This window comes from Myripristis murdjan, chromosome 6, assembly GCF_902150065.1.
Source record: "Myripristis murdjan chromosome 6, fMyrMur1.1, whole genome shotgun sequence".
NCBI classification, from domain to species: domain Eukaryota; kingdom Metazoa; phylum Chordata; class Actinopteri; order Holocentriformes; family Holocentridae; genus Myripristis; species Myripristis murdjan.
The window spans coordinates 13,918,683-14,060,236 of record NC_043985.1 but is presented as its reverse complement, the minus strand read 5'-3'; the positions used below and the strand labels follow the sequence as shown (position 1 = coordinate 14,060,236).

The window sequence follows — 141,554 nt, the reverse complement described above, 5'->3', positions numbered from 1 at the left end:
TTATACAAAACACTGCTGATGTGACGTTTCTCTACCCATGGCATGGAAATGTATAGAATAGGGCAAATTAGTAACATAACTGCTGTAAGACACAATTATGGCCCATGTTGAACTGGTTCCAAGCTATGTGTACTGACCATTTCCAGGTTTCCCTCTAACAGGACAGCCATTGTTGCAGCTGGAAATCAGTCTAAGTCCATATTCTAGTAATGCCATCTCTTCTTAAGCTGAAAATTACTTTCCTAACTCAGGACTTTTTCTGGTGCAGTATTGATCACCAAAGTGTCTTAGGACTGACTGACAGTCTGGCTCAATGCATACTGGGTTGGGCTGTAACACAAAACTGCAAGACGATTCAGCCTTATATCAGGTACTGGAAGAAAGGAAACCTCACAAAGGCCTCTAATCTGTTAAAGGAAATTCAATTTTTGGGGACACCCCTTAAAATGTAATAAAACAATCGGGGGCCTATTTGAGGGTCGCTCTTGGGGAGGTTGCTGCAACTGATGAATTGCCAAGTAATTAGGTCATTCCCTTCAATGCACACTATCTGAATCAATTTCCGATCTTACCGCAGTGCTGTGCAGCTTCCCATAATGTGAGCCACATTGTCAGATGCTGGGAACAGTAATGTGAAGCAGACACGTGAGACAGGATTCAGGTGGGCCTGATTCTGTCTGCTGGAGCCAAGAGGACTGTATTGAGGCTGCTCTCGAAGCCCGAAGTCAATTGTCCACTTATGTGACAAACAATGACAAAGTCAGACATTAATATTCTCTCCTAATTGGCTAATATTCAAGCAGTAATCAGTTACTGTACATGAATAAGTCAATACACATTCATTACAGATCACACACTTTGCCTCCATGAACAGCCTGGCCCCATAATTCCTGCAGTCACATACATTACACCACAGCATAATGACGCCACACAAACACAGCTTGAACCCAACAAATTCCCCAGAGCCCCAGAATCCTTACACACCCTCCCTGCCATCACCCCACTCTCATCTGCACAAATGAAGTCTGGCCCACAAATGCAGCCTGCCCCTTTCACTTCAACTTGTATTCACCAGCCCAAGAAGCACGGCCCCCTGAAACTCAACCTCTCATCTCACCCCACTGTCACCTCCCACACAGCTGCTTGCCGCCGCTTTGTCCTCCCATCACTGTCAATGTCACTGTCACCACCAGGCGCAACACATGCCCACCCCGCTGCTAACCTTTCCTCTCGCCGAGTCTGGCTCCTGGGGTTCGACTGTTGATTGTTCTGGGACATGACTGTGGAGCTGAGTGGCGAGGCAAAGCCCTGCCCTTCCTCAGCAGGAGACCCCCTTGACTTTGGCTTGCTTTAGCCTGATCGGGAGGCAGCCCACAAGAAAACCAGAGTTCATTCCCCAGATTTTTGCCTTAAGAACCCCCCTCCTCCTCTCTTGCCCTCACCACCAACCAAATCCTCAGCCAGGAGCGGCCCAGAGAGACAGGCAGGGCTGTGAATAGGAGCCGAGACTGAATGGGCATTTCTTCAGAGAGGGCTGATGGGTGGTCCCCTGTACCTCGGGACTGGACTGCATGGAAGCAGCTGAGCCAAAAGAGCTCTCATGCAATGTCACCTCGAACAATAATCGGCAAAAACGTTCCAGAGTTTGGACTTCCTGGAAAGACATTTACTTTGGCCCAATTCTTTTCGTTGAAGGGATTTTCAAAGGCAGCTCTTGCTGAGCAGTGAGGCTGTCTTGAACTCAGCCCTCCCTTTTCTCTCCTTCTCCCACTCTTTTCTCTGTTTGCTCAAGAGGTGTAGAGGATAATGGTGTCTTCAACTCACAACGCTTTTACCTGAGAATTCTTGTGTCATTCACATGCCACGTTTGCAGTTACTGAAGCTGAAGCCATGTAATTTGCACATTCACTGCTCTATTGATTTGTTAGCAAGGTTTCTTTCAAATGTCGGCATTAGCTCTGCCTCTCTGCACTTATTTGAGCTCTTATGGTGGTCTCAGTCCGCCGGCCTGCGTTCACGTGAGGTGTTGGAGGCTGGGTGCAGGTGAGCGCTCTTTTCCCGATTTGTGTTGTGCAAACAGAGGCTGTGAAAATGCAGTCGGGCCCCTGGAAGAACCACACCAGACAGATCTATGTCTGTCATCTCATTGTGGGTCACACGCTCGCACAAACACACACACAACACTGAAACCGGCTGCATGTAAAGGTGCCTTTGATCAGAGTCTCTCTCAGATCTTCAGAAGCTTCCCTACCATTTAGAGATGTTTACACAACTTCAGACTCTGACAAACAAAGGGACAATACCTAGAACACCCATTTGTGGGGCTGGGAAAGATGAGTAGTGGGGGGTATATTTAGAGGAGTTTGCTCTGTTTTTATGTATTTTGTGTTCATCATTTCAGCACCGTTATGCTTATTCATATGAGCTGTCATGCCCCTCTCCTTCTGCCCGTCTTCTTCATCTGATTATTATATTTACTCCTCCTACTACAAGATAGTAAAGCCCTATCTTGTAATTTCCTTTCAATCCTGACCTGAATACATTCAGATGCAAAAAGTGTCTCCCCTAGGTTGGGTGCAGAATCAGCGCCAGTTAGTTTTCCAGTTGGAAATATATTAAAATAAACCTCATAGCACTGTCTCCATGCCAAGCGTTTTGTCCATGATACAGTCCTGTCATCTGAATAAAATAAAATGCTGCCATTTTACATTTATGCATACCAACAAATATGTTGAAATTTCGGTGTTTCTGAACCAAAAATACCCATAATATATAACATAGCTATCATTAGCTCATTAGCTACTTTAGCCACTTTTGTTTGCTATATTAGCTTTGTTTACCACCAGGGTAGGAAAAGGTCATGGTTAAGGTTGGGAAAAGGTCATGGTTAACATAAGGAGACTTTAACTAATGTTTGCTACTAGTAGCTAGCGAACATTAGCTAAAAACAAACGCAGCCTGTTGATTTTGAACATGCCGTTCAGCATCATGTTGCTGCATGGTTAGGTGACATTGCTTTCTCCACAGGAAATCAGTGGCACACCCAGTGTAGACCAGTTTTACCGCTGATCATGTGTCTGCAGCCTTACAGCACAAGCATGTTAATTCAGAACAATCCCTAAGTGTTGCTTACAACACATTAATCTGTAGGATTTTGTAATGCTGTCCATCATACCACAGCTGCACGACAGAGGCAACATGATGCAAGCTGCTATCCGTCACAGACCATATCATGCTTGACAGATATTCAACAAAGTTTTGTGAGCTGCAATGCTAAGGTGGATTGTGCTGAAATGCGTATAATGGAGATGAAGCCAAGGTGGATGGAGAGGGGATCAGAAGCAGGTGGGAGTTGTGATGACCGCTTGCTAAGCCCTCACAGCAGCTTGCACTCCACTGATGCGGTTGGGGGCTAAATGAAGACCACCTGGACTGGGGCTAATCCCCAAAACACCGTCCTCCTCCCCGGGACCACTTCATGGACTCATGCCAGAAGATTTACACAGCTGAGGATTTGAAACAGGATTGAGAGTTGTTTTGGTTGGACTGGACTGGTTGGACTGGTGGAGGAGGTAGGAAGAATGGAAGCAAGGACCCTTTCCTCGCAAATCTCAAGTCTCTGATGTCATGAACCTTGGGCGGGTCATGGCTCATGGAGTGCTGTACAGAACAGCACGTTCCATTGGAGGCTGTAATGAGCGATTAAATTATCATCATACAATGTTTTCATACTCACAACTCTCAGTTCCCAGTGTCTGTTTTGGATTTGTTTGTTAAGGTTGATTGCTTTATGATCTGGAAATTTTGCTCCATGAAGAGCATTAAAAAATCATGTGTCTGCTTTCTTCAGTATATTTGCATCAGTCTCAGGGTGACATCAGTTTGGTTGTGCCTTGCGCTATCTGCCGTTAAGGTCTTCACTGTAAGTGTATTTAATGAAGATAAGACTTGTGGATACAGTCTGCTTTGAAGCTGTGCTTGTGAGATAGTGTCCTGGAACAGTAATGATAATGTCAGATTTGACTTCACTGCAGCAAATGTAAATCACATACATCTGTAGTGCACATAGACAGGATATACACACACACACACACACACACATGCACAAGCATACACTAACATACACACACAGCTCATCAGTCTCCTCCAAGGAATAAGAAACACACATGCATGCATGCACAGATATCATGACTAAATAGGCCATGGAGACCGGCTGTCTCAAGATATGGTAAAAATCAGCAGCCAGTTAACAAGTGTGGCACCCATTTCCTCATGGTCACAGGCAGTCCAGGTACTGGAGAGCGGAAACAAAAAGCAGAAGACCCTCCAATGTACTGTGGTTGATCTTGAATCAAAGGCTGTAAAGAATCGATTGGCTTTGCTGCGGTGTAGATAGCAGCAAAAGGAAAACCTGGATGCTGCCCAATAATGTAACACAAGTGATGCCATCTATCAAGCTGCTGTTGAAAACCCCCTGCTTGTTCACACACACACACACACACACGCACACACACACAAGCAGACACACATTAAATAAGTGCACATGCACACACACACACACATGCACAAAGATAGTTTTTTTTAGTCCGTGTTTTTTGTTCTTTTGTCCCTCTCTCTGCGCCTTGCTCTTGCACAGAGTTTTGGGATTTGAACAAAGTGACTACCACTGTGCAGTGTGAAATCTCAAGTAGTCTTATCATGGGGCATTCTGAGAAAACTAATTTTAGACACAGTAGTATCTGTGAAGCCAGGTTATCTGTAGCCAAAAGTTCCCTTGGTCCCTGGGAAATGCCATGTTTTGCTGGGGTAGAACCAGGTCTTCATCAAGGGACACCCTGGCACACTGACACCCTCCTCTGACAGGGTCAGCTGAGGCAGAGAGTGACCACAACGTGTGTGTGTGTGTGTGTGTGTGTGTGTGTTTATACAACACCTCTGTGCTGCAAGGCCCTAATCCTGCCATAAGGGAATGAAATGAGATGAAAAGCTGAGCTCTCCTTTGTAAATGCTCAGAATAGCAGTCTGCTCTGTGGGTGTATAAAGGGATGAGCTCTGCTTTAGACAGACTGACACTGTTAAAGCTGATCTGCCATGACTCATGTACAACCACTGGTGGTCCCAAGCAAAATGGACAAATAATCATTTGCATTTTGACAGAAAAAAAGATGTTTCTCGAAACTGATGACTAAATTTATCAATAAAACATATTATTCCAATTTTCCAAAATATGTTGTAGTCAAGACTTTGACTCCAAAATAAAATGGCATAACAGATAAATGTCACTCTATATTTCATGCTTGCTTTCATTTGATCAAAGTGGATGCTGCTTTTTTCAAATGGTGCAAATTTTTTTGCACCATTTGAATTTTGGAATGAAGCTTCATGGTCCCACTGGCTTCAGAATGCAAAAACATGCTTGACGAAAACAAATAATGGCAGGATCATCACTGATTTTATTAGGAGTGCATTCTCTTGGTCAGCGGGGGATATGGCGCAGCCTACAGTCTGACTTGAAATGCCTCATAAGAAGTGATTCACTCCCTTAACAATTACTTGGGTTTCACAGTTCTGAAGTTTACTCTTTTCTAGTGCTGGCAGGTGACGTGTTACTTAGTTTAAATTATTTTAAAGTAACCTATTTGTTGTTCCAGCAAGGATTAGTAACACCAGTTACTATTTCAGATTTGAAATATTACAGTTACCTTTGTTATTACTGTCACTGTCACCCTCTGATTTGTAGTCTGCCAGAGGTAGAAAGATGTTTGTAATTTTTAGAGGTATGATAGGATGAAAATACTGATATGTGAGGTACATATGAAAGTAAAGTGGTATAATATAATGAGTATATACTGAATCACTGAAATACTGAAATAAAAAAGAAACTGAAAGAGTCCAATATTGTTGAAACTTGTAAGTAGGCTAATGAGTAATTAATAGTGCATTACCTTTTTTAAGATCAACCCCAATGCTGCTTTTTTTTTTTTTTTTTTTTTTTTTTTTTGCAGTAGATTGTGATGATTTTGTCCAGAGACAAGTCGCCTCTTCTCTTTGGAGTTTAAATTCACACCTGCTGTCTTGACTGTCAGCCCAATGTCTGGTCAATGCCAAATTAACGCAGCCGCTTGCCCTTTTATGTGGTTTGCATTAGATGCTTGACTGTATCCAACAAGATGAGTCAGGGCAAAGATGAAGAGCATGGCAGAGTGGTCTATGTCACTTTAATCCAACATGGCAGAGTTTAAATCCCAGATCTGCATTCTCACCTGAGTCCATTACATCATGCCAAACATTTTGCTGACATGCTCACTCCCGCAAGAGGCAAACAGTTTGTGGTATACTTATCTCACTCATCACAATGTTACGTTCAGAATGTTACTGAGACAACTCACAAGAGAAATAAAGTATTCAGCGTACAGTACTTTGTGACCACATTTGCAAGAAACACAAGAACATTCACAACAGACCAAAATGACATGATGTCTGTAATCTTTTATTTTATGTTGAGTAAACAGAATGTCCAAATTGCTGATTTGCTAACTTGCCTTTTAAATTTATCTAAAAGAGCTATGGTTAATTTTTCACATTTTAAAGAAAACAACATAAGATGAAGATCAGCTCCTGGAAGCATTATGGATTTCCAAAGCTGCATAGAAAAAAAAAAACTGTACACTTTCAGCATATACATGAGACACTGAGTCTTGATGTTATTTAAACAAGCACTCTAAAATAAAAAGACAAAAAGTGATTAAAAAACACTTCAAAAACTCACAAGCTCGCAGGAAAGACATACAGCATCTTGAAATGTATCTTTGTCTAACACTATAAAAGGGAACCAAATTATGACATGAATTCATATCTGGGCTGTGGAGAAATCACACTGTACTCTTCCCCATCATCTGTCTTTTTCAAAGAAACATATTTTCTCTCTTCTTCGTGTGATTTCCTTTGTCTACTGTTCCTCCTACAAATTTATGGAATAAAAAGTGTTTGTAAATATTTGAGACAGCACAATTTGAAGATATTGGTATTCCTTTGCCTACTTAAGGTAATCACTGATTTTATGCGGATGTTCAAAAATTAACTCATAATTCATTCTTACTGTTTGTAAGTGCAGATGATCAGACCGCAGAGCAGGGCCAAGTTGAGGCTCATGGACAGACCAGCTGTCAGCCAGGGAAGGTTTTCTTCAAACTTCATTCTCCAACGTGACCAATCTACCAGTAAAGTTTGTACTCCATTAAAAAAGATTTGCTATTCAAAATCCAAAATATTGATTTCTGTGTACATGAACAGCAACAGGTCAGTAACATAACAACATCATGCACCAAAATCAAATCAAAATCCTGTGGTGACCAGTTTTGTTCCCAAACCATAAGTATGACAACATTCACATATATTTAAATAAAACCAGAACATAATGGGGAATCCTTACTGTATATGATTTCTAATGTCTCATGTTGTCTAAATATTTATTTCTCAATGTTGTTTGAATAATCTACTACTAGCAAATACTAGCAAAGGATCATTACTCAGTTTTGATGACAGTTTCTTTTTGTTTGATGCCACACTTCAGTTCTCAATTTTGAACTGTCATTAAAAATGTTCTTTGAAAAACAGTCATGAATCACTAAGTTTCAACAGGAAGCAATTCCAGTGTTCTGAGGATAACCCTCTTAAATGATGCAGTGCCTAATCTGGAAAAAATGTTTTTATTATGCGTGCTTAATGGGATTTTGAAACTGATTTAGAGTTGTGGAGTTTGGCATTAAGGATTAGGACTGAAGCTCCACTGGGAAAAAGCAGTTGTAAAGGCAAATTTGATCCAGGACAGCGTTGTGTGTGGTAATTTTGCACAATGCACTGTGCAGTTTCAATACTTTCTCTGATTCTGATCTACTTACAGGTCAGTGTGGAGCCCACTGTGTGGTTTTGCACAGGAAGTTCAACCTCAGCTCGACCCAACTCATTGGCGCTGATGCATTTGATACTGGTGTGGCGGTACTCAGTCGGGGACATGGTCAAGGTGCTCTTCACTGTTCGGATGCCTTTAGAGCTGGTGACGGTGTAGTCTGTGAGTGAGTCCAGCGGCCAGGTGATCGGTGTCAGAGGAATCCCCTGACTGATACACACACAGGTGAGAAGCTTTCCGTCGACTGTACACTGGGATCCATTTAAGAGTGTAGGATGAGCTAAGAAGGGAAGACAGACAGAACAGGTGAATGAAAGAAACAGTAGGGAAAGGAGAAAAAGAGACAGAGGGGGGAGAAGAGAAAATATGAGGTAACAGACCAAATATAATCACTGGACTGAGAAACGACTGAAAGACAGGGTCGCTGAAATGCTTGGGTCTAACCAGTGTGGTTAACCCCACGCCTGAGCCATGCCATTCTCACACACTATAGTAGATGATTACATAAATACTGCAGCATACTCACAGTTTACTGCTAAAGTAACCGTTGTCTCCACCACATCGTATTCATAAACTGCCGCGCATGTAATGTTGGTGTTGTGGTCATCTGCTTTCGGCGTAAAGTTCACAGTATTTCCAATAAGCTTCTTATAAACTCCGTGAAGAAACTCAGTGTGCCCATTAGCTTTGGTCCATTTCCAGTAGACACTCGTCGGGCCGGAGCATAAAGTACTGCTGAAACAGCTCAGTTTGGCTGACTGTCCTGCCATCAGGGGAGGAACTCTCACATTTGGCCTGACCGTTAATGCTGGAAATAAACAAATATATTTAAAAATGTAATAAATGTAATACAAACACACAAAACAATTGAAATTTCCTGATGCTTGTTACAGGTCACAAATTACATCTCTGTGAATGGGTATTATAAATGACATTTGGAATAAGTGAGCATTAAGACACAGGCCTATTGATTGTTCAACATGATGCATCAAGCCCCACTCAAAAAACACTGCATGATTTTTTTTCAGTGTATAGTTGATTTAATATATGAATTATGAGTTTTTTATTTTTATTTTTTTTAAATGTCATACAATAAAATCAATCCCTATGAAATAATTATCAATTTTTTACTCACCAGATACTGAGATCTGAACTCTCTCAGGAAAAGTATAAGTCTGATTACATCCCCATTCTAATTTGAAACCATACTCGTACTCCCCTTGCGGCAGGCCATTTAGGTTTAACGTAGCTTTCCCCTTTGATTCCAAATGAGTGGCAGCCGTTTCCTTCAGGTACTTGTGTGGATCTCCTTCAAACCAAATTGTTTCAAAGGGGATGGTGACTTTGTTTGTTGGATAGGTAAACTCATACGGGATCACGATGCAGTGACCAGACTCCACTGCAATGTGTGGGGTAACGCTGATTGAAAACTCTGCGTCATGAAGAGTTTCTGCCAAAAAAAGGCACAGTTGAAATGATCAGATTCTATCAAACGAGGGCTAAATTCATGCGTATTACTGAAAAGTAGAATATAGTCCATCAAACCTATGATGCATTGGCACTTGTAAATGCTGGCCTTCATAAAGAAGCAGAAAATCACTGAAGAGATCAAAGTCAGCATCCTCTGCCTTTGGAAGAGCTGGAGTAAAATGATTAAACTTATTTTAAATTTTATTTATACATTATTTTAAATTAACAAATTATACACAGTGCATGAAATTCACGAAAGATTTAGATCATTTTTCTTAAATGGTGAATTTCATTTTGGAAATACAACACTTTTAAAATGTCTTTGCTTAGCTGTGGCTTTTAACTTAACCAAGGCAGCTAAATAATAAAAAAAAAAAACAAAACAAAACAAAACTGTTTTTACAGATTATATACGTTATTCTACAGCAAATATTTATATGCAACTTGTGAACTCACCCCTCAGTGGTCCGTCAATGCTGTTTGTTTCTTTTGGTCACATTCATCTACTATTGCAGTTGCATTTGATCAACAGTTTCTTTCGGGTTCTTGCTGTGGGGTGATGATTTCCTCTTCTTTTCACAATGTGGGTGGGCAAAATTCAGCTACATCAGTTTAAAGCTTTTCTAGTTCTGGCATAAGTAACTTTGCTTTGAATTGTGACGGTGCTATTTAGGCCAAGTGTTTTAGGAAGTGGTCATATACAGGAAACACATCAGTTAGTCATTTGGCTACTGCTTGTGCTCTCACAAAAAACATCAACATGAAGAAATGACCAGGGCTGCAGTGAGAGTTGATGATGTGGGTATACTATTAAGTAGATGTAGATCGCTAACAAAGAAGTTGGTATACTCTTCCATATACTTAAATGGATTTTTGGGTGACAGGCGGGTATACTGTAAATCGCCAGAAAAAAGAGGTGGGTAGTCTCTGAATACCTGTGTATACCCTCTGCTGCACAACTGGAAATGACCAACTAAGGCTTCTTAGTAAACCTCGATAGTAGGACTTCATTTGAGAGCAGCCGACACAATAAATCCCATGGGTCTTGAGAGGTGTAAAAAGATGAAATAATGCAGTGCCTGTTTTTGTAATGTAAGAGATGTTTCTACCAATGGCCACATGCTATCATGGAGAGGAAACTAAAAGGATGTCGAGCCGTAGCCTGCCTCCTGTGAAAGGAGAGAAAGTTTTTTAATGATAGCTGACATACTGCATACTGATGCAGAGCAAAAATAAAAATATAAAAAACAAAGTGTTAGTTGTTACAACAGAAGACACATTCTTAACTAGTTTTGACAGTTAGCCTAGGATTGTTCAAAATGAATGACGAGATAGACATCCTTGTCTCTCTCTCTCTCTCTCTCTCTCTCTCTCTCACACATACACACACACACACACACACACACACATATACACAAACAAACAAACAAACAAAAAGGCAGTGTGTTTCTTTTTGAAATCATTCTTAGTTTGATATACATCTCAACCAAACAGCATTTTTTAATTGTCAGCTTTGAGCTCTGTTTTACACAATCATAGATGAGATACCTGGTTTCTATCTTTGAAAGAACCTTGTTCAAGTTTATACATTTACACAGAGCTGTATCAGGCCAGAGAAATACAAATTATGATTCCTAAATTGCATGGTATTTCTCCTTGAAGTGGAGTCTCTACGCATCTAAACTGTTACAGCAATACAGGTCTGCTGCATCTCTCTGGAAGCAAACTGGTACTCACCTCCATTTTTACATCCTCATGTCTGAGGTAATAGATATGCAAAGACAGGGTTGAGCTGAGGGCAAAGAGCTTGCAAGTAGTCACCCTTGTTCATAAATTCTTATCCACACCATGTATTTTTAGGTTGACTGTGAGATAAATCTAAACAGCTATTTTGTATTTCTTGGGTTAACCTCTCATAATATTTGCTGTGGTGCCTATCTGGCTGCCTCTGCTGTCAACAGAACATAAACGGGTGAGAATAAATGTTTTGCAAAGCTAACACCCATACTGAGATACCTCAAGCAACACTAGCTGTTTGAATGTACCCAAATGGTGTGTGTGTATCTATTAGCAGTGGAGCAGGGAGCTCAGTTTACCCCGAGAGCACTCAAGGACATCCTCGCAGGCCCTGCTTGTCTTCTATGGGGATTCTTGATGGAAGTAGAGACCGTTTTACACCAAACTCTCATTGGGCAGTATTATCTATTTCCACTGCATGTGACTCACTGTTATTTTGGTTGCAGTTCACAAATAGTGCAGCAGTTGTCCTGCCTGCAGTCTTTGGGGATTTAATTACATCCAGCAAGTCCTCATCTTCTTCTCCAAAACATGAGAATCTCGTAAGGCTAGGCCAAAATGCAAACTTTCCTATCGTGTGCCATATGTGTGTAAATATATGATAATGGAAGGAATGATAATATACTGGTGTGGAAACTTAGGCTACTCTTGCCATAGTGCAGTGGTTCTCAAACTGGACCCCCCAGGGGGAGTGAGATCATTTTTGGGGGTCACAAGTTGATGAAGACATAAGCCAAAGGAAAAAAAAAAAAAAAAAAAACATTTTCAATGCAAAATTGTCAGGATTATGGGGTCATATATTACTCTTTTTTCTGTTTTGTTGTGAAATGTGGAGTAGTTTTAAAACGCTACACCTCCTCTAATAATTATGTAAATGAAACAGCCTGAACAGGTGGTCATTCTTTTGGTAGACTGTTCATCACTGTGCATATGCTGCCTATGACAGGAGGTCGCGAGTAGGCACTGATAGGCATTGGCATCCATTGTGGATTCCAAGAGGGCTAATAGGGCAGGGGTACAGGAAATTTAAGGATTTACTGTGTGTACTTGTGTTTTGTGTGTATGTGGGCATGCAAGGGAATGGATGTCATCTCTTGGCACGAGGCCATCAAGTAGTAAGTACACAGAGTAAACGAATGCCCCCCTGAGCTCTGGGATAACTGAGCATCACCTGTTGACCCCGATCTATTGAGACTGGATTAAGAAGCACGTGGGGCGGAAAATGAGGATAGCATGTCTGTATGTTTGTATATCTGTGTGTGGGTATCTGAGAGAGAGAGAGAGAGAGAGAGAGTCAGTGAGGCAGAAAAGATACCTCACAGTGAGGATGTGATTGAGTGCCCACATGAGAAATGATTCTCAGCAACACTGAGAGATGTATATGAGAGTTACTGAAAGCTAGATGTGAGACAAAAAGAGAAACAGAGATGAAAATGGACATGCAATTAATCTAAATAGTTCCTTATCACCACAAGTAGGTCCATGACATCTATATCTGTCACATCTGTTAGCTGTTTCCACATGAAAAGCTTGTAATTCCAGTTTTAGCAGTCATCCTTCCTTTTTACTTTTGAAAATAAACTTTACATGTCCTGTATGCCTTCATATGTTTAATGAATTCCATGACCACAGGATCCAATCAGCTAGTTTTTATTAGTTCCTGGAAAGCTTGCTTTTTCTGAGATTTTCATCTGTCAGCAACGTTTTCAAAGAAAACACAGGAACAGAGCTCAGACTAGGCCCACCTTTAACCCTGACCTTACACGAAGGCTTCCTTTCAAGGATATTGTGCATACTATAAGTGGACCGTAAGAAAGATCCAAGGACCCCTCCTGGACTGTCATCAAATCTCCTGGGTCGGAAAACTTTAAGCTCACAGCTGTTAATCACCCAAATACTCGGCAGCTGTCACTGCCATGGCTTTTGCCACTTATCACTACCAGATTAGTCGACTGCGTGACACCAGAAAATGCAAACCCCTGCAAAGTGAAGTGGTCAGCATTTTGCCTTACGGTCAGAACTGGAATAAAATGTGTTGAGTGTCTGTGACTTGGTGCATGGTGTTCCATCATGATGTGGACACATATCAGGTGACAAGTTTGTTTCTCTCATAAGCCGTAGTATTTAATGTCAAATTTTCCCCTCTTGTAAGCTGGCATGGCATTAAGGGCCGAAACAAATTATACAAACTGAAAAGCTGCTGTGTAAATCGGCCTCTAGCCAGTGTATCAAATAAAATACCAAGTGTGGTATTTGAAAATCAAATTCCATAACCAAAAAAAAAAAAAAAAAAAAAAAAAAAAGCAAGATATTGTCACAAAGACTAAGTCACTGTTGTACCTCAAAAGGTACATTATGCTTTCAATTCTTGGTAGAGAAAAATGTGGGAAAGTGGTCAGAAAAGATTCCATTCCTGTTTCAACAGCACACACTATCTCTATTGCAGAAGGGATAGAAACATGATTGCCTCCAAAACAGACAGCCGCAGAAGGGAATACATTTCTCAGTGAAACCTGATAACTCAAACACATTCACATGACTTATAGGGCAGGCGCTGCGATGCGGGTAGAGTTGGGAAGAATACATTCTGGGCAGTGAAGCACGTGGCTTCTGTTTAGATCATCGTCCATTCTACAAAATGCTTACGCACTGCATGGCTTATTAAGGTTTATAGTCCCCACTTAGTGTCAGATCTTTTTTAAGTAAATTTCATCATTAAGGTCTCACTTTGCCTGACTGTGCTCAGAGTCTATAATTTGTCTTCCATCTCAGGGTAATAAATACAATCATGTCATGCATCAGCCTGAGTCGTTTTTAAACAGCCCTCCACCGACAGCCAGGCCTTTCTCTGCCATCCTCTCCCCAGTCCAAACACACACACACACACACACACACACACACACACACACACACACATACACACACACACACACACACACACACACACACACACACACACACCCAAACACACACACATAAACCCCCACATACTCAGTCTCACCTTTCTTCTCACCTCTGTCTCCCTATGGTCCCCATTAGCAGTGAAAATGTATACAGTTCCTGATATGGAAAATGTAGCCTAGTACGTGTTTGGCCCAAGAGGAGATAAGTGGAGAAATCACAGCCAGGGGATGGGAAAATTGTAACAGTTTATATTTATAGAGGACAGGCTTCATTTAATGAGGCTGTTGCTGGGTTAAAGCTCTTATTGACAAACAGAATTCACATATGGACCAAATCTAAGGTAAGATTAAGAAAAATAGAGGGATTGGGAAGGAAAAGGAGTGCAATTTAGTACCTTCATGTCTATCAGAGCCAGTTTGCTTGAAATGGTAGTGTTTTGTGGTACTCTGTCAAATAAATAAATAAATTCAATTCAATTAAAAAAAAAAAAAAGAAGAAGAATAAAGATTTCATTGACTCCCTCTTCACCTAGTGTATTTATTCTGCAAATCGGTCAAATGCTTCACTGAAATGTTATCTTTTAAATGAAAGACTTTGAGAATACATATTGACATTATTTTTTTTTTAAAGGGCCAATTTAATGGAACATTTCACCCAGAATACAAAAATAAATATTTTCCCATTCTCTCCTTGTACATTCCTTTCATCCGGATGGCTTCTATGTGATTTTTCAAGGTTTCCATTCTGTAAACTGTATTTATCCACCCTGAATAGGCAATGGGGGTGGCTTGAGTCAATTTTCAAAAGTTATTAAAAGCAAAGGAATGTCCTTGGCCATGGAGGCTGTGGATTGTGCCAGGTATTCATGTCATTGTTTTGGAAAGACCTGTTGATGTTAAGATTTTGACATTTTAATTTTTGAGCTCCACAAAGGAATACCCATCCAGTCCCATTGTAATTGGCTGCCACGAGACAGAGAAGGTCGAGGCAGAGCGGCCAGATGACACAGAAACTGTCTGGATGGATAGACTGCACTCGGGGTAAGTTGCAAGATATCTTTTTTTACAATTTGGGTGAACTTTTCCTTTAATCTAGAAAGGTGAACTGGTACGAACAAAGATGATTGCTTTTTTTATCAGCTTACACAGTGGACAGCTCACAGTGTTTTTATGTGTGATGTCATGCCCTCAGCAACACAGTGATAATCAGGAGCTTTTCTTTTCTCTGAGGATCATTCAACAGGTTCTGCGGTGTAAACCAACCTATCAGGTAAGGTGGATGTCAAAATACAAGATTTATATTTGTGAAAGCAGCAAGACAATTTATTTATACAAGAATACAGCTGTATTCAATACAATCATGACAGTGTACAATGAAAAGCCCTATTGTCTGGATCCTTTCAGCAAATGGAAATCACTTTGTTTTCTGTCAGTCTTTTTGCTATTTTGCCATAATATGGTGAGTCATTGATGGGACAGTACTCAAGGAGAGTGGTGAGAGAGCGCTGCTTTGACAGTCTTTTTAAGCTTTCTCCAGAGCTAAGACAGACAATACCTCACTCGATGGGAGCAGGAAAGACTTTGACAGACTGGTGTGTTTAAAGGGAACTAGGACCTCAACGGCTTATGAGGCTTCGGTGCAGCAACAGGGGGCGGAAGCATCTTTAGGGGGGCCTTAATCTGCAGTGCAAGCCAACACAGGTCTCAGGTGGCCGAGCTCCTTGATCACTGCACCATGAGAACCACCTGAACGGTCAGACAGAGGGGACAGTGGGAGATGAAACAGGAGGGGAGGTGGGGTCACTATGTTATGGTAACTCCCTCAGTGACACAGTAACCACACCACTGCACTTTTCATTTATCTTCAAATGATTCAAAGTCATGGTACCTTGCGCATTTAACACTGGGCAGATTAATGAAGAACATGAGGAACTCAAAGTGCAAGTCTCTACCTTGGTGCCGCAGCACAATGCATGCTGTGTTATGGCATGAAGTATTTCAATGTGCTCTGTGGTTTGTCACGATGAGCTCAATGTCAAACACAACTGCAATAATGTGCTGTAATGTATCGCAGTTGCTGGTTACACTTGGAGGAAACACTGCCTCTGGTCGTGTTACATTCTCTGCAAAAGAAACTTCTTACACGTGCATACACGGGTCAAAGAAAGCAGAGGTTGCAACACTGCAAGGAGTGGCCGGTGAAGGTAAAGCCCTGATGTATATCAGGAGGTATAGATCATTGTTATGACTGCAGAGTTCAAACCCACTGAACCGTGAGAGGGAGAGTAGCTCTGGAGTTGTTTGAGCTCTCAAGGCCGGGCTTTGCTCAAGCTTGGGGGAGGCTGAAGGGGTGAGGGTGGGGAGGGGCGGGGGTGTGGGGGGTCAGACCCGTAGATGATAAATCACCTGACATGCCAGTGGAAGAGCTCCCACTGCTGCCTTTACTTACAGACTACAGTAGGAATGACTGAGCGGTGCATCAGCTTTGGGGGAGCTCCAAATCATATCTGACAAGAATATCTGGCATTGATTCTCCTTGACTCGATTCAATGTTACATGATACCTTAACAACATTATTTTTGTTTGAACAGTGTTCATATCAGCCAAAGCAGAATAACAAGAGTTTCCTCTTGAATTATCATTCAAATCCTGCTTTTTTCTTTCTTTCTTTCTTTCTTTTTTTTTTTTAAATCCCCTGTCAAGTTAGCCCACACGCCGTAAATTTTCCTCGGATCCATCTCCCTAAATTATGACACACATAACATGATTTTCAAGTATCAGTGGTGTCACAGCATTGCACTGCTATCATGCCATAAATCAGAGTCAAGACACAATATTGAATGGAGTAAATGATCAACTAAGGGGAGAAAGATCAGAAGAGAAAAGATAGAAGGAAAGTCGCGAAAACACAACTGCTACATATTTATTTAACATATACCAACAGCTGAAAAAAAAGCATCACTGGAAGATAAAAAAGAAAGTTGCAAAACAAACAATGGAGCTATTTGGTGTGTAAACAGAGATTAAGCATGAGAGGATCGGACATGAATGAAAGGAAGAGAAAAAAGTTTCAGTCTGTTGTGGTCAGTACAATCCATCAGAAGCCCATGCTTGGGATTTCTATTGACATCCTCTATTGAGTCACAATTGACTGCTGCCTTAGGGGACGATCCCACTGCCAAATCACTCACATGTGAACAGCACTAAAATTCCCTTCTTATAGCCTACTACTGCTATTAGAGTGCAACTCTTCTCTTCTGCTGAAGACAATCTTCAGCTCTAAAATCATTGTCACCATAAAGACAAAATAGACTTCCATTTACATTTTTGGCATGTAACTGGTACTGTAATCCAGACCGACATGCAACCATATGCTGCATTAGAGTAAACTTCAGCTCTGCAATTGCCAACAATACCACAAAGTCACAATGCTCAGATTATAAAATATAATCAAGGGAAAAAAGATTGTTTTCTCAACCTTTTCTCCACTAATTATAGATTTAACATTGTTTAATATGGCAGAATATCATAAATCTGATTCGGAATCATTTTACATCACATATATCATGATGATAATCACCCTCAGTCGTTAGTCCTTAATTGCACATAATTTTCCATAACCTCCCCCTTCCCCTGACCCTACAGGGTCACTACGGGCCAAGTGCTGAGCGAGGAAGAGAATTGGTCGAGAATATATCACTACAGATGTGAGATGGTGAATGGATTAACATATGGGACCCATAGGCCTCTAAGCAGCACTTCGTTACTGGCATTGTCATTTGATCTGCAAGCAATGACCTCAATATGTGGACAATTAGGGGCTATCAAGGGGACAACTTCCTGCTGCATTTTCTGTCAGACATACAAGAAAAAGAAGGTGTTATTGCCACTGCAGTTACCGATAGGCATTTGTGCCCTTACAACCATTACAGTCAAGTCCATATGTAGAAGTGCGTGTATGTAAATTGAACCTTTCGCCATTTGACCACAGTCAAAATCGAAGTCGAAGTCGAAATTGAGGCCAAAGAGAAAACCGCTTGGACACATTAAGTTATTGAATCATTATGTGCAGAGACCTGACTCTGCGCATCTGGTGATGAAACAAACTCAGAACTTGTGAATATTTCATTCATTAAGCATAGCATCTGGGTAGCAATACACGAACCCCCAAAGAGCTATCCAGTGCAGTCTTTTGGCTTGTGTGACAGCTTAATAATGTGCCGTAGGAAATAAAAGCTAGTTACTAGAAGGGTGAGTGAAGTTAAAGGGGGTTTTGACACCTGTTTGGCATGCAGCAGAATCCAAAAGCAAACTGCATTTTCATTTAACAAGTTTTCATTCAGCCTTAAAGGACCATATCAATGACCTTGCATGTTGAGCATAATATCTATCTATTTGATTGTATTTACCTCATGTTTCTGCTAATCTTTTTCCATGTTTTGTAACTCTGATATAATTTTTCCAATCTGTTACCCATGGGATTGCATTCAGTCCATTATGATATGATAATTAACTTTCAGAGACTTTAAACTTTATCCACACTGGTATTCCATCACTGTAATAAAGTTGTCTGTGTTAATTTTCCTAAAAGCAGCTGCACTGCTGGGTTTTGAAATTAGGCTGAGTGAAACAATCTCTCCACTGGAAAGTAGTCCCCAGGGAAATGTTTGCTTTACACAGCCAATTATCATTATCAGAAGCAGGATATTATAAGGTGGGTGTTTCAACCAAAAATTCAAATTTGAAAATCAAGGTAGTTTAATTATGTTGTTAAATCTTTAGTACCCTATATGATTTGTAAAATGCTGATAAATTGTAGTAAATGCACCAAACAATCAAAATGACCAGTCTGGTCCAAGATACAAGAGCACATTTTTGAGATCATTTGTTTCATAAATTACATTTTTTGTTTGTTTGTTTGTTTGTTTGTTTTTTGTTTGCTGTGTCCATGTTTGGTGGATATCCTATATGAACTGCCTTCAGGCCAACAACCATTTTTTGTAATATAACAAAATGACTTTTATTTCAGATTAGTCTTCATTTCTTATTTTGTATTTATTATTTATTAGAAAACACCCTATTGTTATGCAACTTTCATCAGTGTGATACTCCTTAGAATGAGATAATAGCTGTTTTTCGTAATAAAGATCTGTATTTTTTGTTATAAAGATCAGTCTAACGTGGAGAGTAAACTTGATTTGTGAAATAAAACAGTTCATCTGGGAGTGCGCCCCCTGTAATGTCTGTGTAGAGTCTACAGTGAAGAGCTGGTTTCATATCATGGGTTCATCACCTTTGAAGAGTAGCGCGTAGTTAATATATTGGACCACAACTGGTTTCTTTGTGTCAGATTCAGTTCTTTGCACATTCTCACTCTGGTGTTGATCATGAAAGAGCTCTGACAGCGGTTTAGTGGGATAAATAGCTTCACAGGAGGTTTGGAGACTGAATGAATAACACATCAGGGAAGCATCAGAGGAGTTACAGTAAAGAGATTTCACTCAACACAACAATAACTTCATCTCAGGAGCTCTGAAATTCAGATGCCACTTAGGCAGCTTGACTTGGACGCTGAGACCACAGCTCATTTGAATTGGCTCCATTCACTCTTACATGCATGAATGCTGTTGTCGGAAAGGTTGTTTTGTTGTTTTATTAGTGAGTCCACTGTCTTTCCAGATGTGCTTTGCACTCTTCATTTATTGATTACTAACTCACCTTAAAGTAATACAAGTAGTATGTTCTTCTACAAGGAGTTGAAAGAAGATGTGGATTTTTGAGGATTGATAGCAGAATTTTTGGATTGCAGCTGCTGGTACACAGTGCTTTGAGTCTGTGTTCAATATCTTGAACATCATACCAAAAATGTACAAATATTCAGTGTTTTTCGATCTTGGCAGGGTGGAAAAACCTCTGACACAGCCTTTAATCCATCATAAAACACATTAGGTCTCCACTGAAAGCCAAAGGTAATTGTTTGTTTGCAGCTCTTTAAGATGGGATGACCCAACCTAATCAATTGTAGCAGAAATTTTGTGATTTATTGGAAAAATAATTAATTTAGAACAACAACAACAACAACAACAACAACAACAACACTGGTATGAATACCAAATGTGCAAAAAAAAAAAAAAAAAACTTTTTTAGACACTATTCTGTGTAGCTGTGGTGAGGGTAGAACATCCATCATATTTGCAACATATTTGGATAACATGACTGAATATCTAATAGCCTGTTCAACAAAAGACCTATGGCAAAGCAATCGTTTTAACCTTAACCCCAATACAGTGATTTTGTTTTTCCTCTTGGCATTCCATGTGGTGCGTAAAAGGCACCAACTTCTCAGTGTGTTCTTAAAATAAATAATTGCCATGACTTGGAAACTTAGATGTTTTGTGTGAAGTCAAAGAAGAAGAGCTTACCGGATTCAAAAGCGTTTCCGGTGAGCCCACCGAATCTAATCACGCACAATACTGTGACATTAGTGGCCAAAGGAGATGAAAACAAGAGTCCTTTCACACGTCCATCAAGTGAGTGTTAGACTTTACGTGCCCAAATGATTAACGAGAAGCTGACCACATCATAGCCAAAGAAGTCCACTTCCTCCATTAGGCCCCAGTGAATAATGTCTCTTAGTGCACTTTGCCAAACCTTTTTTTTTTCCTTCTTTTTCACGTATACTTGGATGACATTCTCCCACACAACTTTATGATGAAGAAGTGTTGTCATCCCATGGTGAGTTTCATTAGGACAGCTAAAAATAAATCCATAAGATGAATATTGTGAAACCCAGACAAAACTTAATTTTGAGACATATATAAGTCCTTTTTAGGAATATTATGGGGTTAACGGGGTAGTGCCAGCAACACACCATTGCCACACCACTATAAGATCAGTATTACGTGCCTGAGATGCCTTAGGTAATTGTGTGAATGTCAGTGATTTTTAGTCAAGGCTTTACCTGCTGGCGTAAATGGATCACACGCCAGTCGCATAAGATGGCAAATCTGAAACTTTATAATGCTGATTGTTTGCTCAGGTTATGCTCATGGTAACATCCTCTGTAATAAACCACAGCAGCACACAAGACTGCCCCACCGAGTGTGTGGTGGTCGTGGCGCACTCACTATTGGCTCCGGAGTCTAGGGGCGTTGCTTCTGAAGTTGGTGAGTGCTTAGGGTGCAAGGGGTGTTCAATGGATGGCTAAGGGAAAGCGTACTTGGCAGTGATCCCTCCTCTCTGTATAGACTGCAGTTTACACTAGAAAGCATTTTTTGGGGGGAGAGGAATGTATCATAGATAGTGCGTGTTTATAGAGGGTAGTGGATGCATGTTTAGCAATGCGATGAGGCCAGTGCACTTTGCAAGACTTGCGCTGCAGAGAGCCTCCGCAGATCCCACGACCTATTGCTGACAAGCCGGGAAAAGGAGAGGGGGAGCCGCTTGGGAGCGAGAGAGGGTACTGCCTTGGAGACGACAGCCTTGGTTTCTTCGCGGAGGAAATCATGCAGTTTGCAATCTGGCTGGTTGGACTAATGTGTCATCTGTCAGCACTTGTCCGGGACTCCTTTGAATACCGATTGCATCCGAAACAAGGTAGTCTTTTGTTTTGATTTTGGGGGATATGACACTGTTAAGTGATAAAAGTTGAAGCTGCTTTAACAGTAGCCTGTAGTGTTTGAGATTGATGCCTCTTGTATGCTTTAGGATTGCCAGGCTGCGGCTGAAATTATTACACTGTTGCGTGTATAGTGATACCGCTATATTTTGATTGAACGCCAGCCTATTATAACTTTCACTGCCCTTTTGTTTCGTCCAGAAACCTTCATCAAGCAGCTGTCATCCTATGAAATCATCAACCCGCTCCGTGTAAATGATTTCGGAGAATCATTCCCCCACACGTTGCACTACAAAAGGAGACGGAGAAGTTTAAATGATGACCTGTCGGGATTACGGGCTCACTACAGAATTGATGCATTTGGGGAACGCTTTCATCTCAATCTGACCGCAGACTCCGGCTTCATCGCCCCCTCATACACAGTGACACACTTGGGAGCGGAGCACAGTAATGACTCCCAGCACCAAGACCCCAGCGATATGCGCCACTGCTTTTTCCGCGGACGCGTCAACTCCAAGGACGAGTACCCTGCCGTCTTCAGTTTGTGTACTGGCCTTGTGAGTATGACTTTTCACCCCTGCTCAATTTAGATACTATTATCAGGCAATGCTGACAGGTCTGCACTCATCTTACCATTTCATCCATGCATACCCTCTGTAACCTGCAGCTCAAGTGAAGTGCACAAGTGAAGTGTCGCTAGTCAAATGCCATTGGCCAGTACTGGGGAGGAGAGCAGAGCATCCTGATGTCTGCATGTCCGGTGATGCTGTTGCTCAGTGTAGGACTACAACCTGTCACTCCAGGCAGCAGGTTCAGCTAGTGGTTAGAGAATGGGGTTCCAGGCCATGTCAAAACCAGCATCCATTTTTCTGAAGTGTCATTCAGCAATACACTGAATCCCTACCAGTTCCACGGGTTCAATTCTGCAGCTGGCACAGCACTCAAAGGGAACATTTGAAATTATCATTATGATTGCAAAGCTGTGTTTAGGGATAAATCTATGTTCTCTAAATTTGTGTGAGGCATAGGATGCTACTTTATCAATCACCTTTCTCTTCATAGCAGTTCTAAGTGCCTCAATATTGACACAAACCCTGCTGAGATAAGCTTTTGTGAGACAGTTAATCTCTAAAATCTCTTAAGTCCAGTGTGAAACAACACTGCGCTTGGTATATTGCTTTACTTTAGATGTACTTAACAGAAGTATCAGCAATACCAGGTGTCTTTTATGTGATTGCCATTTTCTTTATCATTGGATCTTACTGTATGCAATTATAGGATGATAATGACTTTACAGCCCTGTTACAGCATATGACAATCCTAGTGCCCAAGTCATGTAGTTTGCAGAGTCCTGTGTGAGAGAATCTGATAAGTGTTGAAGGGGATGACTTCATGGGTCAGATAAGGTTACTGGTACAGGGGCAGGGGGTTGACCTCTGTCGCGCCAGCCGGATTCTGGTGTGGATTCTAGTGGGGGTGTTTGGCTGGCCACAGCAACAGAGAAAGAGAGAGAGGGAGGGACCACAGCCTTGGAGTCTCCCTCCCTGTGCCGCTCCACAACCCTTGTCAATGACATAATCCTTATTTTAATATGTGCACTGTGTACAGTACCAGGATAGTATGTTAGAATAGGTATCAGCTGCATGCCGAGGCTGATACATTCTTAGCTGACACGTTCACAATGCATTAGGTGATCACTGTGCAGTATAGCTCAGTGATGTTTGATTCCCAATCTTTGCACTCATAGAACTTTGGATGAAAGTGTCCAACAGCTGAAATATGTTATATGTATCTTTCATATTTATATAGCCATTTAAGGCTTGAATTATGCTGGAATTATCAGGGTAATAAGCCCTTAATTGCACCCCCGCTCAACTGTGATGTATGAGTCACTTACCCAAACATGTTTGCATCCTTTTTCAACCAATCTTTGTTGGTTATCCGCATCATCACTCACTGAGAATGACAGGACAATGGAGACAACACCAAAGGCTATTGGGTCATAAATGTGTCTGTCTCTGATCACTGGTGCTCAGTGGCCAGGCACATTTTGTTGAAATGAGGTCATTAAAGAATTATTAAGCCCTAAAACAAAGGGGTCATTCTAGAAAATGCAGGTTCCCCCTTGTCCAGTGTTGCTCAAAGCTGTCCCCAGGGGGCGAACAGGGGGGTGGGGTTGAGGGGCTTTTGGCCTTTTCAAAGTGAGCTGTGACAGACAGAAAAGAGGAGAAAATGCTGTGAAAAGGAGACAACTGCCAATGAACGTTGTGAGGAACTTCCCGATTACTCACACCGTGGGAAGTGTTGGTTCCCAAAGGAGCTCTCACTCTCAGGCCTCTGACATAATACAAGTGCATGGAGAGTCAACCATGTCCTGAGAAACAGGGTTATTTCTTCATTCCAGTGCCAAGTGATGTACATCTGTGTAAAGATCAGACTCATGACACCTTTATGCCCTATTTAACTTAAGAGATTGACTACAACTGTATGTCACATTGGATGACTCAGTATCCACCAGACTTGAGAGTGTCTTTGTGGACTTTGATACAATATATGTGTGCCAACAGTCCTTCCGTGCATGTCATGAGTTTGACCTTGCTTGGAATAAGAGTCCCCTAGTTGTAAGGTCCAGTTCAGCACCCACTGCTGAACAGCAACCATTGTGTCTGTCCAAACTTCTGCCAGATTTGCTGCTGGGCTAATGCTGGGAAACCCTGAAACTCTGGCCTCTCCATTGACTAAACAGAGCATTTGTCTGTTCAGCCCTGTGTGAACACCATATAACAACTCAGGAATGAATCAACCATAAACATATAACTGAGGTTTCTTCACCATAGATCGTGATTTAGTAGCTTCAGGTAAATGTCGCCCAGTTGTGATAGTGTATGAATCAGTCATTGTAGCCATTGCTGCAGTTTTTACTAAGGGCACACTGTCATCTTTAATGAGCTGTTACTTAAGTGGTTATGTAGGCTACAGATTATTGCATACGCAATAGATAACAAGCATTCATTTAAAAAAAAAAAATGCAAGCTACTTTACTGCCAGGTCATTGTGAGTCACTGTTTTTTCTGTATGAGTTAGTGCTCATGATAATTCCAAATGTTCATGATGCATGCAAATCATTTTGAGAGTATTTTCATTAAATGCCCTTTCTGTGCTGCTTTTTGTAGATTTCCTCCCACAGTCCAAAAACATATAATTCAGGTGGACCTGACATTCTGAACTGTTGTGAACAGGAATGTGCCTTGTCTGTCTTCATGTGTTGGCTATGTGATTGGCTGGCAACCTGTCCAGCATGTTTCCTTGCCTCATGCTGGGATAGGCTCCAGCTCCCCTTGACCCTGAATAGGATAAGTGGGTAAAGAAGTTGGACGAATGAGTGAATGAAAGAGTTTCATTAAATGTGCAGTTTAATGGCTATCAGCCTGCCTTTGGTCTGCAGTACTTGTCACTTCCAATGAATGACAAATCAAAGAGATTAATTAGTGAGTACTGAAGTTTGTTTTAACTTCTCCAATGAAGGCATGTGACACAATGTGCTCACTCTCTGACTTTAAAGTCCAATACCTGAGGGTGAGAAGTGGAATGCTGTCATCCCTGATGTCTGTCTTTGGGAGATAAAAGATCATCACTGATGGCCTTGTACAGATGCTCCTGGCAAATGCTGTCATGCCTCACAATGCCACATTGTAACTGGATTCTGTTAATGCTTTGGTCGATGCCAGCACAGCAGCAGCAGTTTCATTCATTCCTACTGACTCACCAGGCCTGAAGACTTAGGAGCAATGTGGAGCATCATTTAAGGTAGCAGTGTGCTGTGTTGTGGCTTTCAGGACTCACCTAGTGGTGAGGTTGTTTCTTCCCAGTGTCATGTTATTATAAGGTAGTCATTATACTGCCGCAGTGAACACGTCTAGCGCTCACAGCCTGTGCTTTCAGAGACATATGCATTGTGTGTTAAAGCCTACTAATCCTGCCCCATTTGAAAAGTGAAGAGGAAAGGTACACATTATGTACATGTCTTTCCATATCCGATCCGTATGTTTTCCATTGTCAAATGTCCATCACTTGTGGAGACGCTCAGGAATAATGCCGCCCAAAAGATAACATTCCAGTGTCCAATATCCTGTTTAAGTGTGCGCATGAAATTACCATACAAACACCATTGTGCCTCATGGCTGAGTGAGCTAAGCAGCTTTGGGAGGGACTGAGCTGCCAAATCAATATTAGCATTCCTTTGACAGCAGCTCTGTCCCTGTATGATGATGTCATTCCTCATAGTAGATTTCTCTCTGTCACTCCTTCAAGTCAGGTTGTGTGGGAAAATGTGTTTTCAGAGTCCTCACATAGGCATGAAATGCTTTACTAAGTCATAATCATATCATTCTTCTGCACTGATAAAACATAAAAAGCAGATTGTCTTACTCTTTTCCTGTTCTATCCTTTATCCCAGTGGGACTCTGCTTTCAGGGATGACTGACAGTGACATTTTACCTATAGTTTTTGACGTCTCTGAGATAACTTGTTATTTCGAAGTGTACCTGTCAAAAATGAAACCTTGTTCAGAAACATGGAAGTAATGTGCAGAATAGTGCTCAAGGGCAACACAGAATGACTGAAGTTTGACAACAACTAGTTATACGAAAGAGTGCAATAAACTGTGCGCCAAATCTACACATATGCACACGTGTAAGTACATGTTTCACGCTAAAGCCCTCATAACACCTTTTCTGTGTTGCAGATCGGAACTTTTACAACTCAACATGGCGAATACTTCTTGGAGCCTCTGATGAATGCTGCGGGGGAGGAGTTCGATGAAGAGCACAACAAACCTCATCTTGTCTACAGACATGAGAGAAAGAGGAACATCTCCCACAGCAATGCCAACACAGAGCCCTGTGCTGCCTCAGGTAACAGACTACAGACTGTGTAACTGCACTGCTTGCAACCACTGTCTGTCTGACTTTCCCACACACACTTAACTTCTGATGACCTGCATTCACTCTCTGAGCCGTGGCAATAAAATCTGCCCTAAAAGCGCAAATTATACTCAGTCACGATCTTTGGCTTGCAGGTTAGTGAGAAGATTTCAGCCTTGATTAAGGGGTGTTATTGAAAATTAAGCCAAACGCGTTCCAGCACTGCCTGGTGTTTTCACTCACGTTTAGCTGGAGCATTCACACCCAGGGCCATGGCAGGCGCACAGAGGGAAGAAATAATTACTTTTTTAGTTTGCAGTAGGGAAGAAAAGAACTGGAGAGGTTTTCTGCTTGAGAAGCTACTTGAATGTTCCCCCGGTTTCATTTGAATTTTTATGGTTGAGACCATTGGGTGGTGGAGAGGCCCTTGAGAGAAATCAGGGTGACCAAGCAGAGTTCACTGTGACGCAAGGCCTTAGAACTATGCTTGCAGGGAGCTTTGTGGGCGGCCTTTGTTGCTTGATGCAATAAATCTTTTATGTGCGGGACGCTTGATTTGCTTGTTGTCTGAACTCAGCCATTGTCGCCTGGTGGTGGCCATTGTGTGTGGCAGAGGTTTAAAGTAGTTGGAGTGACCTGATGGGCCAGGCCAATACCTCCTTAATATGCTTCCCTCTTTCACTCCCTCAGTCTGTGTGTGGTAAACACAGAGGGCAAAATCTGGAGGGTCTCTCAGCCCCCACTCTGGACTGCCTTCAAACATGCTGTCCCTTAAGAACCAAGGGCGGGAGCTTGGTGAAAGGCCTCTGATGAGGGTATAGCCTCCCATTTTTAGATGCGAAGCCTCTCTGAGCTGTAGGTGAAACTCACTCATTCGCTCGTAATTTTCCACAGGTGATCAGAGAGGCAGTATTTTATTGTGGGTTTCAGACTGGGTTCGTGCCAAAAATGCGCTGGACCTTCCAGTGGAACTTAATGCTTGTTAGTCTGCCTCCAGTCCACATATCCACACTCCAAAGACGTCAGTATCCTAGTCTGTCCCAGTGGATGGGTGCTTCTCTGTAATTAACATGTAAATTGTGTGTTGTACCTAAATGTAACATAACTGATTGTGTTTTTTATGCCAACCTAGCCAACCTCCTGATGATCACTGAATTTTCAACAGAGGCTATTACAGTTTATTTTCAAAAAGCTTGTGACAATGTCCAAATATGGTAGCTTACAATGCAAGCTGTGCCTGCGAGCAAATAAATAATTCAGACATATGCAATATCTGGCAAACACCATGGGTAGGCTATAGAACATGGGTGCAAATAAAGAGCGGGGCTTCGCATCTCTGACAGTGTATTCCTGTTTTTCCCTCTTGCTAAGTCACACCAACATCCAGTGTTATCTTGCAGTCATCCTTTAATATCTACTTAACCCTAAATGTGATACAGGCTTGAGTTTTCATCCCATAACCTCAAGCACAAACCCCAAACTCCTTGCATAGAATCAATACAGGGAGATAGTGGGGAGATAGATATGTACATGGAGGAGACACCTGCAGGGCTTCATCAAAGGCCAGCAGGTAAACAATGAGCAGCCGGATTAAAAGAGCCTGTGGGGCTATGAGGTGTCCCAGGCTGTGGTCCCACAGCCTTATCAGATAGGCCCCTCTCCAGATGCGGCGATAAATGGGTTCTTTGAAGGCCACACCAAGCCAAGACTATGGACGCCTGTCTTTTTATGGAAAGGAGTGCAGTGCACACTGCTACTGTACCAGCAGGTTAGATGTAAACACCGGCTTGGCGCGTGTCATTCTGGTTTTGGTTTTAGCAATGCTACTCACTGTTTTAGGTTGTAACTCTTTTTACTGGCTCTTATTTTAGCTTCTGTTTACTGATGGTTCACAAATGTTCCTTTTTTGGAGTTTAAATTTGATTTAATCTATGTTAGAAATGATGTATTGCTTTGTGTACTGTAACTTTGTGTGTTGTTTTTCCCTTGTCTTACCCCTCTAATGCTCCTCTACACCCTGTTCATATGTCTGTTTCACTAGCTCCTTAGTTTTTCTTTTGTTCCTCATCAGACCAAAATAGCTTATAAATATGGGGCTCCTAACCACAGCCTAATTACTGGAAGCAAAAAGTGTTGAGAAACACAGGACCACCATGGAGAATGCTGGTTAGCTGAGGAACTGAGACCTGAATGTCTAAACGACAGTGTAACCCGATTGTGCTCTTGAGGCGGTGAAGCGTAATTTATAGTAATTTATAATAGAATAGAATAGAATAGAATAGAATAGAATAGAATAGAAAAATGGTTTGGCATCACATCTAGGATGGCATCTTTCAGTTTATTACAGACATTTCTCGGCAGTTAAAAAATGCAATACATCAACTTTGAGATGCTGATCTTTCTCATCACTTTGTGAATAATGACAGAGTAGAGAACCTGTGTGTCAGTCGAGGGCAGATTCCTGCTCTCCTATCCCCAGTCCCTTCTTCTCGAGGAAGTATAAAAGCACTCTTTGTCAGGGTCAGTGATCTTATGGTCCTCTTTATCTCTGTCTCCCTCTCTCTCCACTTTATTTTTCTGTGAAAGGAGAGTCTTGTCTTAAATCAAAGTTGGTAGCTGGAGTTTGATTGTTGAGGGGAGTTGGCTGGTTTGGGATTTTGGAGGGGTTGGGGATGGGGGCAGAGGGGGGGTAGAGGGGTAGTAAGTCTATCTCAGTCGGTCAGAACAGACCTAGAAATGCCAATTGAAAATGGTTCCAGTCTGCTTGCCAGCCAGCCTGCCTCTCTCCCTTCTGTGCATTAAAAAAGACAATTGTTTTTCCAGGTACATTCACTTGCTGGGTTTCTTTCTCTTGGACCCTGATTCTCTTTACTGTTCCCTTTAAGGAAGCATATTTTTGTAAAAGACAAAGATGAAACAAACTCTGTTTTATCAAACTGACTTCCAGAACACAAACAAAATGTGTATCAGCAGGAAGATACCACAGCTGAGATAAGGTTTACCTTCAGATGCGGCAGCTCATGGTACTGCATTCAGTATGCAGTACAATAGTCCGGCCTATACTGTATCAGTTTAAGTGTAAGAGTTTCCAAGGTTTGCATAGTCTCTGCACACTTGTAAAAATGTGTTGAAAGGAACGGAAGCCAAAGTTTGAAGTTCAAGGGTGCCTTGTTTCCACTATTGTGCTGTCATCTTTGTCACACTCAAATACTTGACATTTTCATACATATGCCGTCACTACCTGTGAAGTGTTAAAAAGACAAGTCTACTGATAAGAGCTTTTAAAGTGTTACCTTGATGGAAAATAATGTTTTGTTATTTCAGCAGTCATGACATGACCGTATACCTGTCTTCAGCTGCTTTTCTTCACCATGTGTGTTCATGTGTTGTTGATAAAGCATTGCAGTTTCATTCTATGCACGGTTGGGAAAAAATCTTTACTTAAAACATGTTCAGCTTTTGGCGAAAGATGTTTTGTGCAAAGTTTCTGGTGAACAGCTGGCCTGTAAAATCAAAGCAGACCAACACTGCACCAAAAACAGTGGTAAATGAGTAAATCAAATTAATATGAATTGCACCAACATTAACCAGATCTTTAGTCTACGATGAAATTGTCTCGTGAAAGGTCTCCTCGACTTGTATTGCTAGCAACGTCTGTCTGTGTCTGTGTCAGCAGTCCTTTGTCTGTGTCAGCCAACCTGGGTGGCTTGGCCACTGTTTAGAATACTTGCAGAGTGGATAGCTGTTGAGTTGGCAATTAATGTTTTGAAGTTGTTCTGCCTGGTTTGGGCTTTTAAAAGCCCCTGAGGAAGGAGTTTGTTGGGCTCAAATCACATCACAGCTACGACCTTTAATGAAACACTGTGAGGGATATCGGTCTGTGGGCTTGCATGTGAATCCCCATGTTGTACTTGGATGGAGATAGCCACAAGGATGTGGGTGGCTATGGATAGGGGCAGATTCTTCTCTTTTTCCCTTGCCTTGGCTTTCTAGAATCCATGTGAAGACAAGCAAGAGACAAAGGGAAGGGGAGCTGCACAGTATCTCTCTCCCGCAAGCACTTGCTGAGAATCTAAAGCGGTGGGGTGTCATTTTGTTTCACTAAGGAATGTTGAAGTGAATATATAGACAGCCTGACAACAGAAATTACCAGCTGGAAACCAAGATACCAAATAAAGGAGGTTATATTCCAGGGTTTGTCCCTGGATTTCTCACCCATCCTTTCTCAGTTTGGTGGCTAACTCACGCTGGGCAGCTGGGACAGTGAAGTGACTGGCAACAGCTTTGATGTGGCAATCCTTGGCACACATAGCATCTGTGCCCCCTAGCTTTGACCCCCAACACAATCAGTATATAGGATTCCCCCCTTGGTGCCCACTGTGTATACATGGTAGTCCAAATGCTAGCATCAGGTCTTTGGTCAATGGGTTCATTTACATGGAAAAATGCCCTCCCCCGCCTGGGGTTTGAACTAGCCGACTTGAATCACTGCCCGCTCCCCCTTTGCGCTTTCATGTATGTGAATGGAAGCACTTGTTGATTGTGACCTCACTTCCCTCTTTGTTTGGAGTCACTCACTGGACGGGGGCATGTGACCTTGAGCTTTTCCCCCCTAGAGGTGCTCGTTTACTGGGCTCGCTGGCTTGTTTGCTGGGCCTCAGTTGGAACTATGTATGCATTAGGCCCATTGTTTTCCTCTTGTGCTGGCTCTTGAAAGGGGTCAGGAAAGGTGGCTAGCTAGGGTGTGATGGACGGGCGCTGATCACTCAGACAACCTCTCTCACCTTTAGGGTCTGGCTTGGGGTGTTGCGGGTGCTTCTGAATGTCAGTTGGCTCCACCAGGCTTAGGCCTGCTCTGCTCCCTCCTGCCCCCTGGACAGTCTGAACCTCTCCCACTCCAGGAAGCACCTTTTGTTGCTAGGCAAAAAAAACCTTTGTTTTGGAGTTTTTGTGTGTGTGTGTGTGTATGTGTGTGTGAGTCCACATCCATCCATCGTTGTGCGTACACAGAGATCCATGTTATCGGTGTGTCTGACTGCATGTCATCTCCTTGGCCCAACAGAGGGTGACATGTCCCACTGAGTGGTGGGAATCACTGAGCGAGCAGTGGAGAGGAATGGAGAAAGGAGCTTCTTTCTTCATCTGTTTGAGCAGTCCTGGCCTGCGCTGCATGTGCCTGTCGGCCTCGCTCCAGAGCTTGGCAGCAGCCCCAGGCTGTTCCCAAGCTCCCACTGCCCGCCTTTCTTCTTTTACACCTGCTTCTCTAAAGTAGCCTTCTCACCCACTGCATTGCCATTGGCCTACATACAACAGCCTGTGAATTCCTGTCTTTTGATTGTCCTCATGAATGGAAACAATGTTGGCTTTAAGCAGGAATCTTTGGTTGATAACGGCAGTGTATGAGGTGAAACAAGTTCAAAAACGTCTCTAGCTAACAATTGTCTGTTGGTTACTTAATGTAATTTTCTTCTCTGTGCATGATGCTCTGTCTCCTCATTGCCTCAAACCTCTCTATCATTGCATGGCAGAATGACACAAGCAGCTAATAATAAAACTTATTGCACTTGTTGCCATTTTGTTTAATGACATCAGATAGCCTAGACATTGCCGGGCAGCTATAGACGGTCTATAACTCTAATAGTTGCCATGTGTCCGCCTACCCTGCCTACCCCCTGCCTCAGCCCTGTTGCACCCGATGTGTTGTGTTGTCTCGGGAGTTCCCGTGACAGATTCCAGCTGGGGCTATTTTCTGCCGCTGTCTACTGTCTGGGTATTCTAGACAGACAGCGACTGATTGGGGCAGTCAGCGCAAGTTGAGTGACAGCGACTGTATAGTGGCATGGGTGACAGTCAGAGGTGAGAGGTGGTGACAGGTGAGGGACAGATTCCCTCCGAGGTGGCCTTGGCAGGAGCTGAACTGAGACCTGGCTGGTGAATCATCAGTGTCATCGCCTGGGACTGTGGCTGTCCGTCATCATAAATCAAAACTATAGGCTTGCTTTGTTAATGTCACTGAATTACCATCTATAAATGTATTCAGGCTTTTCTTTCAGTCCTCAATAGATGTATTTGGAATGTGTAAAAATACAGGAGACTAGTGACTTCATTCACACTGACTATGTTAGACTATACCAGACAAAAGACAGCATTGCTCATTGTGCAGGTGTACTGATCTACAGTGGATAGGCTTTCTTTTTATTCCTGTTCACATATCTCAGTGGGATATGTAAATTCGTATTATTCTTTCGTCTTTATTAGAAGCCAAAGCCAGATGCCGTGTTAATTGTTTCAGCATTTTGGTTTTATGGCACTGTAGTCTTCAGCAGCTTCGTGCCTTAATTGCACTCTGTTGACCATAACTTGCTCTCAAATGAGGTGCACATGCAGTAGCGATACAACTGAGCTCAGGAATTAGATTAGTTATGGACAGACACATAGACCCACACACAGACAGACGCATAAACAGACACACGTGACCAAACACATTATCTCCTTCAGGTTGCTGCCTGGCAGAGATAATGACAGAATGCTAAAGGAAAAAAAAAAAAAAAAAAACAGTACTTGAAGTTCATCAACATAGTGAACATCCATCCTGTAGAAATCTCATAATTATGTCAGCCAAAGACTTAAAGGTGCAGCTGAAGTGTGGCATCACTGGGTCACTTCAGTCTAAAGGATCCTTTCTTCAGTCCTTCCTAAGCAATTCTGCATAGTGCACCTTTTAGTCATCTTCCATCCTTTAAATTAGTTTTTAAAAATGCCCTGTTAATCATTTTGTAAGAGTAAATACCACATCTTCCAAATGCTGGCTGTCCCATCTCTTATTTATTTATTTATTTATTTATTTTTTCAAATCTGACTGTTCCAAAAAAGCTTGGAAAAACTGTCTATTATTTAGGAATCCAGAACCATACGTTGTTGTTCCCTCTCCTCTGAGGAGGCCTGGTACTCCAAACATGTTCTTCAATGAGGCCACCATGCTGTCTTTAGCAAGGCTCTGGAAAATAACAAGAGAGCTTCGAGAGTACTGTAAGTGCACAAAGCCCCAACATTTTCCAGTGGGGTCAAAAGTCATGCCACTCTAGATTTAAAAGCCCTCTACAAGCCTTCTACAATTAGCTGCCTTCACTTCTCCTTGTGCAGCCACAGAATTGCTCTTAATTGTGTCTGTGTTTGCAGGAGTTAAAGCCTTTTCCTTCCCAGGGCTGTACTGTCGGTTAAAACTGTGCTTACCAGTCTCTGACCTCATATAGGACTGAGGCATTGCCTACACGTAATGTAAGGTACACTGTCTGTTTAATTGGCACCCAGTGGATAGGGCGCTTTAACTCTCAGTGGTCTATTGTAAAAGAATGTTAATTAGCTCAAGAATGAATTGCGTTCCTCAGTGTTAGGCCCCTGACATTGATACTTTTGACACTGAACTGATGGAGGGTCAGAGAGGAAGTTCTTTAATCTAGATGGAAATCTCAGTGAGATCATTTGGGCCAGTCTGATTATGCGTGCATGGGCTGAGACAAAAAGCTTATGAGGATGATGACCATGCATGGAAATGTTTTCCACGATGTTTATGATTGAGTGTAAACATATGTATGCATTCAGCCCTGACTGAGATGTTTTGTTCAAAGACCTATGAAACTGTTTCTAAAGTGCTCTGTGTTCAGTAAAACAAGATAATGAGTGGAGACATAAACAATATTTACAATATGGCATTATGATAAAGAACTTTCACAAGTTTGCCCGCCAGGCATTGGACCAGACGAGTGCAGGTGGGATCTCCTGCAACCTGGTGCCAACCAAATTACAACATTTATAGATACTTGAACTTATTTTCCACCTAGAGCTCATTTTATTGTGCTCTCTAATATTGATCTGCTGACTTGGCGCAGCGTTTTATAGCCTCATGTCCATAAACTTTTTGCTTGTTTGATGTTTTGGGTATCTTCTTAAGGAATTCAAAGAAGTAAAATGAAAAGACGTAGATGTGTTTGTGATGCCCAGTGCTCAGTGGGTGATGTCATGTCTTTGTATGTCCAGTCGGTCGGGGCGCTCACCTATATCTTCTCATGGTGTAAGTAGCAGCTCAATACCCAGTGAGAGGGGGATTTGAACCTAAGGCGATTTGGGAAAGGTTGTGTGTGTGGATAATCTGAGCTGATTTAAAGGCTATTATTACAGTGGCCATATTTCCACCTCCTCCTCTTCTCCTCTTCTTTCAACTCACATCCTCTCTCTGAGTCTTAACTCTAAGTACTGTGATGCATCAGAGTCTTTTCTATGCTTTGATAATCCCTTTGATGTCAGACTGTCTGCAGTGATGAGTCTGTTTCAGGGTTTTAGAGAAAGGTTTGGCCTCGGAGAGATTTTTCCTGGAAAATACGAGGCTGTGTTCTGGCTCGGCTGCCTGGGCTGTGTGCATGGACACAGACAGGCTTGGCGCTGACTTGGATGCTGGCACTGGCACGGGGCTGGGCCTCACGGCGGCAGGAGCTGTGTGCCATTGTGCCAGGGAGTCACGCTCTGCCTCGTGTGCCCGCTGGGGGCATCGCTTGAATAATCTCGGAGTGCTCATAGAGTTTTCCTTTTTTGCTTTCCTCTTTCTCTCTCTCTCTCTCTGACTTAACAGTTCCACACAGTCTCTCTCTGTCTGAATCGGTCTGAATATCTGGAAAGATTGAGTGTGCAGAACACAATGGGACACTTCACTATTATCGGGTTATACAAAGGTGAAAAGAGGAGGCTGTTTAGGATGACGGACTCCAAAGTATGCTTGGCTCGTAAACTCTGAAAGTCATTCTATGTTCATTTTATATTGCTCATGCCTCAAAATGTTTAGTTTTATCTGCCTGATTTTTTTTCACTTTTTCACATTTTCATTCTTTTCTCTCTGAAATTATTTGACGTTTTTATTAAATAACTGATAGTATGTAGCAGTTAAACATTACCTCCAAATATATATATATATATAATTTATTAAACGTTTTGATTTGTAACTTTTTCCAGCACTGACTAAAATTAAATACACTTTTCTTGTTCCATTATATACTCCATATTTTTACATGGAATAAGAAATGATTAAAGAACTTGTTCTTTCACCAGGTGCTTGTGTTTCTGTCTTTGCATGGTCTCTCCTTCTGCATTGATTGAGCACATTGCATGATGGCGATTAAATCAATTTTTCTCCAGCTGCTAGACAACCGAAAATATTACAAGCACTCTTTCCTATATATCACCACATGTGGCCGTACATCAGTGAAGGTCTGGACAGCATGATGGCCTGCATGCTTGCACTCATGTCCTTTTCAACACAAATTGACTGTGCAAATCATCCAGTGTGAATAAATTATTGGTCTTGGCTGCAACATGTGGGCATTTCAGGCTATGTGCTGGAGATGTTTTTGATCATGTGTTTGTTATTGGTTTTAATTATGATGTTGATGAAGTTTTTTTTTTTTTTTTTTTTTTTTCCCCTTGACAGCAATTGATAACATGCATCAGTTAATTTAAAAGTAGGGGTGGTTTCTGGGCAGGATTTGATGTACTCTGCAGCTGTGTCTTTTTATCGGGCGGTTTGCAGTTGAAAGTGGAAAGCCTGCTCCCCTTGTGTCTTCCCCCCCTACCTGTCACTGCTTTTTCCAAACTCTTTCTCAGGCTGTAGTCCCAGGACCCATCACTGTGCACAGACAGTACAAGCATGTGTAATTAAGCCGTCCTCTCTATTAACCTCTGGAGGTTTGCCTGAAGCACTGTTTTCTCTCTCTTTCCTCCAACGAAACAAGATGCTCTGGCTTTCCTTCTTTCTTTGTCTCTCTCTTTCTCTCTCCTAACTTCACTTCTCTGTCATCATGAGGGAAAACCATCACTCATAGCCCAGTCAGCTTTGCTCAACACGTGCAGCTCAGCTGAGGTCTTTCTATAAGAGAGAAAACAGTTGTAAGGGATGCCAGTTGACCATGAATAGCATATAGTCATCATTTTCTTTTTTTTTTCTACCTCACACTGTTCACCTCTGGCCCATATCATATCAGTGCGGGGTCATGAATGCTTGATTTGTTTCATTTCAACATGATAGTCCACATCCTCTTTAATTTCACATAATATACTGGCAGTGGTCACAGTGGCATATCATTCGAGGAATTTTATGTCTCTCTGAGGAGTGCATACTGGGACAAGTCCCTTAGTGACTGGGGGGTAAAATGTTGCTGTGGGATTTTCTCTGTTTGTGTGGGTTGCACTCAGGCATAGGGGAGTGCAGCTTGCCTGACCTGAAAACTCTGAGCCTCAAAGCTCTCCAGTGACCCTGTGTCACTCGGTACAACTGTTTTCCCGAGCACTGGAATGACACAATAATTTATGGCGGGTTTTCGTCTTAGAAGTCCACTGTGCTGCTGTTATGTCATTGGAATGCAGCTAAGCTAAAACCCAGAGCCTTAACTGCGTATGTACCATACGTTCTCATGAAATGCCCTTATAAAATAAAGTGGGCAGTGTCTGGTATGGAAGAATTTCTATGTTTTATTGTTCGGTTCTGGCACGCTGCCATATCTGTGAATGCTTTACTCAACCTTTCTGTTTGTCATTGCCTTGTTATGAGCAAACTTTATTGAAAGCCATATAAACAAAGCATCTGTTTTTTTCTTATGAGTTGCAAATGTCTCTTTGTCTCTCCGAAATGTAAACAGATATCACTTTTCTCTCATAAAACAGATGACTTCAAGAAGCCAGTCGCTTTTGAGAGCAGCAAGGGTATGGGAGAGGAGCTGGACTCTCTCAGAGCCACAATAGATGATTACCACACCGACCACCACACACACACCAACTCCACCGCTGGTGCACACCCAGGATCCCCAAGCAGGCGAAAACGTTTCCTCTCCTACCCCCGCTATGTTGAGCTGATGGTGACAGCTGATGCCAAAATGGTGCGTCACCACGGACGCAACCTAGAGCACTACATCCTAACAATCATGTCAGTAGTAAGTAAGATAATGTTTCTAAAAATTATTACTTGGTCTTAATGTTAAATATGTATATTTTCTGCACATTATTGTAGAGTTGCAAAGTGGGCAGAGCCGCAGGTTCTGTAAGCATTTTTCCCCATTTCTTTTTGAGAATTGTGCTTGTACCTTTTTTGTCATTGAAGCTGCACTTCAGTGTAGTTGCTATTTGTTTATCCTGATGATTCAAATGAGAGAGTTTCATGCATATCCAAGTGTTGGAAATGCACAAACATGTAACACTGAATATGAGAAAATGAAATGGATTTTGGGATCGGAATGGAAATGGGACTTCCAGAACCATGGGTGCACAGTATAACCCCACTACTTTGCAAATCTATCAGACTGTCTGGTTTGTGTGGCTGGCACAGAGCAGAGTGGATTTGTATGAATGTGCACAAGCATGTGCATGCAATAACCATATTTCTATGTGCTCATTTGCCATTTTTATGCACACATGTATAGTATAGGTCATCAGTATTTATTTTGAAGCATGAGTTAAAGTCCCTCATGTGTCCAGTTTAGGCCACAGCCAAGGTCTTTGCATTTCCAGCCCCTGATTTCACTGTGTTTTATTTTTGGTTGTAAACCCCATTGTGACCCTAGCATGCTGCCACATTGACCAACGTGGGCCAATAAGTTGATTAAAGCCTGACTCAGCACCTGACCTCTTTACAAGCCCCATATCTGACTGTGAGAGTCAGCTTGTAATCAAGTCAGTAACATTCCTAGAAGCTAAGCTTAATGTGCTTTTACTGTCTGTGTACGCATTAGAGAGTGTTGGATGAGTCTGTGTCAGAGCATGATAAGCTATCAACTGTACTGAGCTGTACTGTTCTGTACCTTCCACTGCCTCTCTAGTGAGTATGGCAGACAGAATGTGCATATCACTCATTAACTTGTAAAGAAGTAATGATTGTCAGTGGAGTGTTACCTTTGAGTAAGTTTGACAGGGTGCAGTGATTGTTAGCAATGTGCCACCCATTTCCATTGCCAACTCGGACGCCATGACGATAGTCCTGCCATGCTTAGGTCCGCAAACACACACATGCATATACTATACACAAGCACATTCATACTATGTATGTACTACTACTACTACTATATACTACTACATATATACTACTTTTCTGCACTTTCTGTAATTAGAGTTGCAAAAGTTTCACCTTTTTCACAATTTGGTTTGTTTGTGCTTAGTTTTTAGGCCAAGCTTGTTTTCTACCACAGTTCGGTTTGGAAATTTTCAACTGACTGAGAGGCCTTGATTTCATCATATACTGACAATTCAGCACACAAAGTTGAATGGGGCTTTTGCCAATGTACTGTAAAGGATGGCGTAACAGAATGCCATTGTATGAAGCTCATGGAAAAGTCAGTTATGAGAGGCAAATGTTGTTATTAATCAAAAGCATTGTTGAATGTTTGACATTACGTGTTTACTGTAATTTTGCATTATATTAAAAACTGTTACTTATAAGAACTGCAGAAAAAAAATCATGGTTCACCACACATGTTAGTTCGGTGGAGTCAGGATACAGAATCACAGATTTTCAGGTTCAGTACAGAATATTTACATCCCTGCCTCTCTTGCAGTTTCGTAACCCTCAGTTTTTTTCGGGCTTTGGCCAAAATTTAAATGATGGTGCCTCTACTCTGAAGAGGGCACCAGCCAAAGTATTTGCACTGTGTTGATTAAAAAACAATGCATGCATGGTGAACGTAAAAGGGTTGAAGAATCTTTTTTTGTCTTTTTGAGTGAAAATCATTCCTTTCTTTAAGCCACAAATCAACCAAACCAACACAAATTAGACAGACCCATTCTGAGCGGAGCAGCGAAATCAACCAAGCCTGATCCATGGTGACAGCAAGTGAGGGGTTTTTGGGTCTTGGCCGGGCTCATGGAGAGTCCGGAAGTTCTCCCAGTATGCTGAAGTCATATTTTTACATTGACATCCGGAAAGGGGAAGGAGAAGGAGACGGAGAGAGAAAGAGAGAGGGAATGAAAGAGAGGAATAAAAGAGTGCATGTGTGTCTATGTGTGAGTGTTACTGTTGCTGACATTCCTCTGGACTTCCAGAGCTTGTTAGTGGCTGCCTTGCTGTGTGAGACTGCGATAGCTCAGTATCGGCCATAGCCCACCTCACTTGTAGTTCTTTAAACTGTTTATCATGCGATTCACCTGAGGTCAAAAGTCTAGTGTTGCATTTGGACAAAGAGCAACAAGACAAACTCCCTTTGCCCATTCTGCTGTGTCTCCCTGCTGTCCCGTTCAGCCCAGACCTGTCCTGAGCGGGGCTCCACATCTGCCCCCCCAGGCTAAAACAAGCTAAATGTTTATTGTGGGCTAATGAGTTCCTGTCAGGAGGCTGCACACGGCCCCAGGAGCCCGCTGACCGACTGTGACAGGGGTGAATGAGAAAAACGAGGCAGAGGAAAAAAAAACACAGAGGGAATGTTTTGTTGTCTCCACAGAGGAGTACTCAGTTCCAGCTTTGCTGAAGTTTCACATTTGTGGCTGGTTTTAGGTTTTATTTATTTTTTTCCCTTCTTAAGGTCTGTAGGGGAATTGTAATTGCTTTTAATACTCTGTTGATTAAACTTGCCCCGAGGGATTGGAGATATTTTTCCTTTCTTTCGCCTTCACAGAGTTGTTGCTATTTTGATTAAACTCCATGGAGCTTAATCAAAATAGCAATACCAATCAGGGCAGCTTATTTTTTCACTCTGAGTAGCAGTGTTAAGAAGTTTCTAACCTCTCACTTCATTGGTGTTTGTGCTTCGGTTCAGGTTAGTGGAGGTTTGCATTTTTTGTCTGTGTGTTTTGTCTTGTTACAGGTAGCAGCAGTGTACAGGGACCCCAGCGTAGGCAACCTCATCAACATCATGATTGTCAAGCTAGTCATTGTCCACAATGAACAGGTGAGTGTGGAGTCTTGAATGCTCACCTCAGCCAGTTCTCCAACATGGCTGACGTCAGTGCAGGTGTCCCTGGCCTGGACTTTAACTCCATGGGGCATGTTTGAGAGGACACTACCTGCCTTGTCAGACTCAAGTCTCAAGGCAGATCCAAGAAAAAAATGATACTGTTGTCGGCTAGCTAGCCACCTGCATGTGTTAGTGCTGAGGGGGCTTGCTGCACTATGCTTTGTCATGTTAACTAATGTTAATTAGTTGAAATTACCTTTAACAATAGACTTTTCTTACAGTCTGGCGAGGCTTTGAGACTATCAGAGACTATCAATTTCAAAAAGCGGCACAACTGCATGCTCAGCTCCCTGTCTGGTTTCATTGTGGTTTCTATCACCCAAAACAGGAAGGGCCCACTGTGAACTTCAATGCTGCGACAACCCTGCACAACTTCTGCGTCTGGCAGCAGAGCCAAAACGTCCAGGATGACAGCCATCCCTCTCACCACGATACTGCGCTCCTCATCACCAGGTGCACACTCAGCTCTTGCCTGCACTCTGAATGGAGATCTAAGATGCTTGATCACACTTTATATCTCATTTTGGGTAACAGTGCTGTGTTGCTTCTCTCTCTTTTTTTTTTCCAGGGAAGATATCTGCAGAGCAAAAGACAAATGTGACACGTTAGGTAAACTGCAGCCTTTTTTTTTTGTTTCAAAAATATCTCCACCTCCAGTTCCTTTCAATTAACTTTCCACTCCGTTAACTGCAGCTCATAAACTGTACAGTAATGAGTTTATGGTAAGCTGTCAGCTAATAATATTATAGTGACAGAGCAGAGTGGTAGAAAAGGGAGGAGGGAGCATGGATGGAGGGAGTCGGTGGCAGCACTAATCTCTCTTACAGAACAGAAGTTTTGATGGTTTAATCGCCTTTAACACTTAGGGAGAGGTTTTTTTCAACTAGCTGTGTGTGTGTGTCTGTATGTGTTGGTGTCTGTGCATGTGTGTATGTGCATATGTGTGTGTGACCCTCCAGGGCTGGCGGAGCTGGGGACCATGTGTGACCCATACCGGAGTTGCTCCATCAGTGAGGAAAATGGACTCAGCGCCTCTTTCACCATTGCTCATGAGCTTGGCCATGTGTAAGTAGCAGTAGTGAACCTTGAGCCCTCACCTTGGAGACCCCGCCCCATCCTAACCTGCACACCCACCCTTGACCAACAAAAGCCCTCTTATCAAGAGACGTAGAGCGCTGCAGACACAGGTGCAAAACATAATAAAGTGAAAAACGGGGGTTTTAATAACATGCCAGCCTTAATACCTTAGTGCACCGCTCAGGGAGTTAACCCTCTAGGTATCACGACTTTGTCTTGGAAGGAAAACATGCTCTGCATGAAAGAAAGCACCGATGCTTTGGAGGTTTTTATTGTTGCTAAACACAGTGACTAGACCCAAGAGATTCTTGGAGGTGGCACTGAGCATTTTATCACAAAGTACAAGGCTGTTCTGTTCAATGTTCCCAACGGTCTCCCGAACATCAACTCAAAGCTTGATAACACAACCTGGAGATGTCACGGTGCCGTCATACTACTCTGCGTTATTGGCGTGTAATGGCAGTGTTATCATAACACGCCTCCCTGCCAGACACTGTTTCCACAACAAGCAAATGTTACCACATGTGTGAAATGAGAGAAGTTCCCGTATGAATGACCCGTTTTATGGCCAGATGACCAAGTCACAAGATATGTGTGATTGTGTCTCTGATATGAGGCCCTCTGTTTTCTAAACAATGGGGCCCATCAGTCTCAGGCAGAATAGCTGGAATATGAATTATGAAAGATCACACATCTCCCCCTTTTAAATTTTCTTCTGTTTAATTTATTTCAATTAAAAAAAGCAGAGTTGCAAAGTGGTTGGAGCCACAGTTTACAGAAGTTCTTTGCCCGTTGTTTTTCCTCATTTGGAATTTTACTTTTAATGATAACTGCAGTTTTACTCAACATAGGATCACAGGAGTCACCTGGATGAATACACAATACTGTATTGTTTCAAATTTGTGTCTGAGAAAGCACTTTTTTTTTTTTTTAAAATCAGTGTGGCCTATGAAATGGAACCAGATACTACAGTACCCTTTATATATTCAAAATTTTATTATATTCCAGATCGGTGGATGCAGTCAGGAACAGAACACAGCATAGCTGTTGAAATGATCCAAGCATGTCTGTTTGAAGTTGGCTCAAAGTTACAAAGCTCAGCTGTCAGCACAGGCAACAGAACTCTCTAGACTTTTTCTTGAAGCAGGGCTATGTGAGACCTGTAGTCAGCTTTTCTCCTAAAAGTTGTTATGCACACAATCTTACACCTGATTGTAATTTTTTTTTTCAAAGAACCTGAATTATTTGAATAAAGAGTTTCATGCTCATGTTGGAAATGCTCAGGCTGTCACGTAACATTGTGTTTGGGAAAATGAATGGGAATGGGTGGTACTTCTGGAGCTCTGGCTGCCCGGTGTAACCCCTCCCACTTTGAAACTATTGGCATAGATTTCTTTCAATGCTGAGGTTTAGGTACATAACACACCAGTGAAAAGTATCCTCCTTTCCTCTCAACTAGCTCAGTGCATAATAGCAGAATGGACGTTTTTTTTGATCAGATGTCTTGGGATGTCTGTTCTTTTCCTCCTGCCTACCTCCCTCACAGAGTGCAAATGTGAAATGAGTTACAGTTTTACTTTCCGGTCTCCTCTGCCCATTTGTGCTGGTTTGTATAGCATATAATAGGCCCAGTGTCAGTGTGAGGCTGTGAGCCATTGGACAAGAATGAAAGTTATTCTGCTTCCTCCTCTGTCCCGCTCACACATTCTTCCAGTGTAGAGATCGGACCAGAGCGGCCAGATGACGGGTGTATAGGCCTCGGAAAGGGGAATGCACCCCCCTTCTCCCCTACATACAGACTTTCCCCTTGCGTCCCATGTGGATCTGTTTATGCTAAAGTTCAAGCAGCTGGAGGGCCAGTTGGCTCTGGCTCTTGGCGTGTTTAATCGCCGCGTTCACAAGCGTGAGCTCTTGAGTGTTTAGCACTCTGGGAAAGCCAGTGTCAGGTAGTGGGAGCCACTTGAGAGCGTTGCAGATTAAAGAAAGATTTAGGCTAATGGATGGGAGGCCTTTCTCAGATGACTGTGAGGACGTGTGATTACTAATAGCCATCATGGGGATTTTCGGTTGAGGCGGAGTCACTTGATAGCCGTTCAAAGGTGACACATACAAAGCTTCTTCAAGTTAGTCGTTAGATGTTGCCAAGTCTTCAAACATCTTAGATCGCAAATAATTCACTTACTTGACGTTTTGATATGTCATTAGGGCCTATGGCAGTAAACAGACTTTGTTTTTTAACGTTGAAATGTATTTCACACCAGACCACACCAGAAGACTTCACTTTCGGTTGAGTGTCCCGAACACACATGGCCCAAGCAGTCTGGCTGAGTGGATGAAATCACTCGGGTTGTCAAAGATAGTTTCCATTGTAGGGCCGTAAATTTGGAGGAGCTGAGATGGCTAATCCTCTGACGATGTAGCAATCCATCACCGGGCGCTAACTTCATTAGTCTCCAGTTTGTGTGGTGGCTCCCACTTTGTTTCCCAGCAGTGTGTGCTCTCTGATGTCGCTGAGCTCTCTCTTGCTTTGTAGAAGTGCTGACAAAGGCTGTTCCTGCAGACTTCTTTGCTGGCTGTGACTCTTATTTATGTTCAGCCCATCTGCTAGAATCCCCAATTAGGTCCTCATTGCTCCAGTGATATGTCTTACTCTCCCAGTTATTTATGGCATTTCAGCACTGAAATTTGCTTTTGCCTTGATGCAAATCAGGACAAACATAGGATATGAGGGTGTGATATTCTCAAGGCAGAGCAGTTTGCCTTCTTGAAAGCATTAGATATAAGAGAAGAACACTCACTTTTTATTACATTGAAGTGTGGATGCTAAGAATGCAACTCTGCAGTTCTCACTCTGCCCCCTGCAGCTGAAATTGACTCTCCTATTGATCTGCATCAGTATATCTTCTGAGGTTTACAAGTGGAAAGCCACAAAACTGCCTGATTTACAACCCAATCACTCTAAAAGGCCCTCTCCTCAAGCCAGCATCCTCATACATGCCCTTCAAATTGTTTGTATTTCACTGTTTTGACTACAGATTGGGTGGGGCTTGTCACAAGATTATAAGTGCCACAAAGTAAGCTAAGAATCATTAGCAAATTCGGTTCGACCCAGGTTTTGATGCTTTTGTCAGCATCAGACAGCCGTTTGGTCTGAGTGTGAGGACATCATTACTGTGCCAGAGGCAGACCGTGGCTCAATTAGTCCCTGGGTGGATGCCCTCAGGCCCCTGGCCCCTGTAGCATGGCCCCATGCCAGCCATGCTGTGCCTTGTTTGTGTGGTGGTATGGCTTGACCCTCACTCCCAGCCCAGAGCCCAGCACTGACCCACATCCTGTTGTAAACACCACAAACATCATACAGCTGTGTGTGTGCGTGTGTGTGTGTGTGTGTGTGTGTGTGTGTGTGTGTGTGTTTATATATGTGTTTGTGCGTGTGCAGTCGTGAATGTATTTATGGGTGTATGCCAAACCACAGCACAAAACAAGACATCCGCATTGGAGATCAGTATTGCTGGACATGAAACAGACAACTTGCTTTATGAGACTGCCAACTCCAGACAGTCTGGATGAATTCATTAATTTGCAGATGCCATGCTGGGTACCTCACTCCATACAGCTGTGGCTCGGGGAAGACCCTTAATTTATCATTTGCTGTGGTGATGGTAAAAAGACTATGGAAATCGGAGCAGCATGCGTAATAGGCATAGTGTGTGTGTGTTGATGTGGATGGCGTGCTGCCCCTATATTTCCCTCAGCATTAAGCCCTTTGAGAATGTGAGACGATGACCTTTGACCTCTCCGAGGTGAGCTGGAGGTGGCTCTCACTAGCATGTGGGCTTCAGTTGTGGAGGGGATATGCCGGTCAGATACACAGAGACAGACGATGGCATGTTCTGTAAAACGTCCCACCGCAAACCGGCCAGGTGGAACTTTACTGAAGATTATTGAGGCATTTGAAAACAACTGGGTGATAGCATGAAGACGGAGGTGTATGTATCTGGGAGGGAAATGCTGGTGGAAAAGTAAAATATGATAGTTGTAATATGACAGTGCAAAATCAAGATAAAAGTAAACTATGTGATATATTGCCATTATACACTGCAGAGATGCCTTGGCTACAAATCGTATTAACCAGAGACAACATGTTTGTTTGGTACGGACTATAGCAAGAATCACATCTTCATTATTTTAATATTTTTTGGATGGAGAGTTTTTGTCATAATTCACAGATGTGCGTGTGGCTGGGAGTGTGTGTAGATGCCTGTGTCTGTGTGCAGTGGTCCATAGGGGTGGTGTGAGGTGATCCCTTGTTAAAAATGACTCAAAATAAATCTTCTGACATTTATCCTCCCTGCTACCACTGATCCATTAAGCACTTGATAATCACTTTGTGTGTGTTCCCTCCATCCTTCTCTCTCTCTCTCTCTCTCTTCCCTGTTTCTTTTGTCCTTCTCTGGACCAGGTTCAACATGCCTCATGATGACAACCCAAAGTGCCGGGAGGCCGGTATGAAGCACCAGTATCATGTCATGGCACCCACACTCAACTATGACACCAGTCCGTGGTCCTGGTCCAAGTGCAGCCGCAAGTACATCACCGAGTTTCTGGAGTATGTACCTCCTTTCAGGGCCTGGACTCTGGCTCTGCTCTCCAGCTTTCCATTCAGTGTTTGAACAATTTTAGTGAACTGTTTTCTCAAAAAAGTGCCGGATATCGGCTTTTTATTTAAACAGAAGGGAATGTAATTCTACAGCAAATCCATCCTAATCTGATATCCTCACATCCACTTTTTAGCCGTGCATTTTTTTTAGTTGTTGTGACGTAATTGGCTAAGAAAACCGCTGCTACCTCTCTCAGAGAGCAGGGTACATAGGTCAGCACAATGTAAACTGTGTTGAGTTGTTATTGCCTGGTGTTGAGACAGTATTTCCTGTTTGAGTTTGGGGTTCTCGCTCAGCTGACCTGAGTGATTGATCCTCCCCTGCCCCTCCGCTGTCTCTCTACTCAGCCAGAACCCTGCTCTCAAGCTGCAAGGCAAACAGTCATGTAGTCACTGGCGTGCTTTCCCCACCATAACCTGTAACACAGGGCAACGGCTCATTCAGCAGCTCCCAAGCTGCGTGATGGCCACCAGCTCTGGTGAAGGGCTTCCCTTTAAGATGGGAAATGTCAGTTATAATTAGATCTTCCCAGGACATGACCCTTTGATCTTTTCCTCTCCTTGTCCGTTGATTGTGGACGCCTCCACAAAGGACGGCTTGTTGATCAGATGCATCTTGGGAGAACTCTCATGTTGGGCTTTAAGGTTATTCTATGCATAGTTTCCAGCTGGTGATGAGCTCAACTTTGAGTTCTTGGAACATTCAGCAAATGAGAGGATCTATGAATGTCTTCATTATTTGAAACGGTCATTGTCAGCTGCGTGTGGCTGATTGTCTGTGCGTTACTCCAAGTCTGAGTGTGAGGTGAATGTCAGAGGTTGTGAGCTGAACTCTGTGTGCGCCAAGTTATGACCATTAGTTAAACGTATGGGAGTTTCCTAAACAGTGTAGGTATGACAAGAGTGAAGGAACATCGTGTTCAGTGTGGGAGCCACAGCGGTGGGAAAGACTCTTGAGAGTGTAGCCCAACTGCTTTTGAAGTCCGTCTCCAGCCAACAATGAGTAGCATTGATTCAAACGAGCGCTTTCACCGCTCCTTCTCAGTGCGCTGACCTGGTCAAGTACGCCAGTGTTTTGACTGCCCATTCTCCCTGGAGAGCACTCCAACCTGCACCGCTCTCCTGTCAGTTTAAAGATGGAGGGCAGTGCTGCCTCTCAAACACCCCTTCCCTTTTCAGCAACCAGAGGATCCCCCTCCTCCTCCTCTCATCTCACTATCGCTGTAATAATGTGAACTGAACTCCCACACCTGAAAGCTGATGAAAAGTGTCCTAGTGTTGTATGGTGTTATTAAGTGTCAACCGCCTCATAAAGCAACCATTCATTCCGTCCCTGGCTCCCTGCCACTTGATTTAAGCCACAAACCCTAATATAAAAATAAAATGCAAATCTTTGAGTGTTGCCACCCACTAATTGTTGTGTACGCTGGGTGTTGAAACCACATAGTCATTAGTAGTGGGCAAGACCTATCATTTTCCATTGCGATGCCTAGACCCACACTTCATGAAAGCCTAACCACACAAACAGCAAAGTGAATTGCCTGCTTAAACATTCCCATGTGAAATCTCATTTTATCTCCATTTTTTTTTCTCAATAAAATCAAGATGGATGTATTCACATGTTGGACTGAATTTGCCCAAACCACAATGTCATTATTTTCTTTTATATCTGGATGTGCAGTAATTGGTACATGCTGTCAGGGACAAAATCCTGACATGGCAGCACTGCTACAGTTTGCTTGGCACTGTTTGATCAAACACTGTACAGAGATGTTCTGTGTCATTCAATCCTCGGTGCAATTCATAAATCTGATATATGAGCAGACTCCTGGCACTATCAGCTTAGGAAAACCCAGCAAGGTCTTCATGGAAGCGATTACTGTGTAGCCTCATATGACAACCGCACAACGGTAACTTAAAGTCATTTTCTAAATAAACTCACTTCAAGACGCCTCCCAATTGCTGCCAGGTGTGGAGTCTCCAAGTCTCCATATACAGCCGATCTTCTTAAAAGAAGTGGATGGATAAAAAAAAAAAAAAAAAAAAAAAAGAACGCATTGAGTCCCCCTCTCTCTGCCTGTCTGTTCTGGTTTTAATAATCATCCCATTAGGACGCTGATTAGACAGATGACCAACTGGTGAAAGACGCACTAATATGGCACTGTCTTTATGATTCCTTGACAGGCTAGTTCATAGCTTTCATCGACAGTATCTTCCACTACCGCTTTATTGTTCTTTATACAGTGATTCCTCTTACTCCCAGCGTTTGTGAGCCTTTTCTGCCAGAACAAGGCTTCTTACGTTATGAGTGGAAATGAAAGGGAAAAAAAAAAAAAACAAGTGATGGCGACTCAGGACAATCCTGTGTAATTATTGGCCTTGTCACATCAGCTGGTGCTGTGTGGAGCAGGTGTTTTAGCAACTCAACCCAGGGTGAAATTTGTAAGAGCAGTGCAGGCCTGTTGTCTAATTACATATCTTATACACGTCTCATCCCCAGTTTCCTTTCTCGTGCTTGAAAAGTAAACAAAAAAGGAACGGTTCCTTTGAGGCTTGGATGAGCGGCTGATAGTGTTTGACTAGGCTTTCGGGGGCCTTTTCAGAACGGTGCATCCTGGCGTAGACTATTGCTACATGCATTCAGTCCAGCTGTGCTTTTGTTGTCTCTGTTACTGTGTCGGGGTTCAGGGTGTGGCTGACATACAATCTGTCATTACACTGCAATGCTGGTGTTGGCCCCAATTTATGTATTTTAAAGGCAGACTATGCAGTTTCAAAAGGGACGACACACCACTCTTTTTTTTACTAATGTTAAGGATGAGGTTGAGGAAGGATTAAACCCCTCAGGTTCAGGGTAAGATTAATAAACCATAGAATTAATTTAACACTTTTATATGCCTGTCTGTCTTGAATCTAATATTTTGATGTCTGATGTACACAAAAATAAATCCTGGAGCGAAATGCTCTTATATTTTGAGTTTTGATGGGGTAAGTCCTGAGGCATTTCTAAGTTATATTCTTTTGAGAATTGAGTGGCAGTCATCATTCTTTACCACATCATAACAAGGTGGGGTGCCCTCCCCTTGGAAACAGCACAGCTTGCCTTTAATCAAGGTGCTTTATGATTTCGAATTCTCTTGTTTGCTCTCAGCACAGGGAAATACACATCGGATAAAAATGTCGTCAGCCTTCACGTCGTCTTCGTTATGTATGAAAATGCTGCTTTATGCAATCTTTGATGCCTGACTCCAGTTTCAAAGTGACAACGTTTACTAACAGGCCAATGGGGGGTAGGTGGTATCAGTCTGCTAGGTAGCTTTACAGACCACCCACATGGGAAAAACACATCTGAGGATGATCACTCGCAGACAGTGACATAGAGATGTTTGTCTTGCTTTTATGAAAGAGATGACACACGTTGACAGTCAGTCCATACAGGTATTTTTATGATTAAGGAGGACTAGAAAACTCTGGGTTCTCCTGCCCTGAGCATGTGTATGTGAGTGTGTGTGCATGTGTTTATGTGTCTATTTGGGCATTCCTTCCTCATTGACTGTACATACACTCTTCTCCTATTTAGCACCGGCTATGGAGAGTGCCTGCTGGACGAACCTATAGGCAGGACGTATGAGATGCCCACCCTCCTCCCCGGTCAAATCTACAATGCCAACAGACAATGTGAACTCATGTTTGGTCCTGGTTCCCAAGTTTGCCCTTACATGGTAAGTTGGACTACCATCGATGTGAGCACGACCTCACAGCAAATAGTGAAGAATTAAGGCTCTGGGAATTAAATCTGAAATGATGCTCTTCTCACCAGAAACTGCGTTGCTGCAATAGAACGACAGTAGAAGCTTTATTCTGAACCCTCAGAAATATGAGCAGACCAGATATCTAAAATAGCCCACTGTTTATTGTATGTACATGGTATTCAGTTAGTTTTATACAGCTGTTTGATGTTAAACCACAGTGTAAGAATTTGATCTGCAAAGTGTTTATCAAAGCATGCACATGTGTTTAAAGACATTTTTAATTATTTCTTGACTGATTCAAATTATTTCAATAGTCTGAATTTGGAATAGTGTTGTTCGACAGCTTTTCTGTGTCATCTGGACTAAATTTTTCTGTGTCACTTTGCATCTTTAAAGCAACATGTTTAGACATATCATATGACTCACTGCAACCACAGCCTTAATCCAGCCTGATAGCACATGGCGTCATGCACGCCTTAGATGCTCTCTGATGAGGCTTTGCACGGGGAAATCATACATACAACATCGTCTGCTGTTTTTAATAAGCAGTCTGGATGACCGACAGCTTGGGGGACATTTTACAAGTCAATTAGCTTCATCAGTTTTAACAAACCGTCAAGGCGAAGACACTGTTGAACATCCTCTCATGCTCAGATAACTGTGGCTGCTAAGCTGGAGAGTCTCAGAGCAATGTGTGGCTAATCTCCCCGTGTTAGTTATAGCTGTCCAGGCGGTTGTTAAAGTTATTATCCAGTTTTCTGCTGGCTGCACTGTCCATGAAGTCAGCTGCACACTCATTTCACCATAAAATACTCTATCTTGTTCACACAGGACTTTCATGTTGTGATGTAAAACTTGCAAATTACTTTATCTAAGGGGTAGGATAGTGTGGTAAGCTTTTGTACAGCGGGTGATTTCAAGGTTTTTCCACAGAAACAGTGCAAAAGGCTGTGGTGTACGAGTGCGGAGGGGGATCATAAAGGATGTCGCACACAGCATATGCCACTGGCTGATGGGACCGACTGTGGACATGGAATGGTAAGTCACAAATCTACTCAGTGGTCCTGTATTTCTCTCAAATCACAAATTGTACTGTTATTGCTTAGGGCCAGCACTGCTCATTCATTCATGTGCCAGTAGAGTGAAGTGAATGAACAAAGTCTCAAATTGATAATGGTACACTTTATGTTAAAATGGAGCGATGCCTGCGAGCTAGTACCTACTGTATGAACATTTATGTCCAATTCCAGTCTTTTTAGGTAAGAACTGTTTGTCTCAGTTGATACATTTAGAGTAAGTTAGAAGAAACTATAAACAATAACAACTTTGCATGTCTCAAGTATTTTGAAAGATGCAGGTCCATTTTTATTGACATCGTCACTGCATACAATAAACTTAACTATTCCAGGATGTGTTTTTTGCACTTTTTACAGTTACAGTATTTGCAGCCATCGCTAAATCAGATTACACCACAATTATTGTTGAGATTTCAGTATTTGATTCAAATCGATGTGCTTCTGCACTGAAAATGTTTCCTTCCACTCTCTATCAGCATTATTGTTAAACCTGGCCTCACTGGTATGTAGACAAAACATGTTTTTGACACAAGCCAAACCTCCCATGAAGCCCTTGGAATCCTGATGCCTTTCCCTTCTAGTTCATTTCCTCTACCAAGAAAAAGGAATAACTTAACATGCATTACTCCCTGCCTGCCATTGTGTTTGCAGCAACCCATGTAAATGTGGTCAGGTGATGGCCCTCGTTAGAAACCTGAAGCTTTAGCCTCAGCCTTGTTTCGGGGCCCCAACCCCCATTAGCCTTCATGTTCTCCTCGCTCTGGGATGCTATGCTAATTAGGGCTGAGACGGCGGGATGGCCACTGAGGATACAGGGGCCGTCCTGGGCTGGGAGGGGAGGGGTAGAGAGCCAAAGACTGGAAAGAAGAGAGAGAGAGAGGGAGAGAGAGAGAGTCTTGAGAGGGAAAGGTGAAGACGTGGGCCCTTTGAAAGAAGATGCCGCCCGCCGTTCACAGTTGAGTCACCTTGTTGTGAACCCATGACCCTAAAACCTCTTTAAAAGGCGGGTGAGTGGGTCAGTGGTCAGGCCGTAACAGAGCCCAGGGCTGAGGCCAGCCAGTGTGCACACAAAAGACCTCACATCAGTGATTCTGCCGAGCAGGAGGAGGGAGGAGAGCGAGGAGGAGGTACAGGGGGGATGAGGATACGGTGGGCGGGTGTTTAGCATTCGGAATGTGTATGAGCGAGAGAGGGAGAGAGAGAGAGAGAGAGAGAGAGAGAGAGAGAGAGAGAGAGAGAGAGAGAGAGAGAGAGAGAGAGAAGGGGGGTCCTCTCCTGTCTCTTCTTAACCTTTTGCCCTCAAGGAGTCTCTTGCAGTGTGGGTCCATGTAAGCCTTATATCCCTTATATCCCTTCATCTGGCTCGATCTCTCTCCTCACCATGTTAGGGCCTGGATCAGCCCCGTCTAGTGAGGAGAGGTTAACAGGGGATAGCTAACATCTTAATCCAACTACAACAACGGGACTAGACAGTAATGGTCCTGGGACAGCAACTCTCATTCCGCTCTCATCTGGTATGTGGGAGAAAGGCTTGAGGAGACAGGGATTCAACCAGACTAGAATAGGTGAGGATAAAACAGAACAGAATCGACGAGACTAGAAAAGACTCAAACAGAATAGAATTAAATAGAATAGAATTGAATGTAATAAAATATCTCTTCATATGAAAGTATTCAGGCAAATGTGTATCTGTTATTTCACTTCTCCAGTCACTCCCCTCGCGCTGTTTAAAAATCATATCTGATCCCTTTGTGAATTGTGTTTGCTTCGTGAACTTCAATACAACTGTAAAGCCCATTTTCCTGCTTTTTCCCCCCGTTTTCCCGCGTGTATGTGTAGTGGCACCACCTTTGTTTGTTGTGCTGGGGGCCCGGTGTCATCTCCAGGCTGGGGGCTGTTTGAAGTAGAGCGAGTTGAAAGAGAGGGGGACCCTGCTCCGACGCTCACCTGCTTATACAGAGCTCTTTTATGTGGCCACTCGAGAGGGGGGGCTTTTGGAGTGGTGTGTTTGTGTTTTCTTGGTCATCGTCAAAAGTTTGAGTGTCTGCAAACCCAGACGACTGCTCTTCTGTCCTTCACTCTTTTTTATGCTTCTTTCTCTTTATCTATTTGTCTCTGTCTCTCTCCAGCTCTTTTTCTCTGCCTTTCACAATTTATTTTCTCCCTCCCTCATTTTCTCTCTCTCCCTCTATTTCCTTTCATAGACATTTTTAATCTGCCTTCTTTATCATACCTTCTCACCTCTTCTTCTGACTCCATCCCTATTCCTCTTGATCTCTCTCTTTCCTCCTGTGAGGAGTCATGAGGTTTAGGTCCGGGGGTTTACAGGGTCCGGGGTCGGGACTCCTGGCTCTGAGGTGTCTGCAGGGCCTTGAGGAGGAGGTGTCAGAGCTGGAGGATTAGGGCTATGGCCCCTATAGGGGAAACTAGCAGCAGGTATTGTCTTAGTAACCAGAGCTACCTCTTTCACAGCTCTCTCCTGGCCTATCATTAGACCGAGGCCTGCCATGTTATTCCAAACAATTACACGGGAAGCGTCATCTCTCGTAAAAATGTCTCCAGAAATTTTCGAAACGAGTGTCACCTTCTCTGTCTGTGTGTTTTGGTGGAGGTTCTTTGTTCGGGCAAGTTATGAAACAAAGTTGTGACCTCATTGGGTAAATGAGGGCAGCACCCCAAAAGTGGGGGAGCGGCGTCGTCCCGAATGAAGATGAAAAAAAGTTTGTTTGTATACAGCTTGGATGAAATAGGGCAACAGGCACTGTGGTCTCTCTGGATAGTTTCTCCCCTCTGTTCCCCTCTCTTCTCCCTCTCTCTTTCTCTCTCTCCCTCCCTTTCTCTCTCTCTCTGTGTTGCCTGGCGGGCCCCCTCGCGGGGCGCTGGAGTGAGTAATGCGGTCACATGACCTCTTGGCGGTGTGTCTGTCATCTGGCCCAGTGGGCCGTGCACTAACGAGGGCATCCCATCACTTGTTGTCTATAAATACCGCCACCACCCTCCCTTCCCTCCTCCGCCTCCTCCTCTTCTCCTCTTCCCCTTTGCTCCCTCTCACTCTTAAAAAAGACTGTGGCAGTGTGTGCATGTGTGTGTGTGCATGTGTGTATGTGTGTGTGTGTGTTTATGTATGTGCGTGTGTTTGTGTGTGCGTGTGTGTGTGTGAGTAGAAGGGTTGGGTCGTGTGTGTTTTATGTATATGCATGATGAATCTTCTGCTTTTTGTGTGTGGGTGCACACACAAGAACACAGTCCTGTCTGTGTGTGTGTGTGTGTGTGTGTGTGTGTGTAGATTAGGGGCCAGCCAACGTGGTCAATCAGGGCCTGTAAAGCCAGGGGCGGCTTGGCCCTGTATCCCCAGGCTGTCCCTTTGAAGATCCCTGCGCTGCTTCTCACCACGTTGTCGCTTGGTGGGTGGCAGGCGGGGGAAGAGAGAGCTGAACTTGAATAAATCAAGTAAACCAAATAAACCACACTTTGTCGCTGGTGTTCTCATTGTTCTCAGTTTTGCGTGTCTGATGATCAGCTTGAGTGCAGTCATGACAGAATGCTCCCATCAAGGTCTTTTTTTCACAGGTTGCTGCAAAATGGAAAATGAACATTAAAACCACTCCATGAACTTTTAAAAATAAATGTAATCTGAACGGCTTTCCCAGTGCATCTCAATAGGAGCTTAATTGAATGTTTTCTCTGATTGAAGATTTTTCATTTTTTGATATCCAGAACATTCCAGGGAAAAGAATGGTGACCCACTCTGGTTTCAGCCAATTAGAGTGAGATAGTGAGGTCTTGAAAAGTGAAGCCAGGGCAGAATGGAGTTTGTTGGCGGAGGCGGCGAGTGTTGGCTGGGGCCTCCTGGCAGCGTGACAGACTTGTCGTACGATGCTGGGATGATGTGCGTACATCTGTGTGTGTCTCTATGTCTGTGTGTGTGTGTGTGCGCCGGCACTAGAGCTGTGGATTGTGAGGCTGGTATCAATGTCACTCTTAGCTAATCTCTGGATATTTGCAGGATGTTGCCACTTTGATTTGCCATCATCACAGACATATCTGTGGATTTGGGCTAACAAGAGGATTGTTGTTTTAGCATTCATGTAGTTTGCTGATGGAATTACTGTGTCCGGTAGCTCTTGAATGGAGCTTTCATTCCTAATACTGTAGATTGTTGGAGGGAGGAAGCTGGGTTTACATGATCATAGCATGGTATCAAATTGTGGCCTAAAACTGATTCTTTGTTATTTTGTTATCACAATATAATACAAGCATGATATATTGCTTTTGGAAATGTCCGGAAAAGTGTTATTTATTCCGCAGAGACAATAGTTAAAAGATTTCAGGAGGTTTCTGTGCCTTCGAAGTGTGTAGCTGTGTGAAGATGATGAGCAAGGAAGACTAAAGGTAAAAGTGTCTCTGAAGTACAGGTGAATGGAACAGCTGATGGGGCCAAACCACTCATTCACTCTAATGACAGCCCTTACACGGCTTCAAGAGTTGTGGGGGGATGGAAGAAGTGCAGAAAAGTGGAAAAGAGGGCATGAGAAAGGATAGGGGAAAAAAGTAAGGACAGGAATTAGGAAGGATGATTTCGCTTCATAGCTTAATGTTGCGTCATTTGCAGCCTCCCATCTTTGCAACCTTTAAACACAAGGAAAAGAGGAAATATGGGACTAACAGAAAGGGGAAACTGCATGCCTTTCCGGAAAAAAAATGAGTCGGTATAAATCAAGTCTGCGATAACAACTGTCATTTGACTTGTTTCCAGTCGCCAGCCCGCCCAAAGAGAGATTCCTTCTCTGTAGCTTTGTTGGGTCTCCCTCTCTCTGTCTCCTCTCACCGCTGTATGCCGATCAACATGGCACATTCACCTCTTCACTAACACCCAAGTTATTATGTGTGATAGCAAATTGGACCTTATTGAAAATCAACGTCGGTGGTCTCTATCGTGTCACTGTGAGAAGTGACCCCAGATGTTTCAGATTTTTATGGGCGGGTCAAATGTTTTTATTGTGCAATGAAGAGAGGACAGCTCAGTGCACGGCATCAGAGACAAAAGACACAAACGTCAGCAGGCCGTGGCCAAAGTGAACTCCAAATCCAGAAGTGTGAGAACGACACCGCAACATGAAAGGTGATACCTTTTGGAAATGGCCGTGTTAAAATGAGAGAGTGGAGGGCTTTTTAAATCAATCCCCTGCCCTCTCATTCCTGCAGTGATGTATGGCTTGGGTTCAGAAATGAGGTGCTCTCCTCAACAGTTTCCTGGCAATTACAGGGCGCTCACTTCCAAACCAGCCAGCTGAAGGCCTCAGAGCAGATGCTGCTTCGCTTCGACACTTCTTCCCACCATGACTGCCGGGGTTAACACTCTGGTTACTACTTTCCGTAGCTGTTCCACCAAGTTGGTTAAAGTTTGTTTAGCAGGGTGTGTTTGTTGGTGGTCTGACTGTGTGTGATTTGAGGGGGAAGAGGTGAGGATATAGGAGGATGTGTGTGTGTGCATATGTGCTATGTGCAGGTACGCATGCAAATTCCTGCGTATGATGTGTGTGTACACACACGTGCTGATGTGCAGGTCTTTGTGTATGTTGACGAATCAGCGCGTGTGCCTTTGTGAAATTCCTAATTTGGAGCATGCGAGTGCCAGTGACAGCTGGACAGGTTTCTCTCACAAGGCCTTCAAATGTCTCACCACATTCCCAATTGAGGGCAAATTTTAAAAATCATTCTAGGAGAAGGTCGGCCAGAGTCCTTAAAGCTTTGTTTGAGCTTAGACAAGCCTTTCACATCAGCATTTTCCAAGGCTGTATTTGTCGGAAAGAGGGGCTAATTGGAAGTGAGTGTGGCCTCCAGATGCCTCTAGACTCTGAGCAATCACCCCCTCTTGCATACACACACACCCAAACACGCACACACACATGCACACACACACACACACACACACACACACACACACACAAAACATCCCTCTCAGATGTTTTTTTCTCTTCCTTCCTCTCCCCCTTCATTCTTTATTCTTTTCACCCACATCACCTTTTCAGGCCAAACAAAACGGTTGTAAACACAGGGTGCCAGTGGGGGGAGTGGAATGCCTTAAAGGCTTACAGGGACTTTGGTCCTCTCTGACAGCCAGTCCGCCTTGTGTTTGACAGTTCCTCAGGTCCACCCGCCTGGCTGCACTACGGTGGTCCCTGCCTGGCCCTTGCAGTCTCCCACCAGGGAACGGGGGGGGATGGGTGACTGAGGGAGAGAGGTATAGAATGGACACTCAGGTCTTAGCTGGCAGTCCCTATAAGCTGACGTGGGGGAAGGGGATGCAAAAGCTGTCTCTTTTGTGACAGTGGGAAATTCAGGTGTCCGAAAAGAGGTCTCCAATGCTTTGAGCCGAGATATTTTAGTCTGAAGGAGTTTGCTCAGTCCACAAACCCTGGCACTTGTTTGCCTTATCACTGTGTGCAAGCCGTTTCCATCCATCCATGTGATTTAGTATATCACGTTCCTTTCCGTAGCTTTAATTTGATTTCTTTCTCAGAATGAAACTCTCATGCTCAGAGAAAATTTTCTGTGTCCTTGGTTTCGCATGTACAGTGAAAGAATGGAAAAAAGGCCCAGGTCATGACTCAAACCTCTGTCTGGATTATGGAAATGTTTGTGGCTTGTTTAGTTCATAACCTGCAGCCGTTAACACCTGCCTGTCATTGTTCATTGTCTTAACACTCCATCATTAGACCTGCGAATGTGTTAAACACGCATGCACTCCAGCTCAGAGCGTCAGAGACAGCAGTGCCAAATTCTTATGTTTGCACGTGTATGTGATTGCGGTTCTACATTTTGCAGGTGTTTACCTAAGGCCATGGCTGTAATTGTTGCATGTATGCTCAGGCAAACAATGGGCAGATTGGCCATTGTCTAGGAGATGACTTTGACTGATCTGCTCTCTGGCTGAATAGTGTAATTATGAAGATCCACTGAAAGATTTTGAACTGGTGCTCTGTTCTCTGTTCAACAGGGGGTGTGGATGTGCAGAACAGGTTGTTTCAGTTTTTTTCCACAGTAAAGGATAGAATATCTTATAGTGGAATGGGCGTATGGCCAGTTGAAATGATAGTAGTTGAATTTCTCAACTGGAAAGAGCTGGCAATGGAAGTATCAGCCCAACATCACAGACCAAACTCTGAAACAGAGTGACAAGCCACTATGAAGACAATGTGGTGTCTGCAAACAGCATCCTCTTTTTGGGTTTTAGGTCTGAAGCTGTGTATCTGAATGCGAAAAAGAAAGTTTCTGATGTCAAGGCAGCAATGAACCTTGTTCCTCTTGTTATCACAACTCTAGAGTTTCCTTATCATGGTGCCACTGCTCCCAGTGCCTGTGTGCCCGGACGGCGGGCTACGTACCCAGACAGACGCCGTCTTGTCCTGCATTCTTTCAGTGAACAGGACCCTCCGCTATCTTAGCCACCGAGAAGGGGATTTGGTTACACACAAAGGCAAATAGGCCTGCCATGCTTTGCTTATGAAAGCACTGTTAGCACTTCTTGGCAAAGGTTGGTTGGTCTGTTCACCGTGTTTGATACTAGGCACCTTATTCTGCATGTCACTTTGGACCTCCTTTATGAAAGATCTCTGTTCAAAAGTCTTGTATTTTTGATCAAATCCAAGCCGATGATAATTGAAGAAGAATTTGTCTGGATTCTCTTCATCATCTATGGCATATGCAATGATAACTTTCTTGCCTAATCACTATCCAGTATAGGAATTCTGTGCTGTTGATGCAATTTTTATTGCTAATCTTTCATAGATCAATATGTAAGTGTGTTTTGAAATCTAGAATAAGAGTAGAACATGGCAAAGAGAGGTCATGCCAAAAACCCACAAAACTGAAAAAAGAGTAGTAATGCATTTGATAAACTAGTGTTGATTTCCTTGATAAGCATTAAATCTCCTCTGAGATCTACGGTTTATTTCCATCTTGTGTTGATGAAAAGTGTTTCCTTTATCTTTGCGGTTTTGTATAGTTTTGGAAACAGTCCAGGCCAAAAGATGGGGGCGTGTGACACCAACAGAGGAGGAACTGAGCTGTTAACTTTTTTAGGCTTAGTTAGAAAAAAAAACAAAACAAAACAAAACAAAACAAAAAAACCTGCATTTGAAGATTTTATTTGCTGTCCCTTCGGTCCACCCATTATATAAGGAAGATTGACATTTCCTAAATGTTACGGCACAGAAATGCTGCCTCTGGTTCTTCTCACTGACACTGTCATCTTTCTCTCTTGAACGTTCTCTCTGTGTCTCGGTGTCTGTCTCTCTCCCTCCCCTTTCTCTCTCATCCTCTCCACAGCTGGAGGAGTTGGATGCATTCCTCATGGGTAAACTATAGCAGGATTAACGTTTCTTTTAAAATATAGCTTTACATCTAAACAGGGGATTAAGAAGGCAAGGAGGAACAACAGTCACAGCTGTGCATGCATTAGATCTGCACTAGCGCAGCGCTCGACACAATCTCTGTTTGTCTTCTGGACTGTTGAGCTTCAGTCATGGCTGACATGATGCCACACTCTTTTAACAGGATCTGTGTGTGTGGGTGTGTGCGTTTGCCTGTATGGTGTGTGTCTGTGTGTGTGTGCGTGGTGTGTGTGTGTGTGCAATCTTCCCTTGCAGTACTGCAGACGTGGGATGTGTGTGAACAAGGAGTTGGACCTGCGCCCGGTCCATGGGGAGTGGGGCCCCTGGGGGCCCTACAGCGTTTGCTCCAGGTCCTGCGGTGGAGGAACCCGGAGCACAACAAGAGACTGCAACAAGCCTGAGTAAGAAACACTCAGTCATCCAACAGACATATTGCACCCCTTATGGCAGTCAAATGAGTTACAAACCTTGACTATGAGTGAGACTGCAAACCAGTAACAGTGAGAGCTGCTCAGTGACTCAGTGACTCTGGAAACATCATGCATTTCATGAACTTTAAAAAAAAATGCATTTGCTTGAACTTTAGGTTTGCATGTCACATCATGCATTTCTTGAACTTTAAAGGCAAATGTCTTTGTAACAGTGGATGTCCTTGAACTTTAAATATAAACATGCCACTGCCTGGCTGAGAGTGAAATTGAGCTTTTAGGGAGGGGTAAAAACACACCGCTGGAAAGTAAAAGAGTGTGCTGGATTTTACAACACAAGACAAAACGAAAGCATGCAAAACGGAATGCTGCACAATGATCATTTTATCTCAGTTATCTTGTTTTCATTATCATCAGAATCCAGAACCATAATTCAAAATAAATTTTGATTTATTGCTCAGCCCTAACAGCAGCAGCAGTAAAGAAAAGGCTGTGGCTGAATAAGAGACATAAACACACTCGCCTGTAAGTCAGATTCACCGAGCCTCAGTCTGAAAATTAATTTCTTTGCTCTGGAAATGGTGCAGATGTAAATGGAAACAACCTTAGATTGTACTCTTCGAGCAGTCATAACTAGTCAAATTCAATCAAGCTAATACCTGAAATTTAACCCACAGCGCTGACGCATGTCCTATCCTGCAACACAGTGTTTTATGCGCATCTCTGAGTTTTTGGTTTGTCCTAAACACTTGCAATCCATGACAGCTTTCTCACTCTTGGTTTTTTAGCTTTTTTTTTTTTTTTTTTTAATTATAGCATTTTGAATTAGGCTTACATTACTTTGCTGGTTATCTTTGTCTTTATTTTTTTAATGCATAATAAAGTTTACCTTGACCCTTGACCTTGTAATGATTTAGACAAAGCTTCTCAGTGTTTTTGCAATCCATGATGTTTTACACCAGGCCCAGAAATGGTGGTAAATTCTGCGTGGGTCGCAGGATGAAGTTCCGCTCTTGCAACACTGAGCCATGTCCACGGGGACGGAAAGATTTCCGTGAAGAGCAGTGCTCTCAATTTGACGGCAAGCACTTCAACATCAATGGTCTACCTCCCACCGTCCGCTGGGTCCCCAAGTACAGTGGCAGTGAGTACACCACTGTAACCCAAAGCATGTAATTAAAATGCAGAGAATGTATTGTGGAATTTGGCCCGGTACCCCAAAGATGGCTTTTATTTAACCATACAACCATACATTCATTTGCTGAAATTAACTGTAACACTGCAATTCGTCATATTTGCCTTGTTTTTTAATGTACTGCAATCATTCTTTGTTTACTCTTAGCTGTGGTTTTGTATATTCTTCATAAGATGTTACAGTATAGCCGCATTGGGAAGTGGACAGCTGTTGAGGGCAAAGCATGCAGAATTGAAAATCTAATGTGCTCAGTATAAAGATATGATGTGAAAAATGCAAAGTACATGTTGGGGAATGGATGCGTATGAATCATAGAACATCCAAAATTGTGACCTTATTTTATCCACCGCTAACAGTGTAATTTCTCAATGTAAAAACATGAGATAAGATGATATAAAACATGAATCCCTTTCTCTTGCTTACTTCTCCATCCCACATTCCATCCTGAAAGGCAGTTTCTTCTCTTTGCTCTTTGCTTTCTGTCAGTGTGTCTTATCTCTGTGATACTTTACATAGCCACAATAAGAGGGGGCATGGGTAAATCTTTGGATAACACTAAACAACAGCAACATTAAAGCAGCACACAACCCTCCCATACGAACTCCCTGGCTGCTTGCCCTCTTTTAGGAGTATCTCATTCCTTGCTGGGACGACTCGCTCAGCTCTATAAGATTACCATCTGGCAAAGACCACCATGTCTAAGTTACTGCAAATGATTCATTCATTTAATTGATGCTATACAAGCAAACAGGCCAAGCCCTGGAGCCAGTATGCTGTCAGATGATTTTTCCAAACAACTGATACGATTTTCGCTTCTAGCAAGATACATTGTAAAACATTAAAATAGCCTCATGATAAAAAATGTGAAATGTTTTGTTTTGTTTCACTGGCACGGCCTACTCTTCTCCAAGGAATTTCATCTTGTTATTTTACATGATTATTTAATTTTTCTAAGTCAATATCTTATTAACTTAATGAGCAATGACGCAGCTTTTTCCAAAGTTTTTTTTTGTTTTTTTTTTACTTTCTCCTTCCAGTACTAATGAAGGATCGCTGTAAACTCTTCTGCCGGGTCGCTGGGACTATGGTGTACTATCAGCTGAAAGACCGCGTCATCGACGGCACGCCGTGTGGACCAGACACTTACGACATCTGTGTTCAAGGCCTCTGCCGGGTAGATCTCTTTTGTCTCTCTCTCTCACACACGTGCACATACACACTTAAGTATTGTTAGCTTTCAATCTTACATGAATCATACAGTTATGATCTGTAGTGTCAGATAGTGTACATTTACATCACAACTAACTTTAGGCCAGTGAGAAAGGATGATGCTGCTGATACAAAAAACAAACAAACAAACAAAAAAAACAACACAAAAAAAAAACAAATGTCCTGTCATCCTACACTGGAAAGGATGAGACTTGATTTTTCAGTGAAATGTTTATCGATCACAGTCATTTGCATGTAGCTGCAGTGTGTCCAGGTGAAACAGTGCTGACAAATGCTCAGTTGTTTGGAGAATAGTACAACTAAACATTATAATGTCATATGACATTAAATCACATTGTAACGCCAGAAGTAGCGTGAACCATAACTTGAGTCAGTCCATTTTGGGTTGTGGATAAGTAACAGCACAGGGCCAGCTTTATCGTTGGAACGTGTATACTTTTAATGTGTGATATAAGTGTGATATAGTTTCTAATTTCCATAGAAAATAAAGAATGTATATACCAAATCATGAACCATTAAAAAAAATCATGTAAAATATCCAGCCAATACTAAAATAAGATAAAAATAGGCTATGCGAATAAATCTCATCCTTCAATATGATTTAATGTTAAATCACACTGCTTAAAGGATAGAGAGGGAATTTAGTAACAGCAACTATAAAATACTGCTTGATTTTGTAAAGTGAACCTTCTCTAGCACCAGATTATCTGGATGGATCAAGGCGAAAATGTAACCTATGTTGCTCAACATTATCTGTGACTGGAATAAAGGGAATATACTTTGAACAACCTGAACCTATCCTTTAACCTTCTCTCTGCTTCTGCAGCAAGCCGGTTGTGACCATGTGCTGAACTCGAAGGCCAGGAATGACAAGTGCGGGGTGTGTGGTGGGGACAATTCATCTTGTAAGACTCTGGCAGGGACCTTCAACGATGCTGAGTATGGTGAGTCCCACTCTCAGAATGTGTATGTTTGGTATGCTAATAGCACTTAAAGAAGGGGCTGCTAATGAACATTGTACCAACAGCTCCAGCAGAAGGACTAGGGTGCATTTGATATGCAGTGAAGACAGAACAGCTAATAATAGGGCTGATCAGTACATCAATATTATCAATGTCATGATGTAATGTGGTGATGTTTTCTTTTCTTGGTTTTAAAGTCTGCATTACAGTGAAGGGGTGCAATTTTAGGTCATGATATCCAAATTTCTAATGAGAGATTATCAATAATGTCTGATGAAAGCACCAGAAGGTATCCCTGTACCCCTACAATATTATCACAATATTCATATTGAGATATTCAGTCAAAGATATTGTGATAGTTGATAGTTTGATAGTTGCTCTAGCAAATAAAGATTTCAGTCACACATGGCCACAGCACTTTGGACATTGGGTATTATGACAATAACAACTGATGTCATGTCTGGATATGTTTAATCGTACTACAGTTGATTTTCTGCAGTAATGCTGAATTAGGGGGATGCATCACGCAAATCCTTTCTAAAGCCTAAGAAACTTATAAACACAGCCATGTCACTGTGTTAGGTCTTTCGATTGCAATCTCAGATCTGACATCACCCCTTTTGAACTGTCCTGCTTAGTTTGGTGCCTCTTCTAGAGCCAACTACTGATTGCATCCAATCCTTTTTAAGTCTGGGCAGCAAAATGGCATTAGCATAAAGGCCGAGGGTGTGGTTCCAGGTCATGTTTACTCATTACGCGTTAATTTGACGCTGAGCTTTAGCGTCTCTATCTGTCTGCTTTGTTTTGCAAGTACGGGGTGCGGGGCCTGAGGACTATATTGAATTCAACCAGGCACTGACCCCAGCCCTGAAAATCTGGCTTAGCCGAATGAAAGAGAACATGAGTGGGAGCGCATCCCAGGCAGGATATCTGTCTGCTCCTCGGTCTAGGCCTGTCTTTCTGTCTTTCGCCCTATGTCTGTTTCTGTGTCCTTACTCTTATCTTTGTCTATGTCTCTTCTATTCCATTTGTATTTCTGCCTCTCTGTCTCGGTCTCTCTCATTTTCTCTTGCTCTCTCCGTCCTGCTCCTCACCACACCAGGCTATGTGAATCCATGGATAAAAACCTGCAAATTAACTGTCCATTGTAAACAGTTGCACAAGACCAAATCAATCCTTTGACACTGTACATGAGATTTTTGAGTGATTAGAGATATTGATGGAGGTCCTCTCATTTAACTCTTTATGTTTCCTTTAGTAAATACAGTGTTTCTGTACATCAAACAAGAAAAGAACATGAAAAGTGATCTCCTAACTCACAGGGCTTGTTCTGTGGCTCCTTCCTAGAAAGAAAAATAAATAAAGTCTGCCAGTATCCTGCAGGGACTTGCATCAGGACAAGCCACTGTCTAATTTTACTCTGCGGTCCATTAGTGCTACTACTTTTTTTCCCGTCTAGTGGCAAAGAGAATCATTTTTGAGGTAAACCTTAGCTGTCTTAGAATGCAGCATTTTTTTTCTTTTCTTGGGTGGTTTGTTTACTGTTCATTCCTGGGTCTGTCTGTGGTGGCAGAGGATTATGTGTGTGGCCAGCTGCTAAGCCAAGGGATCCTGTGAACCTCCGAAGGCCTGCAGATACAATGTAACTTCATCAGAGGGGAACCCTGTTGGTGGTTTTAAAATTCATATGCCCCCGTGTACTTATGTGCTTATCCTGCCCTCACTGGTTAGGGAGGGAATTTGACATAAACTGTACATTACTCCAGGAGTGTCTTTGTTTTTGCTTTTTTCTTATTTAATTTAATTCAATTTAATATTTTTTTTGATGTGGTGAATGGGATTGGGTCACATTTTGAAGAGGTATGCAAACTAGTGACATTTTGCAGCCATGTGTTTAAGAACTTACAGTAGAGGAGGTGTCGGGTACAGTTGAACTTCAAATGGAAAAGTTCATTTGTGGTTGATGTGGTTTGTGATGTGAAGTTAAACTGTTGCACTGTGCATGTGTGTGAGAATGCGTGTGTGTTTGTGCGCATATGTGTGCGTTTGTGTTAAGAGATGTGTTTGGCTTATGTGCAAAACATATGTAAACTTTACAAGTGCTGCCCCCGAGTGGCTCATGGTGTCAGGCTAACCATCTATTCACACCAGCCAACACCTTCCCTATCTCGTTCCCCTCTTCTCTTAATCTGCTGGTAGCAGTGCTGTGAAAGTGAGAGGGGTTTGCTCATAAACAGGAGGTTGCTGGTTTGAATCCCGAGCCTTAACTGATGAGGAAAATTGTGAAAAATTGTGTGAAGGAAGTGAATGAGTAAAGGATAAAGGTCTCCCATCCATCAAAAACATTAGTTAAAATACCTTTGCTTAACCCTTTGAACCCCAAACTGTTTTAGTGGCCAGCTCAGGGGCAGCAGTGCAAAATGGTGGCTGTATTGGACAGCTGCTAGCTGTGACTATTTGCAAACCTTCTCCCTCTTCAATTATTCCTCGTAGTCTGCTGCCGTAAACAGGAATATGGCCTTAGTCAAGTGATTAAATAAAGGTTAAAATGATCTGTTGTAACTCTGTTGCTGTTGGTTCTCTTTCTCCTCTCCTCTTTGAACTAGACCAGGCTGCAGCTTTCACTCATGTGCAAGATCTATAGCAACTACACTCAATACAGATTATTTTTTTCAATGTCTTTTGCCTCTACGTTTCATTAACATTTTTTTCTTTCATCTCTCACTCCTCCACCCCAGCACTATCTCTCCTCCCTTCTTACATTTTTTTCCTCGCAACCCTCTTCCTCTTGCTCTCGCTCTCTCTTGCTCACTCGTTTTGTTAGTTTATCATGGGACAACAGACCCAGTGCAGTAATTACAGGCCAAATGCAGGTCCAGGGAATAATTACATATCATTTCACGGGTGGGCCTCTGAGACTAAGACATGGCCTTCTGCAGGTTATTTGAGAGTTGTAGACATCATATATATATATATATATATATATATATATATATATATGTGTGTGTGTGTGTGTGTGTGTGTGTGTGTGTGTGTGTGTGTGTGTGACATTTGAATCCCCAGTGGTTGGAACCGGACTTCCCTGACTGGGATTTTCTGTAGCATAGTGAAGCTATTATGAAAGTCAAGGTGGGACTGCTCACTTCTGTTATTGCGGCTAATTTATGTCTGCCTCTCTCTCTCTCTCTCTCTCTCCCTCTCTCTCTCTCTCTCATTTTCCTTCTCTATCTCCTCCTCATCTGTTTCTCCTTCAGGTTACAACACGGTGGTGCGGATCCCAGCAGGAGCCACCAATATTGATATCAAACAGGTCAGCTACTCTGGAAAGCCAGAGGACGACAACTACCTCGGTGAGTGCACTGCGTGTGAGGGTTTGTTTTCAAGCAATGATTCATGAAATCACTGGTTTTATTAGGGATTTTGATTTGAAAGGGAAGCCGTCCAACCTAACAAGATGTATAATTTCCACCCCTTCAGTTCTCATATCACAGGTCAATGTTGTTATCGCCTCACACTGCCATAAAACTGCCAATACTTGCTGACCCCAAGGTGTAGCCACATGCTGTTAGTGAGTGTGTTGCTGAGGAAGTGTGGAGGGCCGCTGGTCCATCTGGTCGTGGCATAGCGGCTTGCTTGGGAAAGCAAATGGAGTGTCAGGCCCAGAGCAAGATGAATGAGGGAGCAGTAGGTGCTAATTAGAGGCATGTGGGACCCAGGCCACATGAAAGTGGATAAGGGGAATAGGGTGAGATGGACCCACAGGAGTGTGTGTGTGTGTGTGTGTGTGTGTGTGTGTATGCGCCTGTGAGAGAGAGAAATTGTGAGAGAAATAGAAGCTCTGTAACAGAAAGAGTATCTGAGTGTATTAGTATGTGCATTGTTGTATTAATTCAGCTGTATGTGTCTGTAGGTGCATGCCACTTTGTGTGTGTGTGTGTGTGTGTGTGTGTGTGTGCATGTTTGTGTCTTTGTGTGTCTTCACATTACTCAACCCATATTTTCTCCCATTGCTGCAAGGCATCAGTGATGACAACCAGAGTCTACATCGATGTCAAAACCACACAAGCAGCCAAGTGGTTAAAGATGACTAGTTGGGGTCCCATGCTTGTGTCATGTGCAGACTTGAATGTAAACAGCGATGTGTCTGGAGACTTAATCACATACATTGTTTCAGCATGGACTTGGAGATTGTAATTAACTGTGTGTTTCTAGGAACCCTTTTTTTTTGAGACAGAAAAAGTGGTAGTTGGTGTACATTTTGTGTTTATGCGCTTGTCTACCATTTGAGAGCATGTATTCGTGTGTTGTGTGTATGATGTGTGTGTTTGAGTCCTTTGTTTGCATTGTAATGTCAGTCACTGAGGACAGTCACGCAGTCTAACTCCAAATGACTGCAATTTAGTGCCACCAGTGTTTCAACATACCTCCCTTGCAACAATGGCTTTGCAGAACAATGGGTTGCAACTTGAAGACTGTTTACCTAACTTATAGCTTGGAATGATAAATGCCACATCTTGTAAACATTTCCAAAACAGCATTTCGACAAGAGTCATTTCAGAAACCAAACATTCCATCTCTTGCTGTAAATTCCTCCGCGTTGGCATTTCTCTCCAAGATGCTCTATAGGGGGAAGCTTGTGCAATACGGTCTAGAACGCATATTGTCCAAAGCCACACCACCTTTGGCTGGTTGCCCTGGCAGGGAGTCCAAACAACACACTGTTTGAATCAGTATCAGTGGAGGAGATGCCGTAGTGCCCTGAACAAACTCTAATTCCTTAAATATTAAATTATCTACATTTCTGCTCACATTTGTCATGTTTTCCATCACATAATTCATTTTTGAGTAAGCTATATTGCATTTAATTGTAAAGAAAAAAAAATGTTGGCTGATTATGGTTCACATCATCTCAGCCAGGCTAAGTTATGCTTTTCCCACTTCCAAAGAGTGAAAGTTTGCCATCTGTGTTATATTGTTCACTGCTGCATGGTGTAATTTGTAGCTCTGATCTGTGCATTTTCTTCCCTCTGTTTCTCAGCATTATCTGATAGTCAGTCCAACTTCCTCCTGAATGGTAACTTTGTGGTGGCCATGTTCAAAAGGGAAATCACCTTCAAGGGAACTGTCATCGAGTACAGCGGCTCGGACACCAAAGAGGAGCGCATCAACTGTACTGACCGCATTGAGGAGGAGCTCATTCTGCAGGCAAGGCGGACGAAGCTTCTGTGACTCTGTGACGAATTCCTACTTCTGTTTTCCTCTTTTCTCCTCTTCTCTTGATTTCCTAATGTCTTCAAAAACATGCTTTCTTCCTCAGCCACCAGTATGGTGTCTGAGATCCTTTATATATCAGGGTCTGTTTAACATGGTGATGCTATCTCTTTAAAATAACCTCAGTAGATTGACACAAAATAAGAAAAGCACTATTAAATCCTTTGACTTTACCGGTCTCACCATTGTTTCCACAGGTCTTATGTGTGGGAAACCTGTACAACCCAGATGTCCGTTACTCCTTCAACATACCCATCGAGGAGCACAGGGAACAGTTTGTGTGGGACCCCTCAGGCTCCTGGCTGGAGTGCAGCCGCATTTGTCAAGGTAAGAGCATGGCTGATCATCCAAAACTCGATAGTTCTGAGGCCAGGCAGCCTCCAAATGGTGTGAAGGAATATGATTGTTTAGATATTTAACAGGTTTTGATTTGTGCAAAATACCTGGGAAACTATAAAGCTGGCTTTACACAGTGCAACTTTGACGCAAGTAGTTGCAGGTTGCAAATGAAACATTTACTGTTGCTGTGCCACCAAGCCCAAACACAACAGCCCAAATAATGATGCAAACCCAATGCATGTTTTTCATTGGATGGTTCTTCCACTGAATTCTGCAGCAACTAAGATGCAGGGAACTGAACTACTGAACTAAAGTATAGTAGTAGTAGTATAATAATAATAGTAATTTTTATACTTGAGGTATAAGGCCACTTTTATCCCTGAAATTGTGATATTTGTTGTTGTGAGGAATCAGCTTTCAGCTTTAGAATCATGTAGTCTTGCTGATGGTAAACTTCTGGCCACTATACAGTATACACTATACACTATACACACTATACAGCATAAAAATATTAAATTCCAATGGGGGAAAAAAGGAATGTCTGGAAAAGGGTGACACTGAAATGGAAGATTTATAGGAACCTTAATATTTCTAAAAGCTTTGTTACAGGGAATGAACAACCCTGGTGGAGGCTAGATGGGTTTGAGTCTCAGGACACATTCTGCTGTTACAAGCCTCTTGTGTTCAATACCTGACCTTCTTACTACACTCAGATGTCCAATAAAACTACTAATATAGGGCAGACTGGCCTGACTGCTGTTTCACTTTGTAGCTGCCATGATACAATTGTGTGACCTGATAAATTATGATTTAAGTGGGTATATCACTCAGCAAACTTATCCATTTGCATGAAATATATTTATTATCTTGTGATATCCCATTTCACACATACACACGTACACACACACACATACACCCACCCCCCATAAAGGCCCTGCCTCCTGGCTGTCCTAGTATGACCCCAGTCAATTGCATTTCCCTACACCCTCCCCTGAGCCTGGCTCTTAACCCAACTCAGACCTTCAAATCTCCCCTCTGGTAGCTGCCTGCTGAGGCTTCCTGTGTGTCGGAGTGGTCAGTGTCATCAGTTCAGGATTTAGTAGAAGAGCTGTGCTGCTGGGGACTGAGACTGCCGTGGAACTGTAAGGCTGTAGAAAAGAGGACTACATGTCAGAAAGCTGATTGTTCTAGTTAAAAACAGAGAAATGCGATCTTTTGGCACATGAGCTGTTTGCCAGATGTTGCCTAATTTGATCCATGCCTTTCTTCATGTGTGTCCGTGTGTGTGTGTGTGTGTGTGTGTGTGTGTGTGTGTGTGTTTGTGTGTTTGTGTGAATGTAGGTGAGCGGAGGCGCAAAGGGGTGTGCGTGCGCAAAAGCGATCACCTGGAGGTGTCAGACCAACGCTGTGAACATTTACCTCGTCCTGCTGCAGTCACTGAGCCTTGCAACACTGACTGTGAACTCAGGTTCACACATAACCTACGTGCATACACACACACACATGCACAGACACACAAACACGCTCTTTCATGTAAAAGCACATATACAACAAATATAATAACAAAGCAAATAAAAATAATTGCAAAACAAGTGCAATCTAGGGCTGAGCAATATGGACAAAATCAAATATCACAATTATTTTTGACTAAATACCTTGGTATCGATATTATAATATTCATAAGAAATTTACACAGATTTACAATAGTGTGGATATGATGATCAAACAGGTAGAAGCGAATAATAGAACAGCTAAAACCGTCTAATAAACTCAGAAAATGTCATCCCTTTACTGTAATGCAGCCTCTAAAACCAGGAAAAGACAACACTTATGCTACAATATCTAGTCTCATAACATGATGTTGATTTAATATCAATTTAATGCACACTAAACTGAACATGCCTCAACTGCTTTGATGAATCAGAGGTAACAAATCTCAAATCTCACATCTGACAGCTGGACAACAATCATTACTCTCTCTTTTGTACATGCTTATTCTCCTGCCTTTTTCACTTAGATGGCATGTATCTGGAAAGAGTGAGTGTTCGGCCAAATGCGGCCCTGGCTACCGCAGTCTGGATGTCCAGTGTATGAAGTACAGCTTACTGAAGAGGCAGAGTGAGAGGCTGGAGCCCAGGGCCTGTGCAGAGCTGCCCAAACCCCAAACCAGAGAGCCCTGCCATGGGGACTGTCTGCTGAAGAGCTGGCAGTACAGTGCCTGGTCACAGGTATGTAGAAGAATGATAAAACAAGTACCGGACATTGTACAGGTTGAATACAATTTAAAAAAAAAAAAAAAAAAAAAACTTTATTGTGGCCATGTATTAATTTCTGACGCTGTTTGGCTTCTGTAGTGCAGCAAAAACAGAGTATTTGGACAGTGACACGATATGTATAATTTTGCCAGTTGCTGCTTGTTTGTGGGCCTGCAGTAAAGGCTTGGCAGAGCATCTTAAGGAAGGAAACTCAGAATTTGGTGATGTTGTCCATGGGTTCCAGACTTCAGGTAGTCATAGACAACAAAGGATTTTCCTCCAAATATTGAAATAATCCTTATAATTATGTGTGTTATGTGTAGCTTGTCCAGTTACTTTTGAGCCTCTGAAAATGGGGTGACAGTGTATAAAAGTGGCTGTAATTCCTCAACGGTTAATGCCATTTTTTTGTTCAACCCCTTAAACTAAAGCCGAATGTCTGCACTTCATTTAAAATCCACTGAGGTGGCGTACAAGGGCAAAATTGTAAATATTGTGTCACTGTCCACATACTTATGGACCAAACTGTATTTATCATCCAAGCCTGTGCTAGGTTTTAAATAACTAATAAATAACTTGAAATAATTCTACATGGAATGCTTTTCTGAAAATTATTGCTTTCAATTTTTTTTTTTTGTTTCATTTTCATCATGACTTCATGTTTTGCAGCTTTTCATTATAAAAACTAGTGTCTTGTTGCACTTTTTACTGGTTTGTACATTTATAGACGTGCATGTGATTGAGAGGGTTGAACCACTGTAATTGTGTAACCGTGTTGTGTATGTTAACAGTGCTCTAAGACATGTGGTCGTGGGAGTCGCAGCAGAGAGTCATACTGTATGAACAACCTGGGCAGGCGGCTGGTGGACAGGGAATGCAGTGACTACCAGAGGGTGGTCACTGAATCCTGCAATGAGCAGCCGTGTCCAAAATGGTCTGCCAGCGAGTGGAGCGAGGTAGGCCTTTATCCTACACATAGATATGCATAGAGACACAGACACATCCCTCACAGATATCCCTATCTCAGAGAAATAGAAATGTCATATTACTACTTTCTACACTTCCTACATCCCAACACAATGTTGGGATATAGAAAGTACTCACAGTGCAGTGTGTAGCACCAAAACAAGGGGACAAAGATGAAGCTAGGAAGGATAGTCTTATTTTAGACATTCACCTCATTAAAATATTGAATATCTTATTGAAATACCAAGGAAGTAGGCACAAGTAAATGTTTGCAGTGATTTGCTTGCACCTCTCACAAGCTGCATACACACAGAGATGCATCATCACTACCCACCACACACTGACCACACAAGTTTTACTTTTAAAGAGCTCAATTTGACATAAATTACTTTCTGTCGTCCCCTACCCCTCCCCATCCCAGTGCCTGGTGACGTGTGGAAAGGGGATGAGGCACCGGCAGGTGTCTTGTAGCATGGGAGTGGGGGAAGAAAAGCTGAGTGAGCACCTCTGTGACCCGTCCAGCAAACCTGCTGCCGTGGGGAGCTGTGAGCTGCCCGAGTGTGCGTCTTGGCAGGTCGGCGTCTGGGGAGCGGTGAGTCCCGCAGACGTGTGCACACACACATCACACATGGGGGTGGAAGTGATTCGATGCAGTGTTTGAGTGAGGAAATGGTTTTCATGTGTGCTTCACTGTCTGGGAGTTTGACTTGGATGAGTGTGTGCGTGTGTGTGTGTGTGTGTGTGTGTGTGTGTGTGTGTGTATGCGTGTGGTCACAGAGAAGTAGAGCGAGAATGTGGAAGCTGTTGGTGTGCTGGAGTGATAGTGTATATTTGAAGTGTGTGTGTTTGTGTGTGTCCATGTGTGCATGTAATCTGATAGCCTGGTGAGTTATGGAGGAGTGTGCTCCGACTCCAGCTGCCATTTCCTTCATGGCGCTTTCACTTTGCCCTCATATCCTGTCAGAGTACATCTGACCCGCTGCGCACACACACACTCTCACACACACAGACACATGCACACACCACCATATACATCCAGCTCTACGTCTGCTACTGGTTCCCTATAAATTTAATCCTGTTAACATTAAGTGCAAGTTGAATGAAATACTTGAATAAATGGATGTGTTTGGCCATAGTCTAGTTTATAGATGTAATGTCCTGCTAGACTTGTTTGTGGGTGGGATCAGATAATGGTATTTACAAAGCTGGAATATATTGGCTTGTTCATGCCTGTGTAATGATAATTTGCAGCTCAAATAAACCTATCCTGTGGTACTTCCTCTGTTGTCGCATGGCACCCAAACGTGGTCGGATTGCTTCAGATGTTTGCTAAGAAATGGGTAAAGGGTTAAGTTTAGACTGTGTGCGTGTGTGTGTGTGTGTGTGTGTGTGTGTGTGTGTGCATGTCAGGGGTTAACCAGGTTATGCTGAGCTAGACACTGAGTGGGGCCCCGTCTTAGATATCGACCTTGACACACTTAGATAGAGTTTGAGATAACTGGTGCTTGACTGTGCTTCTCTTTTCTTTGTTTCTCTGTGTGTGTGTGTGTGTGTGTGTGTGTATGTGCATGTGTATGTGATCACCACTTTCAGTGTGCAGTGACCTGTGGCCATGGTTACCAGATGCGGGCTGTGAGGTGTGTCTCAGGGGCCTATGGTGACACGGTAGACGACAGGGAATGCAATGCTGCTGCAAGGCCCAGAGACAGCCAGGTAAAACAGAGACTGAAAAAAATTCAGAAAACCCTTCCTACACACCATCCAAACTGCTTAAATAACCTTGTTTGGCCTAAAGTGGGTAGTTTGCCTCTCAGACAAGACAAAAAAAGAGGTCAGCACTTGTGAGATCCCATTACAGGCCAGTAACATTAAATACTGCATAGAGGTCTGAAAGTCTGGTTCCTGTGAGGTAATGAAGTAACCAGTCATATAATCTACAGTACAAAAATATTTTCATCACAATTAGCAAGAGAGGTAGAGACAGAAACCACGAAAACACCATCCACATCACCATAATATCACTGCAATATGATCTTCACATCAACAGCAACTGGTTTCATTTCGCCCGTTTTCATTTTTCATCCCATTCCACATGACTGGCCTGTTCAAGTTTCATTCAAGATGTTTGAGATCATAAGGCCACCCTACCTGAGCAGCTGAAGTGCCTTGCTTAAGGATACTTGCACATGGATGGACAATACAGGCAAAGTGTGTTGAACTGCTGACCTTTCAGTCTCCAGCCAGCTGATCGACACCAGCGATCCTTAGGGCATTCTAATATGGATTCAACTTGTCAATGAACATCATGTGTTACTTTGGGAAATAGAAACGTTGTCAGGGGCTTTTCACGTGATCTGGAGACATCCTAAACAGGATTGACCAATATGTAAATGAGGAAGCACCCACTGTAAGCATCCCTTGCAGAAAAAAAAATAATTTGGTTAGCTCCATTGCTATCACAACAAAATGTTTTCTGTGTTATCTGCTCCTTTTACACAATTTTACAGTCAGATCCTTTGCTAAAGTGCCATATTTATCTTCATGGATCAAGATGATCTCTAAAATATGTTTAGAAATATGTTGTCTGTCATGGCGTTTCAGTCTAGTAATCTAGTCCCCATTCAGCTGATCAGATGACTGGCTGGAGTCAAGTGTCTTGCTCAAGGGACAGTAAGTGCACCTGAACATTGATGGACACCATAGGTGTGTGTCGTTGAGCCACCGTGACCTTTGAGTCCTAAGTTTTTTTGTCACACCCACACAAACACAATGTTTTTTTTTTTGTTTTTTTTTGTTTTTTTTTATATATATATATATATATATATACTGCATGTGTGTGGTTGTATTTTTAGGACTGTGAGATGCCAGCATGTCCGTGGGCCTCCCTGGCACACAGCACACCTCGTCCTGACACCTCCAGTCAGCTCTTCACTCAGTGGAGATATGGCTCCTGGACGACGGTAAGGAAATACACAGGGAAGGAGGTATAGCGAGAGGGAAAAGTCAAAGCTCATCAGTGACCCTGCTAACCAAATCTCAGCTGTGATCTTGAATGGAAGTCTGTAGGAGTCAATCCCATAATAAGCTGTGGCTGCTTGCTTTTGGTTCCTAATCGTTGTAGACAGGTTGTTTGGCAGCGTGGAATGTTACACATCTATTTGTGAATTTGATAGGGATATTTTGACTGACATCTTAGTGCAAAAAGGTTTAAATTGGAGACAAATGTTTTTATTAGGTTCACAAATAATCAAAAGTTGCATATCATTTTCATATTAATGTCTACTATTAGGTTTTGCTCTCCAGCTGTTGGAGTCACACAGACTCTACCTCTGGTTCTACCCAATAATTAATGAATATTTGAGCATTCAGAGTATAGGCTATAACGAGATACTTCTCTCTATGGTAAAGATATAAGAGATTACATCATCTTTAAAAGGATCTTTGTTTCTAGGATACATCAAAGCTCATTAAAGTCCATAAGGGCACAGATAGAGCTCAAAGAATGCTCAAAAGCAGTGTGTGCTGTGATAAATACTAAACTAATTCTAAACTATTCTAGTGCTGTTTTGCCCATGGCAATGCACAGTCAGTGCTAGTGTAACATGGTGAAATGTAAAAATCAGACATTAATCATTGCTGGAGACTTCCTCATCTTTGTGTATGAGCAGCTTGTTGAAAAATGATCTGCTTGGTTTGCACTCCAAGACAGTCACAATACATTCAGACGAAAATGGAATCTGCCTCTCACAAAAGAGGAAATGTGGTGCAGTGATTTGACAGTTTGTTTATGTGTGTGTGTATGTGTGTGCGTGTTTGTTAGTGTATAGAATGCAATGCATCTCCAGTAATGATGTGGTCCTCAGTTTTTGTTCACAAATATGAAGATGACATATTACCTTTCACTGCATATCTCAGCAGTCTTCTTGCAGGTAGCAACAAACTGTACAGGCCCGTACTCCATATGTGGCATTGTCTCTTATACTCACTACTGTATACACACAAACACACACACAGACATACACACACACATATCCTTAAGAATACACACAAGCTCCACTGTCTGGGTTGGGAGGCCCCTCTGTCTCTCTGGTACTTTGCATTGTTGCCCGTTGCAAATGCAAACCAGATTTCATCTAAACATGGGTCTACGGTTTCTAAGTCTGAACCCCGTCTGTCAATCTGCAAGCTGGTGTGAGCTCACATGTCAAAGAAGCTAGCGCCAGTGTGGTCTTTTCAGACACACACACACACACATACACAGGCAGAGGCACAGACAAAGACTTAAGCTCCCTCTCTCTCACCCATGTATTCCTTTAAGCAGCAGAACCGCCATCCTCATTTTGTAAAATAATGGAATTTAGAGTGTTATTGATATGAGTGGGATATTAACTTGTGTTTTTCGGCTGGAGCCTTTTGATTACATTTGGTATTCATTCCCTCAGCCATGTTTACTATAGTGTCCTGTTGAGCTGGCTGAGGTACAATTATAAAGTATCAGCAGGTGAAAGTCACATAGGGGAGTCATTTCAGGGCACGGGGCCTGGGTGAATTTATTTGTAACACAAGATCGACTGTGTAGCATTTCCATTAAAAGATATTGCCTCGTTTTCAATCGGTGATGTGTGTGATCTACTCATTGTTCATGCATGAGACTTGGTTTTGCCCGTACAAGCACATGTGGCCAGGATTGACCTCAAGCACTAAAATTTCTAACCGCACACAAAGTGACAAATCAAAAACTGCAAGATGCGTGTTTTTTTTGAGCATCTTAGAAAGAAAAAGAAAAATACAACATATCAAGTTTCTTCAAAGGAAGATATTTCCATTTGCCTTGGTTGTCCTTTGATGCAAAGCAGTCAGGGACCAGCTGGTAAACTTGAGCTCACTGATGATACAATTTCATCTCACTGCCATTTGGAGTCAGTAAGTGTAAAAAGTAAAATTATAGTGCAGATTTAAACAGTTTTTTTTTTTTTGATAGTGCATGATAAATAATCCTGTTGTTTATTTGAAAAGTTGCTATTGTGCTGTACATCCATGTGGTAAATTGAATCAGGAATCGTGGCATCTTTTTGGCTTGGAGAACTTAAAGACCAACAACTGCACACCCAAACATTTTGGAAACTCCACCTGAGAGGCATATTTATTTTAACAATGCATGTGTGTGCATGTCCTCCAGTGCTCGGTATCCTGTGGCAAGGGGAAACGGGCACGCTATGTCAGCTGCAGAGATGCCCAGGGAGGAGTCGCTGATGAATCATACTGTGCCCACCTGCCCCGCCCTCCAGAGTCCTCCGCCTGCTTCAGCCCCTGTGGCCAGTGGCGCGCTGGGGAGTGGTCTCCTGTGAGTAATAGATTCAACACTGTGTCCAATCAATACAGATGTTTTCCAGTACAAAGTCTTATAGTAATCACTCAGTTCTGATTTTTCCAAGAACTTAAAGGGAAGAGTCACCCTGAAACAAAATGGCCATTTGTTATTCCTGTGATCTTGGAGAATTCAAGTCTTGATTTGTGAACGTCAGAGAGTCTTTTCCCAAAGCAGGCAATAAGAGACCCAAGCAGCTCTACATGATGTCATGATGATTAAAATACTTTGGAGTTGTTTCACTGGCAGTAAAGGGCTGTTGACAGAGTTCGTCTGCCACTCACAGGCAAAGTGAAATTACTTTAGGGCGATTTACAGAGATATGGACATCTTTTCTGATTCATGCCTATTTATGTTCAAGAAATAAAGTTCACTCAAATTTAAAAGAAAAGAAAACTTCTCTGAGAGGACAAGTTCATCGTATATCAGTTCAGTTTTAATAGTATGAAATCAGAGAATAAATGTTTATAATAAAATTTAACACCACAGCATAGACTACAAAAAACTCAGTTAATACCTTTTTGAGCTGTCCTGATGATGGACAAACAATGAAGACTGTGGTTGCAAATTGGATGAAATCAAACAAAAACATAACCCTCGTTCAACTCCAGCGGCGGAAGTAACAAGAGCTTGGATCTGTGGTGTCTGGTTGTAGGCACAAAATGACTGATCTGTCAAAGAGAACTCATTGGAACTTATTGGAAACTTTTAATTCTGTTTCAAGTAATAATTATGACGGATGATTTGCTTTCCAAAGTGATTCCCCACCTCCGCATACAACGATATTTAAAGTAATTATGGTGGGTTTACGGACTGCACTCTCTCTCCTCAGTGCTCAGTTACGTGTGGTGTGGGCCGAACCACCAGGCAGGTGGTGTGCAGTAATTACCACCAGCCAGTGGACCAGTCTTTCTGTGACCCGGATGAGAGGCCCACGACAGAACAGGAGTGTACAGCCGTGCCCTGTCCCTCCATCTACCACCGCCAGCGGGTCAACGACCAGCCCTACGGATACCCTCAGGACCCAGGCTTCCACCCTGGCCACAGCAGCTGGAACGTGCCCTCAGCAGACAACCAATGGAGGACAGGACCCTGGGGCGCAGTATGTCCAGAATATAACCTTTAAGAAATTTGTCTCATGTGCAATTATATTGTGTTATGAGAGATCGCAGAATTTACAATGTAGGCCAATTTGTCTTGCTGAGGATAGATTGCAGTCTATCGAGAGTTTGCAGTTTCTTTTGGAAACCAATGAAATGAATGATCTTGGTCTTTACTGCCACAGGAAAAGCTAGCACATTTTGGCAGAAAGCCTTCACCTCTGTGCCATTAGAGACTGTTTTTACTATGTCATCATCATGGGTGTTGAAACTACAATAACACTTTAATACTTTAAGACATGGAGTTTACATTTATACATCCCATGTGTTCTGTGAGGACAGAAATATTTGCTAATGAATGCACTAATTAGCTTGAGTGATGATCTCATTAGTATAAGTGGGTATGTTTAAGATGTCACGGTGGGAAATTAAGCAGCTGAAGTGCCTCTCGAGCAGCTAATTTTGTTCTTCCTGTCAACATGTTTCTTGTTTATGCACCTTGGTTGTAGGTGAGGTTGCAACAGTGTTGATGCACACATGGTTCAAGGAGAAAGCGAATTTATGTACAGTATGAAGGGACAGTGCAAGGTATGCTGAGGGCTGTAGACTGTCAGTAATCACTCCATCTATTGACATTCAGCATGTTAAAGCTGCCTAACCAAGAGACATTATAAGTTCTTTCGAAGGGGATCAATATTAAGTGAAGAGACATGAAGAAATATATATATATATATATATATATATATATATATTTCTTTCTTGCTCTGAAAGGGTATGGGGAGAACATGGTTCTATTTGGAACGTTTTCCCACCAGTGAGTCATATCAATGTGCTGTTTAGTCTCATATAATGAGCTTTCCTGAACACATCCCTGTTCAGGCTCACTTTGTTGTCCTGTCCTCGCTCACATATCTAGAGGTCTGACTGTACTCACTCCCACAGACAGTGGGGATGTGTCCTTTTAATTGGATACAGAGTGTACCTGCTGCTCTGTTCAAGGCTGTGTGCTTCATTGTTGCAGACTGTCCTTCAGTGCCTTATGTTTTCCATCTTTGGAAGAGTCTGTCTGTGTAACACAGCTGGTTTCGGTCTTGGTTAAACTCAGGTGAATGCAGCTTACAGGGGCATGTATGTGTGTGAGTGTATAAGCAGCTGTGCATATGTGCATATACAGTATACTACACCTGCATTATTCACAGTTAGCAAAGCGAAAAAACATATTTTACAGAGTAGGAAAGTGTATACATCACACCAGTTACTAGCAACCAGCAATTTTTAAACTGCTTCTAGAGATTTATGGTTTGCTACTGACTCCTGGACCACATATTTTAATGCAAGCTTAAAATTCATATTGACTCTCTGTTTTGTCTCAAATTATACTACAATTATACTACAATCCAAAGAGATCCAGTAAATCATCAGCATGTCCAAACGTGAATTGGGTGTCTGAACAGGGCATCCTTTCAGCGTTAATAGCGATTGCCTGTATATTTTTATTATTATAGATTACAAACAGGACTACAAACATTACATTGAAACGTTCAGTGAGTCCAGATTCATTGCCATTTGACCTAGGCTAAATCTAGGAGCAATTTACTCTCAAAACATAACTTATCAGTGTCCAAAGCCCAAATATCCAGCAGATTTTCTCACTGGATTTGCCAAACGTACCCACTTTCATACTTTATTGTCACACTGGGTGGGCATCAAGGGTTTATCTGATAATCCGGACCTTGAAAAGAAATGCAGAGAATTACAATTTTTGCTGTGGTTGGCTCAGGCACAGCTTGTGTGCTTGTTGGATTATGTGTGTGTGTGTTTGTGTGTAGTTGAATGGGTTGTTACACTCATGTAACACGCTGTTTGTGCTTTCCAGTGTTCCAGCACATGTGCAGGAGGCTTCCAGAGGCGAGTGGTGGTTTGTCAGGATGCGGATGGTCGCAGCAACAGCTACTGTGACGAGAGGGTGAAACCTGCTGAGTCTAAGAGCTGCGACTCAGGGCCTTGTCCCCTGTGGAACTATGGTGTCTGGGGAGAGGTGAGGACATACATAATGCTCTGGATACAATTTTCTCTCAAGTTTACCACTTCACTCACATCAATATGAAAGATCTGGTTGGAGGAGAACAGCGCTGGTCTTGTAAATTCAGAGCTAATTCAGTCTTGAAAAAGACATACTAATTAAAATAATCCTAAAATGTAATTATTTGCTAATTATTTTCCTCAGTGCACCCAGACCTGTGGAGGAGGGAGGAGGACCCGCCTGGTGGTGTGTCAGCGGCCCACCGGCCAAAGGCTCAATGACCACAACTGCGACATCCTGGACAAACCTCCGGACATGGAGCAATGCAACCTGCAGCCCTGCCCAGGCTCTGCCTCCTGGCACCGCCGACCATGGAAGCCGGTACGATAGTACTTCTTTATTCGCCAACACTTATCTTCCTCGCTGGGGGCGCGTCACTGTGAGTAGGTATGGTGTGTGCTGAAATGACAGGGAGACCTGTGCTAAGTGTTTTATAACCTTAAACTGTAGGAGGTTCAGCTGAACGCTAGGTATCTAGCGTCACTGTTGGCCTTCAAAACCCCAGCCCACCCAGATGGGCCCTGCAGTGGCATGGTGCTGATTAGAATAGAAAAAAAATAAAAACAAAAACAGAATGCTGCTCCACTTAGGGAATCATTAAAAACACATGGATCCCATTTCGAGCCTAGGCTCCAAATTAAAACTATAAATTAGTGGGACAATGTTGTCCAACAATGCCATATATTTGTAGAGGCAATAATGAATAACTCAAGAAGATATTTATTTCATATGTGAAGCGTGAAGTAAACGTGTTTTGTTGATATTGCTGTCCTCACCCTGTATCCGAAGTACACAAGTGTATATTTGTGTATAAGAGTTAATATTATGACGTTTATTGAACAGCAACAAATGACTGTTACTGTATTTTGTATATGTATCTTTGTACAGTATGATTTTATTTTCTCGTAGCTAGTTTGCATAACTGAATATTATATTTAATATTTTTTATTGGTGCTTTTGGTCAGACCTCTCGTCTTTCTTCATGAGTAAATACAGTTTGTACAGAGGAAAATATTTTCAGAACAACATATTTCATTAGTATTTTTGATATTATGGAAGCTTTTTTTTTTTTTTTTTTTTTTTACTCATAAGTTTAAGTTGAAAATGCAGTTAGTTTGCATATGACATCCCATTCACAAAGAAAACTTTTTAACACAAGGGCTGGAGGAGCACAAAAGATAGAAAAATAACCATTATAGGAAAGCATTCATTAATTGTTAAAATAGATTTTATTTTAATTTGCAGAGCATATAGTCAAGTAGATATACATACTATACCTGAGATAGGAAAACAGGCTTAACTGCCTCAGAAGCCTACACTGTAATTATCATTTGTCTGCATTCATTTTATTTTTTTTTTTAAATCTTTTTATTTCTAGTCACTTTTCTAGTGTTTTGCATACAGCCCCAGGTAAGGCACAAGCCATCGTCACCATGATCTGTCAGTCACTCATCAAATCAAATTAGATCAATACATGTTTTTTTATGGTGCGCACTTTGAACTGAATCCGAACTTTACGTCTGTGAATACAAGTGTGAGATATGTACAAGGTCAGATTTAATCCATTATCTCTGCTAAAAGCAGTGCTAACAAAAAAGGCAACATTAAAATGCAACTTATATATAGTGTTTGAAATATGTTCCTTTTGAGCCTTTGATTCTAATAAGGTGCTACACAATAAATTACATTATATCATGTTGGGCAGTGTGTAACGTGAAAATAGAGGTTTTTATTATTTTTAATATTAACATTTCCAGGTCTTATTATGGATTTATTTATTCGGTAATAGTATGCAGTGTCAAACCATATTACTCAAACCTATCAGTACCGTCAGTCGAGGTTATGGTTCAGCTGTTTTATTTTGGGCCTTCATCCCAAAGTCTTTTGGTACATTGTTCAACTTAATCGTCCATAAAAACTGAAGCACACAGATACCTCTTCCTTATGATATTGTAGCCATATGTTGCTGTTTCACTTTTTTTTTTTTTTGGCCAGTTTTTATATTTCTGAAGGATTTTTGTTCTTTTTTTTTTCCAAATGAAACTTATTTATTTGTTTACAACAGATGATTCATTGTTGCAGCTTTAATGTTTTGTTCCAGGTCAGACTGATGTAACACTTGACTTGAATTGTTTGTCATTATCCACATGTCATCTGAACACTGATCACTGGTCAGGGCCCTTTTGGTCTCTACAATAATGTGACAAGGGATCAAGATCACTGCTGCTAGGCTGTGACACACAGAGCACCGAGGCCAGCCTTCTGCTTTGGAGTGGCCTTTGCATTGCTGCATTGATTGCATCTTGAAATCATTTATATACATTTCCAGACTCTGGGTCCCCATTTGTTTTCTATTGCTGAAAATATTGTCAAGCATTTTAGCTCAAACTGTTTTGTGTATCACAGCCTTTAAAAGCCTTATGTAAATGGGGCCTGTTATTTGGTAGTAACCCTTAATTCTTAGCAGTTTACAGCATCACGTACAACTGCATCTTTATGGCTTATGGACTAGCCAATGCAGTATTACAGCCGAGACACCAGGCCCAATTTAGCCTCGCAACGAAAAGGAGCTGTGTTAAATGCTTTCATCTGTTATAGTTGTGGGGTCAGTTCAGAGTTTTAGTGTTCTCTGACTGCCTAGTAACATCCAAATCAATTTACAGCTCTCACATCTGTAGCTCAATGCAAGATCCACTGTCTTTGCCATATATGTGTATGTCCTGGACTCTTTGCTTTGAGACTATTCTGAGAGACAGGCAGATACTTTCCACTGGTTATGCAGCTTTGTAAATGCTCTCAAACAACTTGTGGCCAGTGTTAGAATGGGACTCTGCATCGCGCTTAGCACTCTGAATTAGATTTGTACTTATGGCAGCATGAAGGTATTCTGACACATACTTCAGGTGAAGTGTTGCATTTGGTTCTGTATTTATGTCTGGTATCCTCCCTGGTGAGGATGTCTGCAGTCTCCTTCTTTTGTTCCTCCATTTCTCTCGCTGTTTATGTCAAGCCCTCCCAAGATTCCCACTCCAACCAAGACTCCTCAGCCATGGCAGTTTCCCTTTTTCTAAGCCTGTGGTGCACAGTTGCCAAACTCCAGGGGGCAACTCTGCTTTATTTTGGATTTTTGGTTCGTTGTTGTTCTTTTTTTTTTTCTTAATTTTGGGTATTTATTTCATCCACATGCAGCAATACATAAACATGCTGAATTAGCTTTTCCCACTGTAAAGATTATTAAAGAAACATAAATGTGAAGTTTGTGTTGTTTCTCAATGCAATATTCCACTGATATACTTAGCAAGGACTTGTTCAAGGAAAGTTTTCATGGCAATGTAATTGCTGCATAACCTCAAAGTTTAGCATAATTTATGTCCAAGGTTATGAAGAGATAAATCTCACTGAGTGTTTCACCAAGACATAGCATTACATGATGGGGAAAAAATAAGACCCAGTACATCATATCATCAAATGGTAGCAGCCTACTAATTTATTGCTTTCACATGGAAGCTGGTATTTTTCTTCTTCTTTTTTAATGTTATGCACGTAATTCCTGTAGCCTAGTTATACTGTGAGATACTGTACATCAATCACCAACAGGTCAGACTGTGCATATCTCACTACTAAACTAAGATATGCTGCTAAGCCCTGTGCAAACTTACATAAACATAGAGCTCTGTATGTTTGTATACTCTACAGTATGTAACCCCCTGCGGTCAAATACTGCAATGCAAGGAACTCGAAAAAAAAAAAAAAAAAAAAAGGCTCGGCTTGCATGTCATTCTGTGGTATTTGTCCCGCTATTGGCTTCATTCCTTTGAGCAGTCTTTTTTAAATTATCATTGTTTAGTTCTGTCTTTGATGGCATGCTTAAAAGCATTTTCTGTATTACCTCTAGGCCCTCCCAAACAGCTGCACAGCGTAGTGTAAAACAGACTGCAGGCCTTTCAAATTTATACTGTGGGTTTTAGCATTTTATTATATGAGATCCCTAGAGAAAACATACACAGTCAAAATTAAACTTTGGCAGTGGGTGGCACATCTGTTTACAGTTGCATTAATGGAGCTCGCTGGAGTACCTTTGGCAGCAAACTGACAGGGTATTGCTAGAACAATAATTGGTATTAATCAGTCTTGGCAAACACTTTAGTCGAGCAGGTCCAAAATGAAGGCCTGAAAGCAGAGCATTTATTAACACTGTTGACTGATTAATATGTTCTTCTGTCTTATTGTCATGCCTTCTAAGGAAGAGATAATAATATGAGCTCAGATACTAAAACACACCTGGGTGAAAGTAATTACTTGATATTATCTAAGTTGGCTTGGTAACAGAGGAGAAGTCACTGAGTTTGACAAAATCTTTCATTTGCTTATACTGTATGGAGTTGATTAAACGTAAAGATGCGCCATATAGAACTGTTGAAGGTAGTTTTACACTTAATCACAGAATTTATTAGTGCATCAGCCCAGCAGTGATAACCATGTATCCCCAAGCAGATGTTTGCAGGAAAAACACGCATATTCAGTGTTAACTGTAGGTGCAGGACCAAAGCAGCAATGCAAAACCATGAGAGAAACAAAAGTCTGCATTAACTCTGAGGTCATGGTCTTTCACTTATAACCACATGGCGTCAACCATCAAATTAAAGTGTTTATCCCTCATTTTTTGTCAGTTTATTCTAGATGTCGTCACTTAAATCAACCCTCTGCAGTTTTGCATAGTGCACCTTTAAATACAAAGCCATTTTCTGAGCTGAAATGGCTTTGATCTGCGTGACATTGATCATAAATCTGAATTCAAAAGTGTTAGAAGCTTTGTTATCGATTACTGAAACATTGTGATGTAAGAAAAGTCCATATCAGTTGAAATTAGTGAAGTGGCAGGTTTATCAGGCGTCTGTGTTCGGTCTGAGGAGAGATGGAGGGACACGATTTTGGGCTCCTTTTATTGCATAACATTTCTCCTAGCCTCTGAGTATGTCTTACCTTGTGGTGTGGTGTCTTCTTTTGGCAGCAGTCAACATCATTTTTCTATGAACTGTAGAGAAACCCCTGCATTTGTGTACCGGTGATTACTCAAATCAGTAAATCATTTTATTCATGATGTAAAATGGTTCATTCAAATATATATCACATATGCTTTGTATTCTCTGAAAAGATTATTTGTGTTTTCGGCCCCCCTACCCCTACCCCCCACACACCACCCCTGTTGGAAATGAGTCAGCAGCTTGTTGATCACATAGTAACCACTATTTTTTTTTTTTTTTTCTTTTTTTTTTTTGAAGTTATAAGGCATTTTTGGTCCAAAAATTTCTTGTTTAATAATTATTTTCTTGAAATCAAACCTTAGCAGCATGATATTTTAACAACACTGAAATGTGCATTGCTTCTTGATAAATATTTGATCAAATAGCACACAATATTTTTAACATTTGTGCTCATTTACATAAAGACCAAGATGCATAAAATCAGTTTTACAGATTTCACAATTAAATTAATAATTCAGTTTATTGACAAAATCCTTTGAGGTCTTCGAGAGAATCTCCTCAGTCAAGAACAGACATGTTTTCCCCCAGCGCTGTTGTAGCGTCAGATGAGGTCTTCAATTTTGCAGTGAAATTGTTTTTAATGATAATTTGGAAACATTTTTCAAATGAGTGATAATTTGGAAACTCTTGAAATTAATGATAATCAAAGCAAAAACTTTACATAATGAAATTCAAAATTCTAAACACATTTCTCAGTTCAGAACAGTTTTTGAGATGATAAAAAAAATCACCAGACACAAAACAAGCATTTCACATTTATTGCACACAACATTTGAGTAGTCAGCAGTACAGCTTCACATAAATTAACAGGAATGTAAATATCATTAACTAATGATGATTGCCTTTAAAGTGACGTTGATGTTAGATGTGTGCAAAGAGCAACAATAACGCTGTGTGTGATGAATTGGCAACTACACCGCCATTTTAGTAATTTATGCCTGTTTGTTGCTAACAAAAACATACCATTTCCTGCCGAGAGCGGGGTTCCCATGGAGGGGGATTGTAGTTGAAGTGACTCTGAACTAAACATGCTGGTTCAAATGAAATCCACATGCACAACATTGACATACTTGACTTTGGCCTGAGGCCACTGGGCAGGAACATTCCCCAAACCTGTCACCCCGGGGTCAGTCGGTCGTGACATCACTGGGCTTGTGTTTCCTGAGTCTGCCCATATGCTGTGTCGCAAGCAACTGGAGCTGCGGCTGGAAAGATCCCCCTCGTCTTCACAATCATGGCTCTTGTCATGGCTTTAATTGAAACCTGAGTTGGGAGCTAACGTTACATTTGGGCGGTTAGGAATATTTTTTGTACCTGAAACCAGCAAAATGATGCAATTGATAATTTGTTGGTTAAAACGAAGTGGTATGGTTTGCAGAATTTGGCAGAACAGGAGACTGAAGCCTTAGCAGGCGCAGGACCAGATGCTGTGAGATGTTTTCTGGAGATTCAGAAGAGCTGAACTAAAGCATTGTTTTTACACCAGGAATGGAATCAATATCAGGTCTAGTAGATGGCTAAGATGAAGGAAATTTTATTACAACGTATTGTAATAAAATACTTCTTATGGTTATTTACTTTTCCTTACATTCGGGATCCAATCTGTTGCAAATCATTATTCTTTGGCCGTGGTTTTCATTGCTGAACACTAATATTAGCATGAATTTCTTATCCAGCTCTTATGTAAGCATCTTCAAGATGCATTATAATTTAGAGAGCGATTACAAGATAATACCACACCTCATTAAAAACAAATAACCAATTACATGTATCACATTCTATGATTTATGTTTTTCAGTTCCATACATGCATTGTTTTGTTGATAGATATGACATTTATTTTGTACATATGGCAGATAAAAATTGAGCCTCAGGAGCCACTTTCATGTAAACTAATGGGCTTCCTGGTTTTATGGACATCTGCTATCGAGCATGGTTGACGTCAAACGGAGTATGAAATATCGTCTGCCGTATTGTGGCTTGATGCAATGCACATTTGAGTCTCATTTAGAAGCAACTATTTATGCCGCCTCTAAAGGCAAAGACAAATATGCCCCATCTGAGGGAACGTGAGTGCGTCTCCAAACTGCAGCGAGTTTGTGTGGGGCAATGAAGAGAGGGTAGATGCTGTTTGCAGCCAATCCAGCTGGGGACAGATGAAATGAAATGAAATGAGAAGAGACGGGGTGTGAAAGTCTGGAAGCATTTAGCTCGGGCTATCCCCAGCTCAGTGAATGATCGGGAACATGGCCTTACGTTGACACAGCGAGAGAGCGTCTGCTTTTCCTCAACTGGTTGGTGAGGCATTTTAGAGTATTCTTGAGCCTCTAGGGTCACTTCTCAGACACCACTTAAATGTATATTCTTGTCACATGAGGCTACCACTGCAGACACGATGGGGCCTGGTCCTGTTTGGGCCTGTCAATGCTATCAAGTTAATGGAGTGAACCAGAGTTTCTGAAATTCACCACAAAGAGTTTTTTCTCCCCCCCTCTTATGGTACTATTGGAGAGACAGTGATAAATTGTGTGGCCCAGAAAATTGTTCTAACCAGCTCTAAGTAACAGGGTGTCTCATAATTTATCTCAGCTCTGACTTGCTGCTGCTGTTTGCAAACACTTTAAAAGATACCTCCATTCAAAGGAAAAGCCCTCCCTTGAATATTTTTACACTGTTATATATCATCAAATTTGGGGTGCTCAGTGCATTCCTTCACTTATTTTGCGAAGTGTAACAATTTACTTTTTTGATGTACCAGCTGCATCTACTCCACTTCTACCTCAGCTGGTGGTTTCCAACGTATTCAAAAGTAGATTTTCTTTTCAATATTATTTCTGTATTATTTTCACAATGCATTTACAGAACCTCATAACCCTCTGAAACCATTTAAAGAGTGCACTGACCTGCTTGTAGAACCACTCTGCTACACAAATGTACTTACCACTGTCGGATTAGACATTTTGGCTTTGCTAACCAAAGAAAGCAGATGTCTTGCTTGCACTTGTTTCACAGAGCCTGAAGACGTAGCTATACCGCTTTTACATCAAACCCAATTGAAAGTGGATTCTGTGATCATTTATTCTACTGTTAGGAACACAGCATGTGGCCAATTGTATTTTAGAAAAGAAAAACCTTCATAGAAATGTAGTGGAGAGAAAAGTGCGATATTTGTCTTTGAAATGTGGTGGAGTAAAAGTCAGAAGTATCAAAAAAAAAAAAAAAAAAAAAAACGCAAATACTCAATTAAAGGCAGATAAAGTACAGATATTTGAAAAATGTACAGTACCATCAGAGGTGAAATGTACTTTCTGTCCACCACTAGCTGTACACAAGAAAATGTGGGAGCTGATAGAAAACAGTGCTGCGATATGTAATGGATGGTTATTCAAATTACAAAAAAAAATACCAGAGAGGGAGTTGTAGTTCATACGCTACCAACAACAAATTCATATAGACACAGCTGTGGCGGCATTGCTTTATGGTCACTGAGGAGGGGATTGGTGTCTATGCTGCTTCTGCAATGGATTTCTCTCTGTGTAACTGTTGAACGGCCGTGCAAAATGTTGACACAGACACACACCAAAATCGTGACCTGATGTCACCTTGTCTGTCTTCAGCCAGTTATCTGTGGGAATAAGGAAGCATTAGCTTTGCATTGTGTTAGTATGGGAGGGGGCTGTTAGCTGTTAGCTGTCAGCCATTGCTTAGAAAGCAGCCATTCTAAAAAAAAAAAAAAAAATTAAAAACGCGCTGCTGGTGCATTGTGTTATAGATGCACCAAGCAAAACTTGTTGATTGATAGGGATACCTCACAGGATTCTCTTGCTTTTTTGTTTTTTGCTTTTTTGCACCTCAGATTTGAATGCAAAGTCAAGACTCTCTTACGTCTTGGAGCTTTGCCACACGAGCTGTGTGCGAGCTGAGGCAGGCCGGTTGCAGTGATAGATTGGAAAGGCAGCTGGGGAACATTTAAAAGGAAGAGGGAGTTAAGACTTGGAACTTGGACTGTGTCAAAGGTCACCGCTTTAGAACTTCATGCCTGATCTGCTATTTTTATTCTTCAAGTTCTGACATTACTCAAGCTCTGTTTTATTTATTTATTTATTTATTCATTCATTCATTCTACACTTTCTGGCATCTCCACTAAACTGCAGAGTCATATTCAACTGGGCAGTGCTGGTTTGTTTCAGTTGCACATGGTAATGGAAAAAGCTCCCAGTGGTATGTTTAGACAGATGGAAAAATTAGGCTGTTTTGTCATTCCATGTTGACTTATGGTTGCTCAGTGTATCTTTTCTGAGTGGTGTTGACTTAAAAGGAAACTGTGTGGAAGAAACTCTATATACCCCCTCTGCCAGCTGTTTATTTAACTCTTAAGAGATGGCAAAGTCATAGTATGGGATGGAGTGCAGACTCTTGCCATTCAGTTTAGTTTGCTATTCAGAGTCATTGGCAAAAGCTGCAGCCTCAGTTGCTGATAATGTATCAGAAACTGTCAGAAACTTAAAATAATTTCCACATTATAACTCCCAGTTAGCACCACCCTGAAACTGCACACTGCACGTTATATCTTTACTGTAAAACAGAATTTGTTCATAACCTGTTTCATTTTTGTTAAATCTTTGAAGCATTTGCTATGGTAGCACATTGGATTGGGTATGGACCAGGTTTGACTCTGTGAGACAAGTTGGACATATGTCATCAGTGTTAGGAGTTTAGACTGCTCCTGTACGTGGTTTCAAACAAGTCTAGGTGGCTATTTTGGCCTGATGTATAAAAGATCTATGACTCCTGACATTCCTCTGCCCCAGCTCTTACCAGCTGTTCCCATGTTGACAACATGTGTTGTTTTGGCTTCTGTCTTTGAAACTTCCCTACAAAACACAACCTTGAACAGAAAAAGCAGCCTGTATGTCTTAGTCCTTCTCTGACTTCTTCTCTTTTTTCCGCTTTCTCTATAAACGTGAGCATATTCCAAGCACTGACGAATGCAATACTGATATAAACTAGAACAATATCACTTTCTTAAAGTACATCAGCTTCTCTGCTATCATTTGCCCTGGCTTGATAAGGTGTGCATCCATAATATTCTGCATCTTACATTACAATTTGTGCAAAGGTGCGGTTGACCCTACAAGCCAGATAGCAGCTTTTGAGCCATTACATAGAATGGACAACATGGAGTTAAGGGTAGAAAAAACTGCAGACTTCTCTTCACCCAGACTTTACTTGCAAGTATGTTCTTGCTCCAGATCTGCACTGAGCTCCTTTGAAGAGTCAGTGTAAGTACGGTTACCATATGCTTGGTATTACCATCCACTTGCATTGTGAGCGTGCCGCAATGTGATCGGAATTCGACCTTGGCACTCGCACATTCTAAGATATGGTGTTACTTAGAGCCAGTAAATATAGGATAGATGGAGCAACACTCCTTTGTGGTTGCAGAAATGCCTCAGGGTATTAGAGCTTCTTTACACCCAACAATACATCTTTGTTCTGACATGAAAAGCAAAAATCAATTTAAAAGCTCAAATCTGAAGCAGTACCTGCAGTACAACAACATACACCAGCATATATAATATGAATGTTAAGACAAAGTCAGCTTATCTAGCATTACACTGATGGGAGAGACTAAATTGACATACTGGACGTACATAACCACCTTGCCTGCCTCTGATTGGCTAGTAATCATTGCCTTCACTTGTTAGGGTGGTTAAGGTTTGGTAAAGCGTTAAGGTTGGGTTGGGGTTAGGGTTAGCCAATCAGAAGCAGAGTAGGGGCGGATCTTCCCAGGCAGTATGCAGGTCCGTACATCCAGTATGTCAGTTTAGTCTCTCCCTGGCACTGATCTGGACAAAAGAAGAACTGATATTTTGTCAGAACTCACATGAAGCATGAGCTCTTTTGTAAATTGTACATTCATCATAAAAGTATAAACATAAAAGTTCTAAATTCAAATCCTGTGACTATCACCAAACAAAAACGCATCCAGTTACAGTTCTCACAGTAAGAAAAAAAAAGCAGCCTGCACACACTGTTTGCACCCACAGTAAACAGCAATAAAGAAATAATCCCTCTTTAAACACAGAGGACTTTTGATCTAATCCAGAGTTGTTAGTTGCATTTGTGGAATTCCCCGTCTCTCTGTGAGGTACAGTACTGTGTCTGTTTTGATTGCCATATTGGCTGAGTGACAGAAAATTTTAACACTAGCCAAGATTCTCTCCTGTACGTAACTGTTTCCATGTGTCCTATTGGCTTACCTGTTCACAGTAAAAAGAGGGTGGGGCCATCTTGAGGGTGCTGTCTGCCAGTCCTAGACAAAGACCCTGGTTCTCAACAAGCAAAAAGAAGAAGAAATGAAAAGGGAAAATAGCGAAAAGTAGCAAATTTTGATGCACACCAGTCTAATTAATTTTTTTTAAATTTATTGATCGATTGATTCTCAATTTCAGTGAAATCAGCCGCAAACACTCCAAGTTGTCGTAGAGTTCTTAAGTCCCAAACAATGTAGAATAATTGTGAATTAGCCAGATTTGGTTTGGCACTCAATTACGTGAACTGTTCCCTGACCCATAAAACACCAGCAAATCAGGAATGCTGCTTGTGGGCACCAAGCAAACAATACATAAGAGCTGCCCAGCTGTTGGGTATGGCTTTAAGGTGCCTAATATGTCTTATCTCTTTCTCTGCAGTACTTCTGCTCTGCTTGGAGAATCACGTTAAACAAAAGTAGTAGTTAAATTGGCGGTTTTCAGCACTGTGCCAAACTCAAGGAAAACGTGTCATTCCATCTTACAAAATTCCATATTATGCCCAGATGAAGCTCATAGGATTATGCTAGATTTAACCCACCTAATCATGTGAAATTAATTGCTGTTACAGCTTGGAGCGCAAATCTGTCTCAAGAGACTTTAATTTCCCATGTGACTCATTCTTTTACATACTTCTTTTCTCAAGGTCTTTATGTCTTTATGTTGTAGTGACCTGGAGACTATTTCCCCCTTATTTAAATGATATTCACCTTTGTCACTGGAATCACACAACACAACTTATACAAAAGTGCAGACAAAGTACATCTAGTGTTACTGGAGATATAGGACACCCAATACTATCAAGCCACAGCATGAACCTTGCAGTTTCCAGCACCTCATAATTAATACAGCATCCAGCTCTTAAAATATATGTAGACATCTATTTTACATTTTCCAAATGCAGGCGCCACTATCTTTCTAAGTACAAGAGAAAAAAGCAGCTTGGCAGCAGGCTTGTATCAGCTGAAGTTTGGTAAGTGGAATAGTCTTACCTGAGTGAGTGCTGGTGAGTGAAGTAACCCAGCCGTAGAGCGGTGAGGCAGAGGTCTCTGAGTCCTTGCCCTTCTCTTGCTCTCAGAGGTGAAGCTGTCCTCTGGTCCCACGCACTGTGCCAGTTTTCAGTGCTCAGCGTTACCAACCCTGATTAACTAATGGCTGACAGATGAGGCTGGCAGGGTAGAGGGAGGAGCACACCATCGTATAACGTCTTTTCTCCCAATGTTAAACAGCAGATACAGTTCAGCCGGGGAGCACAGCCCGTATGGCTGTGATTTCCTTTCTTCCTTGCTTTTTTTTCTTTCTCTCGTTTTTTTCCTCCTTCTTTTACAGCAGTAAGGAGGGGCTAGCCCCCTCCTTATCCCCCCAACATGTTTGCCTGTCTCTGGTCTTGTCTGAGGTAGAGGCAGTTCTGTTATCATTTTTGAGTGAGTGTGCAGTGGGTATGTGAATCTGCCGTCCTCAGGATCAGTCAGTCAGCTCTAGCCCAGCTTTGATGTTTCCCGTCAGCTGAACCAGCCCTGTCTTTAAAATGCCTCGGTAATTACAATGCATATGATGCATGTGTGTGCAGTGTCAACTACTGCCCACAACACACTAAAGAAGAAAAGGAAGGAGGTGACTCTTGTCTGAAAGGTTCAAATGGGTACTCCAAAGGAGTGCACTCACCTATAAGTACTCCTCAGACCTTGAGCAGTAGAATATTTTCCTCGGTTTGCATGGAAATACTGTCTCTTAGCTCACAGAACTTGAAGATAACCGATTAGAAGAGAAGAAATAATGCTTTTCCTCCATAGTCGTGTAGTCTGAAGTATGTTGAGCACAAGTGTGCCATGAGCACGCAGATAAATGCATGTGTTTGGTGTTATGCAACATTCTGAGATCATAATTAGAGGACAATGCAATATTATGCTTATTATCTGGACTGGAAAATATGCTAAGACAAAATGTAACTCGCCCCATCTTGGGTATTCAATTCCAGCACCCCTTTTCGGAGTGGCTTTGTGCAGGGGCGCTCACTCGTCGAGCAGAAATAGCTGGCACCCTAATTGCTGTCTGGCCTCATGAGGACGGAAGACTCTAGAATATTTTCATCTACCGTCTCAGGCAAAGGCCTTTTTCAGTGCTTTCATCAGGGTCTCTGGTTTTATTCATTATGTTTTTCTTCTTCGTCGTCTCCTTCTTCTTCTCTCTGGCTTTCCTGAAGCTTTTCTAGGTTCCTTATTGGAACCAGATGATTGTCTAGCCACGCTCATGCATCCAGGTTTTCCTCTGAATCTTCTGTTCCTCTTGCCCCTGCCCCTACCGTTCACAGGGTCTTTAAAAGCAATCCCTTTGTTTACGGGTTAAATAGCTGGCTGCATTCCACCAGTGTGAGTGTTTGACAAAGGTTTTAAAAAAAAATCCATTTGATTTGTTAAGTGCGAATTTGTTTACAGTGTGTTCACTTGGCCATGAGATGCTACAAGTAGGTTTCTGGGTGCACCCTGCGCTCTTCTCCTGAGGAACAAATATGCACATTATGCCGAGTAGAAAACCTTATTGTACTGCCATGTTTATGTCCATAGCTTTACTGACTCTCCCTATCTTGAGGTCTAGTTTTGTTTCTACAGACAGTGAACAAAATTCAGTATAGTTTAACACAACTTAACAGAATATGCTATTTTACTTGTGAAACTGCACTGCATTACCTGAATAAAACGGTTACATTATCATGAGTCATTAGTAGAAGTATAAACTTCAATAGGACTGTGCTATCAGTGGCCTCTTGCCTCTTCTCCTGCTTCTAACAAACCCTCCATCTCTCTGTTTGTCTCTCTCTCTCTGTGCAGTGTTCAGTCAGCTGTGGTCGGGGAACCAAGCAGCGGGAGATAGCCTGTGTTTATCAGAACCAAACCCAAATAGAGGAAGAGCACTGCAGCCATCTGTCACGGCCCCGGACACAGAAGGCCTGTCGGGCCAGAGGATGCCCCAGTTGGAAGGCCAACAGGTGGAGGGAGGTATGTGTGCTTTTGGCTGTCCCTGCTGGCTCACAAAATATCCTGAGCCCCTCAAGGACCCTGCTAACTGTAACTGCTAGCAGCTGAGACGCCAGTACAAATACAGCCAAAAACTTCCCAGAGCTTGCAGATGTAGGACATGTACACACCAAGCACCTGTCCAATCACCAATCAGTTTACACATGTTGAAGAGCAATGTGCCATTTCCTCCTGTGTGAGCTAAACACCACGGGCTGGATTTACACAACTGTTTATGCAACACGCTTGACCTGTGTACTTGAGGATTAAAATGTTAAGGAAAAAAAGTTCAGAAAATTTCAGTTTTTGCAGTGTTAGGAGGAGGGTTGTCTTTGGAAGCAAGATCAGATATAACATTGAGCTTGTATCGGGCTTTATTTTAACCCAACTGCAGCTAAGAAAATTTTGACGCAACCCAACCTGCCAAGCAGAACAAAATGCTAAACCCAACCCCAAGAGAAGCCTGAGAAAACTTTCTCACAACCTGGCCACCAGGTTAAATAAACCATATATAATGTAGAAATGTATCTCTAGGCTACTCATTAAAGGTTGAAATGGATGGAAAATCTAAATTTAACATCAGGCTGTATCAGTCAAATCTTTCAATTCAAAATTAAATTTAAATGCTACTTAAACAAATTCTTTCATCAATCCATGCTGAGACAAGACAGATTTTTAGTCCTATTTTTCTTTGCCTTCCATGTGTTGTTTTGACTTGCTCCAGTTGTTGTCTTTGCCGTATGTTGACATGCAGCGTCAAACACTTTTGGCGCAAAGTAAATTCACACAGCACATACATGCAGTATTCATTAAACATTAAAATAAACAAAAAGCAAACGCAAAAATATGAAAGACCTGAAACCTGAAGCTAAAAACCTGACCTGACAAGAAAACTTTAGATTCTGTTGGGTTTGGGAAACCGTCTCATATTCTAGTGAATTTTCAACCCAATACAGGATGACATGCAAAAGCTTATCCATGCCACTCACTTTCATTTGACTGGATGACCTGACAATTATTCTGTAGCCAAAAAGCATAGCAAGTTAACTTACTGGACAAAATACACACAGAGATCAAGAGCTCTGACTTTGCCATTGCCAAGCGAGCTCTCCCATACAGATGAAAGCATGGTGTTAAGAATGACAAATGTCCCTAGGCACAGCAGGTTTCTGTAGCATTGTAGACTGGCGCAACCAGACACTGGCAGGGCAAAGGCCATGCACAAGAGAGTCACCAGGGGGGTGAAGTCACAGTCACGGTGGAGCCGACCACACAGCTCTGATGTCTGCTACCGAGCGGCTACTCATGCAGCCAGTAACACATTTTTGATCCTAAGTCACTGGGCCAGGGCACGGCCCAGCAGGCAGCACGGGGAGAGAGATGTCAAAACCAAAAATTTATCACAAGTGGAGAGAGCAGACTGAGTGGGGAGAAGTTTTGTCATGCTCTGACAAGTTATCCACAGCAGCAAGTATCTGTCTGGAAACACAGTTCACACAGAGAGCTTGCATTCTTTGTATCTCAGTGAGTAATGTATGGAAATACTTCATGAGCTGTAGGCATTTTTGGAGATAGAATATTCTCAAAAAAAAAATCTCTCCATGTCCTGTATAAAATGTCATGTCTCCTCATCGCCCTACTTAGAGGTGTGAAATCCCAAAGGGTCCATAAAGACCCACCTCTGTCTCCCCTCATGAGACTTCTGCCACTCCCTAGCCTTTGAGGGCCTCCTTCTCCCTCTCACTCTCCCTTGCTGGTGTCTGGAAGCAATCATCTTCCTTCACATACCACCAGTAACCATGAAATCCTCAACTAGAGCATAAAGACATGTTTTATATCTTAACATCCATGCCTGTGACAACTTTGGAAACCTCAGCGCCCACCGTTTAGGCTATTCCACAGCTACTCAGCCCTCTCAGTCACCTCTGACTGGGGTGTAATGGGCAACGGGGTAGTGGACCTGAGGGAAATTCAGCCTTATGGGGTGGGATATCCTGCACTAAGTACTCCAGGGACACAAGAATAGGTATTTACTTTTTACTGGCTGCTTGTAATGTTGATGAGACATTATTTTCACTCATTCTGTCAAGTTATTGTATGTAATTCTTGGTAAGAGCTTCAGCTGAAGAGCTAAGCGTAAATGTATATGTATTATGAAGTGATATGGTTTTGGTTCACCCCTACTTATATCACTTTTAGCATGCAGGGTTTACTTTTTTTGTACTGGGTTCTACTTACATGGTTTACATTTTTTATTTCACTTGCAGATCTAATACAAATTATCATGATTTGTTTGTAATTTTAGCATATTACAAGGCTAAAACTTGACAATGAGTTTAGGATCGTGTACCTAAAATGTAGGGATTCTCCTGTATCATCACAACTACATAGGTCATTGGAGGCAAAGCTGATAATTACACGGGACTGTTGCAGGGATCAGAACACAGAACAGGGATTAAAATGCTGGTTAACTGGTTTATACTAAGCTCAAGTCCCAAATGGTAGTTCAGTTAAGTGAAAAAGGAGTAGAACAGACCTTTGACGTCTGCTTTTATCCACTCACTTCTCCACTATCTCCACAATCTCCACTATTGTTTTAAAATCTCTACTTCTCCTCTCTCCAGAAAAAAAAACCCCAAAAAACACTTATATTGCAGATCGCCAGGCAGCTAAAGTCTGGAGCTACTCAACACTAAAATGGAAATCTCCTCATTTTTCATCTACACTTGTAGGTCATCTCTAACAAGGAAAACCATAACTCTTTTGCAGGGAGATTAGAATCAAATTTCGTAAGCCATGACAGTGAACAGCAGCCACAGCTGTCCTAATAGCAGTTTCTGTTGTAATGCTTTGCAGGATATTGGGAAATTAGCCTCTTTTTGATTTATGTTCGTTCAAGGTCAAAATACATCTACTGTATTTTGCTCTCTTTTTAAATTTGTGGGCTTAAACATCGACATTTAGCAATACACTATACACTAATGAGAGATAAATAACACACATATATATGTATGTTTCTGGAAACTTGATACTTACTGTTTGCTCCAAGGGCATTATACTGTAAATATCAGGGCAGGCAGTAGGGGCATTACAATGAAATCAGCCTGATCAGCTCAAGCACTGCGGAGTGCTTCCTCAGCATGCAGGTACACTACTCAAAGGACATCAGAGAGATGTATGAGATAGACCTGTGTGTGACCCCAGCTTTGCAGCTCACAAAGACGCGACAAACTGGATTTAGATTTTAGTACATTGTTAAGTAGCATCAAAGCAGCAACTGTGAGATTGCAGACCAAACAAGGCACATTCTGTAATATTGTCCAACTGAGGCCAGCTGGATGGGGAAAATGGGCATATCCCCAACTAAAATGCCCCCCGCAATAAAAGTTGACATTGATTAAGTACACTGATAGTGCGTCCTTGAAGAAGGGGAGTTTTGGAGGAAGGCTGAGAACACAAGAAGAAACATGGATGAGAAATTTTCTTTTGTTGCCTAGCTGTCATTCTGATGAGTCTGCTTTTTTGTTTTGGTGGTGCTAGTGCTCTGCCACCTGTGGAGTCGGAGTCCAGAACCGAGACGTGTACTGTAGGCTGAAGGGCACAGGACGGGTGCGAGAGGAGCTGTGCGATGCTCGAACACGTCCCGCCAATGTCCAACCGTGCCAAACTGCAGAATGCACCCATTACACTTGGATTGCTGGTGAATGGCAAGAAGTAAGCAGAGATTCTTTCTCTTTCGCTCTTTCTTACTCCCCTCTCCCTCCCTCTTGCCCTCGCAGTGTGAGGTACCCATGTTAAATCATCTTATTAGTGTTTTTATTGGTGTTTTTATCGTCTCACAAGATCTCTCTCCACCATTAGAGATGGAGGACCTGTGCTGAAGGTAGAACTGTGTTCTTTTGTCAAATATGAGGGCTTTTCTGATAACCATCATTATCAAAACCTCAGAATGCTGATGGCCATCAGCCCTTTTGTCTTGTTGAGTATTATCACTCTTCTGTGTCACGCTAGCAGACTCTTTCTTTCATGTCCCCTTCTTTGTCCTTAAAAGTGAAGCATGAAAGAGGAGCACCATGTAAGGACTTTGTACTGAAGGAGTTTTTGCAGGGTTAAGACTCCCATGTTGCCAGTACAACCTACTGTTTTTCAATTTGTTTTTTCAGTTTCAATGAATTCAAAGCAATTTTCATGAACTCCAGAGACATGCAAGACATACAAGTCAGTGTACTGGCTGATATGAAGTTATTTTAACATAACTGTCCCTGTCATTATTTTTGATTGCTCCTATGAAAAAAAGGCCACTAAATGTACCTGCACCCCAACGCAGTAGCAAGAAAAGTCGAGAAAATAGTACCCACACATTGATTGATTGCTCCTGCAAACCATCACTGAACTGTTACTGTTGTTCTTGAGAGACAATGGAGTAACTGTCATACAGCACTGAATTTTACATTAACTGTATTTGTGAAAAAACTGAGAGCTCCCTATGTGTCGTTGCTGAAAGTACAACACTGCCCCCTCTGCTTCTCACCAGGCATTGAACAGTTCTCCAATCTTACTGATGTGTTTGGTCTTCTTTGTAGTGTAATGCAACCTGTGGGGAAGGCACGCAAGCCAGGGAGGTGGGCTGTGTGGGCCCAGGGATGACACCCGTCCAGAGGGACTACTGTGAGCCCTCATCTCAGCCTCCCTCACAGCAGCCCTGCAGTGGAGCGCCATGCTACTACATGTGGATGACAGGGGAATGGTCACAGGTAGGGATAAAATGAGAAATGAATGCTCTATTACAGTATAGTTTATTATACTTTAATATTGATTATAGTTAAAAATGAAAAAAAAATTGCCTTGGCTTAATAATATGCACATATGTGACATGAAAGAGGGAAAAGTATCAGATAATAGACTCCAGTTGAAGGAATGTTTTATATTTCTATTTTAAGCCCTTTTTCTTCCATAGAGATTTGTAAGAGAATTGTTTTTTTTTTTTTTTTTTTTTAGTTTTAAAGTATATACAGTATATATTAATTATATACCATTTTGGATTAGTTTTTTTTTTTTTTTAAATATTCTTATATAGTTTTGAATTTTTTTTTTTTTTTTTAAACTTTGTGATAAATAACTGGATAAATAAATAAATAAATAAATATGAATCTGCCCCTCCTGAAGAAAAAGCTATTTTTATATAAATATTTTTGAAAGAAATTTAGGGACATGATGTGTTTTGGTTTCAGTGGGTTAATAAGTTCAGTGCACAGAAGCTGTAATAAAGTGTATGTGTATGTATGTGTGTGTGTGTGTGTGTGTGTGTGTGTCACAGTGCTCTGCCAGCTGTGGTGTGGGCTACCAGCAGCGTATAGTCTCCTGCTCAGTGATGCCCTCCTCCCAGGCCTCGCGTCCATATGCTGCCCGGTCCTCTGCCAGCACCCACTGCCCTGAACCACACCCTCCTGGCACCCGCCAGTGCCTCCTCAGGGACTGCTCACACACAGCCTACTGGAAAGTTGGTCCGTGGAGCAAGGTGTGTGTGTGAACCTGAAATTCTTGTGAGAAATCCTCTGTGCCTAATCGTCGATTTCACAAAGCATTTTGACAACTTGTGTATTTTACGGTTCTGCCAATAAATCCCATTTGTGGATTTGGATCTGGCTGCAGCTTATTGTTAATCGGTTTGTATCCACTGAAATGTTACTGACAGTGTGTGTTGGTGTGGTGTGCATGTGTGCGTGTGTGTGTGTGTGCGTGTACACCAGTGCTCCCAGACATGTGGTGCAGGGGTGATGGAGCGCAGGGTTGAGTGTCTGACCTCAAAAGGCCATCCGTCCAAACACTGCCGTCCAACAGACAGACCCGAGTCTCAAGCTGCATGTCAAGAGAGAGAATGTGAGTCAAGCAGATTCTCTTCTCTTCTCTTCTCTTCTCTTCTCTTCTCTTCTCTTCTCTTCTCTTCTCTTCTCTTCTCTTCTCTTCTCTTCTCTTCTCTTCTCTTCTCTTCTCTTCTCTTCTCTTCTCTTTTCTCTTCTCTGCCCTGAGGGTTTGTTTGGCTATTGAGTTAAGTATATAACTCACAGTCTAGCACCTTTGCCAACTTTTCTGATGCATGTAGTTCTTACTGCCGAACAGGAATGTGTAGAGTAATGGTATTAAATTGACTGTGCTGTATATGGCAGCCAAGTCCACATCTGATTGTGTTTATACAAAGTCAACTTGTTGCTTTATTTTAACACATTGGGCAGAACAGGAACCTCCACTTACAGCTTGTCGGGGTCATTACCCCATGAAGCAATAAATAGACAGTCAGCAGTTTTCTACAGATTGTGACATGGCCAGTCTCTGGAAAGTGTGCTGGGGCTGAAGCTGCCCTCACTGCCGACTTGCATGTCGAACCCAGCAGCGGGCCAGAGTTTGCAGGTTCACTCTTCACATGTGAGATGTTTAGACACAGCCCCGAGGTTTGCACTGGCGCGTTGGGCCATTAGTTGGCTTGTGCCAAGTCAGGCACTGGTGAAATTAAAATGATATGCCCAGGTGACGAGCAGTTCAACAGTCAAATATTAATGCTAATCAGCTAATCAGAGCAGTCTGGCCTCCACAGCACTCACTGACAACAGATAAGGCAACAAAAATAAACAGACATTTCTCTTGTTTTGATTGTTTTTTCTTTTATTTGTTTTTCAAAAGTAGGTTAATTTTCATCAAGCAGTATTACCAGTTTTGTATCTGCCTACTATCAACCTAATCCTAACCCTAACAGAAAGTTGATGCTAAGTTTAAAGTTAAATGAAGTTGTATTGATACTAAGCTGGGTATTTACATAGGACAGGTTGCTATGAAGCATCTGCATTGACTCAATGGTGAAACACAACTTATACAAAGTTGATAATAAGTTGAATATTAACATTGGACAGTCAAAATAAAGTGTGACCATTACATATTACCAATTTCAAAAGTTCTGGCAGGTCTTCCTGGAAAAGATTTGTGTTCCAGTGGATAATGTTTTCTGTTCCGTGCTGTTGCACTTTTCCAGCAGCAGCACTAAAACCTCTCCCTCCCTCCCTTCATACTTCTTCCCCCAGGCCAGTTGTTCACGTCCTGCCGAGAGGTCCAGATGAGGCAGGGTGTGAGAATGGATGGGGAATACTATCTCAAAGTCAAGTCCCGCATCCTACAGGTGTGTCTGCGCTGTCAGTATTACTCACACACACATCGTGGCTCAACCTCAACCATTCCCGCAGGGTCTCATCTGTTGCCTCAATGTGTTTGATTTACTAGATTTACTGTGCTGAGATGCAGACTGATTTCCCAAAGGAGTATGTGACCTTGCGCAGCGGTCAGACAGATAACTACTCCGAGGTGTATGGATACAGGTGTGTATAACCCAGTGATGACTGATATCCACATGAGCTGTGACTTAATTACCAAATGTGGTCTCACCTGGGGATTGAAATAGGAAGTTTTATTGTGCTGCACGTAACACAGCACTTTTTGAAAGTAAAAGTAAAAATAAGTCCGTGCTTTTAGGATTATGCAGATTGTATTCTCTCATTACATGTGCTGAATTTTAATATGTAATATTTTTAACACAAAGGTTGCTGAACCCTTTTGAATGCCCGTATAATGGCAGCCGAAGACAGGACTGCGACTGTAGGAATGACTACTCTGCAGCAGGATACACGCTTTTCCACAAAGTTCGTCTGGACCTGGGCTCCCTGAGGATAATGAGTGAGAAATTACTGTGTGATTGCCTGACACTGTCTACCGCAGTGAGACCACACATCAGTGTTTTTTTAACCTCCACAACTTTGCCCTGTAGCACTTAATAAACTTAATAAAGCCATTTTTTTGGTTGCGCTCTCAAATCAAAATAATGGCCTTTCAGCCGTGTTCAAATCACTAAGCAGGGAATTGAAACTGGGCCTCTCGACACAAACACGTGAACACATGAATAAAGGAATGCTTGTGTGCACACAGAGTACACACATGCGTGCCTGATTTCAGGCTCAAAGAGTCATAATAGGATGTTGCCCCACGCATCTTTTCTTTGGCCTGTATACACATCAAGATGTGAAGATACACGCGCACACACACACACACACACACACACACACACACACACACACACACACACACACACATATACACACATCTTTAGGCCATATTCCTCCTCTCATTACAATAGTCAACCCCACCTTCCCTGTTGTGTCCAAGTATGCCTTTGATTAGAGCTCACATGTGGATTAGTGGTAATGATGCCGAGTGTGTCTGTGTGTGTTTGTATGTGCGCATGTGTGTATGACTGCTTGCATGCTAGAGGGCTAGTGTGTGAGCGTGAATGTGTTTGATACTGATGTGCATGCATACATGGGTATTTGTGCTTGCATGCAAGCGGCTGAATAAGTTTGTTTCTGTGTACGTGTGTGCGTGTGTGTGTGTGTGTGTGTGTGTGTGTGTGTGTAGAGGGGAACTTGGCCTAACACTCAGTAGAGCCCACACAGTCATTCTCCCATCCTCTTTGTCTGGTCTGAGACAGCACATGCTCCCACCCTGCCTCTGCATGGTACTCATTTGGCTTTCAGGCAGCTTGACGAGAGCGAGAGGGGAGAGAAAAGAGAGAGAAAATAATGAGTTCAAGATGAAGGAACAATTATGAAGAGGTGCTGCTTCAGCTTGTCTTGCGCTTCTCATAAACTTCATCATCGTCTCATGCAGGCAGCGTGAAGGGAGGGCAGGGAAAACACCACAGGTCACAGTTATCATGTGTGAAATGCACGATAAAAAGTGATGTCGTGTAAATGGGAAGAACTACAGTAAAAAGTTTTCTCATTTTTAAAGAACTGAACAGAAATTAGGCATATTCAATTCAATATGTGAAAGAAAGCTGATTCACATACACGACTGCATGATTGCACATTCATTTTCAATCATGTCCTCGTAGATTGGATATCCTGCAGGAACCTTTTTGTTATTGCAAAAGGCTTCCAGGAAGAGAATACATCTGGTTGGATATGATAAAAAAGAGAATTGATGTCAATACTGCACTCAGATTTAAGTACTTCAGACTGTATTTATGTTGCTCCACTAGTGCTTTCACAATTAGTTGATTAATCAAAAATTCATTCAGTATTTTGATAACTGATTTGGTTATTTGACTGAGTAAAAATGCCAAATATTTTCCCATTGTAAATAATCATTAGAGTCCGGCTTATACTGTGCATTGTGACTGATGATTTGTATCTTTGCTGTTCACCAGCCACAGACCTCCAGTTTTCCCAGACCCTTCTTGGTCGACCTGTGCCCTTTGCTACAGCGGGAGACTGTTATAGTGCAGCCAAGTGTCCACAGGTAAGCAAATTACTGTACACTGTGGCCTCACAGTAAAGTGTCAGGTGTTTTGTGCCACATGTGAGTGGGCAGCACTAACCTGAAGGTCAAAGAAGAGACCTTGTTACTATGTGGTTACTATGTGGAAAATGTCTAAAGGAGAGGACTAAGTAATGCATTCCTTCTAAAACTACACAATGTGGCCATGAACAAAGTACTGACTACCAACTACTCCATAGGAATGGTCACACAGTACAAGGGCCACCCAGCTCTCTTCCGCTTCTATTCCCCCAGAAATGTGCTTCAAATAATACTCTAATGGACTGTTGGTCAACTTGCATGGTTAAATAGCAGTTAAGAAGCAGCTCAATCTGATTTGTGTTCACAGGGCCAGTTCAGCATCAATCTGATTGGGACTGGTCTGAAAGTGGCTGAGGCCACCAAGTGGACGTCTCAGGGCAACTATGTTTCAGTCAAAGTCCACAGATCTGAGGTAAGAAGTGAACAGCAGATTATTTTCATGTCTTTTTCTGTGTCTTGCTGTTGAGGAATGGATTGTTTTAAAATGTAAAGTTACCAGGGCTGTAATTTGGCTGTCAAGTTACTGGGGTCCCACTGTGCCTCCCATTGAGTCTTGATCAGTGTTGGAGTGACATTGTTGAGATTGTTGGCACATCTGAATCGCCATGTTGTATTTCTGCCTGAGTCACTGAGGAGGAATCCCCAGTGGCATTTAGTACTGTACGCTCAGACTTTTTCTCCATGTGAAAGCTGCTGTCTTTGCCCACTCCTTTTCCTTTTTCATTTGTCTCTGTCTGTAGGATGGAACAAGAATTTACGGTCGCTGTGGTGGTTTCTGTGGGAAGTGCATTCCCCAGGCTCACAACGGCCTGCTCGTCCAAGTCCAGTGAGGGCCGTGCAGGGACCAAAAATCTAGATCCAACCTGATCACAGTAGTGACCCAGGAACATGTGATAATGGTGATTTCGTGGGACCCTGTGTACTTCATCTGTGAATGTGGACTAGGAACATCTAACAGTGCTCATCCTACAGTAAAATCATCCCGTCCCAAATGGCAGCTAGAAAATACGGACTGCAGGACAGATTGTACTGTACTGCATGTCCGAGTGGGGTTCTTCATCCAATCTGCTAACTCTGAAGACGAGCCAGCTATTTTTGCCTGTCCACAGTGTTCTGATGACTACCAAATGCATCTGCGCATTGGAATCTAAAAGAGTTTTTTTTTTTTTTTTTTTTAACTCTGACACAGTCAAGTATTTTCAGCTTCATACAAAGGGACACAATAATCCATTTAATGGTGCAACGATGGGAAAACGTCTACACATAACAAAACCTTAGCAGACTATCCTCTCTCATCAAGTGAGAGATTCTCATCTTATAAAAGCAACATTTGCTTGTGGTACTCTGTGAAATGAACAAAAAAAATGTGCATCCCATTAGCAAAATAATTTGTCATGCAATACTGTAAGTGAAAGTAATCAAATTGTATGCAAATTCCATGGTACGTAAAGATTTAAATTTACAGCTTGTGGCATTTACTTTCGCAAATCCAGACGGGCTTTCAATGGGTGAATTGGTAAAATAAGTGAATATTTGTTTGTAACCTTTATTGCGAACATCTCGTAATAAAGAAATGACAGGACATTTTCGATTGTATGTAAGGGATGATTGTCTGGAATGTTCTTTGCCTTATGTGCCATGTAAGCCACAGGGAGGATACAGTTCAAAATACTTAAAAACTGAAAGACATATTTGTTGAGATTGTGACTACTGAATGAACTACACTGCAGATTCTGTGTCCTGATATGAATTTTAGGCTCAAGATTTAGCAAAGAATGAGCTAGTAACCAGTTGTTTGGTCCTTGTGGATGTTTTTAAGTGATATCCTGCCAGACTTGCCTTATCTTAGAGGTCAAAGTTGAGGGGTTGTGAGCCTTTAGAACCACTAGAAATGACTGTAGTTCTCACTGAGATGTATTTCTAGAGTCTGTCCAATTTTGTCAGATATGTTATAGTACTACTGAAAACTGCATGGACAGAGTCGGCTGAACAGGCACAACTCTGTCAGAGAGACAGAAAACAAAAAAACGAAACGAAAATCGAAATATTTTTTGTATCTGTTAAACTATTAGTATTATTTTTCTTGCTTTTTTTCATTTATGAAGTCATGAGGTTAAAGGACAAGTTCTCATCTGTTACACAGTGGCACAGTATCAGGTGTGATGTCTCTCTTCACATCCTCCATTGTTCATTGTTCATTGTTTCTTCTTCTTGGGCCTAGGTACCTGCAACCCCCTACCTCTCACAAGCATCCATACTCTACTGAGATGTATTGTTCTATATTTATGCTTGACCATATTTATTCTGTAATGATTTGTAGATATGTTCTGTGTTTTAAGATACAATGACTACTATTGATAGAGAAGCCATTGTCTGCTTTTTTTGTCCTTTGTCTGCATTGCTGGAAAGGTATAAGCCTACCTTTTGTAGTGCATAACCACTAACATTAAAAGAGGATCTTTTGAATGGTGCTTTTTAACTACTGGAATTACCTCTAATCTTGAGAAGGAAAACACTGGTTTTGGATCTGATACTAGCTGTGGTCTGACAAGGTTTGGCGTACATTTCTGCAGATCTCCTCCAGAATGATGCCCAAATTACCATGTCTGTTGAGCATTTTGTGGTCCTCTTATTAATGTATAGCTGAAAAGCTAGCTGCAAGGCTGCCAGATGTATCAGTTAGACCACGACATGAGGAAATCCGCCCCTTGAGTGCTTCTGTCATTATGAATGACTCTCACTATGACCACTACTGCAGCTTGGCAGATCAAGCAACCTAACACGCTGGCACGCTGATGTAAAGCTTTAACCAAAGTTACTAGATAGATGCAGATTAGATTCTTTTCTGAGACAATGCAGCTTCTTTTGATTTAAGGAATGGCTGAACAGTGAAAAGGAAAAAAAAACGTACAAAAGTCAATGAGCAGCTAGAAAACATTTGGTCGTCATTCATTTTTATGATGGTCAATTGTGCTATGAGGTCTGTATCAGAAATTTAAAGAATACTTGATGCACTATGTGCCATAAATTTTGTAGAAAAGTAATCCTGCTTTTTTTTTTTTTTTTTTTTTGTAATAACAGTTAAGATTTGTAACTTATAATATATGTGTATTTTTTAATATTCATACTTGAAGTGTAAACAGTGTGCTGAATATCAAATGGGCATTGGTACTAAATAAAGACAATGTGCTTGTTTGCCATGCTTTATCCAAAGATGTTTTAAGAATCATATGTAACTACAGTATGTGTGTAGCCTGTATGAAAAGAGGAATGATTGATGCTGGTGCTATGGTTACTAATTGTACCAACACTGTATGTTTTGCTACTTTACTAACACTGTAAAAAAGTAAGCAGTAATAAAATATTTTAATGTTTTTCAGCTGACTCACACATTGATTCCTTTGTGTATTCATTTCTGTAATCAGGTGGAGAAAAATGTACATGATTACAGTAAAGAGGGACAATGAAGCAAAAATATGTTTAGTGACTTTGCTCTCACCATATCGGTCTTAAATGAAGAAAGGCAGCAGGTCAGCACTGGCTGGGTGGCTTTTCCTGCCAGGTTGTGGGTCCATGTGGATCCACTTAGCGGTGCAGGTTGCATTTCCACAACATGTCTTTCTTGAGTTCAGTCCCACTAAAAGACGCACAAACACAGCAGATGCTTTTAGCCCATTTCTCACTAAAGTGCACAAATTCTTGCATTCTTGAAACAGCTGGAGCCGTCAACTATCCAGTGACTCAAATTGTTATGTCAGTTCATAGAATGAGGTAAGTTTTAAGTAGGGCTTTGAAAACCTCACCAAGAGCCAAAGAATGCCATTTTTGAGGAGTTATGTCACCAAAAATGACTTGGTAATGAGGACGCAGGTACTTTGGCAGGGGGTGAGCTGTTTATGTACGAGCCACTTTTGCAGGGCTCATTGCGCAGAGATAGCTTTGTACGTTAAATGAAAACAGATACTACAGCCCCTGAAGAACTACTTTGATTCCACGCCAGAAGCCTGCCTTGGTTCCCAAAATCTAATCTACGGATTTGGAAGAGTTTTGAGGCACGACAACAATCCCCCCTCAAAAACAGATTTCTAGTGAAACCAAGCTGTGCAGAGGTCCTTCCAGGCTCTCCAGGCTATGAAGAAATTAGAAAAGAAAAAAAAAAAAAAAAAACTTGCCTGGCCTGCTTGCTTTGAGCAGAGACCAGATATCTTTAAGGACTGAGCTGAAAAATACGAAAGTGCACTGAGGATCCGCATAAATGTTTACCATGAATGACAGTCTGCTTTGAGAAAATAGCATTGGCATTCCACTGTGCTCTGCCGTGCTGCAGCCTCACTCTAAAGACTGGCTATCCTGATTCAAACCGCTGTGCAGTGGATGAATGGGTTTGCACTGATGATTAAAAAAGGCACAAACTACATTTTTATTGTTAAATTTGCAATATTTGATGAAAGGTTAGGTTAGGTTTTTGGAAAATTCTTACACAGTGCTGAAATTGTATCCAGTAGCTTTGCCTTTGTTGATCACAATTTGTCTACGATGCTACCTCAGCCATTAAAATCTACCTATATTTATTTCACAGCTCCAGTAAGAGAATATCTGCCAGTTGAAATGCAATCACTGTACCTTTCAACACACCTCAGTATACCGTCACATTACAGGGATTGTGACAGTAGATTATATACCAAGAGGTAAACATCTAACACTGCATATTTTGCCTCTTTTGATTTTGTGTTGTTCCTCCTTGTACCCCAGAGGCATTTCTTTTCTTGAACTGAGCAACCAGCGACCCCTAGTGTATCAAACAAGGTCCAATGTTTGTATCATACACTGTTCCTCTCAGGAGTTCCCCAAGTGACTGAGGTGAGTTTAAGTGCCGTGTGGGCTATGGTCACTCCTCTTTGATAGGCTTTTGTTCTCAATGGGGCAGTAATTATGTTGTATAGCATTTTGGATAAAAGCATCCACCAGAGGATATATGCTATGATAGATATATTCATTCACCTTTTCTGACAGTATGTGGCCTGCAGAGAGCCCACCAACCCAACCCCGTAACAATATGAACTGTAATGGACACACTGTTAAAGAAACCACCGAAGAGCAGTGTTTAAGGTTTAGCTTTTAGCTTTTCTCTAGAGAGAGACAAAATATGTCAGATTACCGCTTACAGGCTCTGATATAGCATAGTATATAGAGTAAAGCAATTATAGATTAGATCCTAACATTGGTAGTTTGCACAGCTTTTTAGTTTGTGTATGGAGAGTGCCTCAGCATTGCCTCAGCTCCCTCCAAGTTGGAGCTGTTGGGACAGGAGGTATGATGGCTGTCAGCAGAAAAGAGCTTGTCGCACTGCACCATGTCCACCTCCTCACCCTCAGCGGTGACACATACCAGTGGCCTCTTGCTTGGTGGGAGATCCACGACTCACAATATTGCGTTTTTAATGACGCTGAGCTGCATATAGGTAACGCTGCACCATCTGGAGATGCTCTCCACCAGATTCCTATTAAACTCCAACAATACAATGCACTTCCCTAACCAAACTTGTTATTAAATTATTATTAAATTATTGCATTAGTAGTAGTGTTAATATTAGTACTGCCATTTTGTGTATTGTGGTAGGAATTTTCCCAAGTGCAGGTTTAATAGATACAGACGTTCCTTTATCCCTTATGCCACAAATGTATTTTTTATTTATTTATTTGTTTTATTTTTTTTGCATGTATGTAAACTTTTTGTGTTTTGCACTGCTGCACATTTTTCACAAATATTTTAAACTTTCTCCTCACACATCAAGTGTACCTGCCACCATCCGTCCTTTCATTATACTGAGAATGATATATATTTTTTTACACTGGCAGTGTATCAGTGCTGCCATTTTTAAAAGTACCTTGTTGACATCTGAATTCTCCTTGTATACAGTAAAAGTGAAGCGGGCTAAACTGAACTTTAGTGGGATGAATTCCATCTATCTGCCTGTTCAATAAACAGCAAGATGCATCTTTAATTTCTGACCAGTAGATGGTGCTAAAGCATTACAAAACCACTGGCTGACTTCCATGGTGTTGACTCTAAAAAGTCAAGAAAGGTTGTCTGTGGGCAAGGACACAAACTGTCAATTCAGTAAGTTTTATGTTGTTGTTGTTGTTTTTCCACCAAATTCCTGTATCCTTGTGTTGTCCTTTTGTGCTGTACATGAGATTCATTTTTTTGCAAGTATGCAATGCAAGATGCCAATGTCTTTGCCTCGAATAAACTTTAAGTGTAATCTCTTGTTTATTAGTTGTGATTGGGGATTAAAGTAGCTGAGCGACTGAATAGATCTGATAATATGGTAATATGAGGTAAATTTCATCTCTTGAGATTTTGGATACTGCAGCCTGGTCTCGGCTTACTCTGTGTACATTGGTTATGTAAACAGCAGTGAGCAGAACAAGCTGCCTAGGGGGTAGAGCGCTCCATTCAAATGATGTTCAAATTATTTTCAGGATCCAATTTGTTGTAGGAAGAGAAGCTTGCCTGAGGCAGTGCTCGAATTACCTGACTCTGCCCACACACATACAAAAATCCTACAGTGGAACACTTTGGCTTGAACAATATCAGTTTCATCTTTTGATTCACCATGCCTGCCTCACCGTCCATGAGAACCACACACATGATCACATGATTCTCCTCACTGCAAACTAGGTTATCAGTGTTTTTGGGATGTAAGTATTTGGCGCCATCCTTCTAGACCGTACTGTCATTGACATTGCCAGTGATTTTGAAGGGGACAGTGTCAAATTTGAGTGTAACTGGGTGAGACTGAATGAGGTTAGGTATTGTGTTACATGTCTACAGTGTCCATTTTGTAACAGCTGCATGCGATGTGTGTGGGGGATTGCAAACCGTGGTCCAACGTCAACCACCTATTCACTGCACATGGCCCTGTGGTATGGTGTCAGAGATGGGCATGGTCCAACTGCAGTAGATATGGACAGGGCGGGGGGTTAGTGGTGGACCCGTGGGGTTTAGAAGTATGTGCCAATGGTCTATATGCACATGTGGTCTGCTGGAAAATGGAGTCGCATTGTTTGATCCATGAAAGCGAGACTGTGGTGTGAATCGCACATTAAGGCTACCAGAGGACAGAACACAGTGAGTGAAGTATGAGGGGATTTTCACATTTACTCAGGGATCTTTTTTATGGCTCCATGCATTACTTGGCAGGCAAAACTCAGATGTCTTTAGGATATATTTTGCAGGCTTTACTGAGGTCAGTGTCCTTTTCACGCTTTGCACAAACAAAGCTGATGTTTTCACACTGAACAAAGTGGAGGGGTCATACAAAGCATGCAAACTCTAATTTAGAACATTCACAGAATTATGAGCAGTGGCAGTGTTGTATTTGTGGAAAAAAACTTTCCCATTGTAAAACCTTGGGCCATTAGGCAGCCTGGAAAATGTTGCCCCGTGTCCACATAGCTAGAACGAATGAGGCAAAGGCCAGACATGGCTACAGACGTGAGCTGTGACCGGCCTTTTGTGTGTGAAACTGGGAAGCAAGACATTTGACAATAACAGCAGAGGAAAAAAGCTCATTAGTTTTAACAGCTTAACACTCCAATCAAGTGAGTTATCTGGAGACTTTTACACACTGTTGTTGCCCACCAGGGTGTATTAAAACTAAAAACAGAAAGTTGTCTTTGTTCTACTGCAGCGAGACTAACAGGAGGCCTGTGAGGTGTATGTAGGCCGGTTCCTCACACACACACCCGACGTGATGTCACATAGCTATACAAGCTATTGAGGACTTCCAAACAATTTCTTTCTTGTGGGTTTTTTGTGCTATGTGTGAAAAAGAAACTACAGTTTTTGCTCCATATACTTTAAATGTGCTCAGTGGAAAATTCTTGCAGCACTCATGAAGAAGAAGTTAGTGGTCATGAGGGAATTCCTTTCAAGGTAACTCAGAGGAGAGTGCATGCATTTTTCCATATCCAATTGTCTGCCTGATACAGAAGACAGATTTTATTCGAAGTAGAGGGGATGCATCAAACTTAAAACTAAACTGAAAAAAGTCACAGAGCTCTTGCTTCTTGAAACATTCCAAATGTCAAAACAATGCACTCTATGGCTCCTTTGATGTTGCAAAATGACAGTGTTAGTCAATACTGAATTGCATTATCTGTCACATACTATAAGTGCCATCACATTCCAGGTTGCATTACATTTTGCCTCTCAAAGTAATGATTTCTCCACAAACCTGTGAGAATGGTGGTACACCAGTTTTTTTTTTGTTTGTTTTTTTTTTCAATCCTTTTCATGTTTCGAACAACCAAGTTGACGTTCAGTAAGCCAAACACCCCCATCTGAAGTGATTGTGTCCTCAGGATCCTGATGTGAAAGGATATTTTGGTTTGTGTGTTAGGGTTTTAAATGATTTAGATTCCATACTTGAACACTGAGGTGAGAAGCATAAAATAAAAAACAATCACATACATTTTTTTATTGGCACAACTTCTAGTTGATTAAATTATGGTGAAATTTAATTGTTCCTCATTTTGTTTAAGACCTGCTGGACAAACCTCTGGGACTCCTGTGGATCCCTGAACCCTACTTTGAAAAGCACCAGTATAAGATACTTTTGTTGACATCAAGTCAATAAATTTACTTTCAAATTTAATCCATATGTGATGGCGCTTCTTATACAGAAATGGGTGCCATTGCCTCGCTTTATACGAGCTAGGGAGGGCACTGTTGTCCTCAGCAAGTAGATTTTCTGTTTCTTCTTACCTATAGTACAAGCACATTTCCATCCCTGAGATGGTAGAATAGATATTCTGGAAGTGCAAAACAGCACTAAAGAGGGTGAGGAGGGTATCACTCCGATCTGCGAGCGTTGGGTAAGAGCAATTGGGGATGATTCATGTCCTCTTCTGTGCTGATCCATAACCCTGGCTCTGACAAGGTTAACTTGTGTAAATCACTTCTCTGAAGGATCCTCAGCAAAATGAAGCCACCCTCTGTGTGCTTTACTAAATACTAGGTTCTTCTCTGTCGCAGGGTACATGCAATCTCTGGAATACAGAAAATGGGAATTTCTTAAAGACTGAAAAGTTGGATTGAAAACTGGAAATCCACAAGGAAGAAATCCTTCCTACAAGTTAGTAATCATATTTTACCCAGAAGGAAGTTGCCTTATCTCACAACTATTCCCCCTTCAAAAGACCCTCAAAACCCCTACAACATGTCCTCCCCAAAACATCTCCACCCCTCTGTCTACCTGCTTTAATTAAGAGCCAGTCTAAGTGGCCCAGCCATGTTGGGGGTGTGGTGTGTCTGGGCTGGAGTGTGTGTGTGTTCATGTGAGTGTCTCTAGGTATGAGTGTCTGTGTGTTTATATTTCCACAAATATGCCCAATCACACACGCAAAGTCTGTCCTTGTGGTAAGAGGGGCACTCGTCCCATGTCTGTCTCATGGTATTGACACTCAAATGCAGACAGAGCCACTTCAGCACTGCAGTACAATGTCAGCGACAGGCACTTATCACACTGTGGCCCCTCATCCACCATTTGCTGTCTGAGGCTCTTGATATTACCATGTGCTCATATGCCACTGAGAAATTTAACACTGAATAGCCATTTAACAGATTGGTTGTAAACTAAATGGTTATAGACATCCTTAGGATTTAAACGTGGATGAGGCAGCTATTTTATGTCTTCTCACATACAGAAATGGAATAGATTGTGTGTGCAGTACATAATGTGTAGGGGTTTTCTCCATGTAGCATTATGTCCTCATTAAATATCCATATATTAAACATATTTGTATTTGGCTGATGACTCCCATAGACTTCAAGTCTTTATGCTTAGCTAACATGAAATGCTACCCATAGGAACTGAACCACTGGACATACAGAGGTGAAAATGGTATCAAACATCTTGTCTCAGTCTGGGTAAGTGTTTTCATCTATGAACATAGAGTATATAGTTACATATAGATCTTCAATATATATATGCCACACTGATGCCACCATATGGTTAGTTATGTCTAGTTATACTATGCTAGTTAGGGGTATGTTTAGTTCCTATATGTCTACTGTACATGCAGTATATGACAACATTTTTCTGGTATAGTTACATATACAGTATGTTTATTAGTTGGATTTCTGTATTGGCTGCCATATGACCAAAATAAATATTGGTGCATACACTTCTCTCGTGCATAGTCTTAGTATTTACAGCTGTTTCTGGATTGTTTAGCTGTGTAGACATGTATTCACTGCTCAGTCTAAAAGCAGGCTATCTATAGCCAAAAAGCTCCTGGCCTATACAACAGCTAAGGCAGACATGCTTTGTTGAAACAGCACAGTGAGATGTATTTCCAAAAGTGTTTCTGTAGATATCCGCTCAGTGCACATACTGTACTTTGACAAGGGAATCATAAATACAGATGCTTTGTTGGGAGGAAGAGATGTATGTATGCATGGCATGTGAAGGTTGCTTTTTTGACAATGTGTACCACTGTGGCTCAAGCTCTCCGTTACTGGGGAAGAATCTGGAATCCTTCTTCCAAAATGTAAGGAGTCCAGAGGCTGTCTGCTGTGAGAAATGATGTTCTGTGTGAGCACCGAGTAAATCAAATAATGGTGGCTGCACCGAAATGTCCAAAATAACGAACATGCAATCTTAACTTTCATTACTGCAAATCAGTCTTTCTGCCAGTACACTAAAAATGAACCATGGAGCTACCTTCCAGGCCGAAGAGTACATTAATTGTTTTCAAAGCAATGTAAAAATAAAAGCCCTATGCCTTACACCCTACTATACATGATGCATAAATTATACACAATGTATCTCTACAGTGGTGAATGATATACACCATCCAGTGTACAAATGATTCATGAGGTTCCCACATGCCATCATGTCAGTGGGATTTTTGATTTTGTTTAGCACTCCATATGGTACCACAATTCAAGGACGTTCACTTCCCAGCTGCTTGTGGCACATTTATTGGCACAAAGCACAGCATCAATGGCCACTTTCTCCAGACTGTCTGTCACTTGCCATAAGGATGAGCTTTGACTGAAATTAATTGGCTCATATGACTTGCTAGACACATGATTAGATGTATTCTAATTAGACAACTGTCCTTGGCACAATATTAACCCTTAGCCTGCTGAATTTGAAACTGTGAGCAAAATATTCCCATCATTTGTTTGAACGACTCACTGAATATGTAAATTTTTATTGCTTTGTCACGATAATACACAGGACTTGTCCTATCTGATCGAAGACAGCTAAAAATAACTTTAAAGACTGCTTGCTGGAAGTGACTCATGCTTTTTCCTGTTAAGTCTATAAAGAGATTTTTTTGCTGGCAACAACAGCCTGGCTCATGGCAGAATTTGGGGTGGATGAGCTTTCATCTCAAAGGTAAGGACTGAGTAGAAGTTGTCAGACATACTGCCACATGTCCCATACATACAAAAACCACTGACATCATTTAGTGCTCATTTAGAGGTATTGTACTAAATATCTACTGTCTTTGTCCAGCTTTTTGTTTGTGTGCTTACTCTTACTTTTGTTGTGAGAAACACACATTCTACCAAGCTGGTCTCCATGACAGCAATAAATAGCCCACAAACACACACTTTTTCCAAAGTCCTTATCTATTTTGGTGATAAAGTCCTTCCCAGGGCTATTTTCCAGTGCGAGGCCATTACAAAAAGCAGAGTACCATTGAAAGCAGTGCACAGAAGCTGAGCCCACACAGAGAGTCCATTCGAGCGCAGTGTTGATGCTAAAGCCAGATAAGCAGAGCATAGCCAAAGCAAAATTCTCTGTTGTCATCCTTCTGTCCCACCTTTACACCTCTCTCATCTTCAACTATTGTTGCGTGGCCCTTCACTGACATGCTGTTATCCCTGCATGAATCCACACACACAATGAGGCTTAGAGGATCCTTTTCTCTGAGAGGAGATGGACCCATAGACCAGGACAAAGGCTTCAAACTATCCAAATTATCTCTGCTGGGTGTTCCTCAAAAGGTATAATAGCTATCTAGGGAAATCATCTTAAATGTTTTTGCCTTCAATGTCAAAGCAAAGAAACTTCTTATTGTGCAAAAATGCATCACATCATACAAGAAATGTCAGGTGGGTTTTCTTTCTTTCTTTCTTTCTTTCTTTCTTTCTTTCTTTCTTCTTTCTTTCTTTCTTTCTTTCTTTCTTTCTTTCTTTCTTTCTTTCTTTTTGTTGTTTGCAAGGTTGTAATTTTATTTAGGCACACACACACAAAATATCTCAGAAAATGCTACAGTAATGTTTGATGTCTGTATGAGTGTGGAGTCTGAGCGTGGTAGATGCTTATTACAGTGGGAGGTGGAATTTTTCTCCCATCTTGATTTATATCAGGTGCAAGACCATGGATGGGTAATTTGGCTGATAGAGGCATTTTTATGACAGTGCTCTGCTGTTAGTGGAAATGATAGGCTTGCTCTACAGTATGTGTGGACTGGAGTTTACCCCCTTTCTTTTGTCTCCAGCTGATTCTCCTGGAATGTTTGTTTGGCCTCATCCCCTGTACAGGAACGTCACCTGGAATTTGAAGCAGCACCTGAGATGGAGACAATCCCTGAGATCTACATGTGTGAGATTAACAGACAGACAGGACAAGATTAATCATACTGTTCAGTGCTGCTTGAGGTGTTGCAACCCTTCTGCAACTGCTGAAAAGACATTTTCCTTATCAAAATGCCACTGGATTGAATTCAAGCTATGGTTGAAATACCATTGCAGTGGTGAATATGGTAAATGCATTCACCACTGTGAACTGATTTGCTTTCCATGTGTGATAACCTCAAGACTGAGATTGTCCTCCAGCTAAAAACGACTCCATAGGCCATTTGTACAGCAGCTTATTGTGACCTAAAGTTAAGCGACCTCTAGTGGTCCTGAAAAAATAATGACACTATGGTGTAGTATTAAGGGAGCGAAAAATTCTGCATAAGGGGGTTCGTGTGGTGGCAAATGGATCAACAATCTTTTACTCAGCCATTCTAGATTCAAATCCAAGCTAGAGCAGTGTTTGCTCTTTAGGTAGCCAATGTAAGGTATCTAATGCTAGCAAATGTAAGTTAACATTTCGTAGCCTTAACCCTGACCTTTTTCCTAGCTTTAATGATTTATGACAAACCTTTACCTAAACTTAAGAATAACCTTTTCTTAACATTAACCAACATTCGCTAAGAAATTTTAGCTCACTATCTAGTTTGCTCAAAAAAGTGCTCCTGTTTGTTGTATTAGAGGGTTGGAACAAAGGCGTGTGTGGTCGTATGAATTTTGGGTTAGGGGTCTATCTGTCTGTCTGAAGAGCGTAAGTGTATCGGTGCACTGTATGCAATGTGTTCATGCAAATGACACCATGTTGACAAAAAGCAGCTGCTAAGAAATAAAGCATAATAATGTTCAGTTCAAAGGCTGCTTTATTCAATTTGAAATGTTTGTCCAACCAGTACTACTCTATTAGCAGGGACTTCTGGCAAAGTGGTAACCCTGATGATACAGGGCCATGCACAGACATGCAATGTGGTTAACCCTCTGATTTATGTCTGCAAGTTTAATGATGAGCCAAAATGCTGATTGGGTAAACCAATTCAAATTGTACAAGAAAAAAGGGTTTTGCACTGAGCAAAAACAACCAGCTAGAATTGATATTCTTTCCAGTCATTCATACCATTAAACAAAAGTTAGGCATGTCTGCATTCTCAGAAATGAAAAAAGAAATGAAAAATGACTATAATTATAAAAGTCTCAGGCTGATTTTTTTTTTTTTTCTTTTGCAAGATGGCAGTCTGCAGAGGTCACATTGATGTCATTTAGGGTGGTATGTGTGAGCTCTGGAATGAGTGGGAAAGTAGCAGAACCAGGTTTTAGACGGGCTTAAGACGTTGAAAAAATACAGCCAAATTAAACTGAACAGCTTGGTTGTATGCACAAATAACTCCAGGGATATCTTGACGTTTTTCCTGGCAGTGTGTGCAAGATTTTCAACTGTGCAATGAATATTTTCTGCCCTTCTTGCCACCAAAAATACTATAGTGACATGCAGAGCACTTATCATCTAGAAGGGATCACCAAACTTATATGCAAACAAGATGGACTGGAGAAACAAAGGGTGGGAGTTATTCAGGATCATCCAGGTGGATCCTCCACTCTAGGTTTTAAGGGGCAATATTTTGGTAGCTCAAGGGACTGACCACCAGTTATTGCAAGCAGTGACTATGCCGATAGTTGTGGTATTGTGTGGTATGGTACAAGTACAAATCTAAATTCTGACTAATATACAGACCCAAACATAGCAAACATAGCAAAACAAAGACTATCCTGAAATAATAAATTACCTTGACTGTCTAACACAAGACCCCAGAGGGATTCGTACAGTATGTTTAAATATAAATCAACAGCACTGTATTGTTTTCAGCTGGTGGGTATGTGGCAGGCAACAATATGAGTGGCTTTCTTTGCTGCACTGAAATATGACTAAAATATCCACCGAGAGCAGGGATGTTCTGTATCATATCTTTAGACCTTGGCGCTGTCACATTCCTTCACTGGCTACAAATGGCAGCAGTGCTCCTGTCTAGGTCTGTGTCTGACAAAGGGCTGTTGTTTTCCCAGCCTTTTCTCTTTTCACACACCAGCCCCTTGGCTCAGAGCAGCTGCTGAGGCATTAGAATGAAATTATGGGAATATTTGTTCTGCGCTCTGTCGATATGGTTTGAGCATTGATTCTGTCCATCCCTTTTTCCTGTTCAACCCCTGATTTTCATTTCCTGGACACATGATATGGTATCAAAGTGATTTTATACATGCATTCGTAACCAAAGCAAATGCCAAATTTGGGACCCTACTGATTGTTTCTGCATAGAGAACGGCATGATTTTATGGTAAAATGGCTGGTTTTGCTCTTCCAAAAGGTAAGGCTTTACACAGAGCTATACACAAATTTTGTTTTTGCATTTCTCCTCAATGACCTTAGAAGACCCATGAACTCAGTTTTCATATTTTATTGGAACTGCACATGTACATTATACGAGCACTGCAGCTATCAAACCATGACGTTACAGGCAGTGTACCATGAAACAAAATATGAATCAAAAAACCTATCAAAGCAAACACTGTAGTTTTTCTTTCTTTCTTTCTTTCTTTCTTTTTTTTAATTCTATCCCATGGCTTTGTTAAAAAAAAAAAAAAAAAAAAAAAAGTATGTGCTTTTACAGCCTGGAGTCATCCATGACAAAAAATTATAAAACTGTTAGCCTGGAGATCACAGACGAGGTGGAAGCCCATTTGTCATGGGTTCTCATGGAATCGTTGCCGCTGCAGGAGTCTCCTCCACCGTGTCAAAGTCGGCAAGGATGGAGTATTTGGCAAAGCTGCAAGGGACCAACTGAGAAACTGCTGTGCTAGGGAAATCCGGGAAAGAGAATCCTTTTATAAACAGGGATTCAACAGCCCATTTTTTGTGTAACCATGACAAAGAAACACACATAATAGTCAAACTTTGCTAGGACAGGAAGTGTTGTCATATAAGCTTTTGGTATGCACTTTACTTCATAGGTGTTGGGTGATGACCTCCTTTTTTAGGAGCAACTTAAGCCTGCATAGATTATACTGCATGTGACACATATTGATTTTCAGGGACTTTCAAGACTCATAACAAAAGTCCTGTAATCAGAAGGTCCCTGCTTTGATCTCCCTCGATTCCAGGTGACTACCCTGCTGATGTCTGCTGGAAAAAATTCTTTCCACCGCTCTCCCCAGCTCTGATTTCTTTTCCCAGCACTTTCTAAGAAGATCACTCTAAGGTCACATGTATTTTGCCTGCAGACTGTTGTTCTGACCCTCGCAGTCCTTACTAACAACAATTGAAATGGTGATGATTCAGAACCTTAAGCTTATTCTACTGTTGTCCTCATTATTACATCAAATTAGTGCTTAAAATGTAAAAATGACTCACTACAATCTCCAGGGGAACTGCTAAGTGGCTGACTTACTGTAGTAGTCAGGCAAATTTTTCTTCAAAGATCCACATTACACAATCTTTTAATCAGTCAGTGTAAGTGTACGAAAACTCCTCTATTCCCACTCTACTCCCAGCATGGACTTGGCCTCAGCCCTCCAGTGTCTGTGAGGTGCTAATTCTTGCTGAGGTCTGGAAAGTATTCCGCCTCCATTAAAAATCAGCGCAGCCTGACTCCTCAGCAAATTTGCAAAATTGATTTGGTGTGTTGCAGACAACCACAGCCAGTGCAGATCGAGCCAGTCCACAAATTACACATGTGTTGCGTGAAAAAGTGTGTGAAAAGGTGCGAGGCATACAGAAGGAACAGAATCTAAATAAGCCTGCTGTGCTGACAGATTTTGTGGTTTTCCTTCTGTATGCTTCAACATTTGAAAAGAGAACATTTTTTTTTTTTTTTGGTGGAATGAAATGGTGTCTTCCATAAAAAAAGCAATCAAATTGTGGTTACTATTAGTTAATCGTGTCAAAATCACTGCATGAGTTTAAAAGGCAGTTAGCTTAAACAACATGGTAAAATATAATTGTTTAAGGTACAAGAGAAAATGGCCTCATCACTTTTCCCAAAAAAAAAAAAAAAAAAAAAAAAAAGGAAAATCATTGCACAATTACAGCTTCAAATAATACAGATCGTGAGTACCCTGTCGGCTTTAAGTTTCCGAGAAAATACCTGAGGTCAAAGAGTGCTAAGTGGGCAAAAGTATGCTAATAGTCCATTATAATTTCTCTTTGCTTTCAGAAGTGAAACAAATCTGATGAAAAAGAGCAGTGCGCTGGCTGGCCTCTGATTTGGTCCATACTTATCTCAGACTTGGCAGTCTGTGGCAACAAGAGGATTGTATTTGGAATGATCCAACATGAGTATAAATGGTTTCCATGGGTAATTGACCCTTTTCCTGGACACACACACTCCAAGATCAAAAGGGTGTATCCTCTAGGCTCTTGAGAGCCACTGATTAAACATGTTTCAGAAGTATTTCCTTTCCATTTTAGATCTGGCAAAGGTATATGAGATGTATTTCATACTGTATAATAAAAAATACACAGTACTGCGTGCCTGTTTGCCTTTCTGCCTGGCTATGTACTGTATATCTGTGTGCATTTTTAGTGATGGGCGAGGGGAAGTGATGTGGCATGTTGCCAGCCAAATCTCAGTCTTGCAAGAAAGACAAGTGGCATTGTTCCAGGAGCAGATACCAGCTTTACTCCCAAATCCCCGCCGGCCGGACTGAAATTTCAGCCATGTAAAGAGAGCAGGAGTGGAGCAGGGCCTGACAAAAGATGACATTGGCTTGTAAGTTTTAGGCAATGACGCTCAGGGGGATTCCATTATGTGGCTGTCACACAGCGTTAGGCGAGACAGCAAACACTTTCATGTGTGGATTACCATTTACCCATTGGAGATAATAGATATTTGCCTTTGCTAATCCATTCCTCTATTGATTTTTTCTCCCCCTTTAATAACTTCTTGCAAGCAAGCAAATTTTAATAAGTGCAAGAATGCTGACATGTAAGAAGCTGGAACAAAGGGTTGTGTTTGACACAGATAAGCTGCTTAATGTATTTTTCCATACACATGTGAGATATAACATCAAATGTGACAACTTGATTAATTATTTCAAAGCACATGTGATTACATTACAGACAAACAGTGTTATATTTGCATGCATTGCTCTGTTTACAGGAACTCAAAATATAACCATAGAGTTTGAATCTTTTTTTCTTTCTTTCTTTTTTGTGCTTACACTGTAGCTCCAAGGGTACAATACAACATTTTCCTGAATGCTAAAAAAAAAAAAAATCCTCTTGTTTTTCACCCTTGTCTTTGAGAATGGGCTCCATTTTTGGAAATGTTCTTAATAAATTCTAAGGTGCCTTTGTTGATACTGTGTCACCTCATCTTTTACTTGCTTCAGTGTAATAACAGTGGAACTGCTAAGGATGACCAAACATTTAAATCTAACAAGCAATTAATCTAAATGATGGGTTTAAATACAGTAAAATGCCACCTTTCTAAACAGCAATAGGTCTAGTAATAGTCCTGATGCTGAAAAATAATCCTGTTGAAATATTTCATATGGCTATTTTTAGATAAAAACTGCTAATCCTCCACTTGAGCCTGTTAACTCTTTGGAGGGCTGTACTGTGGTTTTCATGTCAGCTAATTTAAAATCATACATCTGTAACCACTAAGTTGCCATATTTACAATATAACATGCATATTTTGCCACTTTTGCACAATCAAAAGACAGACCCCCACCCCCACCCCCACACCCCCAAAAATAAATCAATAAAAATTATATCTCACATTTTCTTTTGTTTTTCTTCATTTTGGTCCATTTCTGCATATGTAAGTGTGCTTCAGTTTCCATTTGTAAATTTTTGAAGCTCTTTGTGGGCAATGTATTTATATTGCATACATTTGCTGGCTACAGAAGGATGAAGTGTGTCCCTTTCAGACTGGAGTGGTGAGAGGAGGGCAGATTCAGTTGTTTTGTGTCTGCAGAGTTTTCATCCTTGGCTTGGGCACTGGTGAAGGCTGTCCCACTTCAGCAGGTGTGGAAACCTCTAGAAGCTTCTCTTGGGCCTGGGGAACAGAATGCTCATAGGCTCTTGGTGGCAGCTTGGGACTCGGGGCAGGAGAGGCCTCAGTGGGATGCATCGTCTCATACTCTGGGCTGTTAGACTCGTGCCTCTTGTACTTGTTCATCGGAACCATTTGGTGCTCCCCTTTGTCTCCCAGGCTGGTGAGGGTTTTGTTGTGCCTGAGCCGCCAACACAATATGATAATGATGATGAGCAGCAGCAGAATCAGAGACGTCATCCCTGCTAGCACTGCCATTACTGCTTTTCGTTGAAAGCAAAGCTTGGCTGGTGGAGCTGGCTCTGAACCTTTACATGTTAAACGAATGGCGTTGCTTTTCTCCTTGCTGACGTTGTTCGCTACACTGCATGTAAAGTTGTTCTCCCCTTTCAGCTTTGTTAATGATATGCTCAGCGTTTGCTTTGTTTCACTGGCTAGTGTCTTTTCATCCAGGGTCCATGAGAAAACCAAACCTTGAGGTTTGGTTACAAAGCAGGTAAGGGTCACAATGTTAGCCTTCGAGTCACAAACATGCTTCACTTGGGGCTTTGATACTTTCTCCATTATGCAGAGACGACCGGTCCACCCTTTAACAAATGTCCCATTGTTATTGAGGACATCTGCTTTGTAAATCCCAGCACTTGAGAACTTCAGGTTCTTCAGCTGCAGAGATCCAGTGGCAGAGATGTCCTCTAACTTTCCAACAGACACTCTGCCTGGCTGCCTGTAGAAAATAATTGTGTTATTGTGTGTCCATCTCAACACATGTGTGTTTGCCAATTCCTTGTAGTCAAATGGCAGAGACAGCATCTGCCCAACTGCAGCATAGAGGTCGCAGGTGTCCTTAAGAGCGACTGAGAGGTTGATGAATCCAGCCAGAATGATGATACTAAGTGAGGAAGCAAAACACGCCATGATATGTCCTCTGGATCATCCAGTGTACAGTATCCAGTCTTTGATGAATTCTGTCCTCCGAAACCACTTCCTCAAGGTTGACTAGTGGAAATGCTTTGCTTTTATTATAGCTTCTGATTAATTTCTCTTAGCCTATGACACTTAAACCAACAATGAGAAAAATCTAGATAAGACGATACCTTCAATCTCAGCGCTGACTCTCTAGAGCCAGTTTGCACCCAAGAACATAATTAAGCTCCGTAAATATGCACCCAAAAGGGAAATGCACCCTCAGAAGGAAGGAACCTGTGTGAGGCAAGAGTCTACTTTCAGTTCTCTGTTGAACACAAACAGCTGCCGGTGTCATGGTAGCGTGACCTTCCAACTCATATTCTCCGATCACTTGAATGATTCACTAGACTGAGTACAATTTGGCAACGTGTGACTTACGTAGTTGCCCACTAAACATAGCATAATATAAATATAAACCTTAAGCAATCCAAAGTTTGATTTTTTTTTTTTTTTTTTTTTTTTTTTTTGCTCTTTGGCCAGTGGGGTCATCTAAGAAAAAAAGACCCATGTATAAATGTATACTCTCAGTTCAGAGGTTTCTAAACCATGCTCTAGGATTCATAATCAGTGCCCTTAAATTACAAATCCATGCACATACATTTCTAAACTCTGCCCTCGGACTATGGTCCCTGTTCTCTGAAGGAAAATAGGCCATGGTTTACAAATCCATGCGCATGGAGTTGTAATTCCAGGGCATGGATTATGAATCCGAGAGCACAGTTTGTAAAACAAATTTTTAAACTGAGATTAGATTTACACATGGATCTTTTTTTTTCTCAGCTGAATCCAGAAGGATTCTATAGATTCATAATGGTAAACAAAATGTACATTTTCATTCTTAGGGAATTCCACTATTAATCAGTAACATAAAAAACTACCTTGCCATCCAAGCTAACCATGCAGGCTTGGCTTTTGATTAGTTGACATAGTGTAGGCCTGTGTTCAAGTGTTAGCATGTCTACTAGTCACACCAAAGGCCAGCTGGATTAATAAAGATTATACTGGTACCAGTCATGTTGTCATATTGTGTAAGGTGACTAATCTGCCAGCATTCTGAAACAAACTGTAGGTGTAGCCCTTAATGTGATTTTCCTGACAAAGTGAGCCTTGCTATATCTCCTTCCTTTGTTTGGATGATAGTCACAGATTTACCGCTCAGCTAAAGTTATGGGACAGCCATATAGAACCATGGTTCACTTTAAGGCCGATTAACTCTAGGCATCAATACTAAGTCAGACTTTTGAAAGGCTGTAACACAAATTTGGTGGAAACAAAATTAGTATTTGAGTGAGGTTAAAAGTGGCTAGATATTTGTTTTGCAATTACTGCACAGACAGCAATGCACAATATATTAAGTTGTTGAAATTATTAAAAAAGCAGTTCCACCATTTATCATTATTTAAAAAACTCCCTGCTGGCATTGGCATTATTCATTCTGGTTATTGGTTTTTGTCCACAACAGAATGCAAATGACTTCTCCTTGTCCACACTCAATTGGTTTAGTCACGGCTGCCTTTTCTGATAAAGCAGTTGAATAATGAGTGGCTGTGGCCTAATGTAAATATCCATTGCAAATGCTGTTGTTTTGGGGCGTTGAGCTGTGCGGCTCCACTGTAGACTGTGTGTATTTTGTAATTAGAGATGGTGGCCATGCTGTCAAATATGGACTAAGGTGAAAATGAAATGAAATCATTTCAATAAATCTCCACTTGAGCAGTGAAAGGGCCCTTGTAAAGAAAGCCACACAAGCACTACAACAGTCCCTCACATTAAACAAGCAATAACAGGGGCTCCAGCCAAGCCCAGTCACCCCGGTAATATCCTCAACTCATTTGTCTCAGTGGTTTCCATCTAACAAATCTCACTGTGACACACGGCTTTTGCTAAAATGAATTTGCTATGGTTTTTAATTTGATGGATCTGAAAAAATACTTCATAAATTTGAGTTATCTGTGTTTTTGTTGAAGCCTACGCTGCAGCGAAATTCTCATAAAGCATTCAGCATAAGACACTGGCTGGTATTTTTTCATGTAATAAATCACATTAATTAACAACAATTTACAAAGGAATCATCAAAGCAAGTGAACTTTCTGTAAACCCCCTAAAGCATTTCCAGTAAACGAGAGTCATTGTTCGGTTAACATTTAGAAACACCCTTGTCATTCTATAATTCATGGCATCAAGAACTCCCCGAAGTACCATTATAGCTGTCCTGGCTTGAGCTACACTAGAATGAGTTCATTTTGTACCCCACAACTATAATTTCATACAATTAGCAGTGATTCACAATTTTTCCATAACTCTCAGCACCTTCAAAGATAACCAAAGCAAGAGGAACACCTGTTTCCCTTAGTTTCACCATCATTATACTTTTTTTTCTAGCCTTAGGGAATAGATTGATGTGAAATGTTAGCTATTCAGAGGGGGTGTTTTTGACAGCTGCATGGAATGAATTCCTAGTTACAAACGTTGTAAAGATCATATCTTCAAGAAATTTCCCTGCCAGTGTCTCTGTGTGTGTGTGTGTGTGTGTGTTTACACGTGCATGCATGTACAGTCTTTCAGAGCTGGGACCAGCAGGTTCACAGATACACGACTAAAGCAGAGCAGACATATGGCAGGCTTGTGTTTTATATCATAGCTGACATGTGCCAGAGGAGGTGCCTATTCCCAACTCTCCACCTTTTTGATCAATATCTACAGTTCTGCACTTGGCAACAAAAACTTACATAGAGAAGCAATAAAAGTTATCAGCGCAAATAGTTTCATGACGCAGCTTTTTACATTTTGTGTTGCAGCTCTCACTGCATTGCTTCAGTGCCTCTCTCCAGCAACAGAGTCATGCATCACAATTAATGAAAAAAAAAAAAAAGTTTACCCTCAATGGTTTTATAGTAAATACTGTAATATAATGGTCCATCTGGATCCCATAAATTCATGCCTTTGTGGATCTCTTGCCTCTCACAAAAGAAACACTCTCCACACATGAGTTATTGGCTATTAAACGGAAAACTGTTCTGTTCTGCAGGAGAGAAACAAGCCCATGTATGCACATTTTGAATTCTTGATTGTGGTTAAGTGTAAATGTATAGTAAATAGGGAATCATATTTGATGATGGATAAATACTACACTAGACTGAATCATCCTTGATATCATCCTTGCAAATGTTTGTATATGTTAACACAAATTTTAGTACAACAACAGAGGATGCTTCATTCTCTAATTACAACTGAACAGAACTAAATCACCTTTAGTGGCCACATTGCCAGAGTTTATAAAAATTATCTTCTGAGCTGCTAAAGGAAGCAAGGAGTGCTTTGTAATGCTCACTTGCTAATGTTTTCATGAGCTGTTTGATGTGCTCATGTTTGGAGGCTTACAGAAAACAAAAGCTTAAGGAAGACGCAATTAAAATCTGTGATTATCCAGGGCCTTCTTTGTGAGTTTACCTAGACTGCACTCATAATGACTACAATCATTGTCAAGGACAGCGTGCTCTCCTGCAGTTGCTATGATTTCACCCAAACGGTACCCCACGTCTGCCTGATGTCAAATCAAGCCTACCATTTTAGCCATCTCTTTTGATCCCCTTCTGTAATATGCCCTCTTAATTGGCTACAAAGTAAGGCCTGAATGGAACAGGCACGGGTTAATTGGCCTCAATTCCTGGTGCCCTCAAGCTCTCAGGCGGGGAGCCCTTCTGCCTAGCTGATGTTTAATTCAGGGGCCCAGATGGAGGCTAACAGCCTGGCTGTGGGAGGGTCTAATCCTTGACTCACACTGTCACCAGGCCTGGCTGTGGCTCTGGATGGCCTAGGGGATCAGGGGGTCAGGGTGCCCCCTCCTGCTCTCTCACGTCAGTGTAATTTGGGGACAATGATGTCACTCTTAGCCATGCGCTCGTACCTTGAACTGGAAGGACGGAAGCCTGCTAAGCCCCCTGCCAGCAGCAGAGTCAACACCTCCCCACCAGCCCTGCACTGTCTGGCCCTCCGAATGGCTGATCCGGCCGGCGAACTGGTTCTTTTGTCTGCCTCATTGTCAGCGCAGAAAACCCCAGTTACTTCCCGTCTGGGTGATGAGCTGAGGATGTTTTGAAATGGAAACGAAGAATCTCCCTGTCAGCTGACTCTCTGACAACATGAAATGAGTGGCCAAATGTCATTGTCCTGCCTTCCTGAATGTGCATGCATCTGCTTGGTCATCTGACCTGTGTGAACAGAGCTAATTAGAGCAGAGGGGATTAATTTGACAATCATTCATGAAGAGGCTACAGGTCCAGACACAGACCACAAAGTTGACTGAGACAGACATGTGCACAAATGCAAACATAAGAGCATTAGACATATCCACCATTCAGCACCAAAAGTAATCTCACCAACCTACAGTCTACACACAAAATAATCACATTAGCCCCGTCATTTGCATAATGCTGCATAATCCCTCACACTGCTCTATCCCATTAACCTTGTAATTTTGTTTGGATTATATGAGAACTCCAGTGATATAGACTCAAGGTTTATTTTCTGGAGTACTTGTGCCTGTTCAAAAGAAAAACCTATGTACAGAGCCTGAAAGTAGACCACGGCAGGGAAACAAGGGGAATTAGACAGTATGAGGTTTGTCCCTGTTTAAAAGGCCATGCAAAGAGTAGATCCATGCCACAAACACTTGAAAAATCATGCTTTTTCCCCTGATAAATTTAGCCTCTGAAATGGAGACTGGAGCCTGGCATAGCCTGTGTCATTCAGGCTTTGAATACTGTCAGCTAAACCCAATGCGAAGCTGTGAATCCCACTAAAATGTTTACTTCCACACTGGGTACAATCCAGGAAACTTTCTTTTTCTTGTCATATTTTCTGTCCATATGTAAATTCTACAGTCACATCAGCCTGCTCTACTTTGTAAAGCATGAGTCATATGAGAAGAATCTTTATTCAGCTATTGTGTCTGTCATCACATTCATCGTTGTGTTTGGGCAGAGAGGGAGTGGTTAATATTACGGCTGATGGGTCTCCATGTCTTCCACAGGCAACACAAAAACATAGGAAACACTTTCACATCACTGAGGAGTATTTTCACATGTATACATTTTATATGTCATATCGTCTTCAAGCCCATTATACTTCCCTTATTTTCCCTTCTAACACTGAGACATGTTTGAATGCTTCGGTGCCTCCCTGCAACTCAAAGTCACTCCCACCACTTCCCCAAAATGGTTAGAGAGACAAAAGCCAGATAGCTTTTTTTTGACAGGGTTCAAGAGATCATGGTTTATATTTCCTCTTGCATTACATGTGTCTCTAAATAGTCTGGTTATGATGGTGGCGGTGGTGGGGATGCTGTGGCTCAAACACAATTTGGGCTGGGGCTTATCATAGTTGACTGTTCTGGTGCCGCCGCTGAGGAGGAAGCTGCTTATATCATCTTTGTTTTGCTCTGGCCCAGCTGTTTTTGCTCAGCTATCTGCTGATGCTAAGGGTCTTTGATGTGCTAGGGGAGGCGCTGCACTGAGGGGAATCACTCTGGCACTGGTGACCCCAAAACTTATCTCCTATCAGCCTGTTGGAGTTCAAGTTTAAACACATGGGAAGGATTGTTTTTTTCTCCCTTTGTTTTAATATGGCTGTCTGTTTCATGACATCTGTTCTCTGTTCTCTTCCATTTGCATCTATCAAGACTAGATAATGAAAACTACAGAAGGTATTTAAGAAAGATGTTTTGTGACTGAAGGCATTTAAGAAAGATGTTTTATGGCTGACCATGAGCACCAGGCAGTGCTTCTCTATTAACCCTCCTGTTATGTTCAAATTTGGCTAACACCCCTTATGTTTGGGGTCAATTTGACCCCAGCAGTTTAAACCTCAACAAAATTATTATAATTAAAATTGTTACCAAAATTTTTGTGTCAGGTACTTTAGGTTTCTTTGTTGACTACCTAAATAGTCCTTTAAATAAAACATAACTCCCCCCCACCCCCACCTATACATCCAGTTTTCCTATTACGCAACTATGGAAAAATATGCAAATCACCATAAAATCTCACTGATTGACCTAAAATTGGAAATAAATATATTTTGGTGTTTTAATGATTTTATATTATTTCTAAGAACAGATTTTTGTTATCTATAATATTTGGAAAGAAAAACAATTTCTATTATCAAGGATAGTAACATGTCTTATGTTCGGGGTCAGTTTGACCACAGGAAAAAGAAACACAACTTCTGAGTGAGTAACCCAATGTAGGCCTGCAAATGGGTCACATCCAAGTCTTTCCAGCTGTCCCCATACACAAACCTCCCCTTTAAGTTTGTCATCACAAGTATATCCCCACCTGATGGTGTTACAAAGAGCTCAAATGCTGATTTTATGTCTTGGACATGGCTGACAGCGTATCTGCTGGGGCCTGGAACCATTTGATGACATTAGCAGCACTGAGTCTACCCTGTTGTTCATGTGGGAAGAGGGACCATGATACCTCTCCATTTTTGGAAGGTAACGTGTCTGCTGGTGGTTGAGAGACAACAGGAGGGTCAACACTGAGGGTTTCATTCTCATCAGAGGAGGATGCCTCATAACCAGGGTCCTCCTCAACATGATCCTCTGTCTCTGACACATTCTCCTCTGTGTCACTTTCACTGTCAAAGAGCTTTGACAAAACCTCACTGGCAGAAAACCTTTGCTTCGCGTTCATATTCAGCTAAGAGAGAGCATAAAGTGAGAGTACACAGAGCAACAAGAGAAATGATTTAGAAGGCTGCTGTGCAAGCTTCTATATGTTTGCTCCTGCCCCATGTGGTGGGAACTATCAATGTCCTTGTGGGAACCATATTTCCCCACCCTCACAGCACGGGAAATATCGAAGTTGTTGTAGGTATTATGTTTTCCCCTCCCCAATATCTCCCCCCATATCCCCCATATGAGTGGTTCCCATACTACTTCAGGTATGGTTATGTTAGCTTAGGGCCCTAAAGCAGAGGGAAGATTTTTGAAGATTATCAAATTGCATGTTATAGTGAACTCAATATCATCCAAAAAAAAAAACAAAAATGTGTGTAAAACGGTGTTTTTACAGCTAAAACAGCCTGGGGTCAAATTGACCCCAAACACCACCGATGCGTACAAAATGCGTACAGGACACTGAAAACATATCATTGTGTGAATTTCATGTTTACCGGTAGTATCCATTAAATTAGGAAAAGTCATAAAATATGAAGCAAAAAAAATGATGTTAAGCATTTATTTAGAGACGTTAAAAACTGAATGGGGTCAAATTGACCCCAAACATAATAGGAGGGTTAAGTTAATGCACTTTGTACATGAATACTAAATGACAGTGCAACTAAGTATACGTCAAAACAATCCCCTAACAGTTGGCTGTTTTCTATCAAAACAAGATCTCCAGGTTCATCAAAGCCAACTGCAGCCATTTTGTCGAGGCAGAGGTTGTTTGACTGCTGGAGAGAATGAGCAAACTCTTATTTTCTGAGGCTTCACCACAGATTATGTCATTTGTGTTAGCCTGAAGGTTATCCTGTGGTCTCCACTTTGCTTTTATGACTAATGAACGCTTAATCCTCCACAGATGAAGCATCCAACTTGTTCCAGGGCCTTTTCTTTTCCTTTTCTTTTACGCTAACAATGCTTCCAAACCTGAACCTTACAATGGAGACCATTCATCTGTAGACTAACTCCAGCTTTTCTTTCTTTCATATCCCCTTTTTCCCCAGCCCTGCTCTCTGTTTGTGAGAGTGCAGAAGTCTTCAGCTTCTCTTGTGATTTCAAGTTGTCTGTCCTTGTCATCTTGATTTTTTGCAGTTCTGTTTGGATATATATATATATATATATTTGTTCAAGGCCTTATTTCATCTACTCAAATTGGGAATTTGTCTCTTCTCTTTGTTTCTTCTGTTTTTCTATCATTGGATTTTGTTGCTTTCTTTATTTTTTCTTGTTTTTTCCTTTTGTGCAATAAACATAAATGCTTGTAAACCAAATTTTCTCTCTTAATTGGCAAGTGGGATCATAAGAAATTCCTGAAGTTCCATCAAAACCTTTTATTTCTACTGCTGTTGGGCTGCAGCATATGTGCACTTTAATGCTCCAGAGCTGTGAAATGAGGGTTCCTCTTTCTTTGTGAACAAGAGATGAAATGAAAACAGGGTGGATGATGACACAAGAGCACTACTGGTAATGTAAATGGTGAAAGGTCGAGCTTTTCAGGGTTGGGGGTACGTCTGGAGGCCTGTGATTAAATGCTTGTTTGTCTGCTTAAGTGACTGTGTTCAACATGGTAAAATACAGCGTATGACAAACTGGTCAAAACAGACGCACCGCCAGACCATAAATTACTGCACAGCTGCAGGTGAGAAATAGCAGCCTGACTAACAGTGCAATGACAAATGGACGATTTTATTGCATTGACATGACAGGGATACAGCGCGAATGAACCAAATACTAAATGTTATGCTGTTGAGAAAGTCAGGCTTGATCATCTACAGTGGTGGAAGAGAACTACAAATTGCTACTCGACTAGAAGTACTGACACTTTGCTGATATTTTACTTAAGTAGAAGTAAAAATCTACTTAAGTAAAAGTAAAAGAACAAAGTAGCTCAGCTCATTTAAAATGTACTCAAAGTAAAAGCTAGTGAGTTACTTTTTCGGTAGTTACAATAACTACTCTTTTCCATGTGGCTTCATAAGGATGAGAGTGCACGGTTCAAGCTACATTCCTTTAAAGGTGCATTGCGCAGAATGGTGTCAACTTTAAAGTCAACTGACAAATGCGGAATAAGGACATAATATGAAGCCTGAGTCTACAGGGTTCTCAATTGATTTATATTTTCCCATTTTTCCACATTTTTTTTTTTTTTTTTGCCAGCTGAGTCTAAATGGTCCTCACTTCTATTGACCATCTGCAGTTTTTCATTGTGACGCTTTTATTGAAATTTTGGACCTAGTCAGTAGAACCCAGAAAGTAAAGTCAGATTCATCCTTTCATCGTTGGTGACTGACTGTGCATCATGAATGGTTCCACAGTCTGTCATTGATCATTTGTTTTCTGTAAAGGATATGATTAAAAATGTAAAGGAGTACCAAGCATGCAAAAATATACTAAAGTGAAAGTGAAATTTCTGACCTGAAAAACAACAATAAAAAACGTACAAGTATGCAAAAAAAGCTATTCAACATGAGTAAATGTAACAATTCAGGTATCCCTGTTGATAACTTGGTCTTTGTAGCCTTCTCTGATTTTGTACAACGTTTTGCAGTGAATTTTCAGGGCTGTTTTTTGATCTGCAGGTGTGTAGGAGATACTGTTAGCCGCTGGCTGTTGGCAAGTAGTGACCTTGCCAGACATTTACTGTAAGAGGCTACATCTACACGCGCAGGCCATGCATCACTCCTCATTCCTGCCCTCCTCTTCCGCCTGGCTTGGATTAACTCACAGGAGGACAGGATGCCATATTCTCCACCTTCTTTGCATAGCTCAAAGCGTTTGATGTGGGTTCAAACGTGAGAGAAGATCAAGAGATCAAAAACGTAGTCACATTCAAAGAGATAAAACTCTTGGTCATGTCTGTCAGTTGACTAAATCTGACAGAGCAATAGACAGGCTATGTTCTTGGTTTGGAGATAAGGTGCAGTTTTGCAGATATCAGCAAGTGAGACTAGACAATCTTGGCTTGAACAGAGCTTGGGTGTGGTCCAAACTGATCAAATCCATGCAAACAGCTATTTACATACAAGACATTCCTCAGCAAAGGGGATAAGCCAAAAGGAAACCAGTAATTCTGAAGGTGATTGTTCTCCTCCCAGTTCTTTGAAGTGTTTCGCCAAATGTCTGCTCGTGACCTTAATGCGAGGACAACTGGGATGGAGCACTTCCAGAGATTAGGCTGTATCAGATCCAACATCATCCAACCCTCACAACCTGACTGTTGAGAGACATTTAAGCCCTACTCAGTTTTGTTTTGGCAAATTGATGCAGCAGCTAGAGAAAGCACTTAATAGTTTGTTTTTTTAAATGTCATCTAGCTAAATGAATCACAACAAAGCAGAATAGACACTGTTTACACCAAGCTCTCAACTTAGGGCCTTTTTTCCTGTATATACACCTATGGAAGGTTCACGGCAAATACCAAGAAATTATAGCTGAGCACATAATTATTTGGTTTCCACCATGACAGCCATTGATAAAGCTCCAGAAAATCAGAGGGACATTTCAGAGCAGATTGCATGAAAATGAGAAAGTATTCCTAGAATCCTGGCTCCAAACAGATTTCAGGGGTTGGGATCTCTCTAATAATAGGAGCACAAAAAAAAAAGAAAAAGAAAATCCTAATCCCTCATGAACCCATGTCAGAAACCACACATGAACGTAACTTAAGGTATATTTGATTCTCATGTTGTATATTCCTGGAGAGGGTAACCTGGCTCCAAAATAACAAGCCATTCATTCTTTTATCACCATACTCACAAAGAGCAGAGTATAGGCCTCCTGTAGAGTACTCTTCTCTTGCCTAACCAGAGATTCATTTAATGCACAGCTTAGCTTCAAATGATATCTGAGGAGGATATGGTAACCAGTAAGTAGGGGGTCATCGTCTTTTCATTCAGGCATGCCACTTTCAGCTAGGTTAAACAGCTTACAGCACATGGGTATGAGCGCGGGTATGGCGACGTGGCTCTGGCTGGAGACAAAGAGAGTGAGGAGGCGGGGGGGTTAATGCAGGATGAAGGCCATTCTCTCTGTTCCTTGTAATCCTCTTGCTCCTTGCTCATAGGTTGTAATCGGGCCTGCAGCATCCACCTCGCCCGGCATTCCTTGAATACCGGACCTTCTGTGCTTAGGTTGAGAGAGAAGTTGGAAGAAAGAGGAAAAGGCATGTTGGCTGCATAAATGCCTCACGAGAGCATAATGTGGATGGCCTGAATAGAAAAGCACAGCAGAGTTCACTTCACAATACTGTTGAGCCCACAGTGCTGGTGGCAGCTTGTTTAACAATGCTTGCAGACGAATTTGCATTTTTAACATCTTTCATAACCAGGAATTAAAATTAAATTAAACCACTAGACTCCCCCATCAAAGGCATGGCACTGCCAGATCCTGCAAATATTTGCATTAAATATTTTCTGAACCATAATTATAAGCCTTGTAACAGCATCAGAGGAAGCAAATTATCTATGACTGCGATCAAAATCTATTAGCCTTGCCTTGGTTTGCATAGGAGGAACAAAAAACAGCTTTCCTCCTTAGAACTGAACCCAACAGAGGATTTTCACATTTAAAGTTGTAAATGCATGTATTATCTATGTAATGGTAATGAGTGTAGCCTCTGAGATGCTGAGGTTCACACAAATATCTAACTGTCCAAAGAAACAATTGCAGCATGAGAGCAAAAGACTGAACATAATAAAGCAATGACTTTCTAAATAGTTAAAATCAGCTATTTTGTCATGCAGTGCTTTGAAGAAACTTGGCATCCTTCATGACCCTTTGTTGATACATCACACTTGACTTCCAGAGCAAGTTTCTAGCCTCCATCAGCCCTCCCTTTGGAGTAAAATTACTTCCTGTGAAAGCAGTAAAACTCCAAAAGTCCTCAGTCATTTACAAGTTTGATTGGAATAAGGATTCTACAGCCAGTTCTGATGAAGACATAGCAAGTTGGAAGAGGATGGTGACATTTACGAGAAAATATGTGAACAGAGAACAGAGGCCGAAACAGATCGGTATCTCCTTCCTTGGAAAAGCAATCATCTGTATGCCGCGACATCTTGTAAAACATTCCTCCTGCAAATGACTCTCAAAAAAAGTGTCAAAAAAGCCAGAAATGTTATACTCCTGGCCAAAAGAAAACTCACAGAGGCCAGCTTCTTTGAAGTCATTAATCTAAAAGAGACAGACCAACAGAATAATGCCTTATAATAATACGAGAGTAATTATCATGAGTTTTCCCTTACAGGGGAGTACAGCAGTGAACACCAAGCCCATTCCCCATCAAACTTCAAACTTCTGTAGTACCAGAGGGAGAAGAAGCAACCAGGAGAATTTCAAAGTGGGTTGTACCTACAAATCACAGAGATAATGGGCACATTAGTAAATCTTGTGGAAGGAGAGAGAGTTGAAAAATGTGTCTCCATCTGCCTTGGTGTGGAATGCAGTGTCGTCTCCGATAAGAGCAAGGTCTCCCAGTAAAGCCTGAACACGCCACGGGGGCAGAGACCTTGAAACCATTGCCGATCTAATGATATGCTACACTTTTACTTTGCATGTCTGCCAAAAGAAAGAAAGAAAGATAGAAAGATAGAGAGGGAGGGAAAGAAAACGCATGAGAAAGAGAAATCCCCTATTTAGCACAGCATCCTTCTGAAACATCACTGCAGGGACACAGAAGGAATTGTTTAACCTGGGAAGAAAAAAATGGGAGAAACATTTCTTTGCTGTATCTGAAGATAATTTCCACAATGATTTTTTTTTTTCCTCCACCGTTTTGGAATTAGTTTACATGAGCACTGCTGTGAATCTCAAATGGGATTGTAGATGGCTACTCTCCCTGCCATTTATAGTCAAAGCTAATAAATTGGAGGAAAAATGAGAAATCCCTCTCTAATCTGGCATAATAAAGAAATATGGCCCCACAATGTGTTTTATATGGCCTTTTCCGGTGTCGGCCATGGCCGGCCAGCACAATTTACCAGCCACAGGTAACACAGAGTTCAGGGATAATCTGGGGATAGCAGAGGCCTTACACACTCCTAGCCTGCTGTATTTGTGATAACATTCCCAAAATCCTTAGCAAAATATTGCTGATGGCTCCAAAATCACCCTGGAGTGAATGAGAGTAAATTTGTGAAGGTTTTTTTTTTTTTTTTTTTTTTTTTTTTCCCATCTGTTTAAGTGCAAAGGCAGAGATACTAGGATAGGAAAAGAGAGTTTGCAAACTTTGTCATTGGACTCCATCTCCAGCTGAGGTGTGTGTGTGTGTGTGTGTGTGTGTGTGAGAGAGAGAGAGAGAGAGAGAGAGAGAGAGAGAGAGAGAGAGAGAGAGAGAGAGAGCATATGTCAGATTGTTTCTAAATGAGACCACTTTAAAGTCAAGAGGGATCTGTGAGCTCTCCGTAATGTCCTTGTGCTGAGACATTCAAACCGAGGACTTCTTGAATAGTTTCTTCTTTATCTCTTTCTTGTTGTTCCTGCACGGATAAAGTCCCGTCCCAGCACTGCGGTGTCTCCACTGGAACGTTGCTTGAACCTCTTTACAAAGCCACCACAAAAACATGACCTCAGTCACATGTCACGACAGTTCTCATTGGCGTATAAAATTGACGTTAATGTTGATTAGCTCAGCCAATAACAAATTCAAAATTGGTTTTCCTGACCCGGTGCCATTTGTGATCAGTGTAAACGTAATCGCTGTTTTCAGAAATGGGACGCTTGTCTTGGGGGTTGTCTGTAGGGGGTGATATGACTCAGAGATTCTTCTTCTAGGTCATTTGTTATATTGAGTTTGAACCATAACAAGAGCTGAACATAATGACTCTGTGTTCATTTTCTGTTGAGGATGGGGGACATGATGTGGTGCTGCAAACCAAATGTTGACAACTATGACTGGCTTTACCTGCAGCACTACAGGGTTGTTTTATCACCATTTTTCCCTTCAGGGCAAAAAGTTACTTACAGTCCACTGAAAATCATCATTTAGACGTTAGTTAAGATGTAGCCTCGAGCTCTGTGTTGGCTGGCTTGAAGTCTCTAATAAACTATGGAATTGATATGGAATTGAGTGAGTCAAGATGTCACTCTGAATTCTCTGCACGGGAGTGAATTTATTGCACACCACAAATCTCCCATCTACATGTACTCCCTGCATGACATCTCTTGCAAGCTGTTTACTCATGCAATCACTGATGAACCGCTGTCAGAAGGCACTTTCTTTATTTACCTTCAATTTTGTCAGACTGTCAGCTTTTATGGCTTCAGTGGGAGAGTGGGGGTAAAAATAGAGCTATTATTTACATATTTCCTGCCAGTCATCTCACAGGCTTTGTGAGTTTAACCAAAACACTGTGGGTCTGCTTGCTGTAGCTTTGTTTCCTGCTGATATACACAACATACGTGCTTAGGATAGGGATCAATGGTGCTTGGCCAGCTGAAAGCAGTAATTCCACAGTGAGTGGAAAACGTAGCAAGGACTGAATAATTACATGGTATATTTAGCTGCAAAGGGAGCGTTGTTGATTAAGTCTAGGGTGCTCATTCGCTCACAAACAATGCTGAGTTGGAATTTTGTTGGGGGACCCAGAGATTTATGAGACTGAGTGGCTACATATCCTGCTCAAGCACATTTAACGTGAGAGGCATGTTCATTAAGCTGTGCTGATTAGCTGGCAAAATTGGGGGGAATGTTATGAATTCAAAACAGCTGGTCGATGGTTGAGATCCAGTCCACCCGTCTATAAAACCTTGTCCAAACTAATCCCGAAGGATTGTGAAAACAATAAATCAGATAGGGGAGTTTCCTTCTACTTTTGCACTGTCCAGACCAAGTGAGTTAACACTGAGAGCCAATGTAACAGTGACCTCACCTGACCCTCACCACTCTAATAAAAGCCAAATGTTATCAGGGCTATCCACAGAAGCTTGGCCCCGCAATACTCTCCGCTTCCCTGTTTACAGGTACACTGTCCCTGCTGTGACCCCGCAGACATTTGGTGAGTAACCCTAGCTCACCTCAGGACTGGGGTTGAGAGGGCACAAAGGGCCGGTCTGGTCGAAGGTCAGGCTGTTGATTTCATGCCCTAATTTATTCTGTCACACACAGATTACAACTGGAGACAGTCAGAGATAGATCCAAAGCATAGGTGGCTACGCTTTCTTTGTCCTAACTGACTGTGATCCTCAGCCAAGCCATCGTTCCATGTAACTAAAACAGTCATATCATTGAAGGTGCTGTGGCAAAGCAGCACTGGAGAGGAGCTAATTCAACTATTGCTGCATACTTCATGCATTAATATGCTACGCCATATAGGTTCCCCTTCTGCACAAACATTTGTTTGAAATGATTTGAACGTATATTCTTATGCAAAGACATTAATGAGAACATTGCTCACTTCTAAGACTTGCTGCCTATCTAATAATGTTTAAGATGAATTGCATGTGGACAAATCATGCAGGAATGAAGGGAGGGGAAAACAGCGGGTATATTTAATCTGGGCACAGGCCATACATTTCAGAAAGAGTCATGGCCCAGAATACCCCATGAGATCAAGACAGGGCAAAATGCAAAGCAGTAATCTTCACATTTCTCACAATTCAAATACGTTTTTTCAAATTATGTTCATAGTGGGAAAAAAATGTCAACACTTTTAATTGCAAAGAAAGGTGCCACTCTTACTATAAAAAAAAAAAAAATAAATATGTTAGGCTACATAATAAAATGTAATATGTAGCATAAAATAAAATAATTCTATTTTTATTTCCCTCTTTTAATTGCCTCCTTATCTTTATCAAACTTTTGGATAAATTTAAGGATCACACGCACGCATTTCCTTTTTAAAAAAAAAAAAAAAAAAATGAACCCTCACTGAGAACAAAACTTGCTGTGCACTCTCATTTGGGTAACAGAATTCATTTACCCAGCAGTTACAAGGGATGAAATATTTCCTCTTTACACTGACAAAAATATATATTCAATAATTAAGTGTAAAAGTATCAAAACATGCTTTAGGGGTGACCAGTATTATCATGATCAACAGTGTAATTAAAACATGTTACAATCACCTTTCAACCTGAAGTCAAGTTAGGTTAATGCAATGCAGCCTGGGTAATACAACGATGAAAGCAGAAAATCACCTTGAGAGAAAATAACAGAACCGAGAGCGGTGGAAAGCACAGCAGCAGACAGATAGCATCACATTCACAACAGATCTGAGCGGCTCTCCATGGGCCAGCCACCCAGAGGACTGCAGCCTCCCACTTTGGCCCACCCTGGACACTTCCTGTTGAGCCGCTCCTCGCCTCCTACTCATGGGGAATGCTGGACAACGGTGGAGCCTGGCAGAGCTGTGCTGAGAACCGGGCATGGCGTGATTGTGGCGGAGCACGGAGTGGAGTTGGGTTGGGGTTTGATGTTATCAAAGGACGTAGACTTGGGGGGGTGGAACGTGGGCAGCACCCCTCTGTCTAATGACCCTCTGTCGACTGGTAATTGTTGCCTTGGCTTATGCTCAAGCCTTTGTGTGTTCCAGGAGCCAGCAGTCATGATCAAAGTTGTTCTTAACCAAGCAATACCTTAATCCCCTCTGTAATAAACAAGGCTCGGTGACAGAGGCCGCTCTGGTTTCACTGTGGATTAAAGCGGCCCTCTAAAGCTCCTGCTCCTTTATTGATATCCCGCACTACGCCTTTAGACAGACAGAACGTTGGCATTGAGGATTAACTTGCTAAGGACAGACTAGCAATCAAATGCTACCTGGATCTGAGCCCTGTCAGCACAGCCAGTTCGCCACTCATGTCCTAATGACCAATGATGGATGCTCTGGGCAGCAAAAGGACCTCTCAGTTTTGCGCAGAATCCTTACTTATTGACAGGATGAATGAAGCTATTCTTTATATCACCTGAGATATATAACACATCTCAGGGCACATCTTATCTGAGTGGGATTACAGACACATCAAGGGAATCTCACAAGAACTTGTACAAGCCACTTAGCCATTCCATAGATTCCACTGATACCTGGCACGGCGATATAGAAAGAAGGGTATATAAAAAGAGAGGTATTCCCAGTGAAAAGGAGCCTTTTAGGCTTTGTTCCATAACTCTGGGATTTGTCTCTGAGATCACTGCAAGATGGGGCAATTCATGATGTTTTCCTTGCTCATTCGGGGTAAAATATTGAGGCTTAATGGAAATTGTGAGTCGACGGACAAAGTTGCGGTGATCTTCTTGTTGACAAGTAAAAGCAGTTATTTGTGAAAGGATGTCATGTGTTTTCGATATTAGTAGGGTAAAGTGCTCTCCAATAGCGTCTCGTAGGACCAATGGACACTCCAAAAATCAACCCACCCAAAGAATGTCTTTTTCAGCACATTAGGAAAAAATGATCCAAATGAAAATTGTTAAAAGTCATGCCTTTCTCTTACAGCTTGGTCTTAACTTTAATATCTCTTTGGTTTCTCTTTGGCTGTGGCTTCCTGTCAATATGCAGCACTGAGTAAAAACAGTGTGAAATATATTGTGAAAGCTGTCAGGTCATGACTAAACTGAATATACATCTATATGTATGCTATACATCTATCATAACAGAGTAAGTGTCCGTGTGTTGAAACCACAGAAACTGAATGGGTAGAACGGACTTTGGCCTTTTTTGGCTCACGGCAAATCAGAGTATTTCCGGGTGGT

At 41.7% G+C, this 141,554-nt stretch overlaps 2 protein-coding genes across 2 annotated transcripts; one reads left to right on the top strand and one right to left on the bottom strand.

Moving 5' to 3' along the window:
• The first annotated feature begins 21,584 nt into the window (after nucleotides 1-21,584).
• Nucleotides 21,585-105,483, top strand: LOC115361243 (A disintegrin and metalloproteinase with thrombospondin motifs 20). Its single transcript, XM_030054616.1, has 39 exons — nucleotides 21,585-21,675; nucleotides 21,899-22,254; nucleotides 26,442-26,610; nucleotides 37,327-37,592; nucleotides 40,449-40,532; nucleotides 40,927-41,051; nucleotides 41,167-41,207; nucleotides 41,558-41,663; nucleotides 46,138-46,284; nucleotides 49,916-50,057; nucleotides 51,021-51,125; nucleotides 59,815-59,960; nucleotides 60,950-61,131; nucleotides 62,220-62,356; nucleotides 63,239-63,356; nucleotides 66,629-66,724; nucleotides 68,413-68,579; nucleotides 68,843-68,972; nucleotides 70,326-70,452; nucleotides 71,002-71,212; nucleotides 72,031-72,195; nucleotides 72,627-72,797; nucleotides 73,799-73,918; nucleotides 75,058-75,165; nucleotides 77,385-77,549; nucleotides 78,406-78,675; nucleotides 80,550-80,711; nucleotides 80,901-81,077; nucleotides 94,943-95,110; nucleotides 98,669-98,842; nucleotides 99,712-99,882; nucleotides 100,446-100,646; nucleotides 100,879-101,008; nucleotides 102,202-102,296; nucleotides 102,398-102,492; nucleotides 102,714-102,847; nucleotides 104,376-104,467; nucleotides 104,835-104,939; nucleotides 105,268-105,483. Exons 1-39 carry the CDS (start codon nucleotides 21,585-21,587, stop codon nucleotides 105,355-105,357), a joined length of 5,739 nt encoding a protein of 1,912 aa, XP_029910476.1. The 3' UTR covers nucleotides 105,358-105,483.
• A 17,595-nt stretch (nucleotides 105,484-123,078) lies between these two features.
• LOC115360487 (T-cell surface antigen CD2-like) lies at nucleotides 123,079-124,196 on the bottom strand. The gene has a single exon (XM_030053418.1). It carries the CDS (start codon nucleotides 124,090-124,092, stop codon nucleotides 123,079-123,081), a length of 1,014 nt encoding a protein of 337 aa, XP_029909278.1. The 5' UTR covers nucleotides 124,093-124,196.
• Between the last annotated feature and the right edge of the window lie 17,358 nt (nucleotides 124,197-141,554).

Bases quoted from the DNA above. Each gene is read 5' to 3' on its own strand.
- LOC115361243 (XM_030054616.1), top strand. From the start codon at position 21,585: ATGCAGTTTGCAATCTGGCTGGTTGGACTAATGTGTCATCTGTCAGCA. The intron at 68,973-70,325 runs GTAAGAGCATGG...GTGTGAATGTAG, and splicing joins GTGCAGCCGCATTTGTCAAG to GTGAGCGGAGGCGCAAAGGG. The intron at 99,883-100,445 runs GTAGGGATAAAA...TGTGTGTCACAG, and splicing joins TGACAGGGGAATGGTCACAG to TGCTCTGCCAGCTGTGGTGT.
- LOC115360487 (XM_030053418.1), bottom strand. From the start codon at position 124,092: ATGGCGTGTTTTGCTTCCTCACTTAGTATCATCATTCTGGCTGGATTC.